The sequence below is a fragment of the Lytechinus pictus genome, chromosome 2, assembly GCF_037042905.1.
Source record: "Lytechinus pictus isolate F3 Inbred chromosome 2, Lp3.0, whole genome shotgun sequence".
Classification (NCBI taxonomy): domain Eukaryota; kingdom Metazoa; phylum Echinodermata; class Echinoidea; order Temnopleuroida; family Toxopneustidae; genus Lytechinus; species Lytechinus pictus.
In genome coordinates this window covers 35629447-35751342 of record NC_087246.1, presented here as the reverse complement: position 1 = coordinate 35751342, position 121896 = coordinate 35629447, and the positions used below count along the sequence as shown (strand labels likewise).

Here is a 121896-nt window from a genome sequence, read left to right as displayed (position 1 = left end):
ATATACAAATGTATCTTATTCAATCATATGATTACATGCAGGGGCGGATCCAATAATTTCAAAGGGGGGGGGGGGGGGCACGCAAATTTTCCCGAGGAAATTTCGACAAGCAAAAAAAAAATTTCACCCTAAATTTAGGTCATTTCGTCTACGAAAAAAAAATTGACAAGCAAAAATAAAAATGTGCCCCTGGATCCACAAAATGATTACATGCCCCACCCCCAATTACACCCATTTGTCATGTCTGGGGTTCAATCACGCATCCGCATTCTCGTAATGAATTCCTCTACTTTGGTGAAGTATTATAACATAACAAAACAAAAAAAAATAAGGAAAAGATAAGGCAAACTGTTCATTCATCTGTGTAAATCATTAATAAATTATTAAACCAACCAAATGTAAAAGTAAAAATCATTTTAGCCAGTTTGCAAAATGACGACACACTTTTAGCTGTATAACTCAAACTTGGCAATATTTACATAAAATACGAATTTTAACTGAAATTACTTTAACATCTTCTCAATATCACCCATGACATGAGATATAAAACAGAAACAGTTTGCCCCTCTTTTTAAATTTCACTTTGTCATCCATCCAATTTTTATTATTTTCGACGTGATTAGAAACAACAAACTTCTGCTTAATCACAATCACATAAAGATATAAATTCATCTCCTATTGAGTTAAAGACTTCTACTCATTTGATAGCCTAATAACAAAAGGCGATATATGATTTCACTTTGCGATATGAAACTTTAATTCTCATGACACACACTCAAAGTCTTATTTTTTCCCCGGGAAACTATGAATTGAATATGTTATCTGTAATCATATATGTCGGAGTCGGAAGTTTTTATCAGATTTAGTGTGCCAATTGATGCAAATTTGTTTTTATTGAGCTTTTCTCAGGCAGAGTGGAACAATCAGAGGAAATGGCTTTCCCACTGTGTAGATCTTTCTATTCTTATTTCTTTAATAGACATTCTTTTCTTTTGATATCCAGCAAATATTTAATGACACAAGAATAGTTTTCTCTTTGTTGAATCATTGCCATACATTTTTTTCTTCATTAGTGGACCTGCAGTTATCATTGATTTTTACAAAAGCTGCACAAGCGTTCATGGACTAATGTTCTGTGTAGCATAATCGTGGGATTTCTGGTTTGGTTTTGCGAAAGAACATGTTGTAAATTGGGTAATTGTTGTAAACGTACGATCTCAGAACATAAATAGATAAGATTTTTAAGTATAAGTAAATCATAAATATCATAAATATTGATCATTACCAGCACCTATAAAGATTGTTATACTTAATGATGATGATTACATTAACAATAACAAAATCGACAAATAATAATAATAATGATTAAAGCAATGATAATAGTAGTAATACAAATAATAAAAATGATAATAATAATAAAAGTATTAACAATAATAATAATCAAATAAAGAAGTAATAATGATAATAATGATAATAATCGTAATAATAATAATAATCATAACAATATTACTTATTAATAATGATCTCGGAGTTTACCCTTTCATGTATGCAAATGCTTGAGCAGACCTGGCAAATTATCAATGTTTTATACTACTGTGTATAACATTCCTCCAGTCTATGCTAGCTATAAAGCAGGATGTCATTTTAATTTATCGGTATAACTAAAGTATAAAATTATGTTTCTCTAATCACTATCACACACCTAAAATGTTGGGCAACATACTGTTCACTGTGTTAGGTAATGTATGCTGGTTAAAAACATATATTTATTTCTGGGCAATTATTATCAAAGTGAGCAAATTTTTTACCCAATTATTAGTTTATATTATCCAATTTGGACAGATTTTAAACAATGGTTGTGAGGACACTATGTTGCCCAGTGGTCGTAAATAATTGGCCTATTTTACCCAACCTTTTTAAGAGTGCGTCATCATCATTATCATCATCATCATCATTATCATCATCATCTTCATCACCATCATCATTATCATCATCATCATCATCATCATCAACCTCCCCATCATCATCACCATCATCATCATCATCATCATCATCACCAACATCATCGTCATCATCATAATCATCATCATCATCATCATCATCATCATCATCATCACCATTATCATCATCATCATCAACATCACCATCAACATCACCATCATCATCACCATCATCATCATCATCATCATCATCGCCATCATCATCGTCATTACAACAAGGCTATTATTACATGCTTAATTACCAGGGTTCTCACAATATTTGAGTCATACAATTTCGAATGAATCATAGTTTGAACAAAACAGTAATGAAACGTGTCGAATGGGAGTAAGAAGAGACAGTTCCATATTTCTCGATTTCATATTTTGCAACGGATTATATTTCTGGCCTGTTTTGCGTGATATAAATGACGATATGAGACGGTGGAGTCATCATTTGAATTGAAGCAAAATCACCATCAACATCTTGAAGATTCATGTTTTGGCTTTAAAATCACTTCAAAATGACGACAACAGTAAGTGCCAAGCCTTCTTTTCTTGAGTTGTTATACCTATGGCATTATGATTTGTTTGTGTGTTTGCTTTAGCTTAATACATGACCATGCATACCGACAACAATATTTTGTTCATGGTATGTGGAATGAATTGTTGATTATTTACGTTTCTTTTCTGTGTACAACTGTTTGTTTATTGTTGGGTCTGAAAGCCCCTCTCTCGATTGTTTCCTTACCGGAAGTTTCTCGCATTTGTTTCATAAATATATCTTATACCTGACTAATAAAGGTAAGTTGGAATCGATTGACAGTGTTAACTTCATCTTACAGGCTATAGTTTTATTAAGGTTGAGTAGGCGAATTCATGTGTTATTTGAAAAAATGTTTTTTTTTTTATTTCAGAAGGTGCTGTTGACGTCGTTTTGTCTATCTGTTATGATCTGTGCTTGTATTGCTCAAAGATGGTTAGGTGAGCGACGTTTTCCATTACATCTATAATGGTTTATAGTAATAATTATGGTAGTGTTAATTCTCGAAAGTCATGAAATAGTTTTTGATGAGGGAAAATCTATATTGATGAGACAATGTGATAACGTCATTTCCATAAGGAATCTTAGGAAATGCGTGTTGGTCTTGGGTTAAACAAAATATTTTAAAATTTTCGATTTTGAAATCAGAAAAAATAACATATATCAAATGGTTTCTAAAATATTATCAAATTTTTTTCATAACTTTCGAGAATTCAAATTTATAATAAATAATACTTTTTTATACTTATTATGGAAAATGAAAATACTACAACATTGTGAATTATGATATTGAAGATGTGTTAAAAAAAGATAGGTGAATGGTGCTCTGTGAGTAAACTAACATTACAAAGCACAAAAGAAAACGATATACTGTGATGTTATTTATGTAGATCTTTTTATCATTAACAGGACCAAGGCCTAAACCTTACGACCGCCTAACAGAAGCATGTCCAATGTACGCAAGCGTAAAGTTACGCGAGAATATTGTCAGGTGCAATTGGAATTGTTTGGATAAACTTGCTGCAATGGACGAGGAGGTGAATATGTACCCGCGCCATTTTATGAAACGACTTTACAAATTGGGAACGGACGGGCATTTGTGTTATGCACATGATGGCCAAGCGGTAGAGATTGCGCATCCGTGTGAAGCTCTTGACCTAGCTTGCAGCAAAGGAAACCCTCAAAGGGTGGATTTCTGTTGGAGTAAGTAGTCCTTGATATATTTTTAAAATATCTAAGTTTTGTAGCAGATTTCCTGTGCAAAGTGTACATGTAATTATCAAAAGGAAGTTCTCGATTTGCTCGTTCACTAATGGACTGCCAAGTAGCCTAAGTACGCAATGATAGTCAGCTCTCTTTCCAAAGCCAGTAAGGTATCCCATTTTGGTGGAGTGATGCAACACAAGACACTGCGCATGCCTAAACATGACTCACATTGCCTGCCATATCATCTGTTCGTGAGTCGAAGTCGGATTTCCTCAAATAAGATTCTTTATCTCTGGATGCTGGTTGTGTATACTTGCAATATAGGTGCTTGCACATGCTCTGTAATCGAACATACAAGATATTATTATGAGGTAGACCCATTACTAATGCTGCAGTCACATTTCCCAAACGGCGGCCGTACGGCGAGTCGGAAACAGCCGTTTTAACATTTTTTTTTTTTTTTGGGGGGGGGGGGGGACCAGCTACATATAGGTGGTTTGAATAGAAGTGAATAAAACGGCTGGTTTCGACTCGCCGTACGGTCGCCGTAGGGGGACTGTGACTGCAGCATGACGCAGTCAAGTAGTGAACGTAAACTAAAAAAAACCAACTCCCTTGTAAACATGTTGGGGGGGGGGGGAGTCGTACATTTCTGTTACTTTTTTCTCCAGTGATTATTTTGCTGGTCAATCGTTTGGAACTAATGTAATATCCATATTTAATTTTTGGTTGTCTATAACACTGTCTAAATGATATTATCGATTGCGCGACACAGAGTGCGATCTCTTTGGAAAGCTAAATACAAGAATATAATCTAAGTAATGTCATTGAAAGATAAAGTCAAATAATCGAATTTCCTTTCTACACTTGATCCAACGATACTGTTCCTTTTCCGAATGTTACATGTAAATGGCGTTCAGACAAAACAGTTGAACAAAAATGTTGTAATTTATTCATTACCTGTAGGTGCATGCTCGACTGAACGTTCCCATCTTTTACCGTAATAAGCTCCTATTTTTCTAGACTATGGCAAACAGTATAGCTAAACGGAAGTGTATGACAGGGCCTTTGTATTGCTTGTAAAATACTAGATTGGTATTGATGCATTTGGTTTATTACAATAGGAGTTTCAAAGACAGTAGCTTGCCGAAACAATATTCAAGAAAATAAAAATGCATTATTTAGGAAATAGCAACAGGGACCAACAAAACATGTTCGAAACGTAAATTAGAACTATATCCTGAATATGCGCAAGTTTATCATAATCTCCTGGACCCCGTCTTACAAAGAGACGCGATAAATTCAAATCGAACTGAAATATAGATTTATGTAGTTGAGATATATGAACAGTAGATCTACATGTATCAGTGTTGTAGTCAAGGCATAAACCTCCAAGGCCAAGGCCAAGGCCAAGGCTTTAATTCCCAAGGCCAAGGCTTCAATACCCAAGGCTGAGGCCAAGGCATGGAAACCCAAGGCCAAGGCCAAGGCCTGAAAACCTCAAGGCCAAGGCCAAGGCCAAGGCATTTCAAACTTTAATAGGTGAGAGCGAGCGAACTGAGCGAGCAAAAATTTTGACTTTTGTACATGAAAAACAAAAATAATTTCATGGTAGATTTAGACATAATTTTAAAATAATAATATAGTTACCTTTGTACATATAATTATTATTATTATGTTATTATTAAATTATTATTATAATTTATTATTTTTTATGTGATTTACATTGCAATAATTATTATTACCACGGTCTTCTGATCCTGGCGTGCCCGTTCTCAACGTATGTCATTCTCCACTCCCTGGGACAGGGGCGGCAGAACGTATTTTATTTGGGGGGGGGGGGGGTCTAAACCAAAAAGGGTACTTATATGTCAAAATTGGCATTTAGTGCAAACAGATGTTTTCAAAATGAGATTATCAACTACGTGAAGTAGTTGTGTATTTTGTGGAAATTGAGTTGACCAAAGCCTTTTTAGTGATTTCTCATTGATAAGACAGATATTTTGATTTAGTGGTTTTAAAAAAATCAATTTTGAAGTTGAAAAACTTGATGTTTGGTCAATTACAGGGCTAATCACTTTTAAAAGGACATCATTGCGAGATGTTGCCAGCGCGAATCATAAGCAAAAACTTTTTGACATTGTGACATAAGAATTAAATATTCCGGGCTGTTTTTGTACTCGTGAAAAAGATGTGCATCTAACTAAGAATTAAGCGCGAGCTGAAATTTTTAATATACTGACAGGTCTGCAAAGTAAGCTGTTAAGGCCTGCATTTAGCATGTTTAGTGACTCATAAATATGATACATAACTCACCGATCAAATAATGCGAGCGCAGAGCGCGAGCTCAAAAATTTGTGATATTCCAACCTGAAAATTTGACATTCTAAACATTTTTTTGTAAACAGGAACATATGATATTGAGTACCTTACATGTACCTAACAATAATTGATGCAAGTGCAGAACGCGAACCAAATATTTGTGATATTCTAACCTGAAAATTCTAAACATTTTTGTAACCATGAATAGGATTAATACTGTACTAAACAATAAATGATGCAAGCGCGATCCAAAATTTGGCGATTTTCGAACCTAATTTACTATAAAAAAAAATTAAAAAAAGAGGTCGGGGGTTCAAACCCCGGCCGCGTCAGACCAAAAGACGTTTAAAGATGGAAGTTGCTGCTACCCTGTTTGGCGTTCAATAATTAAAGGGATAGAGCCTTGTCGATCTGGCGCTGCACAGCGGCTGCCGGGCCCACGATCAATTGGGCAAAACAAATTTTAGGAGTATTTCATTTCTGGTGTCTATTTCGAACAATAAAATATGGATTGAAGGAGTAAATGTGATATTATTTTCTTAACATATTGTCACAATCTATCACAAAAATTAGCTTTTCTTATAGTAAGAGGGTGAAGAATTTTGCTCGCTCTCTTCAATTGCTTTCAACTTTTTTTGGCAGAAATTTTGCTCTATATATATGCCATGCTTGGCACCTCAAAACTTTTGGTTCATCATGCCATTGACATAACCCATTTGGATATGATAAATTTGAAGATTGTGTTCAAGTTTACCAAATCTTTTCAGAATATCATTAATACTTAAAACATTCTTCTTGGCCAAAGGAAATAATACAATGAAAGTCCTTGTTATTATTCTTTATGAAAAATTTTTGTCAAAATTAGCTGTCAGATCTGTCAGAATTATTCCTGTCATCAAATCACTGTAATCTTTATCATAATGATTATTACCATCATTATCATCATTAGTCATGATTACAACACGTTACCAATAAATAATGCTATTTTTCATCATTACTGTTTTCTTTGTCACATACATGAATATGATGATAATTCTTGATGATGGTGATAATCACAATTTATGGCACTGCTAGTACACTTACTACTGCTGACTGGAAGTAGTGCCATTGAATATACAGAACAATTACTAATAACATAGTAACATTTATAATTACTTAATTATTTAAAAACAAATGAAAGTACAAAAAACAAAATGCCTTGAAAAAGCCTTGAAAATGCCTTGAAAATGCCTTGAAATTTCAAGGCTCAAAATCCTCAAGGCCAAGGCCAAGGCCCTCTCAAGGCCAAGGCTTTGAAAAAGTAGGCCTTAAGGCGCCTTAAGGCCAAGGCCGAGCATCAAGGCACTACAACACTGACATGTATACGTTAAAATTTTAGTTTGATTTTGAATATGTCGCAAATCTTTTGAAATACGGGCCCAGGACTTGCCAAAAGTCTTAATGCAAAGTCTTAATTATTGATTGCTCTTTCCTTTCTTTTTCATTACTTTTTTTGTTCAGGAATCGTCGCATCACTCATGGTTCAGAGTCGCCCCCAAAGGCCTCAGGGTCCCCAGAGGCCCCAGGGTCCGCAAGCTCCTCGACCAAATCCCCCTGGCCGTGGGGGATGGGGTATGGCTCAGATTCCCCATGTTCCTCAGGGTCCACAAAGTCCTCGAACAAGCCCTCCTGGCCGTCCAGGTTGGGATATGCCTCAAGCTCCCCAAACTCCTCTACCAAATCCACCTGGCCGTGGTGGTTGGGACATGCCTCAGTCTCCCCAACCTCCTCAGGGCCCCGAAGCTCCTCGACAAAACCCACCTGGCCGTGGTGGTTGGGGCATATAAAAAGTCTTTCAACAAATCCATTTTGGCTTTTGGTTGTGCTGGATGATACGTGGTGCGAAAATGGAATTGATGCTGTTTCTAATCAGAATATAAAGACAATTGTATGATTGTTACTAGGGAACACATTACGTCAATATACAAATTGACTGTTCCCATATTCTTGAGGACGATGCGACTACCAGGTGAAGTTTTAACGACAGGACTATTCTTTAAAAGGGAATTCAATCTTGGTAATAAATAGACGAAACAACAAGAAAAAAAAAACATATTAGGGGAAATTTAGAAAGGAATTGGATTAGGAATAGGATATTTTTCCCCAACTTTGATTACCAAGACAAAAAAAAAGCAAACAACTAATTGGAGAAAATAATTATATATGTACATGTATGTAAATAAAAGCAATTAATGTTAACTTGTTTCTCATATTTTGTGCTATGTCAACCCACTTATTGTTTGGTGATTAGATAGAAGATGAGATGAGGGAAATGATAAGACAATAGTGGTATGTAGAGAATAAATGGTGCAGTCATATTATTTTCCTTTACGGTGACCGTATATACGGAGAGTCGAAAAAGCCGTTTTAACATTTATGTACCAGTTACATAATGTGCTTTGAATTAAAAGAAAACGACTGTTTTCGACTCGCCGTGAGGGCACCGCAAGGGAAATGTGACTGCAGCAGCAGTAAGCATGGTAAGCGTGAAAAGATGAGAGAGCGAATGTGATAGACACATTCAAATATATTTGAAAATATCAATGGAAGATTAAAGATGGAGAGATAAATAACCAACTTTTAAAGATGTTTATTTGGAGCATTCCGTTAAGTGATGAGGGAGAAACCAGACAAATGTGAAAGGGGGACAAGAGAAGAGAGAGGGAAAAAACATTGTTCGAAAGGAGAAAGAGGAAGATCATGATGAGAATTTTAGAAAAAAGGGCAGAAAATCGAAAAAATTTCACATAAATTCCCACCCTCTCTCACAAATTCTCACCTATATCTCATATAGCAGAATTCCCTAATGTAAATATTTTTAAACGCAAACTGAAAAAATGTTAATTCTGCAATACTCGTTGCAAACAGGTCAAGCTGAATAACTAATTTAATTATACTCGACTTTTGTGTATATGCGTATTATATGCGCTTACATTATATACATAGTCATGTATATTATTTGTTTTATTATCTTTTTCTTCTTAAAATTGCAATTAGCCAAAGTACCTGCTCCTGCTGCCCGCCTTCTTTCTTTCTACTTTAGTGTACTGCACTCCTCTGTCCCTCCTGTCTTCTCCCCCTCACCTCCCCCTCTCTTATAATATTGTAAAACGTAATATTTTCTCACATGATCCATCAGTTACTTTTTTGTCAAGTGCACACAAATTGTTTGTATTTATTTTTTTAACAAAATTATTATTACGACCCACTATTTATTTGTTGTAATTTTGTAATGTAACTAAGATAGGGGCTTGCCTCTTGTACAAGCTTTGCTTTTTTCGGCAAGTCCCTCCGTTTTACTTTTAAATACAAACGTCATTTGAGATAACTTTATTTACTGAATTGTGTTCCTTAAATCTATGATTATGTTATATATTTATATATTATATTTTATCTTGCAGTATTTTCGACCTTGGTGTGTTATGTTTATCATATTACGTACAATTGTGAAACGGAAATAAATAAATCAAATCAAAATCAAATATACTCCCACGTACTCACACGCACAAACGCGCACGCGCATCCTCATGCACATATACTGTAACAATCAAGCACTAAGGTTCGATCCAGACCGAAGACAGAAATGTAAATATTGTTTGATGCAAGAAAAGCCAAGAATATAAAATGAATTATTAATTCAAAACATTTTGTTTTTATTTAGATTATAGTGTTTATTTTCCGTATAAAAAAATACAAAACGGATAGATAGCCCATATTCAATTTTGTCAACATGACAATACTGTTCTTCCATGGGGTCCATATACAATAACAAGGAAACACTTATGAAGGAAGCATAACATAAACAGTAAATCAAACAAAACAACAAAAGCGATATAATGTAACCTGTTACCGATTATAAAACTCAATAGTTTGCAATAATTCAACCGCGTAGCCAGAATTTTATTTTGGAGGGGGCGGTAAATGAACGCGAAACGTGCCAACCGTGCCAACACTCACAGAGCGCGCGAAGCGCGCTCCCTAGGGGGTGGGTGCAGGTAGGGGGAGTTTCTCCCCTCCCGCGCGAAGCGCGAAGCTTTCGGTGTTTCATGAATTAAAATGAAAAGGAGCAGTCTCTCTTGTCTCTAGTACCTATATCAGCCCCAAATCAGTTGACTTTATGATTTTGAACCTTGTTTTCAAAAGTGATTGTGAACGCACAAAAAAGGGATAAAATGGAGGAAATTAAAATAATAATAGAAGTTAAAGCGTTTTATCATTTTTTTTGCAAAGAAAAGGGTCCCGAGAAAGTCTAAGTCATATTGAATGCTTCCATTGGAAAGATCAGATTTGATTATTAACAATTTAGCGACAACGCATATCTTTAACTCGCAAAACAGAAGAGAAGGAGGGTATATGCCGGGAGGAAGATATTCATCCCCGCGCAGAGCAATTCGAAACTCTGAAATTTCAAAGGGCGGACGTTTAATCAAATGCAGATATCTCTATGCCCATCGGCTCTAATTCAATTGATTTTCTAAGATTTTTTAACTTCATTACAAGGAAAATACCGCGCAAAAAATTGAAACTTCTGTGATTTATTGAAATAATATAAAAAAGGATGATGTATAATTTCTTTGACTTATGAAGCACTTCATTTTGAATGATAAAGAAACCTAAGTGTCATTCAAAATTTCAAACTGAGGGCGCAAAATAGGACCAGGAGATGAATATGCAGGGAAACGACATGAAGTTTAATAGAATTTGCAAAAAAAAAAAATTGTACTTTTTATACCTTTTTTATACCTTCCTCTTTTTAAATTAGGAACCTGTTTGCCCCCAAAATGTTTAGTAATGAGCTGAAAAGCGGGAGAAGTTGCCTATATGGAGGTGACGGCAGAAATTGATTGAAGTTGCGCGATCAATTTGAAAAAAAGAAGAAGATAAATTTCGGCCTAACCTTACTCTAATTCCATGCCCTCATGTATACATTTGAACTTGAACTGGCAAGAAACACATATAGCTGAGGTGGAAAAACAGAGTTAGAAAAAGGGTGAAGGAAACAAATACGAACTGCAATATTGTCATTTAACCGGAAGCAAAATTTTAGAGCAAGAGTGAAAAAGTTTATCTCTTGAGAAAAAAATAAAGAATAAAAAGAAAAACCCACAAAGCTACCTTTCTTCCCTTTCCTCCTTTCGCTTTTCCTTTTCTCCTCTCTTTTTCCTCTTCTTTTTTTTTTTTTGGGGGGGGGGGACCGCCCCCACCGCCTCCCTGGCTACGCGTCTGCAATAATTTACACGTAATATTTTATTAAATGAATGACTTATAGGCTGCTTTTATATTATTGAAATAAGTTTACGCAAGGAGCAAACGACTGATGTAGGTAAGGAATAATAAAATGAATACATCATGATTTACCTTAGACATGTATAAGGTTGAGATTTAAACTAAATGGTGGAAAGAAAAAAATCATTACTATTTGAATTAGTATTACTATTATTATTACTAATATCTATTATTATTATCATTATTAAAATTTATGTATTGCGCTTTTCCAAAAATATCCCAATTGATTATCTTCTTTCTTATTACGAAAAGTTTTCAAAATGTCGCGTTTTCAAGTCTGAATATAAAAAAAAATAATTTGCATTTGCGCTCGCATTATTTCATTAGTGAACATATCCTCTTCATGAGTCGCGGCAAAACAGTCCTTAAAATTTTCCCTTTTCGGGTCAGTATCGTCAGCCTTATGTCCAAATAGATAAAATATTAAAAAAAATCAGCTCGCGCTTCGCGCTCGTATTATGTATAGGACTTTAAGAGACTCATCTCGTTAAAGCTAAAATGCACATAAACTCACTCTCCCGACAAAAAATGCTTTAAGCTCTTCGGTCGACTGATCGGGAATATAGATATGATTTTTCTTTTTTAATTATTTAATTAGAATCTCACACTACCCCTTTCAAGAATTTGCCCAACCAAACCAAATTGTTCCGGTGCGCATGACTTAATTAAAAAAAACATCGATCAAATTACTTTAAGTGGGTAAACCAGATAAACCTGCTCACTACTCAATCAAATTTGCTCTGTATTGGTTTTATACAGTGCGTCCCACAAAAAACGAAACCGAGATTCATCGATAATTTATCATAACTTAATCACAAATACAATAGACAAGTGACCTACCACTGTAAAGCTTCGAATTTCTTCTTTCATCTGAAATTACTTAGATTATTCCTCATTCACGCATGAGTGAGCAAAAACAATTTGAAGAAAGGATACCAAACACTCATTTGGCGAGGGGTATCTGAATTTAAAAAAGAAAATCACATTCCTAAAAAGTTCAATATCTGCTCTTTTATTTGATACCTTAATCACAGAAAATGGTCAAGAAGTAAAAAAGTTATGTTCCCTCGAAACAATGCTCGTATTTCCATAATTACATTAAATAAACGTGTTTTCACCGGTTTCCCACAGAAGCTATCGTACGGTTAACAAAAGACTTAATACATGGCTGATCGTCGACAAAACAGAGTGTCGAGTGAGTCTTGACGCTAGCCTGTAAAACCTCTTCATTTTATGAAATTATTGAAATTCAAGCCTTATTTCAAGTATCCAGAACTTTGTTATTTCTTGACCATTTTTTGTAATTGAGGTATCAAATTAAAGAGCAGATATTGAACTTTTCAAAAAGGTGGTTTTCTTTTTGAAACCCAGATACAGCCCGCCAAGTGACTTTTTTGGTATCCCCTCTTCAAATTGTTTTTGCTCACTCATGCGTGAATGAGAAATAATTGAAGTAATTTCAGATGAAAGAAGAAATTCGAAGCTTTACAGTGGTAGGTCACTTGTCTATTGTATTTGTGATAAAGTTATGATAAATCATCGATAAATCTCTGTTTCATTTTTTCTGGGACGCACTGTATAGGTGTTGATTTGGTAGTATTGTGTACTTTAGATAGATATTTTACTTCAATGCCTTGACGGAAAAGGGGATTGAAGAGAACGACATGTACATCATAATTTATATTGGGAGACACAACAAGCATGACCAACGTGGTGAGAATATTATCACTTTCCTATATTTTTACAGAATAAATAACAAATATACATGATTCAATTAGATTGAGGATATTCGACATTTGTTATTAAATTTTTTAAACGTTACAAAGTCGTTTCAGACATTATTTTTTTTTATGTAAAGTGCATTTTATCACTGAGGTGCGCTGTGAAATATCCTCAAAAAAAATGTTACCTACTTTTATAATGTGTTGCAATTATGTTCACATTTGAATTCTGCATTGTAATGCTTTTTATGTCCTGAAGAAATTGTGTAGACCTATAGCTTATGGAATTAAATGGGAGTAGAGTGTTCTTGTATTGCTTTGAGCAGTGATACATATTTCCAGTAACATTAGATTGAAACGGAAACACATTCCGATTTTGAGCTGCAATTATTTATCTTATATACAAAATAGTCAAGAGTTTACTAATACAGGTAGATTTAGAGTGAAGTAGAATTAATCAAGAGCGTGGAATTATAAAGTGTGGAGTATATTACTAATCATGCTGATTAATATTGTTCTTCTTCTTATTATTATTATTATTCTTCTATTCTTCTTCATATTATTATTATCATCATCATCATCATCATCGTTATATTTTTTATTGTTGTTATCAGGATAGCTATTATTTTAATCAATTATTAAGATTGTAATATAGTTATGATAATTATAGTAATAATTATCATCATCAAAATCATAATCTTGTTACACGTTTTCTTTCCTCGTAATGAAAGAAAAAAAATGTGGAAGCAAGCGAGCAAAAGTTTTAAACTTTAAAAACATAAATCTATTTTTATGATATATTTATAAAAACAACATTACATTTTACCCTTTTCCCTTCTTGTGCTCTTTTAAACTCCTTGTTTCCCCTTTTCCGTCTTAATAAAGGAACGGTTTATTGGGGGGGGGGGGCATGGTCCCAACGCACCACCTCATCTATACGCCAGTGTTTTAGGTCGAGTTTAATGATAATGATAATAATCAATAATCATCAGCATTGCCATCTTCATATCATTTTATTGTTATTATGAAGATAATTATTATAATAATTACTTATTATAATCATAATATAATTTGATAACTACTATAGTAATTATCATCATCAAAATCATTATTTTATTACGATTTAAATTGGTTACAGATAACTTATGTACCTTTTGTTATAATTCTAAAGAAACTATTATGCATATTTTTTGTTCTTGTGCCCACACAAACGAAATATGGTCTCAACTCGAAATTTGGTTTTCTCGTAACAATTTGCATATCAAAATTTCAAACCAGAATAAACTATTCGGTTTTTACGGAAACAACAATGGTGCTCTTAATTATATTTTTATAATCGTTAGAAAAGAAATTTTTGCAGCAAAATGCAAACACTGTCTTTCAGTTTTCGACCATATTTTGTCTGAAATAAAATCTTATTATGGTATGGAAAAGTATATATATAAAACAAATCTGAAAGAGAAGAAATTCATAAAGAGGTGGTCATCTTTTACTTTATTACATTAAGTCTCTCAGATATCATTCTAAAATACATATATATATATATATATATATATATATATATATATATATATATATATATATATATATATATATATATATATATATATATATCTTGTATGGATTTTTTCTTTCCTTTGCACTTTGATTTAGCTTTTTTTATACAAATGTTACGACAATTTCATGGAATATTGTATTGTACATATTCAACTTGTGTGTCATATACTGTGTTAATCATTCAATCACGTATTGTAAAAAAATATGTATTATAGTGATTTCAATAAAGGACCCCTGTGGATGGGTTATAAAAAAAATAAAAAATTATTGCATCGTTTCCTTTACAGATGGGTAAAGCTACACTCTATACACTTATACTATTTAGTCAACTAATATCTTCTTTGGCTAAAGAGACGATATACGGTGGAGGTAAGAGCATCATCTTTATCGGAGCATTTTGCTCTTTTCACTCTACCGACTGATCCACATTCTTCAACACTTTGTCGGCTGGAATGAAATGATTCAAAAACTAATTTATGATTAGAATACATTCATCGTTTATTGAGTAAATTTAAATCAGAAATGACTGAAATATTACAAGAAACACTGTCTCTCATGACAAGTTCGTCATCCATGTGAGTTCAATTATTAACAGCACACATGGTAAACACAATGGAAATTCCAATTACCAGTATAAATAACTAAATTAAACAGTCATTTAACACTACAGAGGCGAAAAGAGAAAACAAATGTGGAAGCAAGCGAGCAAAATTTTGACCTTTTTAAAACAAAAATCTATTTCTGTGATATATTTGTACATAATATTGAATGACATTATATTTTCAGCCTTTCCGTTCTTTTCTCTCTTTAATTCCTGTTTTCCCCTTTTCCGTCTTGATAAAGGAACTTTTTTGTAGGGAGGAGGAGGGGCATAGCCCCAACGCATCCCCTCATCTATACGCAAGTGTTTGTAGGCCGAGCATAATTATCAGCTTGAGAACATCTGAGCTTTTTATTGCCGAATTTGATTGTCATACACCTGTATACAGTGCGTATAAAAAAAAAGTTTACACTTTGAAAAAGCCCTGGGAATTAAAAAATATACAACATGTAGGTAATTTTTTCACATATAATCTTAGGTTTGGGTCTCATCTATCTAATGAAAGTAAAATTTTTGTCAGAATGTTACACTTGAGTGAGCACTGTCCATTTTTGTAAAGCTCGCAGAAATCTGTTTGCGCAGAAATGCTCGTTTTCACGCTGTGTCAAGGGGAAAGGGCGAAATCAAACGTACCCTGCGAAACATTTCTCGTACCCTTTTTTTCCTTGCACTTTTAGTCAATTGAAATACAACAGATACATTCAAGTATTTTGTAACAATTTTGCCACCCAAATTGAAATTTCAACACTTAGTAAGCACAACCTTTTTTGTGCCTGCTGGATCTGAGGACATAACTAAATCTGAACAAAATTTTACATCAGATATCTCCAGCATTTTTTCACTAAGTTTTTATCATTTAAAGTGGGTTTACATTTCATTTTTCATTTAATACTTTTCTCCACACCTTTTCCAAGCTTGACAATGATTAACAAAATGAAAATCAAGCCTAAGCCATTTCATGTAAATCACAGCTCAGTGTAAAGCAAATATCGCCACGATGGCCTCGATGTGTGGGGGAGTGGGGTGGGGCGCAATGCACTCTTCGAAGTGTTTTGGGCAAGAAAACAAGTTAAAAAGGTAAAAGATATCTTTAAACCAATTTTACTAGCTAAATTCAACGTGTACTTCATGATTAAGGTCTACTTTTATTTGCATAACTATTTCAAAGTTCTGCGCAAATCATTTTTCACTAGTTTTTCAAAAGTAAGTGGTGCTCACTCAATCGGAAATATTTTTCGACAGTTATATCGTCATTTGCTTAAATGGATCTGTACCAATGTTAAAATGTGGAAAAATCTTCAGGATATTACAAATGTATAATTTTACAGGATTTTTTCTAAGTGTAAATTTTTTTTTGATACGCACTGTATAATATTGCATTCCTATTGAATAAAACACTAGATTCGCAGTAATGCATAGAAGGAATTTAACGCAATTTCATATCCTTTTTATGCATGCAAATAAATTTACACGACTTTCAGCAAGATTTATTCGTCATAAAAATATTATTCGATCCCCTTTAAGTTGGGTCCCTTCCATATCATCTTCGCCTTTTCTATCACTGGGGTTGTTTAATGATCACTTTCCATCCCGTTCACTCAAGATTTGGTTCACCCGCTTTCAACTTTGTCTAATCTTTATTTTCTTCCCGGCTCATCTTTATGCTTTTATTTCATTATTGTTTTTCATCACGACTTTCCCATCGATCTCAAAGCACTAACACCTTATCAATAAGACGACTCTACTTCGGTACCATCATGGCAATGACAATACAGACCATCAAAGATAATTTGGCCTATATTAGCTCAATTAAATCAAATTCATTAGATGTCGTTTACAATGAAGTAAACTTGTAGAGACGAGAGAGAGAGAGGAAGAGAGAAAGGGAGAGAGAGGGAAAGTGGACATGGGCCCCCGATTCGTAAAATGTATTTCAATTTCAATTTCAATTTATTTCATTTTCAACAGAACAAAGTAAAGTGGTCGAAATAATTACAATAAACTTATACAGACAATATAAATTTAGGCATGTACAATATATGATATTTTGTATACGTTAAACAATCGAAAAAAAGTTATGAAAAACACGTTTTAAAGCCCCCTCACACCTGACCGCATGTAGGCGGACGAAGGGTGACGAATGGAAAAAATGCACGAAATGCACGCGAATTAAACGATTTCAAATAAAATTTCCGTCAAATCATGCGATCAGTAACTATTGTCAAATTTTATCAACGAACGGTAAGCGAAGGATAAATATGACATGCGAAGGATATCGATTTTCGGTTTACTTCTTTGATTTGATCGCAGCCGAAGGCGAGCGAATGGTGGATATAACCCAATAAGACGAACGAACAGTGAGCAATGGTTTAATATGGCGTGCGATTAGAAACGAAGACGAGGGGATAGATCGGGCGTTCTTGTACGTTTTTGTCATCGTGTTGCTTCGTTTGGGTTCTTTCGAGATCGGTCCACTTTGGCAAAAGCGCGATGAGGGACTATGCGCGACAATAAACACACGAACGATTACCGCAGACTAAATAAGAGATGCGAATTCAAACAGATGACCAACGATTTTCTATTCGTCGGGAAATTTTAAACATGTTCAAAATTTCCGCGTGAATTTCAATAATCGCAGCTGTTAGTTCAGAATGTGTATGAAGCCAAACACGAAGGGTAAATATGATTTACTATCAGTTACCATTGAAAACGATTAAAAAAATGCCTTTCACCAGCCATCGCAAGGCATATTTTCAGGCAATTCTGTTAGGTGTGAGGGGGCCTTTAATATCGTACAGCTTGCATAATCTGTAAGCTTGCTTGTACAGGAATACGTTTAGTGAACGAGTCGCTTTATAAGCTCAATAAACGATGTCCGTACGTCAGGTGGGCCGCGAGAAGCCCCAGAAGGGGGAAAATAAGAGAAAAACTATAGTATATTGCACAGACCTGTCCGAATATGTCCGATCAGTCTACGTGGGTCAAACGAAACTAAAGCACGCTATTAGGCACCATGCATGTTTAATACAAAGCATGCACAATCATACACACAATGATGGTTTCGATCTAACTTTGATGTGAACCTCATGCGCATGCACATTGTGTCTTCGATGTAGTTTATTGTCGCCCATTTACCGGACCTTTGCGAATTCAGATTAGCTCTCAAACTGTTTGTTTCGAAAGTGCTTCAGAGCTTTGTGCTCAAATTTCAGGAAACACTTTTTAATTAAAAATTGACGTTTTCTTAACATTTTGGTAGGTGGGCCTCGAAAAATATCTGAGAGTCAAAGTGGTCCTCGAGTAAAAAAAAAAGGTTGAGAAGCAGTGGCATATAAGACTTGAATTACATGCATTTGAATAGGTCTTCTGCTCATTAAGTACAAGTGTTTATGATTCTAGTTCACAAGTGTGGAGTGCCGCCCCGGCAGCGATTTTTTTTCGTCAGTACTTGTGCACCTGACGCGAGAGAGCAGTGAGAATGACGATATAATTAACAGGCTGTTTTGGAGGCTTTGAATCAGATATCATTTCTTGGACTTGCCTCATTTTTTTTATTTAAAGAATTTATCAAAATCGTCATGGGCGAGACTCGGGCCTGCGTCCATGAAGCCGACTGCTCGACTTGCTTACTGAGTGAGCCGCATCAATCAAAGTGATGGGTGGGTCTGAAACACTGGCGGATCCAGGGGGAAGGACACTGCCGGCCCGTGCCTCCCCCCCCCTTGAGAAGCAAAGATAAAATTTGTAATGTAAACATGCCGTTAAAACAGAAGCCCCCCCCCCTTGATATCCTTAATTTTTGGTTAAAAACCTTTTTTTTATATTTTTTTGCCTTGTAACTTTTTTCGGGGACGCAATATCCTTAATTTTTGGTTAAAAACCCTTTTTTCGGGGACGTAGTATTCTTTATTTTGGGTTAAAAACTTTTTTTTTGCTTGTCTAATATTCATCGGAAAAATGTTCCCCCCCCCCCCCTTTGGAAAATCCCGGATCCGTCCCTGGTCTGAAACTACGACATATCCTAACGTTTCGTTTCCATGAATATTAATGCAGAGGCATAGCCTAACTAAAAAAACCTATTATCGTCGTTCACACTGCCCTCTCGCGTCGGGTGCACAAGTACTGAGGAAAAAATCGCACCCCGGCATGAAGACATGCATAGAATTGTTTCACCAAAATAATGAAATACTTTGATTTTTTTTGTTTTTGTTTTTTATATTTTACTTCATCAGTTCAAAATACTATTATTTTAGCCTGGAGTACCCCTTAAGAAACATAAAAATCTTACGTTTAAGCCTCTCTACAACATTATGTAACGCATCAAATTTATAGACGCTCTTTCGGACAAAATGCAATAAGTGTTATTATGGTTGGTATTATACCCTAACAATCAATACATGTTTGGGTATATTTTGGTTCATGTTCGTATTTTCTATTGAATTTGATTTTAATTGGGCATTTTTATGTTCAATTTCATTATCATTAGCATAATCATTATCATGACCATCATCATTGTTACTATAGTAATGATAGTAAAAGTAGCAGTATAATGATGATGATGATGAATCTCGGAGTTTAGACCTTCATGCATGAAACCGCATATGCTGCATAATTCATTGCTATAACCAAAATATAGAAGTTTGTTTCTCTCATATCATCATCATCATCATCATTATCATCATCATCATCATTATCATCATCATCATCATTTCAGTTTTTAATCCTTGTTATCTTCAGATGTCCGTGCTTTGGGTCTTGAAAGTAGGGCGATTCCAGACTCTAGTATGACAGCATCTAGTGAATGGAGTTCTAATAATCCAGCAAGTACGGCCAGATTACATCTCTCAAGAGTTCGTCTTTTATGCTGGTCGGCAGAAGAAGATAAACTCGGCGAGTGGATACAGGTATCATAAAAAAAGCAGGGTTCATGATAAAAGTAACTGCATCGTGTTTTTTTTTTCAGTAACTGAAATTTGGAAGAAAAATAGGAGAAATTGAAGAAAAAGGAAGAGAGTAGGAAAAAAAGGATTAAAAAGATGTGAGATCAGTGTCGTGTAGCTATAAAATACCTCTAATTATCCAATTGAGAAATTTATATGACGTCACAATAGTGCTCCCCTATCATGCCTATATTGAAATATCCCGGCACCGCACACCCCTGACATTACGATAATTATACCATGGAACAATAGATGCGTGCGTTATACACTCCTCTAATCAACCTAATAGGGTTGGCTTATTAATTAGCTTCCCAACTCTTGTGTCATTTCTATCCTTTTGTTTCCATGCAATTAAAGGGAAAGTTCACCCTGAAGTAAACTTTTTTGTAAAAATAGCAGAAAAAAATATTGGCGAAGGTTTGAGGAAAAGCCATTAAAGATTAAAAAGTTATTATAATTTAAAATTTGTGATTTGTGACGTCATAAACGAGCAGTTGTCCCACATGTTATGTAATATGAAATGCATAAATTTCAATTACTTAATGCTTTATGATGAGTTATTTTTTCTTGCTTTTAGGAAGGAACGTGAAATTATTTGTCTATTGTTATACTGAAGGTACAGTAAAAACCACTTAAATTTTCTGAGAAAATGGCATTTCTTTGATTTTTTTTACCATGCGATATGTGGGAAAGATGCTCGCATACGTCACATATCAAACAATTGAAATTATAATAACTTTTTTATACTTTGGTGGATTTTTTTCAAACCGTCGGCAATATTTTAAAATATTTTCCTGCTATTTCTGAAATAAACTTTTCGACTGGGTGAACTTCCCCTTTAAACTAATATCTGGTAGCTTCAGGGTGTTTTATCAAATAGAGACAACACCTCAGGGTAAGGAGTAGGGAGGGGAAAAAGGGAGAAAGGGTTAAAATGGGAAAGGGAGTAGCTTTATAAACTGAGAAATCCTGGACGTGTAATAACTAATAACTCTTTATTTTTTACATAAAAAATACCCGAAAAATGTGACTCACTACCGATCAGCTCATACATAATATACAGCCCTCTCTTTCTCACACACATACGAATGTAAATGATTGCTAGGCGTGTCATTATCATTTCCAATAACATCAAAATATTAATTGAGAAAGGGGTGGAATTACTTCATAGTTTGACTAAAAATATTAACAAGAAAACAACTTTCTCCTTAACCTTGAAAGTATTGATTGAGCTTATAAAGTCACAATCCCTCAATTATTTTAAGTAGGCGTAGTACGATTATCCACTTCTTCTTATTCAGGTTGATCTTTTAACTACATATCTCGTCGTCGGAGTAGCAACCCAGGGTCGGGATGATAAGAGCCAGTGGGTCACTAGCTTCGAGATTTCCTGCAGTCTCGATGGAGTATCCTTTGATACAGTTCCAGACCCCAACACCACCTCAACTTCTGCGAAGGTACACTGTAAAAGATATTGGGTCATTTTTTACCACCACCAGGATAATTATGTGTCTAACCAATTTTGGGCAGTATTTTACCAAATGCGGGAAGCATATTGTCTAGTAAGGTTAGAAAATAAGCAGCAATAACTTTAGAATGGTCAAAATTTCCATCACACCGGATAAATGAAAATGCCCCAAAAGAAATGCCCAATGTTGGTTGGACACATAATTACCCCCATGGAGCACTTTTACCCAATATTTTTTTAGAGTGTTATTATTAAAGTTTTTCGATGTCTTTTCATCAGACTAATAGATTTAAAAAAAAAAAGCTTGGCATGCGAAACAAAAGTCATTTACAGTCTGAACTGATGAGATGAAAGTAGATAGGAATAATTTGATTGAAAATATTAAAGCAAATAACATTCAATGCATTTTTGTTTTCATTTTGTCAGTTGCACCCTAACACGTCTCACCAATACTTACATGGAATATGGTATCATTGAATGAACTTATAAAGCAACCGTCCACAAAGTTCGAAAGAGCATTTAAATAAAATAATGTGTCTCAAAAAGTGGGGTTGGGTGTGTGTGTATTCAAGTTTAAACACTAGTTTTGTGTTGGTTTCAAGAAAATGATATGTGATGAAAATTTAGGAGTGTTGGCTCATCCATCCATGTATTCATATATTCATTCAGCTATTCATTCATCCCAATAAAGAGCAAGATGTGAGAGAAGTGAAAATAATGCATCCATTCACCATGTTTACGAGAAAACAACATCCACTGCCTAACAATGAAACGTTCTTCTTTATCGATACTACATGTAATATAAAGGTGTTCACAGGTAATAGCGACCGCAGGACAGTGGTAAACAACACCTTACCTGCTCCGCAGGGGTGTCGCTATGTACGTATTCTACCTCAGACGTGGCACCGGCATATCAGCCTCCGAATGGAAATATATGGTTTAGTTCCTGTTGGTGAGTATCATGAAAAAAAGTGAAATTACTTTGCAAAAGAGGAAAATTTTTGTTTTTATCAACATTGGTACTCTATAACCGCAGATTTAAATTGACATATACTTGACTATATTGTCACTGTGTGAAATTGATTAGTAAAATGGCGTTATTATCTTGACGATATATACACTGATTATATATTTATTTTACACATTTTTTGATATATTGACGATATGTTATAAGTAGACATATAACATAGTAACAGGTCTACTCGTTTCATATTTTCATTTTTCCTTTGTTAACAGCCAGTGAACATGATGGAGGACACATTTCTATGCGTATATATCAGAATTTTAATTCAACTATGAATTTGATTATCTTATCCTTGTCGTTTACCCCCCCCCCCCTCCTTCCCTGTTCCTCCCCGACAGGTGTTGAGTAAATGTTGAGTAAAAAGGAATACATATTTGTAAATGTATTTGTTCCATTTAATAAAATAATTTGAACTTCAGATTCCTCAAACAAGATAATACCACGCCGACATTATGCGTCGAGGGCATGTGACGTTATGCGTTAGAAATTCGCTGCGACGTTATGCGTCAGGACATGTGAATTTTGCGTTAGAAAAAAATGCGAAATTATGTGTTGGCTGTTACATTATGGGTTTTCGCACTGCTATACAGAACCTTTTCAATAAATAGAAAATGTATTGTCAAATGCCCGTCAGGACAAGTCTTTGTCAAAAATTTGTGGATCAAATTTGATGTTTCGCCCTGGACTTTGGTCAAACCACATATTTGCAATTTTTCGTCAGCTCCGAAATTGCTGTTTCGAATCTCCAATTTTCGACAAAGACCTACCAGCTGTTCATTGCTATATCTGACGGCATTTTAAATACATTTGAGGTTTTAACAGGGCTGCCCCAACTCCACAATTGGACGACTAGTTGGAGTTGAGTTTATTCAGGTATTACTTTTCTGTACTGTATAGGATAGCTGAGACTGAGTTATTCGAGCTTACCTGTTAATTTTTTTTAATCCACAGGCTTTCAACGATCCACCATTTTAAGACTTATTTCATATGACCAGGCTCTCACTTATACGCATACATCCTATCAATCCGTGACGTCAGTCATTGGATGCGGTCGACTTTGTCTTCATCACAAATCTTGCAACTGTTTTACATACATCCTACGCAAGAGGGCGTGTTTACTTGGACAACAATCTACCACTCGGACACACCACGGGGCGGCTACTTACATCTGCTAGTTCTTATATATACTGGTCAAAGAGTATAATGAATAATTGACCGATAATTTCTCAAGAGATAAGAAAGTATAATAAAGGTGTGCAAACGATGGGGGCATTTTACTATTTGGATAAACCGGGAAAAGAACCTTGGTTTTGCCCGCCGAAAGAGACAAAAATGCACTCTAAACGGATTTGTTTTAGAACAGTCTTTTAGTGGTTCGATACTAAACTTATATATATATATATATAGGCCTACATACACATCATTAAATTAAAAATAAGAGAAAAACCCTATTTCGATTTCACATTTTAATGTACCATGGTGTAGACGTGTTGTGCGTTTTACAACAAGAATTATATGCTATACATTACAGTGCATTAGGTTACTGATTTTTGATAATTTTATCAATTACACAATTTCTAGATATATCTAATTTTCCGTTGTGATAACTTTACCAATTTTCAGCTATTGTTTGAGTAAAAAACAACAAATTGTCTGCTTGTTTTCTAGGAATTGTCGAGATAATAAATTCTTCTTTTAGTAAGTTTTAAATTTATAACATACACTGTAAAAAATGAAGTGCTAATTTAGCAATTACGGTGCTTGCATAGTGACTGCACTACGAATGCTAATTTTTTAGTTCAAATTTGAACTATAAAATCAGCACTCGTAGTGCAGTCACTATACAATCACTTTAAGGTGCTAAATTAGCACTTCATTTTTTACAGTGTAGATGCCAATTTTTGTAGTTCTTCAAGTCATTGATGAAAAACGGCAAATTGCTAACATTTTGTACCTGTATAAATATTTCTAATAAATAAATGATATTTTTCGATTTGCATGTGATACATCACCGTACACAACAACACACCTTTGCCTTTCATGTGTGCTATTAAAGGCAAATCCAACCTTAACAATAGTTTATAAGAAAGGAGGAAAAGCAGAATGACTTTATGAATGACTGGCAAATATAGAGAATAACTTTATGATGATGTAGCATTGAATGCTTTGTAAAAAATGATTGAATACGAATAAATGAATAAATAATAATAATAATAATACATGAGATTTGTATAGCGCTCTTTCCATCTTGATTAGATGCTCAAAGCGCTTCAGAGCAGAACAACAAAAACTATTTACATATAATACATGTCTGAACAATAAGTCAATGATAAAAATAATAATATGGGGCTGAGTGCAAATACAAATTAAATTTGTCCTTTTTAGTCTCGTCGAATGTAATGTGGTACTGGTGTCTCTTTTAAGTGGCAAGTTCACCCCCCCCAAAAAAAAAAAAGTTGATTTGCAAATTTCTGAATTTGACATATTGAATACCAAATTACAAATTTTGGCTATTTATACAGAACCTTGCTGAGTGAATTGGTTTTGGAACAGGGGATCACATATTGTGCATTCTTGTCCCTTAGAACAAAACAAAACCACTCAGACGGTTTTTTTTTTTAAGTTCGACCAATAAAAAGTGTCGAAATCAACCATATTATTAGTTAAAATCTACCAAAATTTTGGGTGATATTGACCAATTTTATTGATGGGACACTTACTCTGGCCAATCAATTTTAAGAGTGTAGATTCGTGCTCCTAAACTGGTCTTGATACTACATTATAATAAAACAAGTGAGAGCAATTCAGGTTTAGTGTGTATTTTGATCGCAAACAAACGTTTCGTAATCATAATCATATGCTGCTATAATTTATGTGGTATGAATGTTACTGCAAAGTAATTGGGTATATTTTGATTTAAGACTACTTTACCAACATGGTATATTTGGATTTCATCATAAATCGAAAGCATGATGAATAGTCTAGAACCCAAATTTATGCTATTGAATTTGGCACTGACTGAAGTAGAATGCAACAGGTTAAGGGCATATGGTATTAATACAATTCAAACTAAAAGCAAGTAAAAAATGAACAACGAATATCAAAAAGGAAAATAACACGAAAATACATTTCAGAAAAAATATAAGAATCTAAGAAAAGTATTTAAGACTGTATTCATATTATAATATAATTTACTCTATACACTCTAAAAAGGGTTTACCCACTATTGGGTAAAATGGGAACATGCATGTTGGTTAGGTAAAATTGTGATTTTGTAAATTTTACGCAATGCTGCGTTGAAAAAAGCCCAAGATTGTGTAATAAAGATACCCAGCAAACATGCATGTTCACTTTCTACCCAATATTGGGTAAAATTTTACTTAGTGTTTTTAGAGTGTATAAATGTACATGTATGATCCGTTCAATATGGAGGCAGAGAAAGAGAACCATGCACTATCACAAGGCGCACCTGTACACCCCTGTACTCTTTGTGTGAACCCCACCAGTCTCGCTGATAGACGTATATGGTATATATAAAGTTGATTTGTGATTGAAGATTACCCGAAATAACAATGCACTTACGCCACACTTTACCGAAGTGAAACAATTTTTAAAATATTTAATATTCATGTGATGATAATTGTTTCAAAAACACATTTGATTACGTATACTTTTGGAGAAACAGTAAATAGAGCTACTTGAATCACAACTATCAGAACAAGTCAAACGTGTATCGGATCATATCGCTAAAGTCCTCACAGGTCTTAGCACTTCTCGCTGGCAAAGCGGGAAGAATCTTGACTACAGATAAAACGAGCTCGAATCCCAATTAAGGTAACTGAAAAAAATCGATACAGAAATTAAATGGACCGGAAGTCTAGACAATATTTTTGTTATTTTAGGTGGGGGTACATATGCACCCGAAGGGTAAACGTGTACACCCTGTACAGGTGCACACTGTACACCCATATTCGGGGTGTACGTGTGCACTGCTAGGGGTACTCGTATAGGGACAAGCCTGTGCACCCCTAGGGGTGCAAAATTTAACCCGAATTTCTTAGTGTGTAGTGAGAGAGAGAGAGAGCGAAAATTGAAAAAAAAGGAAGATAAAAAATCGCAAAGCCTTATATGAGTTAAGTGACTTGGTTTGACTTCAAACCGTTGTTTCATCTCCATGGTTTCATTTTAGGCAGGTACTCAACACACATGCCATTTTTTTTTATTTAACGTTAACATACAAAGAAAATTCCAGCAACACTGAATGATAATAAAATGACGAGACATTGACCGAAACTTATGTCATGCCATTTTTGTTTATGTATTTGATTTCATAAAAGTACAAACAACCAAATATGTATTTCAATCTTTTAAACATAGATTGTTAGAAAGATTATTCTCTTAATGGAATTTTTGAATTATCCTTATTGTTAGACATTGTAAAAAAAACAGGGAAAGGGAGATTTAATGAAATCTAGATTAACAAAATCGTTATTAGCAGCTAACCTATCTGTACCCATGCATGACATAATCATTGATATGTATTTTACAATTTCTTCTTTATCTAAGTATCACTGATTTTGTCCTTATTTAATGTTACGGATAAAACCAAATGAACAAAATTGTAGGGTGGGGCACCCCTTTAAACAGATGTTTTGTCATTCATATAACACGTATAACATGTATAATGGGTATCTCGTCTCGGATCAAGCATTCTTCGGTTACAGTGAAATTGAAGTATACATTTCAACTGAAACTATGACACATTGTTAGTGGTTGCATTGCATTGCATTGTATTGAGCTTATTCGTCATAATTATGTCCAATTTTTTTCCCATGAATCATAATATGGGGGACGTATACTCATGAGCTGGGAATCATATTCCGCATGCACAATATGGTAAACAGAGACAACAATTTCTCAATTACATATTTCTCGATTTCATATTTTACAATGGATTGTATTTCTCTTCCTCTCCCTGATATAAATTAGCAAACCGAACAGGATAAATCATCACTTTTGTACGAGTGACAGCACCGTCACTATCTAGAATATTTTCAAATTCACTATCCCTCGTGTTAGCTGACCAAACTTCACAAAATGGCTCCAACAGTAAGTGTCTAAATTTTATTTTATTGGGTTGTTGAGGTTTTGCCGAGTGAAGGAAAGATTATATTTTTCAGTGATATGACCTATTATCACTTCAATCCACCAAGTAATCTATTGTTTCCTGTGCAGTAAGCTGTTGAATTTATGCTTTACATCATTGAGCTAGCTATGTACACGGCAATTAAAGATTTTCTTTTTAATCTTAAAATTCTTGATCATTTGTAGATTGTTTAAATTTCATTGTATTGTGCGAAAGCTTTACAAACATATATTATATATTTCATTAAATTTCATTTATTTCATTTCCAACAGAATACAAATCAGTAATTTACAATTTTGTCAAGTAAATTAAGTCAATGCGATTTTCAAGATTGAACCCATTAATTCACTTGAAAGAAATGGATAAATAGCGTATGTGATATATACAACTACTAATAAACGACTATGACGCTAATGCAATGTTTATATTTTGTGAAAATATTTTGTGTGCTTTCAATGTTGCTCTTGTGTAAAATAGGCACGATGAAATTCTTTAAGGTATATAGGAACAGTCTGTATACTTTAGCATACATCCATGGAAAATGTAAAAATGTCGTTTTAATTTAATCATTCTCCAGAGGATAATGCTGACATCACTCTGTCTATCTGTTGTGGTCTGTGTGTGTATGGGACAAAGGTGGAGAGGTGAGTATTCTTTTCAAACCCATTTTATTAACGAAGCACGAGGTGGTAAGAAGCTACACTGCAAAAAGTCCGGTGTTGATTTAACACTAGCCCGGAATCTATATATGTCCACACCAGAGAAGTGTTAAACAACACCACTTTCTTTTTGGTCTAACACCAGATAGGTGTTTATACAACACCAATTAGTATTAAAATGGCATCGGTTTGATTCCAAACTGGTATTGTTTCAATATTTCTCTGGTGTGGACATATATAGATTCCGGACTGGTGTTAAATCAACACCGGAGTTTTTAGTTTGCAGTGTACAACGTATTTAGGTGTTTATGGAACGTGATATGGGGAAATGAAGGGTGTATAAAAGGCACAATTGAAATAAACTATCGAAAACATATAATGTAACCAAAAATGAGTCATGGGCAAATGTTGCATGGTGCAATATCAGCGCTTACCCCCCCCCCCTCCGGACCCGATAACATTTTAAAACCGTTGTGCTTACCTCAGGTGCTGGTTTTCTTTGATTTATCCAATTCATTTTTTATTAAATTAAAACCAAATTGGAACATGGTCGACGTTACCTAAAAGATTATTCAATAAAGCCAGGAAATATCCTGTACATAAGACACAACATAAAAAACCAGGAAAAAACATTGAAAATTGAACACTGTGAATGGATATATTGGGTCTAATACAAACAATGAAGGGGATAAAAAGCGAATATCTAAGCTTGTATTACAGGCTGAATTATGAAATTGTAAGATATAATAAATATATAAAGAAATAGAATGAGACGAGGCGTGTTCATTGATTTCCGCCAATCTTAATTAATGTGTACGCTACTGGAGATAAGACAGACTGCGCACTGGATCTAAACTATAATTGATTGTCAAATATGAATACTCTCATTCCCTTCATGTTTGATTGGCACTTCGGTTTTTACTAATAACATGATATAACCATCACTTTCACCTTCATCATTTGTATACTAAACTATACAATATTAACAATTCAGTTTTGTAATAATTAATTCACAGGCCCACGACCGTCACCAGGCCTCCGCTTGAACAAAACGTGTGACATGTACCGTTCTGTGCAGCGAGTCGAGAAAATTTACGGGTGTAATCAAAATTTGTTGGATAAAGTCGCCGATCTCGATGAGAAGGTGAATGTATTCCCATTCCGGTACATGAGGCGTCTGTATAGATGGTCACGTGACGGAAAGCTGTGCTACGAGGAAAACGGGAGGGCAGTAGAGGTGCTGAATGCTTGTGAGGCTCTAGACCTCACGTGCAGTAGAAATTCTCCCAAAACGATCGACCATTGCTGGAGTGAGTATGACGCAAACCATTCATAGGATCTTTTTATTGACTGTTTTGTTGTTTTCCATAAGGGATCACCTTGCTCGACAAGCGTAAGCTTCTTGAGGTGCTAACCGTTTAATCCTTTGTATAATTTATATTGCAACTATGAACATGAATTAGTGATTTGAAATGAATTAAATTGAGGCGTACACGACGAAAAGGACATTAAAAAAAATATATTCACAATATTTTAATAGCTTTAATCTTTTTTTTGTATTTCCTGTTATAGCAACTTAATAGAAGGAACATTAACCATTATTGTTCTTACGCGATTCTCTTTTTACCATAGGAGTGATTGCAACACTAAAGCCAACTCGCCCACAAGGTCCACAGGGCCCAAGACCTAAACCCCCTGGTAGGGGTATGTAAACGACGATACTCAACAAAACATGATACTCGACAAACCTCTGCTTCTTAGTAATGTATGATGACGACACATGAGAGGCTTTCAATCTGTGATTTGAATATTGAACTTGATGATGTCACGGTATCCTACTTTCATCAGTGAGATGTCCCTGCAACCATGAGGTTCAAAGACAGCTCTAGTCCTTTTATGCAGGATTACGCACTTTGATAAAGTTTTCAAGTATCGGTTCGTTGAAACCGTCAGACATACAATGAACAATTACTTTATTCAGTGATTGAGCAACATTGTGATATTTTGTGAGTAATTCTTACATTACCAAATGCGGACATAAAACCACAATGAATAGATTCAACATTATCTTAATCGGGCAAAAATTGATGTCCAAAACAATGAAAGAAGAAAAACAAATGATCTGTTCATGAAATAATACGATGTGAACTGCCACCCAAAACCCCAAAATTAAGTGGTCAAAAATTATTTTGGAGGATGTTCAAGCTAGTCTGGAAAAAAAAAGTTGTATAAAAGAAACTGTTGTATATCATCTTTTATTAGATTTAACAACTTAACATTTTGACATTATGAAAAAGGTGGATTATTGTTTGAGATGATGACGTCGATGGTACTGATAATGATGATGACGATGATAAATAATAATAATAATAACAATAATAATAACGATAAGGTGGGGCATGAGCCACTGGTTCAAAGTTCGGAGACTTATCTACTGAGCTATAACACCTCTACGTATAAAAGCACGCTAAGTTAATAATGTCAGAGAAGCTTATAGGTATTTTGACAATTTACAGAGAAAGTTTCCTGGCGACTTATCGTTTGTTTTATGGTTACTGGTCACCTGTTAAAAATTTAACCTTAATCAGATAAATATGCTCTTAATATCAGTATGCATTGTAAATATAATCTTGCACTCATCGTCATTTTGTATAAATAGACGTGAAGTAGTGTTTAAACTACTGAAAAACAATGTTTGTAAATAAATAATTACAAGATATACTTGCTTGTATTCGTGTGAAATACACACTATTGTATAAAGCTAAAAACAACGACTCTTGTCATTTTGTTTTCGTATGATACATGAAATAAATATATATGTTAAAATGAAATTCGTTCGGGAAAAAGAGGATGAAAGCAAAATAATGAGTGAAAATATTTTAATCATGAGAGAGGAAAGTCGCCAGGCGACAAATAAAGTGTATCAAAAGTGTTTGAAACAGAGATGGGGAGAGAGAGGGGGCGGAGAGAGAGAGAGAGGGAGCACGTACGATGAAATGATAAATTATTACATTGAAGAGACCAAATAGTTTAATGTGAAAGAATGTAACAGGTGAAATAATAACCAGGACAGTGGTAAAGAAGTATAATCATGTATCATATGATGTGGTATTGCATGCTGTGTAAAAAATGATTGAATACGAATAAATAAATAATAACAAAAATAATGATATGGGGCTATGTTTCTGAGTGCAAATACAAATTAGATTTTTGTCATTTTTAGTCTCGTCGAATGTAATGTGGTACTGGTGTCTCTTTTAAGTGGCATGTTCACCCCCCCCCCCAAAAAAAAAAAAGAAGTTGATATGCAAATTTCTGAATTTGACCTTTTGAATACCGAATTACAAATTTTGGCTTTTTATACAGAACCTTGCTGAGTGAATTGGTTTTGGGTTGGGATCACATATTGTGCATTTTTGTCCCTTAGAACAAAACAAAACCTCTGACGGTTTTTTTTTAAAGTTCGACCAATAAAAAGTGTCGAAATCAACCATATTATTAGTTAAAATCTACCATAATTTTGGTTGATATTGACCAATTTTATTGATGGGACACTTACTCTGGCCAATCAATTTTAAGAGTGTTGATTCGTGCTCCTTAACTGGTCTTGATAATACAAAACAAGTGAGAGTAATACAGGTTTAGTGTGTATTTTTATCGGAAACAAACGTTTCGTATTCAACCACTAAACTCTTAGCTCCTTAGCAAAATATAATTGATGTGGTATGAATGTTATTGGAAAGTGTGAAATGATATGTTATAATTCAATTGGGTATATTTTGATTTAAGACTCCTTTACCAACAAGGTATACTTGGATTTCATCATAAATCGAAAACATGATACATAGTTTAGAACACAAATTTATGCTATTGAATGTAGTACTGCCCAAGGGCATACGGTATTAATACAATTCAAACTAAAAGGAAGTACAAATGAACAACGCATTAAAAAAATATTATAACACGAAAATACATTTCATAAAAAATATAAGAATCTAAGAAATGTATTTAAGACTGTATTCATATTATTATATCATTTACTCTATACACTCTAAGAAAGGGTTTACCCAATATTGGGTAGAATGGGAGCATGCATGTTGGTTGGGAAAAAATTGTAATTTTGTAAATTTTACGCAACGCTGCGTTGAAAAAAAACCCAATATGGGGTAATAAAAATACCCAACAAACATGCATGTTCACTTTCTACCCAATATGGTGCAATATCAGCGCTTACCCCCCCCCCCTCCGGACCCGATAACATTTTAAAACCGTTGTGCTTACCTCGGGTGCTGTTTTTTTTTAAAGATTTATCCAATTCATTTTTTTTTTGGGAATTCAATTCAAATTGTAACATGGTCGACGTTACCTAAAAGATTATTCAATAAAGCCAGGAAATATTCTGTACATAAGACACAACATAAAAAACAGGAAAAAACATTGAAAATTGAACACTGTGAATGGATATATTTGGTCTAATACAAACAATGAAGGGGGTAAAAAGCGAATATCTACGCTTGTATTACAGGCTGAATTATGAAATTGTAAGATATAATAAATATATAAAGAAATAGAGTGAGACGAGGCGTGTTCATTGATTTCCGCCAATCTTAATTAATGCGTACGCTACTGGAGATTAGACAGATTGCGCACTGGATCTAAACTATAATTGATTGTCAAATATGAATACTCTCATTCCCTTTATGTTTGATTGGCACTTAGGTTTTCACTAATAACATTGTATAACGATCACTATCACCTTCATCATTTGTATACTAAACTATAAAATGTTAACAATTCAGTTTTGTAATAATTAATTCACAGGCCCACGACCGTCACCAGGCCTCCGCTAGAATAAAACGTGTGACATGTACCGTTCTGTGCAGCGAGTCGAGAAAATTTACGGGTGTAATCAAAATTTGTTGGATAAAGTCGCCGATCTCGATGAGAAGGTGAATGTATTCCCATTCCGGTACATGAGGCGTCTGTACAGATGGTCACGTGACGGAAAGCTGTGCTACGAGGAAAACGGGAGGGCAGTAGAGGTGCTGAATGCTTGTGAGGCGCTGGACCTCACGTGCAGTAGAAATTCTCCCAAAACGATCGACCATTGCTGGAGTGAGTATGACGCAAACCATTCATAGGATCTTTTTATTGACTGTTTTGTTGTTTTCCATAAGGGATCACCTTGCTCGACAAGCGTAAGCTTCTTGAGGTGCTAACCGTTTAATCCTTTGTATAATTTATATTGCAACTATGAACATGAATTAGTGATTTGAAATGAATTAAATTGAGGCGTACACGACGAAAAGATCATTAAAAAAAATATATTCACAATATTTTAATAGCTTTAATCTTTTTTTTGTATTTCCTGTTATAGCAACTTAATAGAAGGAACATTAACCATTATTGTTCTTACGCGATTCTCTTTTTACCATAGGAGTGATTGCAACACTAAAGCCAACTCGCCCTCAAGGTCCACAGGGCCCAAGACCTAAACCCCCTGGTAGGGGTATGTAAACGACGATACTCAACAAAACATGATACTCGACAAACCTCTGCTTCTTAGTAATGTATGATGACGACACATGAGAGGCTTTCAATCTGTGATTTGAATATTGAACTTGATGATGTCACTGTATCCTACTTTCATCAGTGAGATGTCCCTGCATCCGTGGGGTTCAAAGACAGCTCTAGTCCTTTTCTGCAGGATTACGCACTTTGATAAAGTTTCAAGTATCGGTTCGTTGAAACCGTCAGACATACAAGGAACATTTACGTTATTCAGTGATTGAGCAACATTGTGATATTTTGTGAGTAATTCTTACCTTACCAATGGCGGACATAAAACTACAATGAATAGATTCAACATTATTTTAATCGGGCAAAAATTGATGTCCAAAACAATGAAAGAAGACAAACAAATGATCTGTTCATGAAATAATACGATGTGAACTGCCACCCAAAACCCCAAAATTAAGTGGTCAAAAATTATTTTGGAGGATTTTCAAGCTAGTCTGGAAAAAAAAGTTGAATGAAAGAAACTGTTGTATATCATCTTTTATTAGATTTAACAACTTAACATTTTGACATTATGAAAAAGGTGGATTATTGTTTGAGATGATGATGTCGATGGTACTGATAATGATGATGACGATGATAAATAATAATGATAATAACAATAATAATAACGATAAGGTGGGGCATGAGCCACTGGTTCAAAGTTCGGAGACTTATCTACTGAGCTATAACACATCTACGTATAAAAGCACGCTAAGTTGATAATGTCAAAGAAGCTTATAGGTATTTTGACAATTTACAGAGAAAGTTTCCTGGCGACTTATCGTTTGTTTAATGGTTACTGGTCACCTGTTAAAAATTTAACCTTAATAAGATAAATATGCTCTTAATGTCAGTATGCATTGTAAACATAATCTTGCACTCATCGTCATTTTGTATTAATAGACGTGAAGTAGTGTTTAAACTACTGAAAAACAATGTTTGTAAATAGATAATTACAAGATATACAGTTTGTATTCGTGTGAAATACACACTATTGTATAAAGCTAAAAACAACGACTCTTGTCATTTTGTTATCCTATGATACATTAAATAAATATATTGGTTAAAAAGAAATTCGTTCGGGAAAAGAGGATGAAAGCAAAATAATGAGTGAAAATGTTTTTAATCATGAGAGAGGAAAGTCGCCAGGCGACAAATAAAGTGTATTAAAAGTGTTTGAAACAGAGAGAGGGAGAGAGAGGGAGAGAGAGGGAGCACATACGATGAAATGATACATTATTACATTGAAGAGACCAAAATAGTTTAATGTGAAATAATGTAACAGGTGGAAGAATAACCAGGACAGTGGTAAAGAAGTATAATCATGCATCAAAAGAGAGAGAGAGAGAGAGGGGGGGGGTGGGATAGAGGGAATGCGAGAGAAGAATCTGATCCTGTGCGTGTAGGGAAATAGGTATGAGTTTTTCTGTACTGTGTGATTGTGTACATGACAGTGTGCGTTTGGGTGCGGGTGTGGATGGCCGCGTGCGCGTTATGTGTATTGAGTGGGTGTGGGTGTGTGCCTGATATGGTGACAGGACATTCGCTCCTGTGGCAATTGCTTCGGGCTTTATTTCGCCGAAGATGTAGGGTTAGAAGTTAGGGTTGCAACGGGGTCTCATGTTAGGCTTAAAGTAGGGTATAATAGTGTGTGGAATTTATAGCGGACCAATTGTCGCCGAAGCAAATGTCATAGAACCGTCTGAATGCTCTTTTATCTCGACTTGTGTCTGGTCACAACTTGCGACTACATTCAGGTCTACACGGATAACAAGTCGCGATATAAGCCTCAGAATAATGATGATCATCATCACTGGAAAAGCATGAACGTAGCTTTTAAAAATTGTGCCTTAGAAAAATACAGTGCAATATTATAATTATCTTTGTAGATCACAAAAAGAATTTGATTTTATGTGAAAGATCATTATTATGGTTCAATTTTAGTGAAATTGGAAAATATAGGCAGAGTATTGGATCCCTTATGGAACCAAAACATCAGAGTACCTCCGAACTAACATTAGAAAAAATGATCAAGAAATAACAAAGTTCTGTTTAGTACAAATAACTCAACAATTTTACAAAATGAAGACGTTACTCAACACTCCGCTTTTGTGACGATCATCCATTCAATGAAATATTTAAAACACTTTTTTTTAATGAAATTATGAAAATACAAAAAAAATACAAGCATCATTTCAAACAGACAGTGCTTTGTAATTTAAAAATGAAAGAGCATATATTGAAATCTTCGTACTTGTGAGTTTCGTTTTAAAATTCAGATACTCTCCTACCAATGAAATTTTTGTATCTTTTATTCAAAATGCTTTTTATTCATTCATGCGTGAGTGAGAAATAAAGGAGATTCTAAGCTTTATAATGAAAGCTAATTTTGCTATTGTATTTGTGATTGTGTTATGATAAATCATCGATAATTCTTGGTTTCCTTTTTTTGTGGGACGCATTGTATAAACAAATTCCCAGACAGGAAAGAATTTGTGATATTTGTGAAAATATAGAATTAAAGATAACGTTCACTACCCTTTTAATCGACTGGTTTTGGAGTAAGAAATATATGAAACGCTGTCACAAGAATAACAAAAAAATGAAATTTATAAAATAATAATGTTGTGCTCTAACGTAAATCAATTAGTATCTCTCTTTAAATATCTAATTAATTTTCTTATTTTGTTAGGTAAGCATCTTTTTTCAGATCTTACAATGTTATTACCCACATTTATTTGTCATGTTTGTTTTAAATTATTGTTCCCCAATTACAATGTGATTTTCAAGTATCAACTCAATTAATCCCCCTCTACTCACATACGCCTTCTTGGGGATCATTAAAGAGCAAGCTATTTAAAAAATATAACATTACTTGCCGGTTGTTTTCACGTCTTAAAGCATGTCCGGAACATGAGAACACGAATAATGTTCATACTTTATTCATGTATTATTCTTAAGATGTATTCTTATTCAAGAATCAAGAATTGCATTTTCCTTATACGTATTTGATGAGTAATTAATGAATGATCATGTTATCAATTGATATTTGCAGAATCTATATCATCAGTGCATTATAGTCATGTCGATCTAGGGGCCTAGGTGGAGAGAGCGGTTCTCGATTACAGGTGCATAGGTCGTATTTCGATCTTTGAGAAGGAGTATAAGAGCCTCCATTTGGGCGGGGATAGTCATTCGAGTGAGTCTAACGATTGTCATATCGACGTCCAGTAGATTCTGTTTATGTCTCTCTGTTAAGTGTAAACCAACATAATAATTCGAAACTACAACATGATTGCAACGGTGAGTACAATAATTCAAAACTGTTAGTTGTATCATTCTATTGCCTATTATCAATAGAAACCACAAACATACTTATGTATGTCTTAAAATTTGAAAAGGAGTTGGAAACTCTTATTTTAATGTTTCGATCAAGTGCAAAACCATTGATTAATCTCTTGTTTACACAATAGAAGCCGAAGCAGCGTTTTTCTGCTCTGCTTTTTATCATTTATGTATCGTGACATAAACATCCTAAACATTTTGAAGTTTAAACTTCAAAATGTTTAGGATGTTTATGTCACGATACATAAATGATAACAAGCAGAGCATATACATGTATATATTATATAATATATATATATATATATATATATATATATATATGGTCAATGGTCAGTGGAGATATATTCATTCATATATACTTTTGTTTTTATTACCATTTTCAGAATACAGTAATATCTCTCTGTTTATCTGTGATAATATGTACCTCGTTCTCTCAAGTATACGGAATGTACGGCATGTATGATGGCTATTGGGGCAAGTATACTAAAATGTGTTACTTCATTTATTTTGATTCATGTTGTGCTTAATACTGTTCACATCTTTTAAAAGAAATCAAATTCCTGCAGGCAATTTTAAGATTTCTGTGGCTTAAAAATCATCTACTAGAGGAGATATATAACACATATAATTATGTGAGGTGCATGATATGGCGTTTCTTGTCACTTTATAGTCATATGTTTTGATGCACTAAATAATGGTTTTGGGGCGCGATTTTAGTTTTACTTGTCTTCATCATGTTCATTCTTATAAAATATCACAAGTGGAACCCTGCAGCTCAAATCTTTCAAATTAAAATTAATGTTAAACTGTGCCTTTAAGGTATCAACATCCTTTAATACAAAAAAATAACAACAATTTCATGTGTATTGAGTTTTCTTGTCAAACGCAAATGGAAAACTAACGTTTAAGTTCGAGGAGAATTTGATAATTGCCAGTACAATACGATTTAAGAATGCACTATTAAATCATCTAAGTGAAACTTCGATTTTTTTTCCAGATGAAAAACTGCATACGAAGTAACGGACTATTTTAACAACTTAAACACATCATTGAACGCAATATGTTTGCCTCGCTTTTTAATTCAATGAGTGACCTATTATCATCGAATTAAAGCCATTGTATAGCGTATTTGCATAATTTACATAATTTCCATAAAATTGATTAACTTTTTCATAGATTAAAGCTTCATCTCCAAATAATGGAACATTTCCCGTCATTTCTTTATATTTTTAGAATGTATATTGATCTCCTGTTTTTCTTAATAATTTGATGTTATTTCTTTTTATGAAGTATAGTTGTCGAACCTGAATTGAATAGGTGCAGAAATATTTTATAAACCCATCATGGTCTTGTCACGTTAGATTAAGAATGTTATTATTATGTTAATGTTATGAGTATTATAAACTCCCTCGAGGTCCCCTTTTAAAGGGCTCCCTCCTATGCCTGTAGTGATGCCATGGCGTATATAAATGGCAGATTGCAGCCAATATTGCAAAAGCGAGGAGAAGTATGACTGATTTCTTTCCCCCCCCCCAAAAAAAAAAAAAATACAGGCCCAGGCTATAATCCACACGGTCGAATGTCCGAGTACTGTGGCTTGTTTGGTTCGGAAATGTTCGACGAGGGTCGCTGCAACAGGGATGTTCTCGAGGAAGTCTACGACAAAGATAAGGATATCTACCACGATGGGTTCATGAGGCAGCTCTTTAGACGGGCAAGACGGGGAGTGCTCTGCTATGCCAACGGACCACAAGTGATGAATATAAGAGGAGCCTGTGATGCTATGCAACTTGCCTGTCGCGGCCCCCCTTTTATCCAACAGAGTCCACCAAGGATTGATAGCTGCTGGAGTATAAGTACGATATTTTCTTTCAAACACTTAAGTTGATCCAAGTGCTTTATTAGGCTCACTTAACACCTTGAATCTTAGCAAGAGAGACAACGGACTATTCTGTAGATTTCTATTTTCAAATTGTGATGAAGTTTTTGCATTGGCAACATTTTACAAAAGGTTAGACAAAGAGTGCTCCTTTTTCGATTATACGCATAACCATGACTCCTTTATGATTTGACTGTTCTAACTTAAGCTTCACAATATTCTCTTACTATTTTCTATCTCATTTTAGGGGCAGCTCAGCAGAATCCTCCACCAGCCGGTCCTGCAGTGACCAATCGACCAAATCCTCCTGTTCCAGGCCCGCCGGGCTGGTATGGCTGGGGAATGTAAACATTTTACAGCGATTTCGTTTACCAAAACTTCTCTACAGTCGTCATTTGGATTGTCATGCCATCCGGCATGCCACCAAAGTTCACTTTACAGAGGTTGGATTCCTTCAATGAAATCACATCAATGATGTGATATGATTTATGCTACGGGCACACCAATAAATCCGATTGGAACTCGATCGATGGTATGTCATTTGACATTATGCAAGAGAATCGGTCGGTTTATTATCCAGAAAGTGTCTGCTTAGCTGTTGCGAAAAATCCCGTATGACGTTTAGCTGACAATGGATTGACCAGGTTTTCGTTAAGGATTTTTCGCAACAGCTAAGCAGACTCTTTCTGGAAAGTAGAGAATCTATATATTGTCAAATCCCCTTCATGACAATGCAGTCTTTGCCGAGGCTCGTTGAAACTTGGAACCTGGAAAGATGACATGCTTGCATTTTTTTTGGCAGCTCCGAAACTTACGATGCAATTGCTGTTCCGGTTCCATTCAAGAATTTTAGACAAAGACCCTAGCTGTTCATCGTCATTTGACGGGCTTTTTCAATACTTTCACGTTGTTCTTGAACATGTTGAATGGAAGCGTGGAAGCGAAAACCCTCTACTATTATATGTTTCATGCACCATCACCCAGCGATCTGAAGAAATACCCAAATCAGTGAGATAATGAGTGTAGAGGGTTTCACGGTACACCATGCATCTTTCGTGGGCAAGTGGTACACGGTGTACCGTGAAACCCACTACACTCTTCTTCTTCACCATGGAAACCTTCAGTAGTAGTGAGACCATATATATTTTGCTTTTACATTGTGCATATGGTATTTTTTAAACGGAAAGATTCAATAAGTGAATTGTATTTTAAAGTAGTGATAACATTGCGTTAAGCATTGACATGATCTTATATAAAATGATGATGTAAAAAAATATACATAATAATTATTGCCGAGTATACCGTTCACGTGATGAATTGTTCATATTTATTGAATATTTGTTTCTGTGTGTTGAAAAATAAATATACATGTATGTAGTATTAGGTAATTTGTTCTACAGCGTAACTCTGTAAAAAAAATAATTTTTTTTTATACTGTACATCACGAGACACCTAAGTCCGTGCATGGATGATAAAATGTGGACGTAAATGTATATTTGCTTGTCAGCAATAGAGATCTAAAAACGGATGGGAACTTTGTGATTTGTTTGTGTGAGTACAAGATATTTGAAAATGTAAAGAAGTGGAAATTGTGAATACAAATGGTACAGAGGGGAACACGGCTGTAACATGAGAAAATATATAGAAAAAAATTGAGGGAGAAGGATCGAGGAAACGGTAGAAAGAGTTATACAATAGGTCTGTGAGTAATACTCTTGATTTTTATCACGAGTTAGATAGGAATTGGTTTGCCATGCGATACAAAATAGAGTAACAGAAAACCATCTTTCGTCCATCAAAATACGTCATTGGCTAAAGCAAATAATGTAAGAATTGAGCTTAATTCCTTCTCATGTCCTTTCAGAACATTTTTAATTGATATTGTTAACATATTGCCTCTTTACATTCCTAGGACAAGGAAATATAGTTTGGGGTTATTCGGCAATTAATGCTTATTCCATTTTAAAATTACATACCATAAGTACATAATCGACTCACAAAAAGAAACGTGGAATTTGTGGATAAACTGGTGTATGGGTGGGGGTGTATATGTGAGGGTTTGGTTCGTGTGTACGTGCGTGTGGGAGGGTGGGTGGGTGTATGTGTGTGAGGGCGCGTGGCGTGTGTGAGTTTGTAATGACCTAATTCTGAGGATATTCTTACATTTTACCGGGGACTTACAACCGGAGACGTTCCCAATCCAGATTACCAAACCAATCAACTCCTCATAAACCGCTTCATAGTAAACATGTGATTTGTAAAAAGTTCCCGTAGTGCCAATTGAATTCAGGTTGAGTGTATTTGGGGTAGGGAGCGTCAGCGAACTATTCTCTCGTTACTTTTGGAACTGAGTCCGTTTCTTGGATAAAATTCGATTTTTTTTTTTTTTTTAGTGTATGCAACAAGTCCCCATACTGTAAAAAATAAAGTGCTAATTTAGCACTTACAGTGCTTGTATAGTGACTGCACTACGAGTGCTGATTTTCTAGTTTGAATTTGAACTAGAAAATCAACACTCGTAGTGCAGTCACTATACAAGCTCCGTAAGTGCTAAATTAGCACTTCATTTTTACAGTGCACTTTGTAGATTAATGGTGAGTCCCCGATCATCAAATTACATACTAGTAAATGTGTGTGAAGTGTGAGTCATCGTATGTATTTGTCTTGATTTTTTTCCGTGTAACTTATCATGAGGTGCCTTAGCAGAGTGGCCTCAAGTGCATGATACAATAAAGCTTGCGGTTCGATACCCGGCCACGGCATCTATGCCGTTGAACATTTTATCATGTGCCCTTTTGTCACAGGGGATAAACGGAAAAGCCAAATTGGTACAATTTGGTGGACCGTTTTATTTTGCTTACATGTTTTTTTTTTTAATCACAAAATATAAATGTGTAAGGTCCCGTCCACCCCATTTAAAAAAAAGCTGATTCTGATAAAAAGCGAAAAATTAAACACGCATATGAAGTGAAAATTTTCATCAAAATAAGAAAGGTATAATATTCCAAAGTTTTGCTCAATTTCACAAAGTAGTTGTATGTACATCCTGGTTACTTGTGGAACGGGTTTGCCGTGCCCCATGTGGTAAGTCCTAGATTGACTCGACGTTTCGGACAGGTTGACTGTCCGTCTTCATGAGTCAACCTGCCCGAAGCGCCGAGTGTTCTTGCATTTTTTTTTCTGCTTCCTCCATCCGTAAGCAATTTCATCAAAAGTTTCTGCCACGTATTTTTGGCTGTAATCTTCCACAGAGTATTTTTCCTCCCTTCTTTCCAAGAATAGACAAAATGATGAGAATGTGGGAAATCAGATGTGAAACGCCAAAGTTTGCTGAAAGACGCAGCAGTTTTATTAAGAAACTATGTTCTCCATCCCTTCTAAGATGTTCTCTCTTTCCTTCTCTCTCTCTCTCTCTTGTTTTCTTTCTCTCTTAATCTGTATCACATTATAATTTTTCCTCTTTATTCTTTCCTTTTTCATTTGTTCGTTGTCTAAAATCGCTCCATCGCCCATTCTATCATTTCTTCTCGAATAAAGTTGATAGATGCCTGTTAGGTCTAAGCTAATGCAGGATCTCGTGAGATTATGAACTCGAAGTCAAAAAGAAAAGTATATCTTTACGACTAAGAAGAATATAACTTATATAATTAATGTCACATGACCAGTATTATATGATTGTTACTTTTATTTTTTTCTTCAAAATATTCACATTAAAAACAAATACTGTAAAAGGTTTCTTTCTTTACAACAACATCTAAACGTAGCCTACTGTCTGACCGGCTTTAAACTCAGCATGAAACCTATATGTTAATCATAGCCTATCTGAGCCAAAACTATATTACTTCAACAAGGGGGAGTAAAAATGCTAACTAGAGAAAGGCGAGTGGTATAAACGGCGTTCTTGAGTCATCGGGACGGTAGCATTCCTTTCCAAACATCCCTCTCGACGGTAAAAGTGCATCCAAAATACCCAGGTGGTAATCTTGATTCGATCCCTGGATCACCTTGCATATGGGCCGCCATGGTAAAGATACAGAACCGCCTCAGATCTGTTTCAGTCACACCAACGAGACCGACTCAATGCCAATCAAATCTACCACCTTATTTCAAATGGCATGCTATCGGTCGGCTTGGAGCCTAATTTGTGAGAGTTTTGTTGGTCGATCGGACTGGAGCATTACCGATGAACTTCGAAGCTCTGCTAGTATTTGCTGAACACAAATTGTCCTCCCGATTCTTGTAATAATGTTCAGCTGAGTAGTAAAGTAAGCCATGACAGGAATTCGATGTTACTTGAAAGCCACATCGAACTCTGTCGCCACTCTCTATCATCAAACCGAGTCTTTGTGTCCAACGCTCCTTTTCCGATGGATGGTTAGATGCCTCGTCCACGTGGGGTTTCGGGGGCCTGAGGTGGATTAGGGCCAGGAGTGTCTGGTCGACGAGTTGGTGGACGAGTCACTTCTGTTACGGAAAAATAACAAAGACAGAAAAATGTTTAGAGTCATGCCTTGTATATTATAGCACACGCATATTAGATTTGATAACAGCTGTGGCTGTGTCTTAATCGTACAAAGAGGTTTAATATTTTACCTTAAATAGAAACCCGGAATTAAACGAAAATAGTGATAAATAATAGTGCAGCTTTGCACCTTTTATGGTGCATGCATTCGCTTCAAAGCGTGTAAATTTGCACCTTCCCTTACGAAAGGTAATGCATATGAAGAGTATAAAATTACATCGTTTTTCTCATTTTTTTTGTTTTGTTCTTGGGGGGGGGGGGGGGTTGCAAAGTATTAAATAAATTGCTATCATAAGGCAACAAAACTATACGTCATATATGTACATGTCATGCCTTTTCACCACATTAGTCATTGTAATTAGACACGCTGTGTGGCAATGAATCATTTCCCTCTATTTTACTTTGATAAATAGAAATAATTAGAAATCACATGTGATATCTACATCTCACACAAAATATATTTCAGGCAGGCAATTTGACACTATACATTCGGGGTCAGATTAATATTCGTTAGGACGAAGAAAGCCATATCGGTGCTGGAAAGGACATCGTACGGCCAACGAGCGGGCATCGGACCGTTCCCAGACGGTTCCCTTCCGATTGTCAGTAAACGTGGTAAATGTTTATGAAAAATGATTGGATATGCTATACGGGTATCCTATTCTGTTCCCTCACAGGCCCCGGATAAAAATCGGAGTTTCTAACCTACTGATAATGCGTAAAAACTGTCATAAGATAAGGACACAACTCGTTGTGTGTGTATCTAACGGATATTACGCGGTGTACGTCGTGGGGAAAGAAAGAGAAAGAAAAACGATTTCCAAATCGCAAAATGACTATCACACACAGCACCCATCAAATAATCTCGATTATGCGGAAACCCATTTCACTCTTAAAATGTTGGGCAACATACTATCTACGTAACAATTTGTTTAAAAAATGTATCCACCTCTGGGTAGCTTTCGACCGATGCTGTGCAGTGTTCATCCAAAGCACACGTAATTGGTTTCAGACCACCCAGAATTTGATAAAGTTTTAACCGATTGTCGTGTGGACAGTATTGCCCAACATTGTTAAGAGTGCAGAAATAAAACAAAAAACATAAAAATGTACTCACTCCAACAGTTATCGACCAAACTACGGGAATATGGACGACAAGAAATTTCCATTGCATGACAGGGTGATCTTATAGTCACAATATGAGCTCCTTCCTTGTAACAAAATGCCCCTCTCCTCGCCAGTCTGAAGATCCTTAACATAGATTCATTTTGGTTAATATCCTTGTCTTTATCATAAACTTTCTTTAAGACCTGCCCATTGCATCCCTTTCCTTGGTCATGCTTCTCCTTGTTAAACAGATTACAGTAATTAGCCATGCGAGCACCGGGGGCTAGTTCTGGTCCTAAAAAATTAGAGAGAAGCATTAAAAACATACATTCAATCATCCGTAAACAATATAATTATATATAACGAACCCCCCCCCCCCCAAAAAAAAAAAAAAAAAAAAAAAAAAAAAAAAAAAAAAAACGATTGAAATGGTAATAATCCGATGTGCGGCGTTTAATACGAAGCAAAACACAAACCCACTTTGATCATTTTGATTGGCAATTCATTATTATGTTTTCCCCATTTTTGAGGGGGAAGGGGGTGGGGGCAACCAGGCATGCAGCTAAGGCATACTCTCAGTATGTGGAGTATAATATTTTATTTTTTTACAGTTGGCAGTCCAATGTTTTCTTGCAATGATCAATGAAGGTTATGTGGAGGAGAAGGAGGAAACATGGCGTTGCCTTTATCTTATCGGAAGACACAATATTGATTTGAAGGATTAAAAACAATGACGAAAACATGTTATAAGTAAATACACCAAATCATCAGCCTAGAAAAATACAGAGTTGTTGGTACTTATACATTTATACATTGGCACTTTTACTGAAATGGTTCGAGAATGTAACACTGACTGTCTCAATAACTGTTTCGAAAATACAATCCCAGACTAATGCAAGTATATTCCTCTAAGCACCTAATTGCATAAACAACTCTCCTAAAAATATTTATTGGATATGACAAAACTACAGACAAAGACTGTATTCTGAAATGGAACTATAGGTAATGAAGAATAGATAACACTTCCTTGCATTAATTTACTGGAGAAACCATAAATGATCCCCTCACTTACATTACACACATTGCCCTCGTCACGACTCGGGCGATCATGATAATATTTTGGGAAATATAAGTGGTATATCCCTCAAGTTCAGTCAATATCATGTAATGATGTACTCACCAAATCCACCGAATCCATATTCACCAAATGTGTCCCAATTTTGTGAAACAGATGCAGAAACCAAAAGAGATAGACAGAGAGCAAGGAGCGATAGCTTCTGAAATGATACCATACGAGTAGTAATAATATTATATCATTCAACATAATAGTACTTCTGACAACAGTCCGTACAGCGTATTTCTTTTGGCTTGTCATTATTTCGTATTAATCCTCTTCTGTTATTGTATAAATTACTATGTTTTAATTTTTTTATTTATTTATCATTCAACATAATAGTACTTCTGACAACAGTCCGTACAGCGTATTTCTTTTGGCTTGTCATTATTTCGTATTAATCCTCTTCTGTTATTGTATAAATTACTATGTTTTAATTTTTTTTATTTAATCAGATGGCGGGCTCTGCTATATTGCTTCCAGTATACTTTACTGAAAGTACAAAAATAAAAGTTCAATATTGTTTAAATTGCAGTATTACAAAATGAGAGAAATTCTAAATTGGTGATACAAGATTTAAACAGAACAATAAAATAATCCAAGCCAAAATGACCACTGTAAATTTGTAAATCATCCCATTAAGATCGGGTGTTTACGTGTGATCTAAAAGATCACCTGAATTTGTTTTCCCTTATTTTTGTGACAAATGCTTCTTAAAAGTCTTTTCTAACAAATAGTTGATGAATACTAGTACATCCTGCTTTACCACTCTCCATGGTATATAGGGAATAATAAGGCACAGAAACATATTACATAATCTATTTATAAACTTTATATCAAATGCATATCTATTTTTTTTTTATTATCAAAAATATATTTTATTTGGAATAAATATATATATTAGTTTGTTACTGCCACACATGAAATCCATTCAGTATTTTCATTGTTTCCAGCTATTTGTTTACAAGATAATTAATTTTCGAAAAGCAAACGCAGTAATAAACAAAATGTAAATTAAAACGAACAAACACCGAAGCTCTCGTTTCCTTTGCTTAGGTCGTCTGTTATACATTCTTGCGTTTGCTCTTGGTGAATGAAATTCAGAAGACAAAATTAGTATGGCCTTAATTAGCACTTTTTTTTTCTTTAGAATTATCATTCAACTGTACTGAATAGGAAAAAACTTAATTAAAAAAAACTTATAATTGAAACAAGGGTTACACTGCAAAGACATAAATAAAGTAGTAATCAGAAATAACAAGGGAAAATAGATTTTTTTAGAAATCAAAGTTTTAAACCTTTTTATTAAAAAAAGATACAATAGTAAAATAGTGTCGTATTGTGGTTCAAATCTGTTAAAGCGAATTCATCACATCATGATGCATTAAAGAAAACATGAAATAAAACGATTTATCGTTTAATGAAACTGTAGCATGACCATACGCATTTTTATCGGGGGGGGGGGGCACATACAGTTTTTGAAGAAGCTCTAAATAGAGGGAGCGATGCGACCGAGCATGTCATGGGGGCGCTTCTGCATTTTCTGAGAAAAAAAAGAAGGATTTCGTACACACATTTGTTAAATTTTATGAAAATTTTCAGTAATACATGTACATGTATATGTACGTTTCCATTTTCTCTGGGGGGGGGGGGGCAACTGTCCCTTTGCCCCCTGTCCTTACCCTCACCTCGATGCGTACGGCCATGAGTTTAAACAATTGAGAAGTCATGAGACACACACAATACCAATCGAGTGGAAAAAAAAATACTTACCGATGCTGTCATTCTGTTGCTGCTTCGAATCGACTGATATCCTGCAAGTATTGTTATAAAAGCTCCAGAGGATTGGTACACTTGTACCGCGACAACAATGTGGTGACCCCTCACTTATTCACTCTACTTATACCTTTCCAAAATGGGTAACCTCTAATCCATTCAGATTAGTAATTGAGATGTGATATAACCGCTGAATTATTTCTGAAAATAACCACTGGATTAATGCCAACTTGTATTGATGAATTATAAGCACATTTGTAAAAATAGAAAGTGGAACATTATCTGATAAGGTCAACTCTGTGTGATTGGGTTTTATTCGTGTGTCGTGTGGTCTACTATATAGCAGGTGGACCCAATAGAAGAACTTCTAACAAGTGGGGAAGGGAGCCTACAGTTTTGATGGGGCACAAAATGGAGTATGTATGTAGGAAAAAAAATCTTAAAAGATGTGATCGACCGAAGCAAACGAAAGAAAATTTTGGCCTTTTAGATGACTATCAAATTTTGTGATAGACTTTAACGGATGATATCATATTTCATATTTCTGTTTTCCCCCCTTTTCCTTCGTCCTTTCTCTTATTTTGAATTCATTGGTCGTTAAACTTTTGGGCACCAGGCCCCCGCCCCCTTCCGCTACCTACACCTGTTATACTATCAATCTGGTCTAATTGCCCCTCTTTCCATAAACCATTTGGTCTAATATTAATTTTTGCTAGCGGTCATTTCGTCTAAAACCCCAGATGTTCTAACTTTAATCTTTATTCAGTTCATTTGAAGACCCCTCACCCCCCCCCCTCTACTCAACATATCACAGTTCCCTTATTGTTTTGCTACAATGTGCATTTGATTTTCCAAAAAAAAAAATCGTTATCTATGTTAGCAATTGTCCTTACTTTACTCATACATGTATATGAGGGTCCAGAATTTACAAGCCCGGTTTTTTATATTATATTTAAGTCTTGGCACTTCTGTGACATTGGAGCGTAAAGGTCTGTTATGCCTTTTCAAGAGAGCTTAACATTCTAAATGGCCGCCGACCGGTAATTTGAAAATGTCCTTTTTGGTTATGATTGTGCCTAGAAAGCTGCTCAAAATAGTTTAATAAATCGAAATATGACGTCTAAGTGTTGATTTTGTTTGAATGTTAATCTCGAATACATAGGTCAAAACCAGCTTAACTCGTCAAATAACTCTGAATAAGATTTTAATTTCTTTGAGCCCCGACACACTAAAATCGATATTTTGGATAGATCTGTATCATACTATAAACATTAAATCACTAAATATTAGTTTTTCTCACTTGCGATTGAGATTAATTAATTTTATGAAAAATCAAATTCAAATGGCAGCTTTTGATTCATTTGCCCCTACTCCACCCCCCCCCTCGATCTGTTGAACATCTCTATGAGCACAAATGAACAAGAATGGTCCCTCCTAAAAAAAAAAGTTGCCGTCAGTGGCTATTTTGATTTTTTTTTCGATTGTGGTTGATTAGAAGGTTACAACTATTTCAACTCGTTAAATGGCTTCATAATTTCAATTTTCTTGATCCCTCAAACCCCAAATCAATATCCTTAATCCCCAAATCGATATAACAGTTTTTTAGCACAGATTACACATGACTTTTTTTTTCAAAATGGCTGCTAGCGGCCATTTTGGATTCTTAACACTAGTTTTCATGGTCAATAAGTATAATTTTTCTTCATAGAATTTTCAAGCCCCATTTGAATACTTGAAAAAAAAACACTGTTCAAGCTTTTTCTTAAAAAAAATGATTACAATAATAATAATTGTACACTAATTTTGCGCATTTTATACGTGGATATACTCATATGCGCTTTATAATACATAACAGCTTAACAGTAACCATGATTAAAGACACAAACAAAACTATATAAATAAGTGATAAAGGAGACTGATAAAAGCCTGTGTTTCGACAAAATACATTACAAAAAGTGATTTATTTATCGAAAACTGTCTTGAGAAGGGTCGGGTTTCAGTTTTGGTTTTGAGCAAGTTAACAGTTGACGCATGACGTATTGAGGAGGGGGGATACAGTCTAGATTTTTGGTAGTTAGGATTCAAAACTAATGTTCATCCAGACTTTATAGACAAAACAACTTGCCATATCCTGTTCCTTAAAGACTCAAACATGATATTGTGTGATAATCATATTTTAATCGTCACTTGGTGTTAAATTCCAAACTTTATTTTTGGAATATTCATGAACGAATGTAAGTGGAGCTTGTTCCATAGTGACACATGGATGGATTAAATTTGTACAATGAGAAAGGGAGTATAAATACTAATACGATGTGGGCGAATGTCACTTGGTTTCGAGAAAAATGTTCAACAGTATTTTCTTCTTTGATTTTCCAGCCTTGTAAAACTACAAAATGACTACAATGGTAAGTGGGATGATATTTGTTGTACGCGCTTCAAGCACTTTCATTTTATTCTCCATTAAGGAGAAATTTGTGATATCCGGTTACTTATGATAATACTGAGCCTGTTTCACTCGATTACCCTTAGTTATTCATTACAAAATTATTATTTTTTCAAGAAAGGACCTTATCGGACTTTTGAAACTATCTCATAAGCCTTTCATGCTAAACAACCAGAATACGAAGATTTAAATTTGTACCTACTGTTGTAAGATCAAGAACAGATAAAAAGTTCAAGTTTACACTACACAGTCGGGCAAACGAGTCAGACCCCAAACCGTCCGGGAAGATGTCATTTGAAATAGTATACAAGAGGGCCGTTTCAAAAAGCTGTTCGTAAGTTAAGAGCGACTTTAAGAACGACTGGTGATCCTTTCTTGTGGTAAATGATATGTTCATTGGTGATTACTTCGCGCGTAAGAGATGTTCACCAGTCGTTCTTAAAGTTGCTCTTAAATGTTAACTTACGAACAGCTTTATGAAACACCCACCAGGTCTAGATCGTTTAGTCGGTCTTTGGCATTCGTGTTGTCAAGAAAAGTAAGGAAGTTACCTCATAAAACGACTTGCCCTATTCCTAGTTATTATTTTGTTTTGTGGGAGGCATCAACTGTAAAAAAAACAAAATTGATTTGAATGTTTTTAAATGCTCGATCATAAACTTTTTATTCTAAAACAATTTTGTCTTTTCATCACAGAAAGGACTTCTCCTTGGAGTCTCCTTGTCTGTTATGATAGGTTGCTGTGTTTCTCAGGGGTTTGGCGGACACAGAGGCTATGGCATGTATGGAGGGTTTGGAGGTAACTAGTCTCTCTTCATTCAATAACTTGTCCTACTGAAGCTTATACCAAATTTACAAAGAAGGCAACGTTTCATTAAAAAAACCTTCAATTTCAAGTTACTGTTATTAGATACGGACACCATGCAATAAGATTTGTTAGGAGCATACTCGTCAATTAATTGTACTTAAATACTACATTTTCTGAAACATGGTCCAAGATCGAACCATTAAACTTTATGTGAATCCACAAGGTGGAATTTCAAATGAAATTAGGAAAAAAAATCAGAAATTTATGATAGCACACAGTTTTGTAACATTTGAAAGTTGTCACGCCGGCGAATATAAACAATTCTTATACGCCAACTTCAGAATTCAATTGTTTATTTTGTTAGTATTATAGTGGTTTTTCTTCTTAGTATGAAGTCATTTTTATAACAATTCGGATATATATTGCTCTTCACTTTGTGTAATATTTTGTGTTTCATCATCCATGTTTATATTCAACTATGACATAGTTGAGTTGGCCTAAGTAGTAAGCAGGTATAATATGAATAAACATTGTCAGTAGTATTTTTTTCTCTGACACCTGCTATAAGCTGCTGAAATCGTTGCCTCTGATTGGCTAAAATCTCATTTATTATGGAGCTCCATGAAATACCTTCCTCTTTTTTTTTTTGGGGTAAACACAGTATTTCATAGAGAGATTTTGTCACTTTCAATACCTTAAATTAAAACTGCATTTAATTTTGCGCCATGCATTTGCGCTAGGATTCCGTGAGTTGCTTAACTTTACTTTCATTGAGAGCCACGTAAAATGCACTATTCGATCAATGTCAAGAAATTCGATCGCATGAAAGTCATAAACCGTAGGCCTAATGATTGCACACACATCTCACATGGGTTATATTTATTTCTCTCATAAGTCTAATGCAATGTTCTTATTCTAAATTTGACAAATTAAGTGAAAACCTAATAACACAACATTTCGAGATAAAACAAAAAAAATGTAGGTCTGTACCGCTTTGCGCAATTTTATTTTGTAGGTGAATTAAAAAAATCGTGAATTTTTATTAACATATTGATAATGCTTTGACAATTAGTTTTCGGATCCCCCAAAGAGCACACCATTCGGCAGATAAGTAACAATACCCGTAAATACACTTTAAATTTATCCCTGAATATCGTAAGCTTGACTTCAGTTGTCTTTCAATCAACCTAGAAGTGATTTGATCTAGGCCTAAGTGGAAAAGACTTAGATACCGACCGACTTTCACTCATTTGAAATTTTCTTACACCTGATGAGCGTGGACGATCACTTTTTGTTGAATGCAGTAGTTCCATAATAACGTTGATACATTATTGGTACTATGATCACGTGATAAACATTCGATTACCATGTTTACCCCCGTTTACCCTTTTAAAATTTTCAGGAGGAGGACACAACCCAGGCGCCCGCTTCAGTCAGTACTGTTATATATATCAAAAAGAGAGGTGGGATGAAGGGCATGGCAGGTGCTATTGGAAGGTCCTGAAAGAGGTATTCGACAAGGTGAAAGATTTCAGCCGCCACGATCGACATGCATTTCGGGAACTCTACGGGATATCTCGAAGCGGCCTGTTGTGCTTCGTCGGCGGTCACCTAGAGGCGAACCAAATAATTCCAATCCATGATCCTTGCCAGGGCTTCGATGCTGCTTGCAGTGGTCGAACAGTTGATTATTGTTCAAGTGAGTGTTACATATATTTGGGCATATATTCCATATATAATCCTCGAATTTTTCCATGGATCTTCTAAGAGTGAACATGAAGTGGATTTGCATTTCACTGTGCACGTGACTGACGCACTTAACACATGCATTATGGTCCAATGTGAAAACATACACAAAGGAGACAACTGAAAATATGTGAATTAAAATACTGAATAGACATAATGAGGTTGCAAAGGACAGAAAAAAATCGGATGGATCAAAGTGGTAGGCGACAACAAAATGTAATGTGAAATGTGCTTTGGTGCATGCATGTTGTTGGTCACCATTGGTGGGCTTAACTGGATTGAAAGATATGGAGAATTAGTTCTCCGATTACTCTCTAAGTTTAAAAGTTATTCATTTCGCAAGGAAGAAGGATTTCCTGCAAAATCGGTTTCAAAACCACAAAGTTAAAATTGGGTTACGAGAATTACGTTGTTTCAATTTGTGTATCAGACGAAATATGAATTGGAATTACCACTCTCTTTCATTAATCCGCTTTGTTTGTTTGTTGAATGGTATTTTGTACTTCTTAAGCCATGAATTAATCCTCATATTTTTTTATTATTATATTGCTTACTTTAGCTCTACGAGCCCGAGCCAGGCCACGACCTCCAGCTGCTCCTGCACCCACCCCGCGACCACAACCTCCTGCAACACCTCGTGGCCGTGGTATATAAAACTCGTGTCGGAGATATACACATTCGTTCAACTTAACTTAATATTATGCATGTAGAAAATGTTGAAGTCCGATTCCCTAACATGCTTTAATGCAGTTGAAAAAGATCACAGAACAGTCAAGGTAGCCTCTCTTCCGTTAACGCGGTCTTCACGAAAATGGAAGGGATTACTATGATGGGAGTAAACGATATAACGCCTGGACATACGTTAAACAGGCATATGGTGGCAAATTGTTCAGATGTGGCATTCCCTTACAGATAAATGGCTGTTTTCGCTGCACGACGCACGACGTTTTCAAGAACATATAAAATTATTGCCAAATGTCTTTCATGACAATGAATAAACCAAGAAGTCTTTGTCGAAAAGTTGCGAATCAAAACGGCAGTTTCGTCCTGGATTCTGGACAAACGACAAAATATTTGCAATTTTTTGTCAGCTCCAAAACTTAGGACGAAACTGTTCTTCCGGGTCACCAATGTTCACTCAACAAAGGCTTCCCAGCTGTTCATTGTCACTTGACGCGCATTCCCAATACATTTACTATGTTCTTGAATACGTCATGTGTCGTGGAGGCGAAAGCATCCTATCTCGTGGAGGCGAAAGCATCCTATCAACGAATTTATAAACAATGGGATGTGTTCTACATTCCCAAGAAAACACATTCTTGTATGCCATTCATGCACATCAATTCTTACTGGATTTTTACATTTAAAACCCAGATTAGATTATCGACATCGTAGTGTTTTAATGAAAGAGCTTTAACACTTTCCACAGCAAGCTTACTTATTTCCAATCTTAAGAGCTTCTCCATTGAGGGAAACGAGGGAGAATTTACGTTTAGAATGATGTTTATACCTGTCTTAGTTTATTATTTTTTGTTTATACAATAAATTGAAAAAGTGTGATGTATATAATCACGTGGGACAGTTTCTTTTCTTGTATAATGCGTTATCCACGAAGTGCTTTTGTAGGTGTGTACACCGTTGGACTGTACACGAATATGCACATGAGATCAGGGGCCCGTTTCATAAAGCTGTTCGTAAGTTACGAACGACTTTACGCACGACTGGTGACCCTTTCTTGTGCTATATGATATATCCCTATGTAGCTGATTTATGTATAAGAACATGTTCCAGTCGTTCGTAAAGTTGTGCGTAACTTTACGAACAGCTTTATGAAACACCACCCAGGAGAGATTTTGAAAGAAGGGGGGATGATGGGAGGGGGAGAGAGAGACAGTGGGAGAAAAGATGCGTGATGGGCATGGGTGACGTAGCGGGGGAGATGGAGAGAGAGAGAGAACGACAGGGGAGAGCAATTACAGATATGTTAATGATCAATAGCAGAAATGGAGATGTGCGTGGGTGTGAAAATATAAATAATATGACTTGAACAGAAAAAAAATCATACAAATGAAAATTTAAAATGTCATCAAAAGGAATAACGAAGTAATGACATTTCAAAGAATATGCCTGTCTTCATTAAAAAATTCAATGAGCAAACTGATGATGTCATATCCCCCACTTTCATTCAAATTTTGTCCTCTAAGAAATATAAAATGGATTAACAACTTATTTAATATTCACTGCTTCAACTATTTTCATAACAATGGAGACATATTATACACACATATATGGAGAGTAGCATAACTACGGGGCGGGAAAGCCCCCCCCCCCCCAAAAAAAAAAAAAAAAAAAAAAAAAGAGAAACGTAGTGGGGAGAAGAAATGATATTGTATTATATTATATTATATCATATTATATTGTTGTGGGGGTGTCGTGGTCTAGTGGTTAAGACTCTCGTCTTTCATTCTGAAGGACGTGGGTTCGACTCCAAGCTATGGCGTGTTTTCCTTCAGCAAGAAATTAACCCACATTGTGCTGCACTCAACCAAGGTGAGGTAAATGGGGACCGGCAGGAAGTAATTCCTCAAAAAGCTGTGAGCACCTGAATTGGTAGACTATAGCTAAGCCGGGGTAGTATAGGAGCGCCTTGAGCACCTAGCAAGGTGGATACGTACGCTATACAAATCCTATATTATAATATATTTTATATAATATTACATAAGAAATATTTTTTCATAACCTTAGAAACATAATTTGCTTAGGGTCTATGTGTTCATCATTCCTGGTGCTTACATTGTCTGTTTAATTAGATATACAATCTTGTACTAAAACATCCCGTTTTCAAGTCAATATACATGTACAGCAAATATATTTCTTCGCACTTCGAGTTAATTGTTTTATGTAGTGACTGTTTAAAGTGATTGCATATAAAAAATTCCAGCTCGCCCTTCGCGCTTGCATTATTTTGTCATTGAGATACATACCCTTTTAATTGCACAGTCCTTAAAATGTCTCTATTAGGTCAGTATATCTGGCAATCGAGCGCGCTTCGCGCTTTAATGAAAAACCCTTTTAATGTATCCCTTTAATGAAAAACGGGGGGAAAGAGATTGGTGACTCGACATATGAATTAGGAAATCAAATTGGAGAGGGGGTGGTAGAGTTGGATAAGCCATGGTGAAATCAATGCTCATTCCATCGTTTCATACATCGTCACTCAATAGGTTTTCAAAGTGGACTTAATCCCCCTAAAACACACCATGATGACTAAGAATGAAGTCGTGAGTAACACAATCTTTGGAGAAATTTGTCTTAGGAAACGGGAAATCAGTCTATGGATATCATGTGCAAGTCTCATTTTCATTCCCGTGATGCCCTGCCAGACAATCAATATGAAAAAAATGAGAATGTTCACATAATTATTCACTTCAACTCTTATATTATAAAATGCTTTCATCTCAAATTTAAACTCGTTACAACAAAAAACGTGTGAGCATTTTGACAGAAAACATCCAGAAGCATCTTTAGACGGTCAAATGTTAAGTAGATTTGACCGAGTACTAAATAGACTTTTATAACGACTTCACAAGCAAGTATCAAAATCTGAAATTTGCAACGTACTCATTCCGAGTATGTCTAAAATAATAACAATAATAATAATAATAATAATAACGGCACCAGGGTAGCCACTTCAGTTCCGAAAACTGTTCTCCCAGCGGGCCCTGCCTATGACCTCTGAAGAAAAAAAAACCGGGAGAAGCACTACGATTTAAAAAGCGAGAGTTCTTAGAATATTGATTTTCACACAAGCATACAATATTGATGGCTGAATTGTGATTTCAAATTGAGTTTAAATTTTCCGATTTTGAAATTGACTAAGGTGTTTTACGCTAAATGACACTTTGTTCGTGATTTCCTTTTGATACAGAAGTAAATATTAACATTTAGATTGTTTGTGAATAATTGCACATGAAGATATAGCGCATTTACATCACATCATCTGTATATTTACATGCAGAAATTGAAGATTTCAAATATTCATGTATCTTTATGATTATTTTTTTCCCATCTAACTTGTAATTTTAAACTTGAAGCTTATATAGTTACCAAACAGTGTAACTCACTATGTGTTTGAAAATCTATACAATATTCGTGTAAGTTTGAACGGTAAAAAAGGGAGAAAGAATGAGAGCATGAGCTAGATAGGGACAGCGTCAAGAGTCTTGTCAATACCAGTGTGTGTGGGTGTGCGTTTTAATGCCATGTGTGTGTCGTCAACGCAAAGATCATGTTTCGTGCAGAGGGCACAGCACATCATGCTCTAGATGACATAAAAGCGGTATATTACTTTTTAGAAACAATAGTATCAATCGAATAAACGTACATAGATTTTAATAGCTTATCTCTTCAGCCAAAACAATCTCTTGGAACTATTACGAATGAAAATAGTCGCACTCGTATCGCAGAATGTATGGTAGGCATGGAAAGGGGTTATAGACAGTCTTTAAGTCAAATTGGTAGTAGACATTCAAACGCTATAATCATGGGCGGAAATCCCAGGGGGACAGGGGGGACGCGTCCCCCTACCATTTTGGAAAGGGGGGGACATAATATCAAATGTCCCCCCTACTATTTGTGGTCTTTTATTATGGAAAAAAATATATAATTCAAAATCGAAATTATACACATGTATCCTCGAATTTCGAAATATATGTAAACAGATAGTTTTTGTCAAGAACTTGGATAGGAAAACAAAAGGCATACCGGCCCGACTATTCTCGTACTCGCATCTAGCCCTATATGCCAGCCAAAGAGTGATGACATTGATGACATCGATGGCCATTGTCAATTTCATAACTAATAAAAATGACGAAAAAAGAAAATCGCCTCTGGACGCTTATAAGTAAATTTAGTGCATAGATGGTAGACGATAATGTTCCATAACCCGTAAAAACATATCTTTGTTTAACCAATTCATTTTCCCTTTATTCCAAATTTACTTGGAATATAATAATATTTTCATTGTTCGCGTACTCAGTAAAAAGAATAGTTTTCATCAGTTATGAATAATCCTTCGCAGTGAATTTTAACTATGTCTAATCCCCCAAAATTTGTTTTTGAATACTCTATTAACGAGACTTTTATATTCCATTTTTACACAAAATTCCTGCCGCGGGAGGGTCATCATAGGTAGATCAAGGGGGCGAAGCGGCGGTCCGCCCCCTATTGGCGGTGCAAAATAGGAAGGTGAGGAGAAAAAATAAGAAGATAGGACGAGGAAGAAAATTAAATGATGGAAGGGGAGGGGAATAAGTGGAAAAAAAGAAAACTTTCAGGTCATAGTATAAAAATAAAGAATTTGCTCGCGCTTTGCATCAATACACAGCCATCTCTTTATTTCAAAACGTGGTAATTTTTTTTCACTTTTTAGATCGAAATATATAAAATCAAATCATTTATTTAGGAAGATATCCATCTTTTTCATAATTTGTAGGTTAAAATCTAAAAAAAAATTAGCTCGCGCTTTGCGCTCGCATTGCTTATTGAGATAAACTGCTTGTTCTTTATTTCAAAATTGCTTGAAAGATCCAGTTTTCAGATCTGAATATAAAAAAAATCATTTTTTGCTTCACGCTCGCATCAGTAATATGGTTAAGTCAGATACTATCCCGTTTATTGCTATAAGGTGAAAAGAAGATGACTTTTTTTGGTCGGAAAAAAAAACAGGATACGCTTCGCGCTCACACAAATTAAAATTGTGTTAGATAGCTACCCTGTCATTGATTTTAAAATATGCTAATAATACAAATTTGTAGGCCGGAAATGACATATCTTCAGCACACACTTCGGGCTCGAATCTAATATTGTTTAGTACAATTCTTATCATGTTCATGATATGAAAAAGTGTGACGATTGTCCAGTTATTAGGTTGGAGAATACAAACTTTCACCTCTTACTTCGTGCTCGCATTAATTGTTTAGATTCCTATCCTGTTCATACTTTTTTTTAAGTACTAAGAATGTTTAGTATTTAGGTTGGAAAATCCAAAAACTTCCAGCTCCCGCTTCGCGCTCACATTAATTGTTTAGATTCATATTCTGTTCATATTCTTTTTAAAGTGCTATGAATGTCCAGTATTTAGGTTGGAAAATCAACAATTTTCAGTTCGCGCTCGCATCTATTATTTAGTTAAATTCCTATCCTGTTCATGATTTGAAAACATGTTACGAATGTCCAGTTTATGGGTTGGAAAATCGAAAACCTTCAGCTAGCGCTTCGATCTAGCATTATTTTATTAGATTCCTATCCTGTTTATGATTTGAAAAAGTGTTACGAATGTCTAGTTTTTAGGTTGGAAAACCAACAACTTTCAGCTCGCGCTTCGCGCTCGCATTAATGGTTTAGGTAGGTTCGAATTTAGTTCATGATCACAACAAATATTCAGAATGTTCAATTTCCAGGTCACAATTTATGAAATATCAACATATTTGGGCTCGCGCTTCGCGCTCGCATTATTTATTGAGGCCTTTCGTCTTTAGTTAGGAATATACCCTCTTCGAAAAATGGCTATAAATATATACATATATATATATATATATATATATACATATACTTTGGTTATATATATATATATACATATGTATGTGTGTGTGTTTGAGTTAGTAATTCTGTAGAACATAAACACGGAAAACTCAATTGTGTCCCCCCTACCTTTAAGGAGAGATTTCCGCCCATGGCTATAATTATCTTAATTAGCACATTAAATCTCAAGGATACCTCGATACCAAAGTATTACACTCTCTCCAAGTCACTTCGAGTTAATGGAAATAATCAAGCGTTGGATGATTAAAAAAAAGATGATGTGTTGGTCGTTCCCGGCCTTTGTGAGTGTAAGGCTCCAGTATTATTCGATGATGCTGTACAATCTAGTGGGTGTTTCATGAAAGTTGTCAGTGCTGACAATTTAAGTGAAATCCTTGGTTTTGATTGGCTGAAAGGCACTGGCTCTGACTGTTACTATGGTAACTGTCGGAGAAAGACAACTTGTCAGTGCTTACAACTTTCATGAAACGGTCCCCTGATCCTCTCCAAAGATTAAGTGACATCACGAGCAGTGACCATCATCAGTACTCTATTCGATGACGCTTTGCCGGAAAGGATCACGCGCGACGATCACCTCTGCGACATCTCAGGTACTTCAGTCTCCAACTTTAAAAATGGTTTTGTCGTTCAAAACAAAGGCATGCATGTCTCTTCGACATCTCGGAGACGTCTCGAAACAAGCTGACAAGCGATTTGCCCGACGGAAACGGGGATATCGCTACAAAGTCTCCAAGTAGTCGCTGTGATGTCTCAAAAACATTTTTGGGACTTAGCTTTAACTACGAAAAAACTCCGATGAGGCATAGCGACTACTCGGAGAATTTGCAGCATCGTCCCCGCGACTGCAGTGCAAATTACTTACCACCTTGTCTCTAGCGACGTGTAAATATATAAGTGTAAATTGCAAATAAATCCCATTTAGCAAATAGTTATACCAAATAATCATTTGGGCCTGTTTCCGAAAAATAGACAAAAATAAGATGATTATTGCGCTGTAGAACGAATTTAAGTAAACTATTCTTCTTCTTTTTTCTTCTTCAGAATATGAAGACTTTGACCTCGTGTCTTTTTATTGTGATCAGCTTTTCGCAAGTATATGGATTTTATGGCATATACGGAGGATACGGAGGTAGATACGGCGGTTATGGTTTTCCTTGTTTAGAAAGAAGATTTTTTTTTTACGTTTGAAACATGTCAGCGATTGTCTCTGGGATGTTGTAGAGACGTCTCCTTTGGTGAGACAGACCCTTAAGAGGAATCTGGGCTCCGAGACGTCTCCATTATTTACGCATAGACATCGCGGAGACTATTTACATCCCTGATTGCTGAGATGTCTTAGCGAATCTGCAATGTCCTTGCAAAGTCTCAGATACATCTCTGATACGTTGCGGAGTCCACTTGGAGACCAGGGGAGCGTTTTATGAAAGGACAAGTACTGTTTTATCCGACAGTTACTATGGTAACACTGCCTCTCGGCCAATCACAATCAAGGAAAGTTGTCAGACCTGATAACTTTTTAATGAAACGCTCCCCAGAAAGGCTGTTTGACATACTTTAAGTCCATATCTCGCCAAAGGATTCGTATCTGCTACGTCTCAGATAAACTACGGTCGCTGTGACGTCATGCGGGTTTTCGCAATTAAAACGGGGAAGGATTCTGCAACATAGTAAATATATTTAAAATGCCCGTCAAATTACGATGATCTGCTAATACTACTTTGTCAAAAATTGGTAAATCGGGACAGCTGATTGTCGTAAAATATGTCGTTTGTCCAGAGACTATAGTCACGAATGACACTGCTGTTTGATTCACCGATTTTCGACAAAGACTTCTTTGTCACGAAGGGCTATTTTCAAGAGATGTTCTACGTTCTAGAAAGCGTCTGTGTAGTGGTTGCTATTTGGGAGTCCAAAAAAATGCTGACCACCTTGTCTGGGAACCTCGCAATGTTTTCAGACACGGTGGCACTCACTCTTCCCGACATTCGCGGGGTTGGTGCTGCAAAGATATTTTCATTGCATCGTTGGGAAGTTTTAGAAACATGTATTATTATATTCTAGGAACGAATTGGAATAATGACTTGCACTTTTGGGGTGAATTTATCAAAACAAAAGACATGCTTTAAACTTTAATTTATATCATTGTGCGACCATTTTTATAAGAACATGATTAGATAGCAACATCATAGTATAGCTTATTGTCCAATATGTCCATACAAAGCTTTATATAGTTTAAATTGATTAAAGCTATATGTGCAATAATTCATGAAATGTACAATTTTTTCTTCAAACTTAGGTTTAAATCTATATTCTTGTGTGACCATATGTTAAAGATGATTCAATATCACCATCATGTCGTATGTCCATAAAGATAAACGTCAGATGTCCCTGGTCGAAAGGAATCACGAACTTACAGCAACAGAAAGTGGTTAAAGTCGTGGTCCGATGTTCTTTGGTCATTCTGTCAATGTACTCCCCGTGTACTCCTATATGTCTTCTTAAATGATATCCCTTCTATTTTTCTAATAAAAATCCGATTTACAAAGAAATATATCCCCCATTACGATATATGGATCGCATTTTATGTCATTTTTGTTTTCGTTTCTTTAACGGTCAATAGTTCATGAAGTCTGGCGTGGGTTAGATATTAGGAGTAATGTTAGCCGAAATGTTCAGATCAAGCACGGCTAGCAGGCGTAGTAGTAAGTGGAGAGGCTTTCTCAAATACAGGCCCAATGGATAATATTTCGCACCTTGTGGAATGGTATACTGGTATAAATGCCATTGATCGGTGGGGATCACCATTCGACTCTGGGTAATAGTTGAATTAACGTCTTAAGGTTTTGAACTGGAAAGCTATTTTTAATAATTGAATTCGTAGCGAATCTACATCTTGGTACAGTCACTGCAGCGGTAAGTCTGGTGGTTTACAAGCCTTTCCTTTGCTTTATTGGCCTTTTACAGTGCACAAGCATAATGCCGCAGACACATCCAGAAACTGACTCTAGACCGGCCAAAACTATAACGTTATTTCAAATAGTATATTATCTCTCGTTTAAGATGAATTTTCAGCATTATACTTGTTTGACTTTCCTCTGTTTATAAAAAAAAAAAAAAAACAGTTTTGTAGGGCTATACTTGCCCTTTAGGCTTTGAGTAATGAGGATTCTTATTTGAACCACTCGAATCACAGCCTTTCACCAACGTTCTTAGTCGAGACGTTCAGTTATATTTGCCACTTTCCAACTAGGGGAGCCTTGTCTGGAGCCTGTTTCATAAAGGACTTCCAACTGTTGTAACTTTGCAATTATGGCAATTACCATGGTAACAGGGCTCAGCAGCCAATCAAAATCAAGGTTGCCATGGTAGTTGCCATAATGGCAAAGTTACAACAGTTGTTACTCTTTATGAAACGGGCCCCTGATGTGATAACTTTCCTAGATTTTGATTGGCTGAGAAGCAATATTACTATGTTAACGATCGGATAAAATGGGACCTGTTGGAAAACAAAGTCCTTTCCTAAAACGCTCTCCCGGTGTAAGATCATACTAGGCAGTTTCGAATCGCTACGCACGACGGATATAAGAACACAGAGAATTATTAAAAATACCAAATGACAAAGGACAGCCGATAAGTCTTTGTTGAAAGTTAATAATCCGGAAAAACAGTTTCGTAGTAAGTTTCGGAGTTGACAAAAAAATGCAAGACATGTCGATTATCCAGAGTGTGGGACGAAACTACTCTTTTGATTCACCAATATTCGACAAAGACTTCTTGGTTGTTCATTGCATGAAGGGCATTCGACAGTACATTTGTCTACGTTCTCCGTTTTGTGTCGTGGAGGGAGAACTCTATACTAAAGAACAGGGTTGAAAAGTCCTTTATAGCATGCCTGCCGAATCGTGTGTTCACCAACACCTATACTTTGCAGTAATAGGGTAGGGTAAAATAATTGGTTATACTCAAATTTATGTGGCTGTAATGGAGAATAGCCATAATACAAGGAAGTTATGTTACTATTATATCAATTACGTGTCAGTCTTATATTTCACTATTTTAACATAACCCTCTCAACAACGTTTCTATTCTCTTTAACAAAAAAAAAACAGAACAGATTTATCACTGCTATATGCAAGCAAGATCTTACCTGAATGTTATTAGATATGCCAATTGTCAAAACATTTGCCATATTTGAGATTTATATGTTTCTTTAAAATGTAAACTATAAGTAAATCCCATTGAGCAAATAATTACATTAAATAATAATTTGGGCTTGTTTCCGAAAAATAGAAATAAGATGAATATTGAGCTGTAAAACGAATTTATACAGGTAAACTATTTCTCTTTTTCCTATATCAGAACATGAAGACTTTGACCTCGTGTCTCTTTATTGTGATCAGCTTTTCGCAAGTATACGGATTTTATGGCATATACGGAGGATACGGAGGTAGATACGGCGGTTATGGTCCAGGCAAGTCTATCCTGTCCCCATCAACACCCCTCTTGACTCACACCTATACATTATATAATTTCATGTGATCACGCATTCGTGACAGATGCTCCGAACAATGCGTTATTGTTCCGAATCACCAAAATGAAATAAGATAACGCATAACAATCTTATTTTGACAATTGCAACGGGAAACCGCATTGATACAGATAAGTAAGTTTTGTATTAAACAGATGTCAAGTTTATAAGACTGTGATAAGACACAGGTGAAGGTAAATTGGGGTCGAAGGGCCTCCCCCCTCCCCCGCCACAATAAAAAAAAGGAGAAGGGAAAGGGGGAATGGAAAGAAAGGGAAGGGTATTTAAAAGGAGAGAGAAAGAAAACGAAAATGAACAGGGAGAAGAGAAAAATATATAAAAGAAATTAAGAGAGAAAGAGGCAATTGTCGATCATCTTGCTCAGTTTTTGTCCAATGTTAACAGGAAATCCTCTGGCAGGGTCTCATTTTAATCATTCGAGATCAGAATAAGGCAATCCATATCCCCTAAACGCGGTCAATTCAAATTAGCCTCGTCTTTATGGACCATTAGTTATTCTTTTTTACATTTTCATTAACTTTTACGATAGGGAGATTATGGACATTGTATTTTTAAACCGTTTGATTCTAGAATTACTCGTTGCAACTGATGTTCATAATTTCTTATTGTAAACTTTCAGGGCCGATGTACAATCCCATGGGCCGTCTAAAGCGGATTTGCCCCTATTATAACTACGAGAAGATAGATGAGGGATATGGTTTCTGCAACTGGAAAGTCCTAAAGGAAGTCTATGAGAAGGATAGGGACTGGAGCCGTGATCGATACATGCTAACACTGTTCAGGATGGCGAGGGACATGAGATTGTGCTCCTCAAGCGGCACCGACGTCATCCAATTACGTGACCCATGCGCCGCTTTTGAGCATATATGCAATCTTGGACGAACTGTTGACCTTTGCGAACGTAAGTGCCATAACTGCATTTCCTCTTTTTTTAGGTGTTACAACCAAACAGCAAAAATTGCATAACATATCCCATACAGTTTATGTGTGATAGGTACCGTAATTTTTGGCATAGGAAGCATTGTAGCCATATTAGTGTAAGGGGTTACACCCCTAGTGATTTCATTCCAGTTTATTTTCTCGCGTTCTCAAAACTTATTTAAAACATTGGGTTGTCATAATATAGCAATTAACATTTTGAAAATCATTATATGATAAGATAATCTGAAAAAAATAAATAGAGGTTTGTGTGATGAAGCCAAAGAAAATTATAGTTATCCTTGACCATTTATCGTCGGTAAGTTAAATTCGGATATGATTGCAAACCATACATGTCTATGCCAGAAATCTTGGCCATTTCCTATCCAACCGAGGACATTGTAGATGGTTGCGAATCGAGGGCTTAGTGAATGCTGTTCTAATAATAAAATCTAGGTTTAACCCTAGTCTAAACTAAAATTATGAATAACACTTCTATGGAATGCTGGGCTTCATAATATTTCTTCCACATTCATGGCAATTATACTGTATCAAGTAATTCATCGAAATTCATAATATGTTTGTATTTTCCTATTCTTCCCCTTTTAAGTGTCAATTATTTTTTGACAATTCTTTCCAGCAGGATAAGAATAATTTGGATTGATGTATCAGTTGACAACTGGCATTCCATAAAAGTGTGGTCTAAGTTGATCCAAGTTTATACTAAACCATGGCTATCAAAATATCACTCATTAACTGTTATTCACTCAATAGTCCTGTACCGGGGCGTCCTCGGTTTGGTGTGTGTCCTCGTTTTCGATAAGTGCGTACACGCACGAGCACTGACACGCACAAACATACACACCCTCACGCACACCAACCCCATCTATATATTTCATGTATTGTCAGTATGTGTGTGGGTGTCTGAGGGTGTGTTTGGATGTGTGTGTGTCTGAGTGTGTACCTGAACGACAGTTAATTGGAGAAAAACAGAGCTACATGAAAGTTAATCGTGATGAGTTATTCCAAGGACACCTGACAAACACCATTTGCTGTCTAGGTTAAACACAGTAACAGAAAACAAGCAAGAATCAACTGAATGGGGAGATAACTACATAAATCTTAGGTTAAATGGGGAAAAGGTTAACCCCCCCCAAAAAAAAATGCATATTCATATTTCGGCCTGATCTTATTGTATAATACATGCTTTCTTCAAAATAATTACTCCAAAATTGTCGATAAGGGCAGCGTGCAGACACTGCCAGCGCATTTGGAAGTACAACGTCATCATAAATAATTCTAACTCCATCTTTTATGAATTAACTAACATTTTCCCCTTAAGTTTGTTAGGGCCTGTTATTTATTTATTTTTTACAATTTAGAAAGGTAATTTCTAGGTTTCTGCAAGTTTCAAGAACATATAGGTGTTTAGAAATTGTGGCAGAAATCTCGAATTCCTTTTGGTAGTTTGATTTCTATTTTCAAAAACATCCTTTATACAAATCATCTTATTCTTTCTAAAGTACACATTTTAATAACTTTGTGATCTATTTATAAAGTATTGTTTATTTTATTATCATCATTGTTGATATCACCTCGCGAATAAGGAATTATAAATGCCGGTATTTCAATCTAATCACTATTTTCTATATTATCATTTATTACGGCACAGGGAGTAGAAATTAAGAAGAAAAACTAAATAATTTTACTGGTGTGATGACATTGATGATTCCGATTTTTATTTCACACGTAATATTGCTTTGTACAAAAATGTAGTCCACTTTTGTGGGCCTTCCTGCAGAAATCAAACAACCAAAATATCAGCAACAAACCTCGTAAAGTTTGAATATGTTTTACCTTTTGTTAATATCTGTACCCAGGAATACGTCAAGCCCTGCCACCTTCTGGACCGTCAAACACACCTAGACCAAACACACCTCCAGGCCCACCGGGCGGTGGAGTATAAACGGGTCAGGGACTCGACTCAACAACCCAACCTATTCGGCTGAATGGTCAAGTCCACCCATGAAATATGACTGCTTTCATATAAGTCAAACAAGCATATCAGCGAGATGGAAATCGTATAAATCTGATGTAAAATAAGAAAGTTTTGATTTTCACCTATTTATTTTTCTTTTTATTCTACAAAACACCAAGCACACCGTGGATATGCAAATAAAAGATTATATTCTCCGTTTATGATTTGAATTTTCAATAATGTAATTTTCCTTCAGTAATGTAAAACGTGGATTGATATCCTGCCTTTTAATATTTTCATAACTCTGATAAAATAAAACAAAAATCCTCTCCATTTCACACCAACCAGGATATCGACGTCCTCTTATTTTACATCCGTCTTTGCTGATACATCTGCTGTATCAGTTTTATGTGTTGTATTATTATTTCAATTCTACTTGTCGTTGGGTTTGAACTTGAATTTGAAATTTTCTGTTAGTATTTTGCTATTAAGCCCAACGCTGCAGATCTATGATCTGACGCTAAAGAAAATCAAAACGGTAACGTCGTCTACTATCGCCCTTTGAGGCACATGCAAACTTATCTTATATCTCTACGGCGTAAAGATAATGACTGAAACTTTTCCTTCGACGTTTGGATATACGGTAAATGAATTTTTATTCGTATAATCGCAGAACGAATTTTATGCTAGCTTTTTGCAAATTGGTTGATACGTTCGTTAGATGAATATATTTTTTATCACATGTACTCAACATCATTAAGTATTTTATAAAATAATTATTTGTGTTAATACTCTATCAAGTATAATTTCTGTATATCTGCATATCATTTCTGTGTTTTATAAAAATACTTGAAAATTAATGGATATTGATACTATGAGATGAAGAGAAGTTTGATTTTTCTGCTCTTTCGGTTTATGCAATTTACCAGGATTACGTGCAAGCGGAAAGAAAATGTAGTTTCCCCTCAAAATGCAACGAACTGCTGCAAATTATAATTTGAATGATAAAAGAGAGAAAAGTAAAACACACACACACACTGAGACGTGATATTATAGGAAAAGAGATTCAATTCATATAGGCTATTAAAGCTCAACTAAGGTAATAACTAATAGGGCACTCACTCATAAGGGGTGATTGACAAGGTTAAGAAAATCCATTTGTTTAGTATGTTATATATGTTTTTCTAAGCAAAGAACACATATATTTAGTAATCTGAATTGACAATGATTTTAAGCCGATAAACAATCTGTTGATTTTTTTATTGCTGCCTCCACCTCCAATCCATGCGTGCATTTCTTTCTCTCTCTCTTTCTTCTAACCCCCCCCCCCCCCTTCTTTAATACCTCCCATTTTTCGTAACCTTTTTCTGAACTCGATAACTAAATTCTTCGATTTAAAAACATAACTGCTTTATTAATAATAGCGGTAAAAATGTTGATAAACGCGAAAAATAATTCCTGTAATGCGAACTTAAGGATAAACACGAAATATAAAATTATGTTATTCTACCTTTCACCACAAATCCTGCCGTATCCGATTTGACTCGATCCGATAGGAGGGTCGTGAAATGCGCCTTATCTTATTTTCACTGAATACAATTCGTCATCATCATTTAACACCGTAGGACTGAATCAGTGATAACGATCAGTGTAAAACTAGAAGCGATAGCTGCAAACTTTAGAGACATTTCGGATCAACACCCTAATCTAAATAAATCCACCTGATTTCAAATGCCCCATTTTCATACCACATTGGGCTAATTAATGTACTCGTCGCATGAAGAAAGTCGTATATATTACCTACAAGTGATATCTAATAGTGATATACGATTCCTTTTTTCTTTTTGAGCTTCCGCTCATAATATTCAGACACTCCCAGCAAAGTATTTTTATTTTTATATTTTGATAATAAAATATCACGTGGACAGAATCACCGGCCATCAAATTGACTTGAACATATCTTAATCATATATTGGAAAAACTCATTCTTAATGGCATATTTTCAAAACATTGTTTATGTTAGTTAAAATTCCTACCAATAATTGTTTGGGTATTCTTCACAAGGTTTATCTTTACAAGCACATATTCAAACATCATAACTCAACTTTTTAATATTTTGCTTTTTAATACTCCTGTAACTTTATTTTATTCTTCCATTCCTAAGAGTAGTCTTCCTGATCGATGACGCATATTTGATGCATTTATTATTGATTGATTTTTTTTAATCTCTACATTCACATCAGTGATGAGTATACAATATGACATAAAGGTAATAGATTTATAACAAAAGTACAAAACAATGTTACATTGGTCGTAATATAAGCAATGATAATAAATATCGACAAATTGTATTATTACATTCATTATTATTTATCATTTAACAAAATGATAACTTAGAGGAATGCAGGAGACCAACCGATTAATAGGCTTGAAAGTGATTCAAGCTGATGATTAAAATGTGCATCTGAGATACACATCTAAATTAGATTGAAAATTATATTAATAATAAAACATATCCATAACAAGGGTAGGTTTTGTATATATAGCGCTTTTCTGAAGAATAAAAAGTTATCAAAACTTCAGACATCCCATTTTGAACTTAAAAGGGTACTCAGGTTGAAAACAATTATATAAAAGGAATATATAATTAAATTCATTCAACAAGGTGTTGAACATTTTATCCAAATGTAATAACAAATAATAAACTCATTGAATGTTATACTTTAGTGATATTTTGTGTTAAACAGTTATATGCACGCCGCCATGAATGCACAATAAAAGGGCTGATGGTGTCATGTCCCAATAAGCTGCCTTTCCTATAATTTTGTTATTCTTGGTGGAAAAATGTAATAAATCTAATTTCATATAATGAAATACAAAATAAATGGTGATCTGAAATCATCAACTTGCTCATCACATATTCATAAAGACATCCGTAGAACTGTTCTACCGCAATAATGAAAAAAAATGTCATCACTTTGTTATTCCTTGTCAGATTTTAATAAGAAACTCTCTGTTTTGTTTATCTGAATTTACTTTAATTATTTCTTCAAATCATTTTCAGCCAATACCCCTTTAACAAATCAAGTTGTTCGTAATGTCATACGTAACTGAACTTAAAGCTTCTAGGGACAAAAAATAAATAAATATGTCCTAAATAGGAAACAAATGGTGGGAAAAGACGGGTAGTGATTTTATTTTCCCGTCAATACTTTTTCACCTAACCCTAACTCATCTCGTCTTCTACGTTCGATTCGCAGACTTACCTGGCATGAGAGGGCAGTAGACCGGGGCCGTAACTTTTTCACGAATAAGAAATTACGATATAATTGGGTTGTTTAGTCAGACTACGCCTCATAAATATTCCTGGCGACATGAAACGTTAGGATAAAGCGTAACTTCCAACTCGTCGATCAGCTCGATTGATATAGCACAAGCCGTAAGTTCGATTCTCTCCTAGGACGATTTTGCAATGATTTTGAAAAAAAATGAGGGAAGACTATGAAAAAGTTCCAAGATTTGTAGTCTGATTCAAAGCCTCCAAAACAGCCCTCTCATGTCAGTGCATGATTGAAAAAAGTCGCCGACGGGCAAGAGCAAAATCCCATATATGAATAAGGATATTAAATATTAAAAATGGAAATGCGGCATACATAGAAAATATATTTTTTTCTTCTGCTCTATCTCGATGCATACGTTTCACAACGACATCTATTTTATCAATAAAAAAACTGTTTTATTTAGCGGTCTGTATGTAAGTGACGGTCTGGGGTACATTAGGACGCTCTTCTTTAAATTGTGCTAGACCAGAGTATCGAGACGAACAACAGACGTATACAATTCATTCGTATGGGTTGATAAACGATAAACAATAAATGAATACTCACTGTTTTTGGTTTGCTATGAAACCTTGGTTACATAAAATCCTGAACTACTATGAAACATAATATTATGGTAATAAGAAGGTACTCGAGGTGCCTTGATTGAGTTGGTCAAAAACACCGATACTCGTTAAAATCATGAGTTCGATTCCCGACATAGCACGTATGCCCTCCTATCCCTCATCTCATGAAATAAAAATACTACAGGCATTATCATTAGCCTGTGTACAATGTAAAGAAGTTATATGCACGTTGTTTAAGCCCGACAACTGAATTTGATATATTTTTTAAACAACCTGGATGTTCCTAGATTTAAGGGATGTACACTTTTGTTCAAAAGTTAGTGAACCCCTTCACAGAATGCGCTCCTTCATGATGAGGGTAAATGAAAACAACCTCATTACCATGTTTTGTGAGCCAATAGAAACAAACTTGTTTTAATGTAATATTTTATCACCTGAAATCAAAATTTAATATCTAAAACATGGCAGAAATGAAAGATTCTAAAATATGTTCATTTTCGAGTGGGGTTCACTAACTTTTGAGCATCACTGTATATCCCGAATGATTAACCTGAATTTGGGTCTGATAGCCTTTGAAATTAAACCGCATTTATCCAAGAATAAACACATTCCAAAGATGTTATCTGCTATCTTCTATTACAAAAAGGATTAAAGATAGTCTCTGAGAAGTCCCCGTAACAGTAATCAGATATGTGAACTGCATATTAAAATATTCATATTTGAATTAGCTACGTGAATGCAATACAAACCAGAAAGAAGGGTGTGTATTTGCATTTATTTTTTAAAAGTTTCTAGATCATCGGATGGTTGAACATTTCACCCTAAAATATGAGGCTTAACAGTGAACTGGTATAGGTCATTTGAGACACACATTTTCAAAAAATAGGTACGCGATACATGATGTTTCGTAATTTGATATTTTGTGCATATTTTCTTTTTTTTCAATGTAATCTTTAAATCAACTTTTACATCCACGTGACGCTCCTAATAGGTATAAGTCAAAACAATCAATATATTTGTGAATATCTGTCTGATAAGAAAAGTGGATAAAATCAACACAAAAATTGGGTAATCTTTCATAAACAGGTAATGAATCATCAAAATTATTGGTCGGACTCTCTTATATCATAAACATTTGACCAATGTTGGCATTGACCGTTTAAATACTCTTTTCACATCGGCAGCTGTGACGGACGAGCTATTTAATAGCTATGTCCCGTACAGATGATAATGTATAACTTGTAAATATCAGCATCATTTTACATCATCATTATTAAAGCGAACCAAAAATGCCAATCAAACGGATATGAAAATTGATCATGAAGAGCAACCGACTAAAAGAACTGACGTCACACGGTAAAAAACACTCATTCCTTGAAAGTTTTGTTTTGTTCGAAACAGGAATTAACAAAAAGACATTCTGCTATATTGTCTAGCAGTTTTGTAAGGTTGTTAAACAGTAATTTGTACGACAGCATGCAAGGTTATTTAATCTATTTTTTATGAAGAAAACGTACAAAATTTAATGAAAACGTTGTATATTTTTCTCGCATATGAGATGACGAGTGTATACTATCCCGGATGCTGAGCCATTCTGGTTTTCACGTGGTAAATGATGTAGATAGGATAGGAAAAAGTTAGAACATTGGCCACAATAAATCCGATCAAGACCTGAAAAAAGAAGCAAATGTTATCAGATAAAGGTTAAACAAGGGGCCAAGGGCATAGGCGAAGTGAAACAAATATTTGAACATGATGTGTAAGTGATCCCGGGTATGCTTGATATTTCGATTGATCTAAAATGAAATAGTGCCCTCAAGCGGGGTAAGCAAGACACCATCTGCAAATAGATTTATATTTAAGAATACCACAATATTTGAGGAAAGCGTTAAACATGGTTAAAAGAAGATATGTTAACAGAAAATACTCAGTGTCTGTGAAGCAATGCACACACACTAGAGAAATAGTCTTTTGGAATTGCAAAATGGCATTGGGCTTCAAAAACCTTACAAACTTTGGAGACATATCCGTCAAAGGAAAAGATTTGCAAAGTGACTTCTGTCAGTAGGTCATTGTGGCAAAAATATCGTAACGCACATGCGCATAACAGCTACCAATTGTATTACGCATGTACAAAATAGATATGTGTATACCAAAAATATAATGAATTTTGTGAAAGCCACCAGTTGACCTTGTTAGAACTATTTGGTGGCAGAGTTGCCGTTGTTAGCAAATTATTCAACTGGGTTAGAGGATAAACACTTACATGAAGAAAGACTCTGGAAGGAAGAGGAAGTTACTTAGGAGAATATAGTCAATTCGATGGCGTAATGATCAAAAAATCTTAAACAGAGTCATTGGTATTTATACATTTTGGATATCACGAAAATTGATGAGGACTGGGGTGAACCTTGAAACATGCATATTTAAAATGTTATGTTCTTTTCGTTTTATTTCTCTTCAAGTTGATATCGTGTCGTTCTTTTGGAAATATCTAAGTTCATATCACATTTCAAACATTTCTTTTTTCGATTTCTCCTTTCCTGTTATCTATTGATTTATTGGACGTTGAACTTTCAAGCGCCCCTTAGTCCCCCCCCCCCCTTCCTATACGCACAATGGTCGCCGTATATTGCACAAATAACTAATTCTTTGTCATTTAATAAGGTTTGTGAACAAAATACAGGTGTATTTAAGAAGCATATAGTTTACTTACATATTGAGGGTCACCCATGAGCACGTTTTGGATCAGGATGAAAAGTGGATATTGTAGGAAGCCACAGATACCTATTAATAAGTAGGTCATACCATAAACGATCCCATAGAATTTCATCGGAAACCTGCAATCGAAATGAAAAAAAAAAATATTGTTCAGTTGCTCCCCTCACCTTAGCCAATTTTTTTAGTGAATATGCCTATGTTATGAATATTCTAATAATCTTGAGGGAAAATGTTCAGGTTCCTTTAAGAGTATTTTGATTTAAATTGATGTCAACTCCTTTAAGGAATCATTCTAAAAGAAATTGAATCGTAACTAGATGTCTAAATATTTCGTAGTTAGCTGTGGAAGTGTCGTGGTGTAGAGGTTCTGACTCTCGCCTGTAATCAGAGGGTCGTGTGTTCGAATCCTGTCATGGCCTAGCGTCCTTTGACAAGGCGTCAATCCACAATATTTAGTTGCCACTCTCCACCCAGGTATTAAATGGGTACCCGTTATGATGCGAAAGCCTATGTAGTATGCCTGGCAATTGAGTCTTTGAACTCTTGTTGGAATGCTCCCCAGGGAATGGAGAAGGTGCATACATTGTATGCGGGCATGCAAGGATCCGATGACCGGGGTAATAATCTATAAAGCGCTTAGAGACGTCGTTCCGATGTATTAAGCGCTATGTAAATGTGGATTATTATTGTTATTATTTAGGAGGCACCGTAGCTCAGTGGGTTCGAGCGTCTGTTTCGGATAAGATAATATGATTTCATGGGGTTCGAGTCCCGCCCATGCAAAAGCGCGTCTACCAAAAATCTGGTGCTAGAGCGTTGTATGTAATCATGCCCCATTGCTGTATCCAGTACAGGTGTGAGCGCAGTTAGAAAACACTCCGTCTATCGGAAAGGACGCAAATGTTGGTCCTGTGTCACAACGCATGCACTAGGGTGTTCACCTGGACGTGTATTGCGCCTCCCAGTCCCGGCAAAACTCTTCAAAAGGTCAAGACAATCTTCAAGTTCAATCGCCATGTTAAATCAATGATTGTGCTCATTAACGGTAAGTCAACAACTGTAGTACATCTTTTCAAATAAGCTAAGGCAACTCGCCATTTTATAGCCTATTTATAGTCTTTCCACTCTTATTGAAAAAAAGGGTACAAAACAGCGAATTTTGTCAATTCTGCACGGCTTTGATAATTGTAAAAGAATATATTAACGATGAAACATAAAATGGAAGGACATTGAAAACAATACAATACTCACGTGAGTGGAACCACACCTGCCGATACGCCATACAACATTGACCTACACAAGGTCAAGAGGGCAAAGGTCAAATACTGGAGAGGGAGGATTCGAACCAGCATGCATACCGAGTAGGCGATTGACATAACAGTCGTGCAAGTCACTGCCAACCAACTGTTTCGCAGATCAGTCAATGGACCATACGCAGGTTCTAAAGAATGAAAAATAGAATTTGTGAAAGTAACAAGTTGCAAGATGGACATGTTAAGGCCCTATGGGAAAAGAGACGTTGCAAGAAACTTACAATTAATTGCAAATCAATCATTAGTCCCTGAATCAAGCTTAATTAACTGTTGATTGAGTTTTAACTGAGTGCAAATCAACTACAAATCCAGTATGCATTTTAATAAAAAGTATTGCGCTTGATTTTCGGGCTGATGATTCATTCATAAATGAACGTATATTTTTTACAGCACCCCACACATCCTCAGTTCCCCGGTTTGTACCGATGATTGCGTTAATTATATTTATTTCTATTATTCTGTATGATGATGAAATAAATCATTATTTGATTAATGAAATTGATACCTAGAGAGAGCGAGAGGGAGAGAAAAAAGAGGGGGGGGAGGCTTACCTGATTCCAGTGGTGCTGCACACAAGGTGAGTTTTCTCCTATCTAATAGCAGACCTCCAAGGGGTCCTCCAATCATACTCACAAAACTCATCAACGCAAGCACATTAGTGTATTGACTCACTGCAACATAAAAGCATAATAAGAAACGGTAACCAAGTTTACGTGTACCACATCGTTCATAGATAAATATTAAGAAATATCCCATATATTTCATAGATAGAAATTCACATTGGGACTAAGATCACTCGGACTTCATCTTATTCGTAAAAAAGGGTATTGATGAATATGGTGATTAGGTGATACGAACGTGCTTACTGATGTTGATATTGATTGTGGCGATGATGGGGGAGAAGAGGGAAGGAGGGCACATAATAAGGAACGATAAAATAGTATTATATGTTATGATGATACATATAGTATCGATATTCATGATGAGGATGATGATGTTGACGAAGAGGATGATGATGATGATGGAGATGATAATGATGATGATGTTGTTGATGATCTTGTTGATAATGATAATGTTGATGACGATTATGATGATTAGGATGATGATGATGATAATGGAGATGATGACAATGATATGATGATAATGATGATGATGATGATGATGATGGTGATGATGATGATGATGAAGGTGATGATGATGATGATGAGGAGGAGGAAAAGGTTGAGGAGAAAAGAAAAGGAGGAGGGTTGATTGATTGATAAGAAGACAAAAGGGTCTATTACCGACATCAATATCACCGTCGGCTAGCCACGTAAGCCAAGGGTTCATAATCGCCAAAACGAAGAGCAGTTGGAGTTGGATGACGATGGCCCAAAACGACATGAAGAAAAACATCGGACTCTTCAAACAGGAAAAGAATGTTGGGTAGGCCTCATCCCTTTTCAGTTCTGAATTCTCTTCATGAATGCTCTCTCGTCTCTTGGCGAGCTCTTTCTGACTCATGCGGCTATCTAACGAGTTCCTTGAGCTTATTTTACTGTTCACACTTTGCTTGGATAAACGTCGGTCCCCGGTGTCCCAACTTTGCTTGGATAAACGCCGTTCCCCGATGTTCCAACTTTGCTTGGATAAACGCCGTTCCCCGGTAATGCCGGTGCTCCAACTCTGTTTCGATGCACGGCGTTCATTGATGATATCCTCAACATGTAAGGACACTCTCTTTTTTACTGTGAAAAAAAAGGTAAATTATAATAAATTTGTAGAATTTGTTTAGGCCTACATGTATATTTGTAGTTTTTCTTTATATATCTAAATGAAGTGTTGCTGGGCTAGCGCCATGAGCGTCTTCGGACGGTATGTGCGCTTAATTAAGACATCAGCATTATTATTATTGTTATTATTATTATTATCATTAATAATATTATCATATTATCATTGTTATTAAATGTGTTGTGGTTCAAATCTACCATTTCATTCAGTGGAAGTCTACGGAACGTTCAATTTCAAGACAAAGAGCCTATTATATTTTATATGATAAAACCTGAATTGTTAAAAAACAAAGACGATACCTGTAAAACAGTTTCATCACTTGAGCAAGATAAACACGTTGCCCTATTAACAAGTTTTTCCTCAAAATCGGACATTTTTAGCCATGGAAAATTGAGGTATTGATATCTACACAATCCTATATCTTTGCGCTCGGTAAGTTAAAGTGGTGATTCAAATTTTTTGCCCGTGCCCCACCCCCACCTTTGCCGTGGCCCACGGTACGCTACTGGTCGTATTTACATTGAAATCCCATAGAGGGACGCTTATCCATTTATATGGGCCAAAATCCGTGGGAGAGGGATACAAAATACAAATAACATTTTTTTTATTATTCACGCTGACATATGAGACGTGGAACAAAAGAAAAACTATATTATAGTTTGTGGCATAAAGTGGTTTACTTTTTTCTTCTCCTTGAACTTGAACTTTAATACGACATGGGACAAAAAAGGCCTGAGCTCAAACAAAACCATGAATAGTAGGAAAGATTTTCTCTCACACTTTCTAGTTTATATTACATCAATTCTACGAAAAACAACCATAATTTAAAATCAATAGAATAGATAATCGGCACACCTTTCGTCACCACCGGGTCCTCAAACCCGAGATTATCAAACTCGAACGTTTGCGTTCCTACGTCACAAAGTGTGCGGCTCGTTGTGAGATCGCCTTCCGCAGAACAAAGCACCATCCCATTCTCGTTCTCGACGACCATCTCAACCTCGCTGATCGTATCGAATTCGGGATCGGGTAAGCAGGGCACATGAAGGAAGTAGTCATCAGGGAGTGGCCAGGGAATATGATGCCGGGGAAGAAGGCATATATTGACAAAAAAGAAGACGGTAGTACATGCCAGCGCTAGGGAGGAGACCTCTAATGAAATTCCGTTCTCGTAAGCGATCTATGATGATAGTAAATGAGTCGATTAACTATCGACAAAGTTTATCAGTTCGATGAAAGAGTTTGCGCTCCACGACGCACTATCCGGATTCAAAAACATAATAACCAAGGAGTCTTTGTCGAAAATTTGCGAATCAAAACACCTGTTTCGTCCTTCACTCTGGACAAACGATTTATTTGGATTTTTTCGTCAGCTCCTAAACTTAGGACGGAACTGCTGTTCCGGCCGGTTCACGATTTTTGCCAAATACCTCCCAGCTGTTCATTGTCATTTATAAGGCATCATCATTACATCTTTACTGTGTTCTTGAATTCGTCGTGCATTGAGGAGTGAAAACTCTTTACTCTGGAAGAATTTGTACTTGAAAGCACAAACCAATCAAACTGACATAATGATGATTTGTATTCATGGAATATGAATGTATTTTTTAGGACGAGTGGGATATTGTTTTTAGTGGACCCCTCATTTCCATTTCCATATACGCCCTTCTTTGTACTGCTTTTTTAAATGTCAATCCCTTAATTTGTATCCTATTTACATTTCTTAGTATTGTGTTTGAATTGGAGATGAAATAAAAGCATTGAATTTACTTACTTTAAACAGGAAAGCACATTGGGTTACTTATATTTAAGCCGCTGGCACGATGGTTTCTTTCCGTTCTTTTCCGATTTTCTGCATTTTTTTTATTCGTTTCACCCCCCCCCCCCTGAAAGTGGCATCCAGAGCACGTGACACCCCTCCTCATACGCTAGTGTGTACGACATACATGTATACTTACCTTTATTAGAAAGAAGATAAGGGTTGAAGTGTCGTAACAACCATTCATCACCCCGATCACGGTCGACTTTTGAGTTGGAAATAGATTTGCTATCTGTATATAAGGATATAAAATGATATTAGTTACTACAATGTGAGCTTTTTGCAGTGGATTCAGGTCACTGAAATGGTTGTGGGTGTGTAATTACAGGGGATTTCACAACTGGAAAGGCAACTACACAATTATTGTAAGACCCCCTTTCAAGGGTCTCATGTTAGGCCACAAACGGTGATCAGACAATGTATTTCACCGAATGTCGGCAGACTTGGATTTTTCAGGCAATTAATATGGCCATTTGTTATGCAACACAGGCCATCGTATATCAGGCAGTTATTGACGATTTTGTTTGTCAAGGAATAAACACTGTCTTAATTCTCCAAACAAGAAAAAAGTTTGACGGTTAATCAGTGCGTAATTGGGACTGAGGCGATATATAGTATGGTATCGTATGGAAACAAAGTTTGAAGGTTAATCAGTACGTAGTTGGGACTGAGGCAATTATTGTATGGTATGGTATGTTTTCAAGCAATCGTCACACTCCACACTCGGCGTGATAAAGGCCATTATTAAAACTGTCATTCCTGTGTCATTTAGTGTCGTCAAGGTGGATGTGTGTCAGACAGAAAATAGACGTGGTTTATTGTCAGGCAAAGAAAACCGAAGTAAAATAGTAATAGTGCAATTATAGTACAAATGACATGTCAGGTATTTATGTTTCTGACCCTAAATGCTGCAAGTGGTGTCATGCAATTAAATCAGTCATTTGAGTGCCCAAGGTCCATGGAGAGAAAGTTTGCTTGATGTACGCAGCAGGTTGGCCGTGATACGAGAACTGGGCACACCCAGTTTCCAATGAATTCCTGATATTCAGTTTGACTATCGATCTCCATAAAGGCGCAAACAGTCTTTAAGACTGAACGCCAAGTATCAAAATAAAACAACAACATCAGATTTTCATTCGGAGCAGTTGTCGCCGGAGCAAATGTCTTGGAACCCATAAAAGACGCGGTAGGGCGTTAGGGCACTGACGCGGTATATAGGTCGCATGTCAGGCAGCTGACATGGTCGTTTACTAATTGATGCGGTCGCGGTCGCATAATAGGCTTTCGCTTTGCAAGACAGATTCTTCTCCGACGATGAAATTGCCGATTGAACCATCAGCGCAGGCTTCACTGACTCTAATCGGTTCTCCGACTTAGGACTGTTCCCTGGGAGAATCAGCAATGTTCTAAAATCTACAATATGACAATAGAGATCACATGATTTCTTGTCAGTATCTCAATATACGTCCAATCCTAGAGATCGAAACGATTTTTTTTCGCAGGAGAAACGTATAGAGAGTTTCGCACCGTGATTCAGAATGGTTTCAAGAACATAGAAAAGGTATTTTAAAATGTCCTTCATACCAAAGGCAAACAAGTCATTGTCGAAACTTGGTGAATCAATGAGATGTTTCGTCCTGGATTCTGGACAAACGACATATTTGCCATTTTTCGTCAGCTCCAAAACTTAGGACGAAACTTTCTACAAAGACCTTCCAGCTGTTCATTGCCATTTGATGGACATTTTCAATAAATTTATCCAATTCGTTTTGCGTCTCGGTGCAAAAACTAATTACCGTAACCCCACCGTAACCACCGCACAGATAGTCGTTGGCAACCGTTGCAGAAGCATATACGTCGTCCAAAACAAAAGCTCCTTGGGCTGTCGTACGATGGTCAGTGGCGTACACAGGCGGGGGGGCAGGGGGGGCAAACTGCCCCCCCTGGCGAAGCTCACCGGGAAAATTAAAAAAAAAACGGGAAAAATAAAAAAAAAGGGGAAGAAAGGGAAAGGGAAAGGAAAGAAAAAAGGGGAAGGGAAAAGAAAACTAAGAAAAAGCATAAAAAAGGGAAAACGGAAAGATAACGGGAAAAAGAAGGAAAAAAGAACAAGTGAGAAAGAACAATTCGCCCCGATATACAAATACATTATCATGATTAGTAAGACAGGGAAATAAGTTAAAGATGACAAAAAGGCAAACAAAAGCGGGAATTATAAAGGCAGAATAGAATTAGCCAAAATCTAAATTGGAAAATAAAGAATAGGGACAAGATAACGTACACTACCGGGCTGCTGAGGATTGAGATAACGAGCGGGAAGAAAAATGGATGGTATATAGCATAATGTCGTATGAAAGTCTATCATAAACTTGCTAAATCTCCAAAGGCTCTGTCCAAGAGTCAAGACCCCGTGCAGTGGGGGCTCTTCATCTGTAACCTTTAATGGGTTCTATAACGGGCCCCTATATGGACCCTTCCTGCATGAAGTTGTACGTTGAAGCACTGGCGTATCGGGGGGTGGTTTCACAGCCAAGGGGAAATAAAAGAAAATAAAGGAGGCAGCGAAATGAGATGAATGAAAAAAAATATATGACATGATATTTGCTATAATGATGTTAAAATCTATCACATAAGTAGAATTTCATTTTAACAGGCCATTTTATTTCTGGCTCGCTTCGCTCGCTGGCGACTTTTTACAAATTTTCCCATATTTGCTATGGTGTGCCCCTCACAATATTTGGATGAATACGATACACAACTGCATTGAATTTATGTGTTGTGTTTTAGCTATATAAATATACACGCAATTTGATTAAAATAAGTGGCCATCTGTAAGGTTTAAAATGGCTTTGATATCAAGAGGTTCCGGGGCTCTGCCCTGGACCCCACCCATAAAGCACTGTTATATGGATGAGTTTGGACCATGTCCCCCAAAAGTTCTACAACCAAACAAAAAAAAATGAGGAAAGAAGGGAAAGTGTATTATATTTTTCTGAATATCACGTTAAAATCTATCTTCATGTTAGATTCTCATGAAAAGGTGTTTTTTTTTTTATCTCGCTCGCTTCGCTCGCTCGGGACCTATATTAAGCTACTTCTTGCCAGAAGCGCCATACTCGGCCCCCTCGAGCACATAGAGCTTCGCCCTGATGCTCACAATCATAACAAAAATCCTGTTCACCGTGGCGTACAAAAAAAGAGAAAAAAAAAGGAAAGAGAGGAGGGTGAATATGATATCATATTTTTAACATTATGTCAAAATCTATCACAAAATTTGACTTTTGCAATAAAAATGTCAAAAAATTTTGCTCGCTCGCTTTTATATATATATATATTTGCCTGATACGCCATATCGCCCCCACAAAAATTTTGCCTTATGACGCCATTGCCAGTTCCATGATATGACCGGGAAATTTTTGGCTCTTGCCCCCCCTGGCCACCGAACCCTGTTACGCCGCTGACGATGGTGATATGACATTTGCTCCTGCGACAATTGCCCTGGGCTTTGATATCTTAGAGGGCATAGGGTATAGAGATCGAGGATTGTAATAGAGTTTTTAGTTGAGATAATGTAAAGATAGGGATTAGGGTTTAGTTTAAATGGTTGGATTTTATGTTTGGCTTAACGTGCAGATTTTCAATCGGAGCATTTGTCGCCGCCGCAAATGCCATTGAACCCGTACGACAGACAGAGGACGCTTCCAACGGGTGATTTCAAGTTCAGTGTTGACATATTGGTGTTGGTGTTAGGTCAATTTTTACACGAGTATAACACCAAACATAAAATGAAGATGTTCCTGAACAGTCACTCACTGTTTTTTGAGATGCCAATAATGTGATCTGGATCAGTTTTACAAACTCAGAATTTATTTTGGGGCTAGGGGAAGCAACCCAAATTCCAACACCAACATCAGCACCAATGCCAGCACCGGACTTGAAATAACCAAACGTGTGGCCGGTATACTCACCTCAAAGCTTGCGAGGATAATGATGAGTCCTGCTGCACCTAGTAAGATTGATGCAGGATACAGCAGGCTTGGTATTTCGGGTGAACTCATGGCCAGACACACGTATCCACATACCATCATTATACTGCAATAGAAATAACGACATAACATAAATTCAACTGAAAATGTTTTTTTCAATCTTTTGTAGATGGCCAACTTATTGTTTTTGGAAAACGTCTCCTTATTTTTTAATGTTGGAAAATGATTAAACTTGCATATACTTTTGTTATTGAAATGTGGAAATAAAATCAAAATTCGATATCAAATCAGTCAAAGTAAATCTTCGTCCTGGAGGCATTTTTAATAAATACTTTGACATTTACGAACGTCACCACGAACGACGGGAATCTGTTCATGTGTTCTCTGGAAACTATGGTGTTTAACATGAATGGGTGTTCTGAGAGCACCAAACCCTCAGGTGTTACAAAGATACCCTGTAATCTGTAACACAAAAGGTAGCGATTAACCGAACGCTTAATTTTTACGATTGATTGTACATTGTGGTCAATCGAAAACAATGTCTATCGAAAACAATGTCAATGAACTTTGAATTTTCTTTTATCTCTATACTTTTTTTTTCTATTTAAATCAAAATCTTCCTATAAAGACACTCGACTATGGATTGCATTCCGTGCGAAATGGTACCGACAGTCAATAATAAATGTCATTACCAACAGATGAGTTATTATAATATACACAATGTACAATTGTATTTCCATTGCTGCCAAACGCGTTCTGGCTATTACAGAGAACAGTACCTCACGTTGTATATTATTCCGTTATGTAGCGTTTAAGTCTACGTGCAAATCTCTGATTATTCATGCCAAGTAAAACATCATTAAAATATTCAAATAAGTAAACCATTTGAGGAAATATAAGGGAGATTGATTTTTATCATTTTTGTGGCAGTTGTTGAATTTATGTATTCGATGTTTTATAGATCGGGGAAAATGTCAACCGCATTCAGTTTCCAGAAGTTAAAGGAGTGGTTTTATATTGTTTATCTAAACCCAACAATAAAAAAAAACTAACAAAGTTTTGGTGGAAGGCTTTTTTTTATTCATTCCAAAGTTTGTATCTCTTATTTGGAATATCTAGAGATTGTTTGCCGATCGGATTCCGACGTTCCAATACATTTATAATGTTTTCATTTATATCACTGTAATTACATGAAGATGTTAATTAATTGCTGATTTATCAATTAGGTACAGAAACGACTGCAAAAATCATTATGATGAAGAATTATGACATTGGTAGATTTTCATATAGTTGAGGTTGATCGGATTGATAACAAGTCTTTGTAAGACGGAGCTCAATCTGCCCCTTGCAAAGTGGGAAGTATTAATTGATTTTTAAAGGTTTAAGGTGTTCTTTCAAATGTCAATTGGAAATGATGATTATTATGACGATTAAAACAATGATAATGATATTAATAATAATAGTGATAATGTTTTAAATGAGCATGGTAATAATATTAACATAACATTATTGAAAAGAACGATGATACTATGAATAACAATGATAATATAATAAAGGATAGTTATGATGATGATGATTGATGATGATGAAGACAATACTACTACTACTACTACTACTACTTCTGCTACTACTACTACTACTACTACTACTGCTACTACTACTACTAATTCTACTACAACTACTTCTGCTACTACTACTACTACTACTACTACTGCTGCTACTTCTACTGCTACTACTGCTGCTGCTACTACTGCTACTACTACTACTACTACCACTACTTCTACTACTACTATTATTACTACTACTACTACTAATAATAATAATAATAATAACAATAATAATAATAATAACATTAATGATGATGATAATAATAATAATAATAATGATAAGTTATTAAATTATAGCCATTTATATTTGATTGGGATTTCACGACACACCCACACTCTCTCCACCTAAAATAAACAAATTGACATTACCTGAAGACAATCCTAGATATTCTGCTACCAACTATGAGAAGAAGATATCCTGCTGGTAACATACTAAGCGGGAGCATCACGGTGGCTACAGTATACACCAACACCAGGGCTGCATCCTGCTCCTCACAAAACACTTCATCCGTCGACGACGTCGTCGTCATCGTCGGCGAGATTGGCATGGTGGTGATCGAACTGTCGAGTCGGCCTGAAAGGTTTTGACGAGGACGTACGTTCTTATTAATGAAAACTTAACCCCAAATATTAGGTATTTCATAATTATGTAGTAAATAATCATAATAAAGGAGGTAAATTTCCCCGAAAATGATGATTATGTTTTTTCATTGAGTCTAATTCATGATTGGTCTGTTGACCATTTATAAACATAATCAAGGGCATTTACAGTACTTAAACTCATGAGGTACACGCCCGAATCATAGCCGAGGGCTTTGGGACTATACCAAAGATAACGATGATTTTTTTTTACACATATTGACAAAGTTATAGCTAGGTATATAGTTTGAGGCATGAAAAAAGCATCTCGGCCCGTGATTCTAATGCCCGAGCAAAATAATGTTGTGTATCATATGTTTTGTAAACAAGACAGTGTGTGAGTCATTTTTATTTGTTGCACTATTCTCGTCACAAAAATATGACCGGTTAATAGAGCTAGCCATTAGTACCCGTCATTAACAAATTTTCTATTAGCTAAAATACCGGCAATGATCGGTCTCGATATAGGTTTTAGCCAAATATCTTTATAAGGGTCCATATCACCATTCATTTGATTATTATTCACCCGTGATTTCACTTATTGTTTTGACCAACTCCGGTCATTATTTTGGATTGATCTACAAGCGGTTGGACGACATCACACGCATGGGCCAAACCCATTTTGTGTACTACCAATTTGGTTTAATTGCCCTTTCGTCAACACTGCACATGGTCTTGACAAACTTTTTTTTATAGTTCAGTTAGTCTACTTTTTAAAAATATTTTTCTGATGAAAATTTTGATAAAAAACAGTTCATCAAGCCATATAATCTACCAAGCATATACTAGACGAAATAAAGTTTAACTATGAAATACACTTTTTTGACCAACATTTTATCAGACGAGCTGGCTGTAGACAAAAAAATGGATTAGACATTTCGGGATGAGAATACGAGCTAGACACCAATCGGCAATATTTTGAACTTCTTCAAAGACACAAAAAACCAATCACCAGCTCCTGTACAAATATGAACACCAACTCAATCCTATCATAAGTAGACTAGACTATGTTTGTTCAATCTATCAGCAAATAATTAACGAGCCTTTTTTTTTTCTTGTTTTTTGGTTTGTTCTGCACGTTGCGGTTTGCCCCATACTGCAGCTGAGAGCCCCACACGAGAATGAAAAGAACGAACATATCAGAAATGATTTCAAATCATCCAAAGAGAAACAAACAATCATTACCACTGTTTGTAGCGTTTCTTGTAGGAGCACCTGTTGGGGTCGGGTCAGCTGGGCATTTGTTGCCATAGTAACCAATATCCTTGAGGACGAATACGAGAGAGGGCCAACCGAAGATGATGCCAGCGTGGATGAGGTTCTCCAGGGCCCCGAAGACGACGGCGACTACGCTTCTTATTTGCATGATCAATCACAGCAATGACAATCCTACAAATGGTTTGAAAGAATTGAAATGATCGTATAAAAAAATATATTAGTACAAGAGTTCGTTCAAACAGACGATAATTTATCATCATCCTTTCAATTTAAAGATAGTGTATTTATCACCGTGTACTGATGGTTTCTTTATCAACAGTAGAGTATACTCCCAATACAAATCTAATTCGTTAGGTATTGACTAGTATACTTTCTTCATCTTTGGAAACAAATACTAGTCGTTTACACTTTTTTTAAATCAGAGTTGCACATTGGTGATCACTGCCAACATTTTTGGTGGATGGGGGGGGGGGGTAAATTATTATATCAAATACCATAATTGCACTCTGTTATACTTAGTTTCAGTTTTATTTTTTTCTCATTTCCAACAAAACAGTAGACAAAATCCATCATAAATACAGTTATAACAATTGAAATGTAATAAAGAAACATGTAACGCACTATATATACTCATCTAAATTATACATGTGAAACTTAATATGGATCATTGAATACTTGTGGCTGAAAATAACATGCTGGAAATGGAGAGGTCCACTGTGAAGCTGTGCTTGTATATACTTATGCCTACTGTACTTATGCCTACTTCTTTTCCGATCCATCATAAAAAAGTATTTCCAGAGGTAACTTGTGATTCTCGCTCGCTTTGCTCGCAGTCTTCCTACAGCATCCCGAACGCGTGTTCCATTTCCTATCACACAAATTTCAGATCTTTGTCTATGACTCTGAATGCAATCTTTACATCCTAAGACTTTGAAATGTCCACAAAAATACGATCAGATGTACAAATAAAACAATTTCTAGTTTTAAGCAAAATGAGTTTTGGGATGTGATTATCACTAAACTAGGTTTCCGACGACAGTCCATTTTCTACCTTTCTTTCCGATTTAAAGATCCAAGTGTAAGCTTATTGTTTCCGAATCACATCTACACAGGGAGGTGGGTATAGAGATAATGCGTTTTTAGTGATGAGATACACGTACCAACAACCATACATTGATACCCCAACCACTTCCCTCGGTTGAACAACAATTGTACGGAACATAATTATACGTGTATAGATGGGTTGTTTTGATGTGTTAGGATAGCATAAAACCAAATCTTGTAATGGAAACGAGGGGTACGGAACAGTCCTAATTGGAGCATATCTCCATTCATACACGACGACGTTTTGATTATAATTCGTTTTTTTTTTCTTCCAGTATAAAATCTAATGCAAAAAAAACATAGAACCCATAATCATTGGTTAGACCTAAATGATGTGAAGAGCCAGATGGACTGCACAGCTGGTTCATAGATCAAATTCAGCATGATTCATAAATCAAAATTTCATGATCTCTAACGCTAAAGATTTTTTTCTATTTTTCCCCCAGTTAGAGCCTTCTCCGATGATTGGCCTCACCATGGACCGTATCGCATACATTCGTAATTCCGAAGGTTCGGATATTCCGAAGGTTCGTTATTCCGAAGGTTCGTATTTCCGAAGGTTCGTAATTCCGAAGGTTCGTTAGTCCGACAAAGAAGTGAGGTTCGTAATTCCGAAGGTTCGTTAATCCGAAAACGAAATGAGGTTCGTAATTCCGAAGGTTCGTAAGTCCGAAAACGAAATGATTAACGAACCTTATTTCGTTTTCGGACTAACGAACCTTCGGAACAACGAACCTTATTTCGTTTTCGGATTTACGAACCTTCGGAACAACGTACCTTATTTCGTTTTCGGATTATCGAGCCTTAGGAACATCGAACCTTTATATTTCGTTTTCGCATTATCGAACCTTCGGAATAACGAACCTTCGGAATAACGCCACAAATGTTCGGATTAACGAAACTTTTTACGTTTTCGGATTAACGAACATCGAGGTATAGGCAATTTACGTGTTTCGGAATTACGAACCTTCGGAATAAAGTACCTTCGGAATTACGAACCTTCGGAATTACGAACCTTCGGAATTACGAAGTGTAATCGCACCGTATACCCAATGATCGGGAGGATCTCTATTATTGTGATTACATCACAATCCCGTAAAGCATTTTTTTTTAGAGAGGAGTTTATTTCAATTGCGCCTTAATATAGTTACAATGATTAAGCTTTTAAAAATATGATATTAAAAGTAGGGGAATGATTACACCAGCAATGGCCATAATATCTTTATTACTAACAGGTAAAAATGGTATCACTCAAAGAAAATGTTCACAAGTTTTTTTTCAAGCATTATTTTAACCTCTACCATGTATGCTAAGGGTTCAGGAGAGACTCCGAAAACCGTTTACTCTGAATCAATTCAAACCGAATTTCCAGTAGAAAGTTCTATATGGGCAATGATGGGATTAATATGACTGTGCTTCTACTCCATTTGGTCTAAAATTGGATGCCATTATGCCGTAATTAGCACCTAAGATCAATTTTTTGATTGCAGGTCAATGATATTTTGGGATTGCGAATGTTCGATTTGGGGAGCATTCGTCGCTTACAGTCAAAATATATAGTCGCGCACTTTTGATTGGGAACTATATATTAGATGTTAGACAGGGGCATAGGAATGATTTTTGAAGAGGGGTGCATGCTGAGTTTGAATGAAAAATGACACGCCAAAAATAAAAAAGATAATTTTTTTTTTTTTTTAAATCTCCAAAGTGGAGGTGATTTTAGTCACAAAAATGACCAAATAAAAGGTTGCCGCTAAAAATGAAGGCTAACGTGGGAAAATTTCATCATTTTAGCAAAGACCAACCTGATTTCCAGGAGTAAATGCACATCACCCGCAGAAAAAAAAATTGTAGAGTGCTTCAGCACCCCTGCTTTCTAGGGCCATGATGTTGGACAAGTTAGAGCTAGAAATTGGATCGGGAATATGGGAACTTTAAGAGCGAAAGAAGAAACGCACAGACATGGTTTTACGGGTATTTTGGCCCAGACATCTGGCGAAGCGAAATCTATGGATAAGTTGTCGAAAACTTACATATTTACTGAAAAAATGTACAATGAAAAGTATCCTTACCTCTATTCGGCACGTGTTCAAACTGTTTATGAAGACAACGGAGTTAGGATTTTCCTAAATCAGATGAACAGGCTTAATTAGGTTTTCGCATATCAATGAAACTTTTCACATCTTGCTCGCTATTTGTAAGTATATGGGCCTAGTCTGACGAAATGTGTTCAGAGTATTGCAAGAACCAGCCGCGCAATTAAACTTGAACATCGACCTAAGAACTAATCATGCCAAGTTGAGTCGTTTACAATCAGTGAGTAGAAGATGTCACATCCTTTGGTGATTGAGTTTACCTTTTTGTTTTACGAGGACACGGTTATCACTGACAAGTATTTGAAGAAAAAAATTATTGTCTCGTTTTGTCCTGTTCTCTGATCCTGGCTGATAACTGACGACATCCCTCTATCGTGCTCCACCCCTCCCATCCCCCCTCCCCCCTCTCTCTCTCATTGTTTTTTTTTTCTTCTATATTTCCTTCATTCTTTTCTTCTGAAGTGTCGATCAGACAATTTTGCTTTATTGTTTAAGGCTGTATTTCGTTTTGATCACAAGGGAGACATACATGCCCATGAGGGCATTCCTCCATCGCTGAGCTTGATATAAATTGATATTTATCAAAATAAATGTCTGTCAGTTAGTAAAATAATGTTTATTGATATATGTACCTCGGGGCGAAAGTATCCGGTTCAGCTCAAGAATCGACACCTTGCAGAACGTGAGAGAAATGTTTCAGATTTTTCTTTATTCTTATTCATATTATCATGATCGCCCAGCATCCGTTTTTATTTCTGTATTAGAGATGCAAATATTTGTATTAAAGTAATAAAGTCCCAATAGTAGATTACACATCACCAAATAAAATGCAGTTTATAGGTATGACGAGAAGACATTTATCGCAATACACGTGAATTTGTAGAATCTCTTCGGGGGGTCATAAAAGAAAACAAATAGAAAATCTCAGATAAGAGCTAGGAAGACCTACATAATTTTCCAATTAAAAAAAAGAGATTTGTTTCCTTTATTTCTGTATGTGTATGCATACACATGGCCAATGATCACATGTCAGATGTAATTTGTTTCTGGAATTAGTACATAATGGAGGTCAACGTAAAAATGTAATCACGGCTGGTGACCTATTCTAATAATGCACCCCCCCCCCTCTCCCTCCGAAATGTGTCCTGCCAAGATCGTGATAACTAAAGCTCCCTATTGTTTGATTTGACCGTGGACCTGCGTAACTTTGCTAATTACGCATTCAATGCTAATTACGCATTCAATTTGCTGAGTTCGTTGAGTCCTGTTTGGGTAAAAACTTAACATCGAATAATTCAAACTATTTCAAGGAACCCCAAAAAGGTAATACTATGAGTATAGAATATGAGGGGGAGGGAAGAAGAGTGGCGAGATCAGAAGTTGATTCCGCATGGATGGATTTTCGGGACATTGATAACATCCTAGTAGTGGGGAGAGGTGGTGATTTTGGTTGCAGCCTCAACCCCACCTTATTGAGAAAAATATAGACTTGGTAACACTCCGATCCTCTCTTCAGGTTGTGATGGATATTGTATGTAGGAGCGGATCCAGTTTTTTTGTTCAAGGAGGGGTTTTAACCGAGAAATTTGACCCCCCCCCCCCCAAAAAAAAAAAAAAAAAAAAAAAAAGGGTTCACAGTTAAATTTTTTTTTTATTAAGTTTAGTCAGTAAAAAAAATAAATTAAGAATGTTGGCTTAAAATTAAATTGTATTAGATTTGTACACGGATTCACATTTAAAGATATTTAGGGTGTGAAGTGCGGTAACGGAATGTTGCCTAATTTCTAAATGTTGACTGCTTCAGTCGCACCGTATATATACAGCCAGTACAGGAGCTGTTGATCGAAGGGGATGGGGCACGTGGATGTCAGCGCTTGACATTTCATTCTTGACATCATACTTCAATGCCAAGAAAGAGGGTCACACATTTTGATGGACAACGTCAGATACTGTTTTTATGGAATACGGTAAAATCAATTTCGAAATATTTTAAGTTTGATGGTTCATGGTTGAAATTGTTGTTAATAGGGGGTGTTGGTTCGGAAGAAAATTTTGACAAGCGAAAAAAAGACGATATTTCACAAGGAAGGTGATTTGGCTCAGACAAAATTTGGCTATAAAAAAAGTTTTACAACAAAATGAAGGTGAATTTGGTTAAATTTCTATTTTTAGCATATACCTACCTGATTTCCAGGGGGGGGGGCTGCCTTTGTGGTGTATAACACACGCAGCACCCCGGGGAAATCTTGGGGGTTCAGCACTGCCCCCGCTTCCCAGGACCATGTATCTTGTTATAAAGTGTTCGATGATATCGCATGTTAAACAAACCATTTTATCTTCTGAGCAAATGGCATTTTATGGGATTGTATTTATGTTACAACCATGGTAAAGCTATATACTCGCATGTAACTTCACGTGAATAATAACAGTTGTTTTCTTCTAAATCTTCGTACAACCCCCGCCTATGCACGAAATAAACAATTCTACCGTGACAGGCTCATCAATGTTTAAAGGTCAAGTCCACCCCAGCTAAATATTGATATGAATAAGTAGAGAAAAATCAAACTAGCATAACACCGAAAATTTCATCAAAATCGGGTGTAAAATAAGAAAGTTATGGCATTTTAAAGTTTCGCTTATTTTTCACAAAACTGTGATATGCACAACTCAGAGACATGCAAATGAGTCATGCGATGATGTCCATCACTCACTATTTCTTTTGTTTTTTATTGTTTGAATTATACAATATTTCATTTTTTTACAGATTTGACCATAGGGACCGACTTGACTGAACCATATAGTAATAAACAATGCTAATTCCACATGTTCAGGGAGGAATTAATCACTGTTTCACTTGACAATGAGGAGGAAATTAGAATATTTCACATCTCATATATTAAAATACAAAAGAAATTGTGAGTGAATGACGTCATCAGTCTCCTCATTTGCATACCGACCAGGATGTGCATATAACTGTTTTGTGAAATTAAGCGAAACTTTAAAATGTCATAACTTTCTTATTTTACATCCGATTTTGATGAAATTTGCAGTGTTATGCTTGTTGGATTTTTCTCTTTTTATTCAAATCAAGTTTTTGTCGGGGTGGACTTGTCCTTTAAGAAAATATATACTACAGTAATCACATTCTACTTCCATTTCCTTACCAAACCGAAGGGGTTGTTATCATCCTCTTTCCCCCTCTCTCTTCCTCTGTTTAATGGGGCGACCTCAATTGTTCGCATAATAAAGGTCTTTATGTATTGTTACGTTGAAACATCCCTCGGGCCAATGGCTGAATTACAACTTGTCTTATATGGTAGATCTGTAAACAAGCAAAACATAGGTGACTTATACAAAGAATAAATATGTATAAAGCATACTTATTTCCATCTTTGGTGGTAATTTGTACCTGTCGAGTGCTAATTTTTTCTAAATTTTGATTACAAAATATAAAAAATTATCATTTTTCTCATCAAATTACACTCCGGTGAAACTTGAAACATGCATGCATTTTTAGAATGGTTAGAAACACAATCGAGTTTGTGTCCATGTATTTTAATCAAGTGACAGCTCAATCACAGAATTCGAACGTCATCTTGTTTCAGAACACTTGCAAAAGGGGTTATGTCCATTTTTCATCAAATTTGATTTTTTTTTTGTCTCAATGTATAGATTTTTAGTAGCTCTATAAGATGATACCAAAGAAAAGTTGAAATTCCCATTAAAAAGTGATCTAAGATGGCAAAGAAAATCACTTTTTTTCAAAAGGGGTTAGGTCCACACATAATTTTTTTGAAAAAGAATATTTTAAGAAATATGAAGACAGGTAGATTTCTTTTATACCCAATTTTTTGTTATCATAGTATGGTATAATGAAAATTTAGTTTCGCATAAGAATATTGCAATATGGGAGAATATAAAAATGATTTTCTTGGATTGGACCTAACGCCTTTTGCAAACAAACTATTCTGAAGAGCTCATTTGTCAAACGGGGTTAGGTTCATTGTTCATAAATTTTATTGTTTTCTGTCTCAAAACCTATGAATTTTTAGTCGTTCTGATGAAAACAAAAAAAAAATTGAAATTCACATGAAAACGTGAATAAAAGTGGCAAAGAAAAATCACTTTTTAAGTCAAAATAGATTGGATTCATTTAAGTTTACTTGCAAAAGGTATTAGGTCCACAGTGATAATATTTAAAAGAATATATTGAAACAAATTGAAGACAGGTAGATTATTTTATACCCAATTTTATGTTCACATGATAGGGTAGTACATCATGACAATTTAGTTTCTCATAAGAATATTGCAGTAAGTGAGAATAAAAAACATGGTTTTTCTCGGAATGGTAAAAAGTGGACCTAAACTCCTTTTGCAACTTAACTCTTCAAATAACAAATGGATGAATGAAAAACTATCAACTTCGAAAAATATGAAATCATAAACTGTGACATATTGATATGATTTCCCGTTACTTACCCCCCCCCCCCATCTCTCTCTCCCCCTCTCTTTCTCTACCATTTCCTCTTCTCCTCATTTCTTTCCCAACTTTTCTCCCATTTTTTTCACTTTCTTGCGCTCTCGTTCTATCCCTCCCTCTCTCGTCTTTCTCCCCCCCCCCCTCTCGTTTTCACCCTTCAGTTCTATCTCTCTCCGTCTCACTTCCTCAAGCTCCATTCTCTCTATCTCTTGTATAGATCTCTCCCTCAGTACAGTCTTTTGGCAACATCCTTACAACCGAAAAAAAAAAGAACATTGGCAGGGTCGTAGATTCATAGGATAGGGGCGGGGGCAAGATGGCCCGAAAAGGAGTGATTTATTTTATTCCTTTTTTTACCATCGAACAAACTGTCTTTTTCCGATCCCTTTTCTCTCTTTCTATTCCTTTTCTCTTTCTGATACATTTTTCATTATTTTTTTTTATCATTTCTTTTAATTACGTGAAATTATCACAGAAGAAATGAAGCGTTAATTTTGCACCATGGGTGCTTGTATTATGACTGCACTTCGGAGTGCCGATTAGTAAGTGATAAATCAGCACTTCATTTTTTTAATAATGTCACGTCGTTTTCAATGGTACATCGCCGTCAAAATGAAAAAGAACCACTGTTACTTTCGATATAATCTCTCTTTCCCTAACGCCATTTTTATCACAAATGAATAATACATTAAAATACTAATGGGTCAAAATGTGATTGATTTCTTTAATCTCATTTAACACATTTATCATACTGACGCATTACATCAATAGAAATAGTCACACAAAGTGCACATTATAAGAAAAAAATAAATTTGCCTCTTATATCAGGCTCTGTGTACTACTAGCAAAACACTGTAGGTAGACAAACCACCTTAAACCTATATTTTCCCCAGGGCATAGCATTTGATGTACAAAATTGCTGTAAAAAGAAATCAAAACAATAAATTTTAAAAGATAGTACAATCACACAAAGATTATTACATGATTTTAATGCAAATGTCATTTAAATTAAGTGAATCAAACACAGAACAAACATAAAACAATCTAAAACATTTTATTCAAATATGAATAAATAACTTTTGAAATCGTTGACTTTTAGTTTTGAAAAAAATATCTTGAATTTTGTCATTTTTGTCTAAGGTAAACATCCTGAATAAAATCCCCGGTCAGGTTGACCGGAATCTTAGATCAGCCGGAAATCGGACAGTTGCGCAACGAGTTTGGAAAAAAACTATGTTCAGGGTAGAAATGACCCGGAAGAAGTATGTGACCGAGCAAAACTCAAAACTCAAATCTATTTTGTAGAAAACTTCGATTTTACTCAGACAAATTGAGGACAATGATAAATGGTAAACGAAAATATTCCTTCCTAAAATCATTTGTATTTACATCAAATACCAGAATATTTTAATTCACATGAATGAAGGTAGTAAATACAATCTTTTATCTATTCACACCCATGTATGCGTCTGGGTTAGAGGCGGCGCTGGGACATTTTTTTTTTGGGGGGGGGGCAAGACAAACTAAAATTACCGTATTTTTTTCATCAATTGTATAATCAGGGAAGTAGGAATTCGCTGGAATACCAGAGCTATACACTCTGAGTAAAATTTTACCCAATATTGGGTAGAAAGGGAACATGCATGTTTGCTGGGTATTTTTTTCACCCCATATTGGGCTATTTCAACTCAACATTGCGTAAAATTCTACCCAACCAAAATGCATGTTCCCATTTTTTCCCCAATATCGGGTAAACCTTCTTTTTGTAGAGTGTATTGTAGTTTGTATACACAGGGAATTTGAGATTTCTACTTTTCACACTCTTCTCTTTTCTTTCTTTCTATTTTTATTCTTCCCTCTTTTAGCCTTTGTTTCTCTTCCATGTTTTTTTTTTTTAATCTAAAATCAATTGGCGGTCGCCTCTTGCTCCGTACCAGTAAAACCTCCGGGCCTAGCTGGTCCGCATTGTCATAAAAAGAATTTCTATTCTAATCACACGTTGTAACACTGCAAATCTTTCGTAAATCGTCCTTAACATATGATTCTAAATTTAGGGTCGAGATAACAGCAAAGACCAATTAAGGCTGAATTATTTTTACGCAAAATGTGCAATTATCGAGACAGGTATTGTTTTGGGATATGAAGCTCCTATCATAAATATGTCATCAGTCACGTTAAATCACATTTATATGATGTGATTCTTGAAATGTTTGAGCGTGTTCAGATTCCTTGAGCATTTCTATCAATTTCGTCAGTTACTCAACTTCACTATGTTTACAGTATCCATTGCATAATTATTTTGCACAGACCACTATTTTGGTCATTTTCATTTATTTTCATTTATTGTCATTTTCCGATGAAGATCAAATGGCCACTGCAGTTTATATCGAGGTTAACATCACGTTTTCATGTTTAATAAAAATGAATATTCATCAAGACTAGTTTACAATACTATACAAATATTCAATGTTGATGAGTGCGATCGTTCCGAATATTGCATGAGTGTGCAAGTTGAAACAGTCTATTCAACGACGCGAAGCGGAGTTAAATAGACTGTTTCAACTTGCAACGAATGTAATATTCGGAACGTCGCACGAATACAACATTGACTATTTGTTTTATACAACACCGAAAGCTTACAGTTTAGACTAGATCTACAGGTCTAGTCTATGACTAACGCGCGTTAGATCTTATTTTGTTTACAGATACCGTGTTTACACTTAATCGGCATTTAGTTCAGAACCAAAAGCCGATGCAGAATCGGCTTTTGGTTTGCGTTTACACGTTGTTACAGCTCGCGGTTCAGAACCGCGAGCCGATACAAAAACCCGACAAAAACCTGAAATGATACGCACACCAACAATAAACGTCATAATAAAGACAACGCTGGATCAGTGCGCTTACAATTACGTCACAATGGTAAAGTAAATGAAATGCGCACAAATTGCCGATGCAGAATCGGATTTCTGTTTACACGTAGTAAAAAAGCCGATTCTGCATCGGCTCGCGGTTCAGAACCTACTACTTTGGTGGTGCAAATTGCCGGTTCTGAACCGCGAGCCGATGCAAGTTACTCGCGTTTACACGCTATGAAAAAGCCGATGCTGCATCGGCTCGCGGTTCAGAACCGTGAGCCGATTCAAATGCCGATTAAGTGTAAACACGGTAAATGTTGTCTTTTGAGCGTCGAGTAGATTTACTCCAGTAATCCCAGGAGAGTCAAGTACTTTCAACATAGATCCATAAAGTCATAGATCCATGAAGTCCAATTTGTGAACGAATTCCATAAAATCCAGAAGGAAATCTAGAAGGTAAGAAGCCGTACCCTGGGAATAATTAGCTTAGCAACGTACGTACGCGCATTGTGTTCAGCTTTGCAACGTGTATATGCGCAGTGCTACGCACATCATTCGGTCAGAGATACGAAAACGTGATTACGTATACTATGCGCGTATACCGCTTATTCACTTAACGTGTACGGGGCACGTCCATGGGTTCAGTGTGCCCAGGGATCTTGCAGTGCTGGCTCATTTACTTCAGCGTGCTATAGTCGACTATAGCACGAGCGTGCAATAGTCGACTATCATGACTATAGCACCATTAGCACGGCTAGCATATCTTAGCGTGCTATAGCTGATTCCTCTGAATGTCATGTGACACGCTTACATCCAAGCAGCTGTCAAGGATCTATCCATGTGTTGTATAAAGATGTCTATTTGATGCCACAAACACTTTCTTAGATTTTTTTTTAAATACACACGCACACACATAAAAAATCACCTGAGCCATGTCACTGGAACTCTACAAAATATCAAACACAAGAGACCTGCCAATTCTATAATTGTTTAAGAATCATATCCAAGTCCGACCGATATTTTAGCCAAGTGGATTAAAATAAATTCCAATGAATTCACAAGAACAGACATGTTTTGCTGCTCAACAGGCAATTTTCAGTCTTTTACATCGGGAGAGGGGGATGTAATTTCTTATCAAATTCGATTTAATAGTTTCATATTTTGAATTTGCATTTTACTTCAGAAATTCATCCGTGCTGAAAAAATAACACTATTTAAAACACTGCGTGTGAAGATGTGATCCACACTCGTCTGTTAGAAAATTTATCCTTAAAATAAAAGAAGTTCCTGCAGCAGAGTCTCGAGAACACCTGTAATCTTACCAGATTGCGTACTCTTACAGGAAATTGGTATTTGGTGTATGGAACCTTATAGAATTCCTTAAAGGAAACACAATTTTCCCCTTTTTAAACAGACCTGTTCTGTTAAATTGCAGAAAAAATTATGTTTTATGAATTTACAGAATGATTCTGTTGTTGATTTTTGCAAAATCTTCTTGTTTTTTTTTTGGTAAAATCAGGTTTTTTTTCTAACAGTGCATATGTGGACACCTAATACAGTGTGAGTCTTAGCAGTAAGTTCACACAATTGGTATAATATGAAGGTGTTTTCTTATTGTTTTCGTGTGAACACACCGTGGGAAACACTGGATGACACATTATTCTTTCCAGCAAGGATTTCGGTCATCATACAGGATTTCGTTAAAATTGGCAGGTCTATGCCAGATTCAACTAAACGCACTATAAAATAAAAATTTGAATAATTGTATTAATTCTAACCGCAAATCACGATTACGAAACATTATTTTATTTTATCAGCAACTCGTTCGCGATTAAATTCCCTAAACACGTTTCCCACAAGTCAATTTACAAGTGGATTCTAAAAAAGGATCACAAAGATATTATTTTCCAAGATTTTGATTCATAATTTGAATTGCCCCTTTTCGTAGAAGTTTTGTTTACGGTATAGCCACTTCTTTTTTTTTTATCTCTTTTTCCCCAGTTCTTCAATTTACGATAAGGATTTGAGAGGTGTCCTCTGTCATGCGGCCCTTATAGAACGTCGTACGTCGGTGAGTAAAAATTATCGGGAGTTATCCGACAAACGTAACGCCACCGCACGTTTTACAACTGGTCTGCAATAGAGTAAAACGTAGTCTTATTTGATGCCAAAATAGAGACATAGAACATCTTACTGTGTAAAGTTTTAAATCATCGGAAGAACACTTGTGTTCAAATTATTTGACTATGCTACCATCATTATCAGAATAATATCAAATTTAATATCTAGTCGTTATAGCATCGTTCGATTAGTTATGATTTGAAACCAATTTGGCCTTTGGTATCAAACAAAGGCTTGTAATCATCCAAATTAATTTGAACTTCAAATAAAAAGATACTTTTCATTTAAATTTTCAGAAAATAAGCAAAAAGCGATTTGTTCCAGAATCGGATTGTGGAAAAATCGTAAGATGCCTAGAGGCCTTGAGGCGCTCGAAATCAATGAACGGGTGAATTAAATGGTGTCGAACATTATTTGCAAGCTATGAAAATGTAAAAGGAATGAACAAAAAGTGGCATCCTCTCGAAAACAAATTCACTAAAATAGTCTGATGAATACCTCATTCTACGAAAGCCCCCCCCCCCCCCACACACACACACACACCCTCCCGTGGCTTGCTTATACATCCGGCGACGGCGACTTGATTTAGATGACAAACACACCGAGGGTAGCTGAGAAAAGGATTGTCACTAATCCAACGGAGAGGGCAGTAGCGGTGTTACAATTGTCGTCAACACAACATGAGAGCTCAAAGTGACGTCCAGTACGATAATCAACCAATTCATTTGCAGGTACGCCGTCGACTGCTTGTCTGTCATAGGTACAGTACCTACCATGGTACTGGCAACCTCGAAAGATTTCAACAGCATGCTCGTATTGGAGTCTAGCGATCTTTGAAATCAATAGGAGAAGTAAGAAAACAACAGCATTATAGATTCATTAGACAAGATGAACACCGACTCTCAAAATCGGAATGTTTTTTCCACAAGAAACAAAACTTTGATGCAGGGCTTCAGGGGGAGTTTAGGAAAAGATGACAAGTACCTTTCGCGACAATATCTTATTTCTGAAATCTCAATTTGAAATATTATGCAAATATAAAAACAATATTATATTTATCAATGGATTTGCAGCACAGTATGCAGTAAGAACTGGTAGCTAGTGGCCAGACTATCGGACTTTAAAAAAAGATAAGGGTCCGCAGCTCATTGCATATTGGAGAGACCGTTTCTGCCTGAATTATCGTGAAAATAATGAAAGGTTCTTATTATTGTACTTTGTTATTATCTTCTCATATACATTTCGTTTTCTGCATTACCTTCTTTACTCTTTTTTTTTTTAATTTCTCTCTGACCAAAATAAAGTCTGTTTCCTTGTTTTTCTATTAATTCCTAAATTTTCCCCATATTTCTGTTTTCTTTTTCTTTACCCGTCTTTTGTTATCTTCTCCTTAATCCTTCTCCCACTTTCTTGTCTTCTCTCCAACCCCCTTCTTCGTTTTCTGGCATTGATAGATCATTTACATCCGAAAATCCAACTGAAAATAATATTTCAGATTCAAATTCAGATTAACATTTATTTGGTATAAGATAAAAATCAAGATAAAATAATTGATATATACAAATGCAGCGCATGAAATACCAGGATTGCAAACAAAAAGTTAATTAAAAACTTGTAAACAAGCAACCCTCGACATAAACCATAATGAAATACAATGAGAATACAGTTCCCCTCAAAGTCTCTTAATTACGAAATCACCAGACGTTATCGTCATGTACTCCTCATAAAGGCCCCCAGTGGTGATAGATTGGTAATGTTCCTTGATCGCAAGTGGTGATTGATCACGACTAATTGGCAGATTGGTGTTCCATGACCATCGCCAACATGATAAAGAACGGATGCCTTGCGAAAATATCTGAAAGGTTTGTTAGCTAGCAAGTACTGTTTTTGGCATATCCGTCAATTGACGTCACAATCACTAAACAGTATTATTGATCAGCTGATACTATGAGGTCTGCATTTTACAACAAAATCTGTTAAAACATCAAGATATATATATATTTTGGAGGAAACGATTCTTAAAAAGCAACTTCTTATACTCACGTAGCATAAACCCGGGCAGTCGATACCGTATACCTGAGAGTCCGAGGCAGATGCATCAAAGTCACTTGGTCCGCAATGAGCGTCACTCCGGGTTCCTCGTATGTCCGAATATTGGCAACGGTAACATGGTCGGGTTAGCATATTATCTACAAGGTGGTTCTTTAACGTGGCAGCGTTGCATAAGTCACCATCGCAGCAACTAATGCAATTCTCAGGGGTTTTCCGACAGTCGTTTGCTTGGCAAACGTCCTCTTCCATGCATCCGCGAGAGTATCTGATACGACCTCTGCCGAACACACTCGTACCTGGAATTATCTCACTTTGCACCTGTTTAGAGAGAGATACAAAATTATTTTAGGGGAAAGTGTAACATAGTTACTAGTATAGAGATCATCATTATGTTCTAGGCCCAAGGTAAGATTTCAGAAGGTCAATATGGGTCAATAGAAAATAGCTATATAGTCAATAACTGTATTTTATGGAAAATAATATGCAGTGTTATGATCCTCGAGACGGGCCTTGAGATCATTTAGGAATGGCCTTGTCATTGGCCTTTAATTATCAAAATACAAATACAAATTACAAATAAAAAAATGGTACAAAAATAGCATCGCAAGGGATGAGATTATCCGAGTAATGGCACCTGTGCCATTAGGAGGTGCTATATAGTTCAGAATTCGCTTAGCCTATACTTCCGGAAACACTTCTATCCCAAGGGGGGGGGGGCTACTCGAATTATAACATGATACCTATGTGCCACACCAAAGTCGAAAATAGGGGGCTTTGGAACTAGAACTTGATCTTAAAATGGGGGTCTTCGGAACGGCTCTATAGGATTCAACGATTGCTTAAAAAGAAATGCTGTGGGACTGAACGCATCAGAAAGGTTGAGCAGTACATGTTGGGCGCGCACTGGAACGAGGAACCAGAAATTCGAGGGTCAAGTCTGGAACGGAAAAAGCTCGGAATTTCCATGGCTATCTAAATTGGTGATGCTCTAGAACGGAAATTTAGGTTTGGAACGGGGGTCTCGACCGTGGCACACAAGTATCATACATTTACCTATACTACGTAGCCCCAGGCGCGTAGCCAGGGGGCGGTGGGGGCTCGCCCAAAACGTCCCCAAAAAGAAAAGAAAAAAAGAGAAAAAGAGAGGAGAAAAGGAAAAGCGAAGGGAAGAAAGGGAAAAGGGTAGCTTTGTGGGTTTTTTCTTTTTATTTTATTTTTTTCTCAAAAGAGAAACTCCTTCACTCTTGCTCTAAATTTCTATTTTTGCTTCCGCGCTGCGCGCGGTTAAATGACAATATTTCAGTTTTCCATTGTTTCCCCCACCCTTTCTCTAACCTTGTTTTTCCACCTCAGCTATATGTGTTTCTTGCCAGTTAAAGTTCAAATGTATACATTAGGGCATGGAATTAGAGTAAGGTTAGGCCGAAATATGAAGTTACCTTTTTTTTTATTTATCGCGCAACTTCTGGTCGGGTCGGCTCCGGGCAGGTAAAATCTTCATATCAATTTCTGCCGTCACCTCCATATAGGCAAATTCTCCCGCTTTTCATCTCATCACTAAACAACCATAATTTTGGGGCAAACAGGTTCCTAATTTAAAAAGAGGAAGGTATAAATTTCGTGTCGTATTAAATAAAAAAGTACAATATTTTTTTATCAAATTCTATTAAACTTCATGTCATTTCCCTGCACATTCATCTCCTGTTTTGCGCCCTCAGATTGAAATTTTGAATGACAATTAAGTTTCTTTATCATTCAAAATGAAGCGCTTCAGGATAAGTCAAAGAAATTAGGCATCCTTTTTTATATAATTTCAATAAATCACAGAAGTTTCAACTTTTTGCGCACTATTTTCCTTGTAATTAAGTTCAATAATCTTAGATAATCAATTGAATTAGAGCCGATGTGGTATTAGAGATATCTGCATTTGATGAAACGTCCGCCCTTTAAAATTTCAGAGTTTCATTGCTCTGCGCGGGGAGGAATATCTTCCTCCCGGCATATACACTTCTCCTTTGTTTTGCGAATTAAAGATATGCACTGTCGCTAATTGTTTGTAATCAAATCTGATCTTTCCAAGGGAAGTATTCAATATATCTTAGAGAATACCCTTTTCTCGGAACCCTTTTCTTTGAAAAAAATGATAAAACGCTTTAGCTTCCGCGCTTCGCGCGGGGTTATTATTACTATAATTTCCTCCATTGTATTCCTTTTTTGTGCGTTCACAATCACTTTCGAAAACAAGGTTCAAAATCACAATATAGTCAACTGAATTGGAGCTGATATAGGTACTAGAGACAAGAGAGACGGCTCCTATTTTCATTTTAATTTATGAAACACCAAAAGCTTCGCGCTTCGCAAGGGAGGGGGTAACTCCCCCTCCCTGCACCCACCCCCTAGGGTGCGCGCTTCGCGCGCTCTGTAAGTGTTGGCACGCTTCGCGTGCATTTACCGCCCCCTCAAAAATGAAATCCTGGCTACGCGGTTGCGTAGCCCCCAGGAGTCTTAGCTCTCACTCGTTTATACAGGACAAAACAGGTATAGGGCCTGCGCTACAGGGAGGGAGCGGGACAAAAGGGCGATCACCCCCATTAGTTCTCAATTAGTGACAAAAGAGCAGACAAAAATCAGAGAAATGACAAGGAAAGGGGGGGGGGATAAAGAAGAGAATCAAAATGAGAGATATGGGTCTGGAAACTCGATGGTAATTCAACTGAAAAATATGACATCACCCGTAGATCGACACCCCCCGGAAAAAAAATGTCCTGATGACAACGCCCCTGTCAGTTTGTAATTGCATTTGGGCACCTCTCATTTTATGCCTAAATGAATTTATTTTGAAAATTAGGTCATTCTTTATCAGGATGAAGAGAGTATTGATTTGGCGACTTACGTAGCATGTCATTGTAGTTGTTGCACATGTCGCATTCGCCGTTGAGGATGATGGCGTTTTGCAGTCGTATTGATCACTCTCTGTCTCGTCATCAGTGTATTCATAACTGCAATCGTGGCATTTAAGTTGAGCAGACACCACCACTGGCGTAAATGCCTGTACAAACATCCCCCCCACTTTTTACGAAAGAAAAAAAAATTAATTGTTTTATTGGTGAAAATTCTTCCTAAAATACCGCTTAACAAATAAAACAATATTATTGAATCATAAAATGCAAATAAAGAGCCAGTTCACCATTTCCAAACGAAATACTTATGTCCTTATTATAACATTGAAGAGAAATCCCCGTTTCTTCCAATTCATCAATGTTGGGGTCTTTGGGAAGGGATTAAGATGGAATGTCAATTTTTTTTCAATGTAATCTCTAATAAAACAATTAAACCATCATGGGGTAAAAATATAATAATATTGGAGGGGTATTTGCCATATGGACATACAGTGGCGTAACTAAGGGGGGGGGGGGGCATGGGGGGCACATGCTCCCCCCCCCCCCCCATCGGCTGACCAAAACAAAAACGGGGAAATGGGGAAAAATAGAAAAGAGGGAGAAAGGAAGAGAAACGTAGTGGGAAAGAAGAAAATATTAATCATTATAATGTTGTATTATAATTATGTTATGTTACATTACATAAGAAATATTTTTATCATAACTTCATGAAACATAATTTGCCCAGGGCCTACGTCTTCATAGTTCCTGGTGCTCGCATTGTCTGTTCAACGAGATATATAATCCTGTTGTACTAAAACATCCCGTTTTCAAGTCAATATAAACTAAATATATTTCCTAGCACTTGAGTTATCATTGTTTTATGTAGTGACATGAGCTTCTTTTACATGATTAAAAGGTGATTGCCCAATGTTAAGGTCTTCGTATATATAAAAACATTTCCTTCCGTGATTACGTTCGCATTAGTGGATTGGTGAGATATGTCTGCTCTTCAGGAATTCCTAAAATCAGTCCTTGAAATGTCCCTTCTTCTGATCTGAATATCAAAAATTTTCAGCTCGCGCTTCGCGCTCGCATCATTTGGTTAATGAAATACGTATGGTCCTAGTTAATTCCTACAAAGAAACCTTAGAATGCCCCACTTCAGGTCTTAATTATCTAAATTATCTAAATTTTCAGCTCGCGCTTCACGCTCGCAATATTTGATTAGTGAGATGCGTATGATAATCCTGATTGCAATGAGTACAAAAAGTGTTTCATGTGTTCAGATGTAATTCTAATAAAATCAGCAAGCGCTTGGCACTTGCATTAGATGACTATGGTGAGATATGCATACTCTTAATGGATTCCTAAAATATATTCCTTAAAATCTCGCTGTTTGGGGTCAAAATATACGAAAATTTCAGCTCGCGCTTCGCGCTCGCATTGTTCAGCGAGACAGGTACCTATCATGATTACACAAATTTGATTATAATGTCCCTTCTTAGGTGTGAATATAAAAAATTCAGCTCGCGCTTCGCGCTCGCATTATTTGATCAGTGAGATACATATCCGTTCAATGACATTGTCCTTAAAATGTCTCTATTAGGTCAGAATAACTAGCAACCGAGCGCGCTCACTCAGTGATTCGAAAATTTTGCTGGTGCCCCCCACAATGCCGTGACCCACGGTATGCCACTGTGGACATATCAATTACAATTCCTTGCATATCTAAAAACATGATAACACGGATTTACGCCAGTGGACACCACAGACAGAGAACCTGCAAGAGTAGATTGGTTTACCTTTGGATTTTTTTCTTTTCGATGAAACAGAATAGTATTTGATAGTGCATTTGTCATTAATTTACAACTCGGGTACGATTTCTTGAAACGGGTTAGATAGGAGATACTTTCTATATCTTCCCCATAGGTAGTCAATCATTATATCAGCTCTCTTGATAGCTGTACCATTTACATGTTATCCTCGTGCTTTCTTTCTATATTTCGGTATGTAAATTACTCGAAGTGATTTCTTTCCCCAAAGTTATCTAGATTAGTGTATTGATAAGAAATGAAACGTATTCATATAACGGATACAGTGAGTGGACAAGCAAAATTTTGGGGTGGCTCCATCCGTTTTCATCCGCTCCAGACAGTAGATAAAATAGGCGAACAATGAAATCACAGTGGACGGATGCTCGATGGATATAGAGCGTATGAAACACGTATGCAAAGAGTACACAACGGATAAATATATAACGTTTTCCAACGGATGGCAAGATTCTTTTCCATTTTACATCCTATCTGCATCCGTAAGTGCTGTGGTACCAAGCCTTTAAGGCCTGGTCCCACTAGCCGACGGACGCAAAACGTATAAAGGACACAGCGGACGAGCAAAATTCCATCCAATTTCATCCGCTCCAGAAATTTGCGAAAACATAACGGAAAATAAAGCACGTTGGTAGTATGTAGCGCGGATGTTAAACGGTTGTTCATCGGAAACCGTGCGGATGAGAACGGATGGAAGTGGATGACAGCTCCGAAGGGGTTACCGGTGGTTTTGAATACTTTATTTACGAGATGCACACGCTTACATCCTTTCTATTTCCGTGTTACTAACGATGTAAAGACGTTCCATGTATCCTATTTTCCCTCCCTCTTTCCGTTGTTCAGCTTTAGTGGATCTGAGTTGCGATGATGCCAAGAGGATGCAGAGAGAATACAGCGGACGTTTAACGGATGAAAACGGACATATATAGACCGTTTGTTGTTCGTATATGTCGCGTATATACACCGTACACGGCGGAAAGTTCATCCGTTCTGAAAGTTTTGTGCAACTACAAACTTTTTGCGCGGATGGAATCAGAGTGGACGGATAAAACACGTACGGAATGGGTACACAACGGATGCATAGCGTATTCCAACGGATGGCAAGATTTCCTCCGCTTAACATCATCTCTGCATCCGTAAGTGCAGTGGGAGTGGGACCAAGCCTTAAATCTCTTTCATGGCGTACATCAAGAAAGAGGTAACAAAATGTGTACATATTGATTAGTTAAGATGATAATCAAATAAAAAAAATTATCTCACCATTTCTTTAGTAACATAATAAAGTTGTTGATAGAAACATAAGACAAAAATGTACTCAAACTTTGTGATAGCTCACATAATGATATAAACAGTGGAGATGCCGTTGAAACATATGTGTACATGTAAGTGCAGTGGCCAAGTAGTCTAAGGCGCATGAAGTACAGTTATAAATGCCCGTGAGCAAGCCATTTTATCAACAATGCTCTTTTATTCTACAATTAAATAAATGAAAATGCTTTGTGCATTCTTTGTAATTATGTGTGCACTATTTTTTTTTTATTAAAGATATATCACAAAAATAATAAAAAAATGAATGAATTACTGCAGAAATTTGGTCTTATATACCACATCTTCACCATTGTTTCAATCATCCTCAACTTTATTATTGAAATTATGAACATTCATTTTTATTCTGCTTTATTCAGTTTAATGAGTTTTAATCTGGGGGTTGTTATTCTTCAAGCAATGTGCTTGTGACGACAATCCTTCTCCTGCAAATTGTGAATGTTATATAGTATAACATATTTTGTACGAATGATATTTTAGTAACAGTTTTTTCTCAATGATTCACGCTAAAATGTTTTGCATTTCTTTAATAGATTTAAGGAATGTCTTACCTAACACTACGAAAGCGAAGAAACACATTTCCATCCTTGAATCCATTCTGCTATTTGGATGTATATTAATGCTTTAGAGATTCTGATTCTCTATTGATCAGTATGTTAGAGTCGATCGTAAACACGTCTGATTGGCAGAAATATATCGTACAAAGTGACAGATAAGTATAGACTTCAAATCATTTTATTGAATTACCCACGTGATGAGTTAAGAGCTGGTAGCCTAGTGATTTATCCCGTGGTGTAAACATAAGAGTAGTCTTAGCAACCAAACACAGAAGGATGATAATAAACTATTATACACATATTCTATTCATAAAAAAGAAAGCAATATAATATACTTTTCTATGTTTGAACTCGATAATGAGTATTGATATGTACATAACTAATTCTCCCCCACGAAGATGATCTTCAGAAATTCATTTTGAAAACACCCGGGTATTCCAAGGGACAGTCCCGTATTTGTCCCGCGTCCCGTATGACCCTGTCCGGCCAACGCCGTTGTGTCCCGTATTTCACGATTTTGAACACATTTTTTGAGAATATTCATACATTCTACTTATTCTTATAGGCGTCGAAAATAATGAAAAAGGTAACCCCACGATTAAACATTCTGTAAATCTTTTTTTGTTCGTTTTGATTTGTTTTTCGTGACACCTATACTATGTAGAGAAAGGCTCGTTATCAGCAGTAGTTATGAACTCAGTGTGTGTGTGCATGATCCTCGATGTTTGTTAACAATAGACTATTCATAATCTTTGTATCTGTTTTTGGTACATGTAGGCCTATACAGTGCGTATCAAAAAAAAGTTTACACTTAGAAAAACTCCTGTAAAATACTACATTTGTAATATCCTGAAGATTTTCCACATTTTAACATTGGTACAGATCCATTTAAGCAAATGACGATATAACTGTCGAAAAATATTTCCGCTTGAGTGAGCATCACTTACTTTTGTAAAGTTAGTGAAAATGATTTGCGCAGAACTTTGAAATAGTTATGCTAATAAAAGTAGACCTTCATCATGAAGAACACGTGGAATTTAGCTAGTAAAATTAATTTGAAGATATCTTTTACCTTTTTTAACTTGTTTCCTTGCCCGAAACACTTCGAAGAGTGAATTGCACCAGACCCCATTCTCCCACACACCGAGGCCATCGTGACGGTATTTGTTTTACACTGAGCTGTAATTTACATGAAATGGCTAAGGCTTGATTTTCATTTTGTTAATCATTGTCAAGCTTGGGAAAAGTGTGGAGAAACAAGTATTAAATGAAAAATGAAACGTAAACCCACTTTAAATGATAAAAACTTAGTGAAAAAATGCTGGAGATGTCTGATATAAACTTTTGTTCAGATTCACTTATGTCCTCAGATCCAGCTGGCACAAAAAGGGTAAAGGTTGTGCTTACTAAGTGTTGAAATTTCAATTTGGGTAGCAAAATTGTTACAAAATACTTGAATGTATCCGCTTTATTTCAATTGACTAAAAGTGCAAGGGAAATGTATGAGAAATGTTTCGCAGGGTAAGTTTGATTTCGCCCTTTCCCCTTGACACAGCGTGAAAACGAGCATTTCTGCGCAAACAGATTTCTGCGAGCTTTACAAAAATGGACAGTGCTCACTCAAGTGTAACATTCTGTCAAAACTTTAACTTTCATTGGATAGATGAGACCCAAACCCAAGATTATATGTGAAAAAATTACCCACATGTTGTATATTTTTTAATTCCCAGGTCTTTTTCAAAGTGTAAACTTTTTTTATACGCACTGTATAATACTATATCATTTCATCTGGATTAGTGGCGTAATGGGCCACTTGGGTAAAAATATTATCATATGGGACGAATTTAAAAAGTCACGAGCGAGCCAAAATTTGACTGTTTAAATTTACTTTTCTGATATATATTTTTTTTTACATAATATCGAACAAATATAATCAAATCATATCATGTACATTTTCTGTTCCATTTCTTTAAAAAATAATTTCTTTTTTGTGGGACAAATTAAGAAAAATGAAATCTGCCACAAAATAGCATTTACCTTGCGGATAAAGAATATCATATAAGCTATTGCCAGTTTAGTGAAAAACCTAATCGGGAATCTTTAATTATAACATATGTCAATGAAGAATGTCTTCTCCCAAATAAATTCGAAAATGTTATGAGCATATGTTTGCACTCGGATAATCGGGAAGCATTGTTTGCAGTGATGTAAAATCCGATTTGTGCAAAGTAAGGAATGACTCGATGATATTAATCCAGAATCCAGAAGTGAATGAAGTCATTTTCCTATATATACAAGCGCTTCAGTATATTTTTATTTTTGATTTGATTCATTATATCACATTCCATAAAACATACTATCTTAAATAAATTAGAACATAGTGACAATAATTACATTCGCTGTTTTACAAAGTAATACGAAAAGCGTGAAATATTATAGAAACCTATAAAAAATAACATTGATTTCGTTATAAAAAATGCCCCTATTATATTTAGACCAACATGAAAGTTATGACATGAATACTGACTCTTTTTAAAGCTTTCGTGTGTTTTCTGTTTATTTATTTTCTTATGTTTTTTTTTCTCCTTAAATGGACTTGATAACACGGGTAAACATAATTCTACGCGGTACTAGAACCCTCAACCCCCCCCCCCCACCTAGTCTGCTATGCAGACTCTGAATGGCTCGTGAAGTGGGATCTGCAGCCTCAGTAGACCTAGTCTGCTATGCAGACTCGTTGAATCAGCTGAGGTACACACACTGCAGATGTGGGTCTACATTTGTAGACTACCCCCCACCCACCATAAAAACACGGGGATTTTATGAAAAAAAAACATTGGTCATCAGTGAGGTAAAAAGAAAAATCTGATATTGTACATACCACGTACCCCACCCTCTCCGAAAGGGGGTATATGATATTCCCCATCCCCTCGGGTTTACACTTTTGGTGTAAAATAAGAGTAGTCATAGCAACCAAACACAGAAGGATGATGATAAACTATTATACACATTAATACATACATGTATTATATTCATAAAAAGAAAGCAATTCTTTTCTGTGTTTGAACTCGATAATGAGTATTGATCTGTACATAACTAATTATCCCCCACGAAGACGATCTTCGGAAATTCATTTTGAAAACACCTGGGTATTTCAAGGGACAGTCCCGTATTTGTCCCGCGTCCCGTTAAGAAAAAATAAAGAGAGAATTGTGAAATATGATATTATTTTTTGAATATTAGGTCAAAATCAATCAAAAAATTGGATTCTCGAAATGAAAGTGCCAAGTTCGCTTCGCTTGCTCACAACTTTTTATTTTTCTCGCCATATCTCGACCCCTCTTCTTTTTTTTTTGCTAATAATTAACAACTCCGAAACGGGCTGTGCGGCAGAAGAGACAGGAGAGAGGTTTCTTTTAATTTTTTTTATAAAACCAAACAAAGCAAATTTTGTATCCAAATTAAACATTTAACATAGCCCATGCAAATTATCATGGAATGGATAATGTATATTATACACAGTTTAATACTGTGTATTTTCCATTTCATATTACACGATTAGTCTTTCCATATTCGTTCCCTGATAATGAATATACATTTTGGATAGGTCTGCTGGTGTATAAAAGAACCATATTTCGTTGTCATGGTTGTCCTAAGAGCTCATGATCTGGTAGACTTTAAAAGTTTGGTATTTCAACTCGTAGCTTTTCTCTTTTGCATTTAGCCCGATGCATTGACTTCAAACAAGCATATGAATAATTGACTGGAATTGACTGCTTTGTAATGTTAATGAATCAAACATGAATACAAAGATAATTGCATAGCATAAACCACAAAAGGACGAAAATACGGAAACTTTCCTTGCTTTCTGACTAACGCTCATCAAAGCAAAATTTACATGAATGTACAGGAAGATTAAATTGACACTAATTTCTGGTGTGAAAAACACACGAGTGTATAATCATAATCGACGTCATATAAATATACAGTACGTATCAAAAAAAGTTTACAAAAAATAGAAAAAATCCTGTAAAATTATACATTTGTAATATCCTGAAGATTTTTCAAAATTTTAACATTGGTACAGATCCATTTAAGCAAATGACGATATAACTGTCGACAAATATTTCCGCTTGAGTGAGCACCACTTACTTTTGAAAAGTTAGTGAAAAATTATTTGCGCAGAACTTTGAAATAGTTATGCGAATAAAAAGTAGACCTTATTCATGAATAACACGTTGAATTTAGCTAGTAAAATTGATTTGAAGATATCTTTTACCTTTTTAAACTTGTTTCCTTGCCCAAAACACTTCGAAGAGTGCATTGCGCCCCACCCCACTCCCCCACGCACCAAGGCCATTGTGACGAAATTTGCTTTACACTGAGCTGTGAATTACATAAAATGGCTTAGGCTGGATTTTTATTTTGTTAATCATTGTCAAGCTTGGAAAAGGTGTGGAGAAACAAGTATTAAATGAAAAATGAAATTTACACCCACTTTAAATGATAAAAACTTAGTAAAAAATGCTGGAGATGTCTGATATAAACTTTTGTTCAGATTCAGTTATGTCCTCAGATCCAGCTGGCACAAAAAGGGTAAAGGTTGTGCTTACTAAGTGTTGAAATTTCAATTTTGGTGGCAAAATTGTTACAAAATGCTTGAATGTATCCGTTTTATTTCAATTGACTAAAAGTGCAAGGGAAATGTTTCGCAGGGTAAGTTTGATTTCGCCCTTTCCCCTTGACACAGCGTGAAACAGATTTCTGCGAGCTTTAGAAAAATGGACAGTGCTCACTCAAGTGTAACATTCTGTCCAAACTTTTACTTTCATTGGATAGATGAGACCCAAACCGAAGATTATATGTGAAAAAATTACCCACATCATCTTGTATATTTTTTATCAAATTCCCAGGGCTTTTTCAAAGTGTAAACTTGTTTTTGATACGCACTGTATAATGATTATACTGTGTACTATACAAAGAAGATTGTAAACAATTAGTTAAAGTAATAATGAATAATGTGATAGTTTCACTATAGCGTTCAGATGGGGGGGGGGGGCTTGAGACCATGGCCCCACCATAAGTTTTATGACCGAAAAATAAAAAGAAGAAATAAAATTGGAAAGAAAAATTCAAAAATTTCTTCTTCTTTTTCTTATCATTATTATTATTATTATTATCATTATTTCCATTGTCCACAACTTGATGTTCTGTTGGTATATTAAACAGCAACCGGACTTCTTCCATAAATCTAGGATTATTGTTCTATATTCGATCAAATGGGTCCTCTTCTCATTGTTCAATTCTCTTTCTAATTCAAGACCTTCCGTAGGATATGAGCTGTTCCAAGCAAGCTTGCCTTTTGTATCGTTTCAAAGGACACCTCGACTCCTAGAACAGCCAGAAAGCTTCTGTGTCTTGTTGTCACGGTTCCTAAGGCTCCGATGACTATTGGTACCACCTTCGTCTTCACCTTCCATATCCTTCTCAGCTCCCATGCCAGATCATATTATACATTTGTATATTTTCCTCCTCTTTACGCCAAGCTCTGCAGTCTCCTGTTATCGCAATATCTATGATGAGACATTCCTTATCCTTCTTCTTTAAGAGAACGATGTCTGGTCGTCTAGCTTCTAGCTTTATTATTATTATTATTATTATTATTATTGTTATTACTCTAAAAAGGATCAAGTCCGTTTTTTTTTTCTTGAATAACTTTGCTCTAACAAAAAGCACCTAGTAATTTCAAGTGCAACTAGGAACTTTACACTACTAATGTCCGAGAGTCTTTCTTATCAATCTGGTTGTACCCAAGATAGCTGCCTTCTAAATTTCGTACATCCGAAGGTTAGGAGAGATCTTGGTTATGCAGGATTCCATTCCCTTCTTCACCATTCCTGAGTGACCAATGATGATGACTGGTGTGACCTCTGCCTTCACGTTCCACATCCTCTCGATCTCAATCCTTAGGTCTTGATACTTGAGTCGTTTGTCTCTTTCCTTTACAGCAATGTTGATATCATGGGGAACAGAGACCTCAATATTTACTATACGTTGTTGTCTCTGACGATGATGTCCGGCTTGTTATTAACATTATTATCATTAGTATTAGTAGTATTATTGTTATTATTAGTATTATTATTATTATTATCATCACCATCATCGTCATCATTATTGTTTTTATTATTATTATTATTGTTATTATTATTGTTATTATTTTCTTTGTGTTCTTCTTCCCCTCGTCCTTCATCTTTTATTCATCGATCCAATAAGGAAGAGAGAAAGAGAGTATATATAACTATGATAAACTATGATAACTATTAAATAATTACTTTGATAGTTTATTTATTAATAACAATTAAATTAAAGATAACTTATGATTCATATAATTTTGAGCATGTTTGCTTTCTATAATTACGGAAAAGGAGAGAGGGGCAGAGGGAGAAGAAGAAGGAGAAGATAAATGAAGAGTAAGGGGGAGAGAGATTGAGAACGAGAGAGAGGGAGACAAACAGAGCGAGAAGAAAGAGGGGGAGAGGGGAGGGGTAAGAAGGGTGTAAGATAGGTGGGAATTGGCGTAGAGAAAAAGGCTAATGTAAATACATAGAAAAGTAGATCATTGTTAAGAAAATTATGAACTATGAAATTTAATAGGTCGCATCCCTTTATCATTATTATTTTCATAAGTATTATTAGTATTATCATCATCATAATCATCACTGTCATTATTATATAAACGAGGGACGGGCGGGGGCATACATTTCATGATACCCAATCTTGCAAGAAAACGAGACTAGTACCGGGTGGTCATCAAATAAGTCATTCTTCATTAATCAAAATAAAAATATTTATGGCGCAGATCAAAAGTTTGAACCTGAAAATATCATAATGGAATTTTCGAATTTCGATATCAGCTGGGCCTCGTTTTTCTCCACACCTCTCTTTATCTTCATATATTTTAACGTTATAATGCAGGTTTTATTTGGCATCATAATCCGGTATCTCAGTTTTTTTCTATTTCATCCCTTTTCTTAAAAATTGTTCGATATACAAATAATACAGTACGAATACTCACATTTGTCAATTTTCTTTTTTTTTTCTTTTTAACTGGATGTTTTAATAATATTGTTTTTCATCAAAGGAACAATAATAATGTACTTAGATTCTTAAAATAATGATTTTAATGCATTAATTTGCTTCTTTTGATTATCCGGTTGTTTTCCATTAAATCAATGACAAAGCATTTTGAGTGCATTTTTATAGAATGTGTATTCAATTTTAAACACTACCATTGATATTTTTAAAATAATATAATAGTTAATCATGTTAGAATGTCTAACCAAGCATGATTCTCATCACTGACAAGTAAAGAAATTGAATTGAATTAATTTGTTTCTTGGGGGGCTGGGGTATTATGTGCCAACGCGATGTCTTCGTATGTTGAATATACCTCACGTAGGTACATTGTGCGTGCTGGAGGCGGGGCTGGAGGCGTTATCCTTTTATTTAAAAGTTGCGGTAGGGGGTTACATGTTTTTTTTTACCAACGTTATGCTCATTCATCTTTCGATACGCTCTGATTTAAAAAAAAAATCGCCGTGGCTTTAAAATGGTGTTATAAAGATTTAAAAAAAAATAGCAGTACATTACGGTACGTAGTGTGTTGATCCAGCTATTACAGTCGAACCCTGGATCTCGAAGCCTGGATGATGACATAATAGCTCAATGTGCAGGGGCGGCATTAGCATGTTACCAAAATTGTGACGTCGTATCTTTTTTCTCAGTAGAAAAAAACAGAGTGATACAGTTACACGACTCAGACTTTTTACTCGTTTGCTTCAATCTTTCCTCCTCTTTTAGTCTTTCTTTTATCTCTTTTTACCTCTTTATTTTCACTCCCTGAAAAAATCATAGGGGAGTCGTCTCCCTGCCGTCCCTGGCTTTATACGGGTCTGGTTTTCCCTTCGAGATTACTCTTATGATAAAGCTGACAATTTTGAAGGCAGGTTCTGAGGGGTTCTGAGAGGCAGATTCAAGCTTATGTATACCTGATCTTGTGCACTTGAATGACGGTTTTTCTCTCGTCATGTTCTCATTTGTTTAATTGCCAATCAATAAATTGTTTCCTTGCCTGCATGGCCTGAACCGAAAGTCATATTGGGCGGCAATGGTTACCCCCAACATAGTTGACCCCACGCATCAGTTTCAATTTTACCGCTAAAACAGATTCCAGATTCCTCCTCAACAAACATCCTCCGTTTTTCGTTTGTTTGTTTGTATTTTAATAATTTAGCGTGTAGAATGTGATGCCACGCATGGGATTCTGTCCATGCAGGTGTACATGATTAAGTCCTAATCCTAATTCCTGTCCAGGAAGATCCAAAGAGCCATACAAATGCTAAAACTTGATGTTTCGTAAAGATATATAGTAACTTCAATGTGATTGGTTGCTGAGTCTTTTGTTTCATGAAGATTTATGGTAGCTTAATTGCGATTATAGTTGCTTTAGTTCTGCTTTTCACATTGCATTTCCTTAACCCCATATTATCCTTAACCCCGGACTATCCTTAACCCCATACTATCTTTTTTTGGATTCACACTGTCTTTCTTAACCCCATACTATTGCTTAGCCGGGGTTAACGCCTCAACCCCGGAATATCCCACAGCTCATGAATATTGATGATTTTACCATACAGAGCGCGATTAACGTGCAATTTCGACTTCTGTGATTGGCTAATGCTTAGCCCCGCTTTTGCTTAGCCCTGTTTCGTTTCACACTGCATCTCTTAGCACCGCAATTGTGGTGCTAGCACCACAATTAGCCGGCTCACCCTGCTTTTTTGCAGGGCCAGATAGTACCGTACTATTTACCGTGCTAGCCCACTTTGCTAAAACGTAGTGTGAAAACGAAGTGGGCTAAGCTTAACCCCGGGAAATTGGTGGGGCTAAGACCCCCCCTTAGCCCCACCAATTTAGGACAAAAAGTGCAGTGTGAAAAGCTGAGCATTCGTATGCCCTTTGTAAAACTGCCCCCAGCCTAAAGTCGAATTGGTTGTCGTGACTACACGACATATCATTTTAGTGGATTTTTTTTCACTTGACAGAAAGGGGAAACATATTGATATAATTGGGTCACAGTGTTGTTATTTTAAGTCATTTAAACCAATGTCAGATTCAATAATCTCTGGATAATTTTAGTCCTGTAAATATGGATAATGTTTGTCTTTTCTTCTACATTTTATTTGAACTCTGCTTTTTTACAGAAAATTTCTACATTAGGTGCACGATGTTCATGTTATTGTTATTACTGCATTGTACTTCATATAAGATTTCAATCTTTGCAGCTATCATACTAAGTAATGCATATTGATTTCTACGTTTTGATGGAAAAGATATAACCATTGCGAAACTGAAACTAAAAGTAGTACAAAGTATAACAATCGAAATAGGTCTCCCTCGTTGCCTGGGAGACAAAAACGGCAGCTCCATGGGGGTAATAATCCTCGACGATGATTAACCTTGGTCATTAGGGGATAGTTTGATTCTATTGTATTGCAAAGTTTTTGCACCGGGACACAAAACGCTTTCAAGAACATAGAAATGTATTGAAAATTCGCTTCAAATGACAATTAACAGCTGGGAGGGCTTTGTCGAAAATCATTGGTGAGCCGGAACAACAGTTTCATCCTAGAATGGTTAGAATTTTGCCCAAACATTGTATACATCAATTCACCGATTCGTGTAAAGAAAATGCTGCCCAACTGTTGGTTATATTCTGGCTAACATAATGGTTACTTTGCGTTTGGCAAAAATCCATCTCTACACTATTTTGTTAAATTATTTTTAGGGTTTCTTAATATAAGGCAAACTTGAGAACATGTAAACTATGTGTTAATGAGAAGCAACATAATGTTGGGCAATTTTGATACCAAAGTCACATAATTCTAGCGGAAGCTGTCCAATGCCATTGGACAGTGGAAAGCATCTGCGAAAAGAAATGCAGAAAGGGGGGTGGTGCTTTTTACGGGTAATATGCGTTGAACAATAGAGTGTAATAACGCCCAAAATGAGAGAAACAGACGCCCTAAATCACGATAGCCCAACTCAAATTAGAGTATGTAATTTGCAAATTTGGAACATCAGCACAAAGTCCTTATTTGGAGTGTACAAATCTGCTGGCTGATCTGGGACATCTGCTGCCCTTGAATCCCGTTTAGGGTGCTTTTTTCAGGACGATTCTCGCTGATCCTGTCCATTCAAATATTCAGTGGCAGAGACCCCCCCCCCTTGGGCAACAAGGTTCAGGCAACAACCTTCTCGGGTAAGTCAATGCCATTGAAGGGTGGACAGCATCCGCAAGAATTGTCCTGATAAAAGCATCCTATACGAGGATTGAAAAACAGGCCGCTAGTAGGAAACTTTAAACGCTGATTTTGTGCAGATGTCCCCCGAGATGTCCAGATTTGTGCACACTCTAAGCAGATTTTTTTTTGTGCGGATGTGCCAGATGAGCAAATTACATACTCCATTAACATTTTAGGCCATTAATTTTTTTTAAATCATTTTAAGCGTTTTTGCACTCTATTCGCCTTATGCGCGTTCCGCGCCTACCCCGGGGAAACCCCACCCCCTTTCCGCGTTTTTATGTGGCATACTGTGGCATGTCTATCAAAGAATATCAAAGCAATGAAGAGTAATTAGGAAACATTGGAACTGGGTAGTGGATATTGTGGGTACTTTTCATTTGTATTTATACCCCTTCGAGATCCATTGATCACTGAAAGGCTGCGATCCTGGGGTGTCGGAGGGGCACAGTGCCCCCCCCCCACACTTTTTGAAGCACTGAAAAGGTGCCCTTTTTATGCAACAAAAATGCCCCTCACGAACGTGCTTCTTGCCTCTTTCTCCTGAGAAGGACCCGTTTTATGCGTGAGCAAGTGCCCCCTTGCCTTCTTTAAAGTGCCCTTTTTTACCCAAGAAAAGTGCCCCTCACGAACGTGTTCTGTGCCCCTTTCATACCCGAGAAGGACCCGTTTTATGTGTTAACGAGTGTCTCTTTGAAACAAGAAAACAATATTCTCATTTTTGTAACTTATGTTACTACTTATGAAGGAAACAACTTGTAAGAATAATCCTACCCGCCTTAATAAAGTTTCACGAGAAATGTGAGTGGGGTAGATAATCAAAACCAAGAAAAAAGATAGAAGCAAAGAGAGAAGGGTGAAATATGAAATTGTTTTCTGTTAAAACCTATCACAAAATTGGATTTTCGTTATGAAAATGTCAAATATTTTGCTCGCTCGCAGCTTCTTATATATTTTTTACGTGATATGACATATCTAGCCCCCCCCCCCCCCACTCTTTCATCTTCGCTCCGCCGCCCCTGCCAATGACCCACTAAAACGAAACATATTTAGTGTCTTTGCGTGCAGGGGGATTAGGGATCTTCCGATAGAAATACCCCCTACCACCCCCTCCCCCATATTCCTATCCACCCTCTCACAAGCAATTCTCTATGTTTGTCGTGTTACGCGATAATTTGCACAAAATGTGGACTTTAGTCGTTAAGTCGTTTATTAAGTAAGTAGCCTTGCAATCAAGTTTAGTTTGTATAACCAAGATCTTTGTAAAATGCATGAATCATAACCTGACCTAAATGCACAGAGAAGAGGATAACACAATGTCTGAACTACATGTAAGATCGTGATTTCGTCTCACCGATAATAATGATTGCACATTCCCTCATGTGAGAGGAAAAAGGTATTGAAGGGTCAAGTTCTACTCCTTTATAAAGATTGTGATTGGATATTTGAACATCGGCAAGTTAGGAGAAAAAACAAATCTACTTCATCTGGTTGTATGACAAGTATAATCGGTGATTATACGAGACCAAGGATCTGAAGGAGGTTTACGACACACGGGTAACATAATAACGTACATGATATCAATTTAATGTATTTTCGTCTTATGAAAAAAAAATCACGTGTTAATTTCCTTGCATGCTCTTAAACATTAGTCAATCGATTGAATTATTTTGCCTCCGACGAAGATTCTGCTAGGATCGAAAGCTTAGGCCCCTTTTTGACTTTCTGAATTCTTAAATAGTTAGACTAATATCGCATGGTTGATACTATTGTGAAATTTGCATGTTGTTCCTCTGAAAATGAAAGAAATATGATAAAAATACAGATAACAAATCATATATCAAACACGAATAACCAATGAAATTACACAAATCAACCGAGTCACACAATACTTTACCTTGTTCTGGTATATTTTTGAAATAAATTATCATCATTTAAATTTTCATTATGTCTATCAATCCTAAAGGATTGGGCTTACTATATAAGAAAGTTGTACTTGGGGTTTAATGATATTGTGCTGCCTCTTCCTGATAATTACATGTACCAAATATGAATTTCGGTTTCTTTTTCTGTTTCGGACTAAAATATACAGCACTAATCATGCTATAGGTAGAATTCTCTCTTTAAAAATCTGTACTATTTCATTACAAGGAGAATACTATCAGATAATTCAGGAACTATGTGAATCATATTGAGGTTTATAACTTATTATATCCTTCCAATACTTGTTTTACCCACAAATCAAAACCTACACCATTGCGACACTGTAAAGAGGAGTAAATATATCCGAAATCAGGTCTGATATACTATAGTATTCAAAATTTTTCCAAAACTAAGCAACAGCTTCACTCACTTAACTTCCCTTGGCTATATACGTGTCACTAGTATCCAGACAATGTCCCGGTGACTTTCTGAATTTTAGTCAACGAAGGTAACTTGACAATCTATCAGTCTTTGAGAGAAGTATTGCGCTTTCCCTTAAAAATAGAAATTGATTTTCGGACAATAATTGATGTATCATGTACTTGAAGGTAGTTCATTTGAATCTATCAGGTTCCATCCCTTTTTTGTTGGAGCAAACAATGAGTGACAAATCTTCTTCATAACCAAACTATTACCCATGATTCCGATTTTTTTTTACAAAACATCATCAACGTAATGTAGATCGACTGTGTAGGTGATACAACTCCATTCTGCACTAAGCATGCTGAGGCACTGGCGGATCCAGGGGGAGGGGGCACAGCCGCCCCTCCTCCCCCTTTGAGAGGCACAATTAAAATTTGTAATGTAAAAATGCCGGTAAAACAGAAGTGTGCCAACCCGCCTTTTGAAAGTGAAGACCTCTTTTTTTTTTGCTTGTCAAATTTTCTCCTCGGGAAAATGTGCCCCCCCCCTTTAAAAAAATCGTGGATCCGCCCCTGTGCTGAGGAGTACACCTGAGCAATTTGTGCGCTATGAACTTTACAACATTCTCAATATTTCTGGTCATTTATACGAAGGAGTAATAACTTCTTATAAAGATACGTTTCCACTACACACATACCCAAAGACACAATACTTGCCGATAAACGGGTCAACCAAACAGTAAGACAATTTAAGTCATTGTTATCAGCACTCATTGCCCCACTTTTGCCGTTTTTTATTCGATATAGCTTCCCTAACATGATTTAAAAATATTAATAGTTTTCTTCATCCCCTCTACCTTCGGTTTTATTATATTTATTTCCTTGCGCGTTTCCCCAATTTCACAGTTTACAAATTAAGCACCGTTTGTGAATGTGTAATAGACAGTGCAAGTACACAACGTTTACTCAGTGGAAGTGAGGATACAACTTAATACATCCTAATCACAGACTTCCGAAATGTTATCTTAATTGGTTTCGTACTAATTTTATTTCAAGCTCTACCCCGTGCTGATACTCTGCCAGTGGCGTACTTTAGCATCCACTTCGCAGACGCTTTCTGCAACGTTTAGAGTCTATTGAAAATGCCTGTCAAATCAAATGGACATATTAGAGGTCATTGTCGAAAGTTTGTGGACCGGGACAGCACCACAAAATTGCAAATATGCCGTTTGTCCAGAGTCCAGTATTTTGATTCGCCGATTTTCGACAAAGGCTGATTGTTTATGAAGGATTTTTGACATAAGATTCTCTGCGTTATAGAAAGCGTCCGCGAATCAATTTCGCGTCAAGCCGACTGATGGTGTGAACCTGTCAATATATTACCCAAGATCGGGAAACAGGTTCTCGGTGTCACTCCCTCATTCTGCTTAACTCCTCTATCAACTCATGGCCCTTTTTGCTTGTCGAAAATTGTCAGGCCAAAATCACGTCTCTTTAAAAATGTCACCGAAACAATCTAAAAATGAACAATATGATTAATTCAAAGACCAGCACGTGACTAACAATGATGGAAATACATGTATGACTTGTGACTGCGTGTCATGTGGTCGATGAGATGGACAGACAGGAGGTCATTGATCTATCGAGGTCTGCCCCCCCCCCCCTTATTACTGCACAACAAATAAGGAAACCATGGGTGGGGAAAAAGGTAACAAAACGAAAAAAACGCAAATACTTTTCGAAGAAAAGGTTTGGCAAATTATTTTAGAACTATATGCCTCCACGTATATTTATGGAGACATCGTAGCTCAGTCGGTAAGAGCGCCTGTTTCGGATAAGATCGTAGATCTCGACGTGAGGGGTTCGAGTCGCGCTCACGCCGAAACAGTGCAGGTGTGAATGCAGTTCGAAAACTCTCCGTCCATCAGAAAGGACGCAAATATTGGTCCCGAATATAAGATAACCACAACCTATGCACGTTATAACCAATGCACTATTCGTAAAAGAGTAGGGTGTTCAAGTCAATTTGGACGTTCAATTGCTATAATAATCAATACAATGATTGGGCA

At 36.0% G+C, this 121896-nt stretch overlaps 10 protein-coding genes across 12 annotated transcripts in view; 7 read left to right on the top strand and 3 right to left on the bottom strand.

Annotated features, from left to right (window-relative positions):
• Positions 1-2428: 2428 nt before the first annotated feature.
• Positions 2429-8284, top strand: LOC129280630 (collagen alpha-1(I) chain-like). The gene is made up of 4 exons (XM_064095839.1): positions 2429-2512; positions 2894-2960; positions 3430-3723; positions 7549-8284. The coding sequence occupies exons 1-4, from the start codon at positions 2501-2503 to the stop codon at positions 7872-7874; spliced, it is 699 nt and encodes a 232-aa protein (XP_063951909.1). The 5' UTR covers positions 2429-2500; the 3' UTR covers positions 7875-8284.
• An 11752-nt stretch (positions 8285-20036) lies between these two features.
• On the top strand, positions 20037-23859 carry LOC135153221 (retinoschisin-like). The gene is made up of 4 exons (XM_064095617.1): positions 20037-20156; positions 21494-21623; positions 22445-22612; positions 23636-23859. The coding sequence occupies exons 1-4, from the start codon at positions 20037-20039 to the stop codon at positions 23857-23859; spliced, it is 642 nt and encodes a 213-aa protein (XP_063951687.1).
• Positions 23860-27696: 3837 nt separating this feature from the next.
• On the top strand, positions 27697-31252 carry LOC135153297 (uncharacterized). The gene is made up of 4 exons (XM_064095838.1): positions 27697-27793; positions 28408-28474; positions 29506-29799; positions 30122-31252. Exons 1-4 carry the CDS (start codon positions 27782-27784, stop codon positions 30199-30201), a joined length of 453 nt encoding a protein of 150 aa, XP_063951908.1. The 5' UTR covers positions 27697-27781; the 3' UTR covers positions 30202-31252.
• A 5989-nt stretch (positions 31253-37241) lies between these two features.
• On the top strand, positions 37242-40791 carry LOC129272318 (uncharacterized). The gene is made up of 4 exons (XM_054909471.2): positions 37242-37351; positions 37777-37867; positions 38947-39249; positions 39520-40791. Exons 1-4 carry the CDS (start codon positions 37340-37342, stop codon positions 39618-39620), a joined length of 507 nt encoding a protein of 168 aa, XP_054765446.2. The 5' UTR covers positions 37242-37339; the 3' UTR covers positions 39621-40791.
• An 872-nt stretch (positions 40792-41663) lies between these two features.
• LOC129272329 (uncharacterized) lies at positions 41664-47883 on the bottom strand. The gene is made up of 4 exons (XM_054909483.2): positions 47789-47883; positions 46082-46178; positions 44912-45196; positions 41664-43736 (listed from the first exon to the last, which is right to left on the bottom strand). The coding sequence occupies exons 1-4, from the start codon at positions 47798-47800 to the stop codon at positions 43648-43650; spliced, it is 483 nt and encodes a 160-aa protein (XP_054765458.1). The 5' UTR covers positions 47801-47883; the 3' UTR covers positions 41664-43647.
• Positions 47884-50119: 2236 nt separating this feature from the next.
• Positions 50120-54354, top strand: LOC129272338 (uncharacterized). The gene is made up of 4 exons (XM_054909495.2): positions 50120-50199; positions 50934-51036; positions 52448-52744; positions 53351-54354. The coding sequence occupies exons 1-4, from the start codon at positions 50188-50190 to the stop codon at positions 53443-53445; spliced, it is 507 nt and encodes a 168-aa protein (XP_054765470.1). The 5' UTR covers positions 50120-50187; the 3' UTR covers positions 53446-54354.
• Positions 54355-62187: 7833 nt separating this feature from the next.
• LOC135153296 (uncharacterized) lies at positions 62188-68077 on the top strand. The gene is made up of 4 exons (XM_064095836.1): positions 62188-62307; positions 63754-63865; positions 64563-64844; positions 66742-68077. The coding sequence occupies exons 2-4, from the start codon at positions 63757-63759 to the stop codon at positions 66825-66827; spliced, it is 477 nt and encodes a 158-aa protein (XP_063951906.1). The 5' UTR covers positions 62188-62307; positions 63754-63756; the 3' UTR covers positions 66828-68077.
• An 887-nt stretch (positions 68078-68964) lies between these two features.
• LOC129254332 (equilibrative nucleobase transporter 1-like) lies at positions 68965-89434 on the bottom strand. Its single transcript, XM_064115647.1, has 11 exons — positions 88993-89434; positions 85784-85987; positions 84329-84533; positions 82335-82458; positions 78506-78598; positions 77403-77727; positions 76061-76504; positions 75329-75448; positions 74716-74905; positions 73460-73583; positions 68965-72414 (listed from the first exon to the last, which is right to left on the bottom strand). The coding sequence occupies exons 2-11, from the start codon at positions 85962-85964 to the stop codon at positions 72316-72318; spliced, it is 1905 nt and encodes a 634-aa protein (XP_063971717.1). The 5' UTR covers positions 85965-85987; positions 88993-89434; the 3' UTR covers positions 68965-72315.
• Positions 89435-99031: 9597 nt separating this feature from the next.
• LOC129280663 (uncharacterized) lies at positions 99032-103481 on the bottom strand. The gene is made up of 3 exons (XM_054916685.2): positions 103418-103481; positions 100516-100842; positions 99032-99303 (listed from the first exon to the last, which is right to left on the bottom strand). Exons 1-3 carry the CDS (start codon positions 103427-103429, stop codon positions 99058-99060), a joined length of 585 nt encoding a protein of 194 aa, XP_054772660.1. The 5' UTR covers positions 103430-103481; the 3' UTR covers positions 99032-99057.
• Positions 103482-118731: 15250 nt separating this feature from the next.
• The window catches only part of LOC129272349 (equilibrative nucleobase transporter 1-like), a 14489-nt gene continuing 11324 nt past the window's right edge, over positions 118732-121896 (top strand). Inside the window, exon 1 of one of the 3 annotated variants that reach the window (XM_064115644.1) lies at positions 118732-119052. The gene's annotated coding sequence lies outside the window, so the exon portion shown is untranslated. The remainder of the gene's footprint in view (positions 119053-121896) is intronic. The other 2 variants (XM_064115645.1, XM_064115646.1) reach the window with 2 other exon arrangements.

What these genes read in the sequence shown, in the direction of transcription:
- LOC135153221 (XM_064095617.1), top strand. Translation starts at nt 20,037, where the DNA reads ATGACAGCATCTAGTGAATGGAGTTCTAATAATCCAGCAAGTACGGCC. An exon ending in AACTCGGCGAGTGGATACAG is followed by an intron (nt 20,157 to 21,493) that starts GTATCATAAAAA and finishes CTTCTTATTCAG; the next exon opens with GTTGATCTTTTAACTACATA. An exon ending in CTTTGATACAGTTCCAGACC is followed by an intron (nt 21,624 to 22,444) that starts CCAACACCACCT and finishes CGTTCTTCTTTA; the next exon opens with TCGATACTACATGTAATATA.
- LOC129280663 (XM_054916685.2), bottom strand. An exon ending in ACTGCCCGGGTTTATGCTAC is followed by an intron (nt 99,304 to 100,515) that starts GTGAGTATAAGA and finishes TTGATTTCAAAG; the next exon opens with ATCGCTAGACTCCAATACGA.
- LOC129280630 (XM_064095839.1), top strand. An exon ending in TATTGCTCAAAGATGGTTAG is followed by an intron (nt 2,961 to 3,429) that starts GTGAGCGACGTT and finishes TATCATTAACAG; the next exon opens with GACCAAGGCCTAAACCTTAC. An exon ending in AAGGGTGGATTTCTGTTGGA is followed by an intron (nt 3,724 to 7,548) that starts GTAAGTAGTCCT and finishes TTTTTTGTTCAG; the next exon opens with GAATCGTCGCATCACTCATG.
- LOC135153297 (XM_064095838.1), top strand. An exon ending in TATGGGACAAAGGTGGAGAG is followed by an intron (nt 28,475 to 29,505) that starts GTGAGTATTCTT and finishes ATTAATTCACAG; the next exon opens with GCCCACGACCGTCACCAGGC. An exon ending in AACGATCGACCATTGCTGGA is followed by an intron (nt 29,800 to 30,121) that starts GTGAGTATGACG and finishes TTTTTACCATAG; the next exon opens with GAGTGATTGCAACACTAAAG.
- LOC129272329 (XM_054909483.2), bottom strand. An exon ending in ATATGGATTCGGTGGATTTG is followed by an intron (nt 45,197 to 46,081) that starts GTGAGTACATCA and finishes CTAATTTTTTAG; the next exon opens with GACCAGAACTAGCCCCCGGT. An exon ending in TTTGGTCGATAACTGTTGGA is followed by an intron (nt 43,737 to 44,911) that starts GTGAGTACATTT and finishes TTTCCGTAACAG; the next exon opens with AAGTGACTCGTCCACCAACT.
- LOC129254332 (XM_064115647.1), bottom strand. Translation starts at nt 85,964, where the DNA reads ATGCAAATAAGAAGCGTAGTCGCCGTCGTCTTCGGGGCCCTGGAGAAC. An exon ending in TTATCTTCTTTCTAATAAAG is followed by an intron (nt 77,728 to 78,505) that starts GTAAGTATACAT and finishes CTATCATCATAG; the next exon opens with ATCGCTTACGAGAACGGAAT. An exon ending in TGCAGCACCACTGGAATCAG is followed by an intron (nt 74,906 to 75,328) that starts GTAAGCCTCCCC and finishes TTCATTCTTTAG; the next exon opens with AACCTGCGTATGGTCCATTG.
- LOC135153296 (XM_064095836.1), top strand. Translation starts at nt 63,757, where the DNA reads ATGAAGACTTTGACCTCGTGTCTCTTTATTGTGATCAGCTTTTCGCAA. An exon ending in ATACGGCGGTTATGGTCCAG is followed by an intron (nt 63,866 to 64,562) that starts GCAAGTCTATCC and finishes GTAAACTTTCAG; the next exon opens with GGCCGATGTACAATCCCATG. An exon ending in AACTGTTGACCTTTGCGAAC is followed by an intron (nt 64,845 to 66,741) that starts GTAAGTGCCATA and finishes ATCTGTACCCAG; the next exon opens with GAATACGTCAAGCCCTGCCA.
- LOC129272318 (XM_054909471.2), top strand. An exon ending in CATGTATGATGGCTATTGGG is followed by an intron (nt 37,868 to 38,946) that starts GCAAGTATACTA and finishes AAAAAAATACAG; the next exon opens with GCCCAGGCTATAATCCACAC. An exon ending in TGATAGCTGCTGGAGTATAA is followed by an intron (nt 39,250 to 39,519) that starts GTACGATATTTT and finishes ATCTCATTTTAG; the next exon opens with GGGCAGCTCAGCAGAATCCT.
- LOC129272338 (XM_054909495.2), top strand. An exon ending in CATGTATGGAGGGTTTGGAG is followed by an intron (nt 51,037 to 52,447) that starts GTAACTAGTCTC and finishes TAAAATTTTCAG; the next exon opens with GAGGAGGACACAACCCAGGC. An exon ending in AACAGTTGATTATTGTTCAA is followed by an intron (nt 52,745 to 53,350) that starts GTGAGTGTTACA and finishes TGCTTACTTTAG; the next exon opens with CTCTACGAGCCCGAGCCAGG.